At 41.5% G+C, this 144,179-nt stretch overlaps 5 protein-coding genes across 5 annotated transcripts in view; 4 read left to right on the top strand and 1 right to left on the bottom strand.

Moving 5' to 3' along the window:
• Positions 1-7,076, top strand: part of LOC117477998 (SNF-related serine/threonine-protein kinase-like) — a 19,486-nt gene extending 12,410 nt beyond the window's left edge. Inside the window, 5 exon segments of the mRNA XM_034124849.1 lie at positions 594-735; positions 2,183-2,395; positions 3,033-3,167; positions 3,850-4,713; positions 4,715-7,076. Coding sequence (XP_033980740.1) covers positions 594-735; positions 2,183-2,395; positions 3,033-3,167; positions 3,850-4,713; positions 4,715-5,078 — 1,718 coding nt within the window. The 3' untranslated portion in view covers positions 5,079-7,076.
• An 8,881-nt stretch (positions 7,077-15,957) lies between these two features.
• Positions 15,958-20,595, bottom strand: LOC117478106 (1-acylglycerol-3-phosphate O-acyltransferase ABHD5-like). Its single transcript, XM_034125012.1, has 7 exons — positions 20,479-20,595; positions 19,451-19,533; positions 18,856-19,246; positions 17,801-17,952; positions 17,098-17,209; positions 16,846-17,026; positions 15,958-16,321 (listed from the first exon to the last, which is right to left on the bottom strand). Exons 1-7 carry the CDS (start codon positions 20,520-20,522, stop codon positions 16,193-16,195), a joined length of 1,092 nt encoding a protein of 363 aa, XP_033980903.1. The 5' UTR covers positions 20,523-20,595; the 3' UTR covers positions 15,958-16,192.
• Positions 20,596-44,344: 23,749 nt separating this feature from the next.
• LOC117477743 lies at positions 44,345-62,378 on the top strand. Its single transcript, XM_034124483.1, has 12 exons — positions 44,345-45,172; positions 46,527-49,125; positions 49,211-49,254; positions 49,509-49,594; positions 56,556-56,602; positions 56,690-56,745; positions 56,869-56,921; positions 58,223-58,309; positions 58,896-58,953; positions 61,382-61,533; positions 62,065-62,157; positions 62,259-62,378. The coding sequence occupies exons 1-12, from the start codon at positions 44,440-44,442 to the stop codon at positions 62,376-62,378; spliced, it is 4,128 nt and encodes a 1,375-aa protein (XP_033980374.1). The 5' UTR covers positions 44,345-44,439.
• On the top strand, positions 62,263-70,158 carry LOC117477676 (protein TOPAZ1-like). Its single transcript, XM_034124410.1, has 9 exons — positions 62,263-62,374; positions 63,812-63,875; positions 63,973-64,144; positions 64,221-64,322; positions 65,024-65,189; positions 65,527-65,679; positions 67,287-67,490; positions 68,153-68,333; positions 69,339-70,158. The coding sequence occupies exons 3-9, from the start codon at positions 64,010-64,012 to the stop codon at positions 69,559-69,561; spliced, it is 1,164 nt and encodes a 387-aa protein (XP_033980301.1). The 5' UTR covers positions 62,263-62,374; positions 63,812-63,875; positions 63,973-64,009; the 3' UTR covers positions 69,562-70,158.
• A 3,429-nt stretch (positions 70,159-73,587) lies between these two features.
• trim71 (tripartite motif containing 71, E3 ubiquitin protein ligase) lies at positions 73,588-113,181 on the top strand. The gene is made up of 7 exons (XM_034125160.1): positions 73,588-75,325; positions 93,340-93,507; positions 100,579-100,713; positions 104,316-104,558; positions 105,113-105,610; positions 107,421-107,561; positions 107,770-113,181. Exons 1-7 carry the CDS (start codon positions 74,588-74,590, stop codon positions 108,340-108,342), a joined length of 2,496 nt encoding a protein of 831 aa, XP_033981051.1. The 5' UTR covers positions 73,588-74,587; the 3' UTR covers positions 108,343-113,181.
• The last annotated feature ends 30,998 nt before the right edge of the window (positions 113,182-144,179 follow it).

Raw genomic sequence — 144,179 nt, 5'->3', positions numbered from 1 at the left:
CTTCCTTATTTTCTGTTTGTTTCCAAGTCCATCTTCCTTAAAAATCCAATTTGGTAGAAGTACTCAGATCCTGTACTTGAGTAAAAGTAGAAGTACCAGAGTGTAGGAATACTCTGTTACAAGTAAAAGTCCCGCATTCAAAATGTTACTCAAGTAAAAGTACAAAAGCATTAGCATCAAAACATTACTCATTCTGCAGATTGGTCCATTTCAGAATAATATAAATTATATGGTTTGATTATAATGATTGATCATTAAAGTGTTATCAAAGCTGGTAAAGGTGGAGCTAGTTTGAATGACTTTGTATACTGCAGGCAGGGTAGATTGTGAATTTACTCCAGGTGGAACTAAAGTCTGATTTAAGTGTTGATTACATTTCACATCATTAATCCAAATCTGTAAAGTAGCTAAAGGTATTACATACATGTAGTGGAGTTAAATTAAGTACAAAGTGCTTCAACATTTTACTTAGGTACAGTACTAAATCTACTTAGTTGCTTTACACCACTGCTTCAAATCCACACTTAGTTGTAATACTGTGTGCACAACTCTCTTTGGTGTGATCATACATTATTCCCTGCGTGTCCTTGCAGATATCTGGAGTCTGGGGGTGATCCTGTTCATGCTGGTCTGCGGTCAGCCCCCCTTCCAGGAGACTAACGACAGCGAGACGCTCACCATGATCATGGACTGCAAATACACCGTGCCTCCACACATCTCCCATGCATGCAAAGAGTGAGTACCACGCACGTGCACACAGAAGCACCGAGTACTCTGCAGGTGCTGCATTTTTCATGTTTATAGACGTGTGAAGAGAAAGAGAGGCCTCTGTTCTCTTCCTCGTCCTGCTTCTGCCTCTCTGCTGCAGTCAGCTGCTCCAGCAGAGATGCAGCGCTGCGTTAAGTGTATCTAATGCACCCTTTAAAATCGGCCCTCTATTTTTAACATTGCGAGGGTTTAGCGATGCGTCAAAGCAGAGAAGGGCAAAATAGAACACGTTTTGAATGACTGTAGCTTCGAGAACACTCACAATGTTTTTGGACATGACTTGAAATATTGGCACACATCACGATTCCTTTGTTGTTTGGTTGATCTGGAAATAACATAGGAAGTAGCACATCTTCCTGTTTTGTGAGAGTGATTTAGACAGAAAGGTTAGCTCTGCAAAATCACACAGTAAATGTAGAAAGCTTGTTTACAGGAGTAACCTGGATTCGGCCAGGTTAGGGTTTGACTGATGGGTTTAAAGGCAAACACTGATAACATGGCTCTTGGATATCAGCCACAGAGGTCGACTCCTACTGACACTGTGAAATATCCCTGCATTTTACCATTTGTCACGCCAGCAGAGTTATTGATCACTTAAACCAAAATTACATTATAGAAAAAAGGGCATCATCGCTCTTCTTGGAGGCAGAAGGCACTGAAAATCTATTTTTTACAGCATTTAGCCTTTGGACAGTTAATTATGAAGAGGCAGGCAGGAAGCAGAGCAGAGAGGTATGGTATGCCGTGCAGTTTCCAGACAGACAATATGAGAAAAACAATATGTTTTTTAAACATTTAAGCATGGAAACAAGTACATGTGTAGCCCAAAATACAAGAACAAACTTCAAAATGAACATAAAATTTCCCCTATAAAACCTTATTTCATAATTTCATCACCATAATATTAAATTTCCATGGTTTTTATTCACGTTTTTGTTGTTATTAACACTATCATTTAACTTTTTAGTATACAATTGTTCTCGAAAATAGACAGAAAGTGGCAAAGACATCCAAACACCTCAATCTTCTACTACGGCCCTCTTGTGTGAAATGTATGCCCTATATATTGCACTAACTGTGATTTTGGATATTGCATTAGTCCACATTTTTGATATAATTTACATAAAATGTGCAGCCCTTGTAGTTGTATGATTTGCATACATCCTTCAATAAATATACTTTTTTTAAACTGTGCAAATGGCAAATAATGGACATAATGTTCCCATATAAAATGGTAATTTTCGTTCTGTATTTGTTTTTATATATTTCAGGGACAGTTCGCTTTAATAACATGAGCACTCAAGTCCATCATGTAAATGTGCCAGATTTAGTAATATGAGTACGTATGTAAACACATTTCATTGACGAGCCGTTTTGATTGCATAATAACGTTCCCCCTCTGTGTCTCCTCCAGCCTTATAGCCCGTATGCTGCAGAGGGAACCCACGAAGAGAGCGACCCTAGAGGAGATCGGGGCCCACGAGTGGCTTCAAGGAGTCGACCCCTCCCCGGCGACCAAGCTGTCCACGCCTCTGGTGTCCCACCGCAGCCTGTCGGAGGAGGAGCACGGCTCCATCATCCAGCGCATGGTGCTGGGGGCCATCGCAGACAGAGACACCATCACCGAGTATGTCTCTATCTCACACACACTCATAAACAATGCCTTAGTTACACTACTCGTTACATTCATTTTGGACTACTCTGTAACATCCCCTGAGAGCAACATAAAGTTAAACCTCATTTAAGATCAACACAAATCCTTAATCTAATAAGGACAATTCTGCCCTCTTCATTTGAACATCAGCCATGTTTTTTTGAGCTCAGTTTCCATTGCGTAATGTCCAAGTCCTCCCATTATGCAGATAGTCGAAGACCTTAAAGTAGCTACATAATTTCATGCTCAGTAACTGTCATGTAATTACTGAACCAACAGTAACGCATTACATTACTGCGTTATACACAAATGTAATCAGATTACTGTAACTTTGTAGTTTGCAACACTGCTCATAAATGATCATGCAGCTATTCTCTCCTGTGTTATCTCAAACACTCGCCACGGTGCACAGAGATTATTGAGTGCTTTGACAGTTATAATTGCCATTAACAAGCAGCTGTCACTCCTGAGATGTTGCCATGTCTATTTGAATCTCTCCCCCCGTCACTCCTTTTATTCAGGGATTTATGTGCTGATCAGAGTTCATGTTGTGTGTCTCGGTGTGTTTTCTCAAATTGATTTCCCCTCTCTATGTCCTTCTCCTTCTCAGGGCTCTGGAGTCGAATCAGTACAACCACATCACAGCTACCTACTTCCTGCTGGCTGAGAAGATGCTGAGGGACAAGCAGGAGAAGGATCAGCATAACCAGACACGCTCCCCCAGCCCCAGCAAGGCCCAGTTCAGGTACACACACACACACACACACACACACACACACACACACACACACACACACACACACACACACACACACACACACACACACACACACACACACACACACACACACACACACACACACACACACACACACACACACACACACACACACACACACACACACACACACACACACACACACACACACACACACACACACACACACACACACACACATGGACAGAGTGCTGCCTTTGCATTGTTCGTGTACTGTCAGTTTGACAGCAGATGGACAGACAAAGCCTTTTTCATTCAGCAGAGAATAGAGAACGGACTGAGAATAGATGAGAATTTGCAGATCAGCAATATTGCCCGGCATGTACTGCCAAAAAATATCTTGAAATAAAAGGAGAAACAGCTCCTACTGTCCTTATTAACAAGATTGAAGAAGAATTTTTATAAAATAGGTTAGCTCTTTAGGATTATAAGCTAGACATCTTGTTATTGTTATTCATAGAAACAAAGTGGCTGCAGGATTAAAGCTAACCAGATAGCTAAGGAACTCATCTAGAAATCTAGAAAATGTAATACACATCATTTCCAAATATTCCTTGGTGTTTTTCTGTCAGCATTTATTAACGACTCAAATATATAAACATGTTTTTCAGTTTAACTTACTAAACCTTGTGTGTTCAACCCATCACAGGCAGTCCTGGCCCACCAGAGTGGATGTTCACCAGGATGTCAGCGATGGCTTGGGGGGTCCAACTATCTCTCTCCCCGGGGGGCCACAGTCCCCTGCCCGCAGCGCTGAGAGCCTCCACAGAGGCCCCCGGCCCAAAACAGCCCTGCTGGACCTCGGCCAGCGGCCAGCATTCGGCCAGACCCAGGAGAGGGGGCCCAGGCTTCCGGTGAAGCCCCACATCAACCCCCTCAGGCTGGGATCTCTGACCTCAGTGGGCCCTGGCAAAACTCGCAGTCCCAGTCTTTTCAGCGTGGAGGAGGACGAGGAAGAGGACGACAAACCTTCTTCCCTACCTGCTCAGGTGGTTCTTCGTGCTAAAGCTCCCTCGTCTTCTTCTGGTAATCGGCTGACATCCCGAATGAGCGCCCCTGTTCTCAACCAGATCCACGAGGAGGATAAAGAGGAGGAAGAGCAGCAGGAGGGGAGGGAGCTGCATGGATTCGGCCCGCCCAAACCCAGCCTCAGTCTCAATCTGAACCCTAGACCACCGTCCCCGACCACGCTCATATCATCGCCGAAAACGGTAACACTAAGAGCACCGGTCGCTGTTTTCACCCCCAGCGCCGAGACTAGTGACGACGAGACAGAGAGTCACCATGAACTGGATACGATGTCTGTAGATGGAGACGGGGGCGAGAGGGAGGAGAGCAAAGAGGGGGGGGAGAACCGGGAGTCCAGTCCCTCAAACTGCGCCAGTCCTGGGTCCCTGTCGGGTCAAGGCAAGGCCAAAGCAGCCAGCGGTCTGGTGGAGAGCTTGAAGCTGATGAGCCTGTGTCTGAGCTCTCAGTTCCACAACCTGACGGGGGGAGGAGGGGGGGGCGGGGAAGGCGGGGGGGGTTGTTGTTGCTGGGGACACACAGGACCGCCCAATGTGGAGGATGTGCATGGGCGGCTCCACCGGCAGCCTTGATAAAGTCTCGCTCCTGGGCGGCCCCTCCCCCAGGGGGAACCTGTACCACCAGCAGCCCGCGCTGGGGGACCCGCTGGGGGACCCTCTGCTGGACGGCCCCCACTCGGGCACTCTGAGGCTGGGGGAGCTGGACCTGGCCAGGGAGAACCACAGGAACATGAAGAACCGCGTGCTGCAGAGGCCTCTGAGCGACAAGACTCTGTCCGTCAACATCCACCGGGGCCCCAAGGAGGGTCTGCTGTGCACCCCCACCCCCCACAGCTGCTGCCAGGTCATCTAGATCTGCTGCACCTCCACACTTAGTCTAGTTGCCAGCACTGTGAACCTGGAAATGTTTAGTACCGCAAAGAGTTATGTTAGAAATGTGAAGTACGGTTCCCCAGCACATGCTTACTTGCATATGTTGGGCAATTTGCACAATTAGCATAGGTCGCCATGTTTTTAATTTCGGTGGGCTGATTTTGACTATGAGTAGGTTTGCGACCATTGGATATAGAGAGCACAAGATGAAAATGACTGTGGACAATATTCTTTAAATAGATAAGCAATCTCTCCAATACAGATGATCCCCTAAGACTTCAAAATCGACCCAAAATGTATCAAAACACTCCATCAGGGGTACAAATATGGCCACTTTCCGGTTAAACCTTCAATATTTTATCCTGAACGTGTCAGAAATTGACTCAGAATCCTCAATAACCCCCGAAACCACTCCAAAATTGTCCAAATCGGACAAGCCATATTTTAACTTTTGTCAACATAAGCTATAATGCTAATTAACGCAATTTATGCTAATTGTGCAAATTTGCAAATCCGGCAGTTTCTATGTGCTGGGGACCCGTACTTAACATTTCTAATATCAAACTTTGGGGTACTCGACATTTCCGGGTTCACAATAGGACCCTAGGAGTTGGCAAATAGACTAACCCATCATTTGATTCATACATGTCACTACTGGCTCATGAGTTCACGTTTCTTTTGTTGCATTTCATGTTGTTTACTATTATTTAACACTAACGGTGGATAACTGGGATGAAACAGAAATGCCTACTTTGCACATTCGGAGACTCAGAGGTTTGCAGAGCATGTGAAGCACTTTCAGGAGATTATACGGGACACTAAATAAAGGGACATTTGAACCTGCTGGTATGTTTTAAATAAGAGACATTAAGTTCTGGAAATAGATACTGGAGGTGCTCACATCCCTGCTCTTACACTTGTATATACTGTATGTACACATCCACACTATATCACTCTCTGATAAGCTGATCAAAGGGAAAGATGACGAGTTTTAGTATCATGTTACATGGCGTATTTTGTTGTACTTTTATGCGGTTTTGTTTTTAAATATTATTTTTTTTAATGATTTTTTGAGACAATCATTTTATCACTTTTTTTAATTCTGACTGAAATTCTGTTTTTAATTGAAATGAGGACAGAGAAAAATGGATAGCAGCACTTAAGAATGATGGTGGCACACAGTATTTTGTAGTCTATCACTGTTTTATTTTTCTATCTCGTACTTGCTCCACAGACTCGGAAGAAAGGAAAAGGCACACTCACTCGTCAAGTCTCTGCGCAGTAACACGTCAGAGTTTGTACATATGTGAATAGCAGTACTCTGTACCTGTAGTATTGACGGTAACGTTGTATTTCAGTAGAAACCTGAATACTAGATCCTTTATACACCATTAACCATCACTTCTACTGGTTATACAAGGTTTCCATTGAACCCACAGATAGAAATGTATTTGAAAATACAATTTAAAATAAATTAGGATATAGGTAATGGCAGCTCTTTAAATTCAGATTACTTCTGGATAGAAAACCTTGTATATCCCGTAGCGTTCCAGGATCACGGTAGCCACTGTTGTAGCATATTCCAAGACTAAAACAACAACGAGGGGTTTTATTATAACAAAACAACACCGCCCCTCCAAGTATCGGTCTGTGTTACTGGATGTGTGACCCCTATGTGGAATATATAACTTGACAGTGCATGTGTTTTTACTGTAGCAACATTACTTTGAGGTCGATCCACCTGCGTTATCTACTGAACTAACAGACTCAAATGGTCACTTTACTGTAGCCTCACAGCAATACCAGCGACTGCAAAATGTACAACAAAAATGGATGTGCCATAAATTCTGTCTTGAGCATATTGTACTGTATGTATATGATAGAGATATATTAAAATGAAAAAATGTGAATGAAGTCTTGATTTTTCTTTAATTCAAGTTGATGCGCTATTTTCTTGTACTAATTTGCATATATATTAAAATCCTACATTCAAAATCTTGTGAAAGTATCCTACTTAACTAAAAGCAAAAGTTTTAGTGCATGTAAATGGTCTGCAAAGGCTAAAATCCCTGGGTGTTTCTCAATCGCGAGTACGCTTGCTTGGTAGCACATGTCTGCCGAGCATCTTGCTTCAGAAGCGAGGCAAGAATACTTCCTGGCATTCGAAAAACAAAGAGTGGAACAGGCTAGCAAGTGTGCAGGTGTGCGTCATATGAGAGGCCCCGCCTTACATTTTCCGCCACAGATTTGGGGAAATTGGTCCGTGCGCAAAGCATTGTGGGGATTTTAAGACCGCGGAGTCTACACATGTGCAGCCTCGAAATTTCTCCTAACGAAGTACGCCGGGCTCGGTAGATTTCCAAGTATGCTGGAGATTGGAACAGTACTTCGGCGGCACTCGATGACGTAGTATGCTTGAAATAGTGGCTCTGGAGCAGCTTTACTCGAGATTGAGAAACACCCCCTGTGTTCCCTCCAGAGGGAGTTTCTCTCCCACACCCTTCCCCCCCTGCCTGAAACGCCTCTATTGGACTCCTTTGTTTACTTCTGTAACATAATGACATCACTATGTAACACTCGCGCTTCTATTGGCTAGGTTTCAGACAGAGGGTGAAAAGAGGTAATGCAGCACAGGCAGTATGAGAAAAATAAAAACCTTTTTGAACATTGAAACATGTTAACATGTCACAGTAGAGACACTAAATACTATTATGAACCTTAACAAATTAGCATAATAGGGCCCCTTTAAAGTAAATGTACATGCCTTTCTCTGACACAATATTCAGCAGGCCTTACTCTTTCTTTTTTGAACCCAACATTTACAACTTGTCACCTTATCCTGCATTTACCATGCTTGTGTGCGTGCACGTGTGTGTAAGCCCTGGAGCTCATCTGGTCGGATCTGATTTCCCCCCAGCTGGCTGATGTGGAACAGTGGCCCAGATGTTGCAGAGATTACAACTCGCTGCAGTGGGTGGAGGGAAGCTTCCAGACCATTCAGGACAATAAATACATGGAGAGAATTCCCGCTCCGTCCAAAGAGATAATCTCTGGGGGGGTTTTCTGTCACAAACAACAAGCTGAAAGTCATGTTTTCTGCAGGATGGTATATCACCTAACTGCTATTAGAACATTACAAGATGTCTGCCTTGTATTTGCCTTTTGTTTTGTATGTTATGCTGGTAACTATACATGAATGATCCAGTGTGTATATAGTAAGGAAAGTTACTGCTATTATTGTAATTATAGGTGTTACAATGTTTTAAATGGTTACTGCCACAATGGTATGTTACTATACAAATACATAGACATTGATATCAATACATACATACACACACACACGCACATACACAAACACACACACATACACATACACACATACACACAACACACATACACATATTTGCACATAAATAACGCATGCATTCACACGCACACACAAACACACATATACATACTGTACACACATACGTACACACACACACATACATACATAAATACGCACACATGCATACTGTACACACATATAAGTACATTCATACATATTTTTCTAGAAATGCAATGAGGGTCTTGCTCCTTCCCTGTACACCTCTATTAGTTAGTTTAATAGTATGTTTAAATTACCTAATCTGTAGAGCATGTTTTATGTAATCCTGTGAGTCCAAATGAGTTCCTGTGGTTTGTACAGGGCAGCGGGGGATCATTCTGGCAGACTGTCAGTAAAACTCAGTCCACAGACACGCCGCTCACAGCAGCAGACAGATTATCTGCTTCTGGCATGTCAGGGCGTATTAACAGCAGGAGGCTGTTAAAGTTAATCCCTTACTGACATTTGTACTGACACAAAAGAGAATTTTGTAAACCTGAAATTGGTATAAAAACTACAATATTATCGTCATTATTCTCCTTGTTTTTATGAAAAACTGCAGGTCTTAGGGATTTTTTAATCAAGGCTGCAGACTTTTCTATTTTTTCCCATGCCTTTAATTAACTGAAATAATAAATAATTTCTTACATTGCACTGTACGTTTTTCATTTACCTGTCTTATTCTATTTTAGTTGTTTTCAATTTCATATATTTTTGGCCTTTTGGTGACTGTTTTTAATTGTATTTGAAAATCTTCAGAGGTGTGTTTCTTTCCACTTTGTCTCGAAGTTTTAGATGTTTTATTCAAAGCACTTTGAATGGCCTCGTTGCTGAAATGAAGCACAAGTGCCTCCAAATTGTACTTACAGTAAAGCTGCTGTAATCATTGGAAAATGTTCACATAGAAAAGCCCTTCATTCTTAGAGTAGCTCTTCTCTTCTTCATCCAATGCATGTCATTTCTGTTGTGTGGGATAACAGCATGTTCAGCAATATCAGCCGGTTTCGCACTTTGTTTCTGAGCATTATGTCCATTATATGTAATTCCCTTTTTTTACATGGTATGGAAAAGCATAGAGCATTTAATCTGAGTGTCAGTGAAGCAGAATATTACGGCTGAACTAAAGCCCCCCCCCCACACACACACACACACACTAACATGGTTGGTAAACAGACACTGTTTGGCCATGTTGTAACAAACCTTTATTTTAAATCTGACGTTGATAAGTGTGTGTTTAGCAATGTTCTCTTTCTGTGTGTGTACAGTACATTTGATTTCACTTGCTCAGAGTGTTTCTGAAACAGTGTGTGTGTTTGCTCATCTTACGCAATGTGAAACCAAGGACTGCCAAAGAGTGAGAGAGAGAAAACAGCAAGTCAATTAAAGGGAATTTTCATTAGCCGTGACAGCCTGGGAAAATAGCAAACAGGGGAGGGAGAGCATAAAATAACAATTATTACAGACATTACATGGAAGGCAACAGAAGCCATGGCAATTAGACCCTTTTCTTTTCCATTATGAGGAAAATGCTGATTGCAAAATGTCAAGGCTGTAAAATAATGACACCATCGACTTTCAAATTGGTTCCTTATTAATTTTAGAGCCTCTCCGGGCAAGGGCTACATTTCTGATGGGAACCGCGTAGATTTCCTCATGTGTCCCCCTTAAGTCTGATTAGCAAATTAAGACTGGAGACAAACTAGTTGTAAGATAATAAAAGGGATATTCTTGTCAGACGTTAGCCAAAGCATTCCAATACAAATTTGAGCTTGCCTTTTCTAATCTCCACACCAACCATTTTACTGAATTTCACCAAATCCCAGTCAAACGTGGTACTTCCGATACCAAATTCTTGTCACAGTGCCTACACGTTATGCATTCATATGCATAATCTGTTTATGGGGATTGGTTCTCTATAAGCCGCTCTTTCACTACAGTATGCAATTCTGTCTTTCAAAAGGTACGATTTTCCGGGAAAATTAAGGCTGGATGGATTAATGCAACTACACAACCAAAACAGGAAGAGGATAGTGCTTTTGTATTGTTATCCCTTTTTGCCAAAGAGTAAGGAAAATGGAAAGTAAGTGTTCCAGTTGTGTTTTTTACATTGGCACCAACAAACATACGTCTTGGAAAAAAGCTAGGAGAATGTCTTTTAAACACTTTAACAAAAAACAAACCTGGGAAATTCTAATTATATGACCTGGAATAGAAGGAGCAAACAGCAGGAATGCACACACAAGAAAACAGGCAGGACACGGGGAACATTGGGCATTGCAGCTATAAATGGCAGCCATAACATTGCTGCTAAACAGGAAAGCTGCACAAAGGGAAAGATGTGTGCACGATATAGCTTTGAAGTTACAGCTTTAAGAATATGAGAATTGAATTGACTATAGAGTAGATAATTACTGGTTTCGAGGACAGGGGACTTCCTTCCATGCCACATCCTTTTGGTTGAAGGACGATTTCTTTCACACTAATGGTCTTAAATATGAGAATGGCGTTTTGGATCTAGCCCAAGCGCGTTTCTAAAAGTGCCCATGGAGGCTCCTCAACTGTGAGGAAGACATGTAGCTAGAAAGCCATTGTTCGAAAGTAATTAACAAATGCAGCCAAGAGCCCTTTTCCAAGAAAGGCAAAACAGTCTGCAGGGTGACAATAAAAAGTGTTTGGTTTTAAAGGCACTGATACTGCAAAGTGGTGATTTTAATTGTTACTTTGCCTGTGAAAACATTTCATCATTCATCATCTAGTTGGAGTTGTGTTTTCCTGCTATCTGGTCAATATTAATCAAATATGTAGTCTTTTAGCTCAGTTTTAGTTAAACTCTAGCTAACTCTAGTTGCTAACTCTAGTTGCTAACTCTAGTTGCTAACTCTAGTTGCTAACTCTAGTTGCTAACTCTAGTTGCTAACTCTAGTTGCTAACTCTTGTAGCTAACTGTAGTTGCTAGTTTGGCGCTTGCCGGTTGGTGTTCAGAGGGTTCTTTAGACTTTATTTTTGCTGGAAACAGAGCTGTCTGTTGCAGAAAACAACCAGTGAGACAAGTTTCAAGCAATAACACCAAAAACAATATGTGTAAAGATGCTAAAATGCTGCATAGAGCTCAGGGGAACTAGCTAGTTGGGAGATAACTCTCCAATATCACTACTAGCAATCTTTTGACATTAAGGGAGTTCTTTGAACCATTATAATATAAAAACAGGGATTATAGTATCTTTGAAGAACTGCTACATTCATTTTTTTAAAAACCTGTTTCTTGTATAATAGATGGAGTCAACTTTAGTCCAACAACTTCCTACTGGAGTACTCTTTTTAAAGTTATGTTTACAGCTTCAGTACATATAAATGAGCCATCTGAATATGTACTAATGATCATTTTATAATGAGTTTAAATGTGTAGGTGATGAACGCCCAGCTTTACTTTGAACTGAAAGTAAACAAACAATTGAGACACGCTTGTAAATTTGCCTGGAGACCATGCTAGACCAGATTTAGTTAGATTCAATAGTTTTAGTGAAGAAGGAGAAATACAGGATGTTATGAATCAGCAGCACTTCAGTATCAGTCGCAGTGAAGTCTCTGATGAGATGGCTCTGCATGAGTCTGAATGTAAAACTCTCATTGCCTCTTTGGATGCATTTACCTCCTCCTGCGAGGTGAAGAGAAGTCATCACATCCACATGCGTTTCCTGTGCTGTGTCTGTAGAGAATAACCAGCTGGCAAACTCCAGATCTACTTCTTTCAGGCATAATTTAAATGCTGTAATCATTAGATGCCTTTAGTATGATGTGTGTGCTGTGAAGAGCTCTCAATGCATCAAGGCTGAGAATTGTGGGATTTCTGGCAAAAAAAACCTAGCTTTCAGATTATTAGTGGGGGAATTTACTTTATAGATATTCATTTTATTTAAAAACACAGTGGCACTGCACACTTTAGTGACATATTGTTCTTGTTTATTGTGCAAATATCAAGCTAGCTGCCAACTCTGTGATCAAAATAAATATCAGGACTGTAAATATCATCAGTTACTCTTGAGCAGACTATAATAGTTTGGTTTAGACATGAGGGTAGAGGAGCTGCATGTGCATGTGTGTCATTGCAGTGGATTGTCACGTAAGAATTGAAGAATTGTTTGTTTGTTGTGTTGTTAGCTTTTAATTTTCTGCATTTCAACTTATTGTATTCAATGCAACAGTTTCTGATACAGATTAGGCTAGAGTAATATTATTAGTACTTTACTAGGATTGTTTTCAACGTGTGTGATAGAATTTTTTTTCAGTAACTTGAAACTATTGTGACGGTCAAAATGTATTGAAAACAGAAGGATGTAAAAAACATCTAAATCCGATAAAATGTTTTTAGTTTAGGAGTAATTCTCGCTTTAATTCATATTACTATGCGTTAAGGTTTACAAAAACAATATTTTAACTGCAGTGAAAAAAGAAGAACAAAAGTTGATTTAAGAAAAAGACCAACTTATTTTATCCAATGATATTAATCACTTTATTTTAATTAAAGGGCACCTATCATGCAAAATGCACTTTTGTACGTCTTTTGTACATGAATATGTGTCCCCGGTGTTCCAGGGAACTCACCAAGTGTCAGAAAACACAACCCTCTCTATTTTCCTCCATACCCAAATCTCTAAAAAAGGGGCTGCAACGGATCTGATAAAAACTGATCCAGATTTGAACACTGTCCTGACGTCAGGACAGTGGCGCTACGGCTATTGGGCCAACTCCACCAATCAGGAGGAGACAGACACGGCCATTGCCGTTCGAAAGCGCTGGAGACGCTGTAGTACATATGCCAGGCCAGTAGATGGTGCTGTTCTCACTGAATCTGCCCTTGCAGAGCAGAGCTAAAAAAAAGTGCAAATTCAGCGAAATGAGGCATGGCTAAAATGCATGATCTGTTTGGTATTTTGAAAACAGAAACGTATAAATATACCTTATATAGGTATGGCCCTCCAATATATCATTTAAATATACCATGATAGGTCCACTTTAAATTAGCATAGTTTCCATGCTAGAATGTTCAGAAAGGTCTTTATTTTTAAACCTATTTAACACACTACAGGAAAAGGAGAACTCAAAAAAGCATAATAGGGTCTCAAAAGCTTTGAATGTAAAATAAATGACAAAGGAACCATAAAATAGTCAGACAGAGATATCACTGATAGCTTTTACAGTAGATCAGATCTTGATGCTCTGGCTGCAGAAACCTGTATGTGGTGGTATGGATGAAAGATAAAATAGCGAGCTGAGAGGTGGCCAGCAGCCGAGCGAGCAGTGTGTGTTTCTGTGTGCACACGTCTTTTATCCGCAATTAAATCAGGCCTTCAAGCTTTCAATTATATCCAAACTCAGTATGAAAGCTCCTGTCACTTTTCTCACTTTTCGTAATGAAATGATTTCATGCCCATGTGACTGAGTGGGAGACTGAGACATGATGAAAAAGCCTGCGGGTTTATTAAGTGAGTTTCATGGACAGAGGCCAGGGCACAGTGTGTGTGCATGTCTCAACAGAGAAGCTGCACACATGTAGCTGCTGCTGATCCTCCTCTCTGACAAGCAGCAGCCTGCATCTTCAGGGACACAAGCAGCCCATAATTACCTCTTCCCACCACAGCATCACTTCCTGCAAGTCAGGGATCCAAAAGACTTGTCTCCGTGGCTACCCTGTTGCCAGGAGACAGTTCGGGTGGGCCGCGTGGATGTCTTAGAAATGACAGACGGGCAGAGGTAACAGGTCTTGGTGCTCAGAAATAACACATCTCCTGCTATCAATCTCCTTCTTAACGTTTCAAACCCAGAGCCTTTAATGCCATTTTGTACCTTCCGCATAAAGATGACATATTTTGGGAATCAAATATAAAAAAGGTGTCTTGTTGAGCGTTCCTGTAAACAAACTTGTAGTTATGTTTGCATTTTGGTTTTCTCAAGGAAACACATTGTATGCATTCCCAACGTCTAATGTGTTGAATGTGTGTACAATAGGGAGTATTTCCTTCCAAATAAAACACTTTTTTGAATATTTTAAATCAAGCAATGTTTGCAAGTGGTCCAAATCTTTTTTAACAAATCCATTGTCAAACAGTAAAATAAAGTGAAACCGAGAGCTGGAATTGTTTTAATCTTTTTGTATCCAATGTACAAGTCTGTTTACCTGACAGTGGATTACTACTGCATATGTAAAGAAGTTGAATGAAGTCACTTGAGTCAGCATCTGTTAGGGCCCCAGGACTACAAGTTTGAAAAGGAAATCAATCTGAGGCTGTGACGTTATGGAAACTCTGCAGCCCGCTCCTCATCTCTGCATGAAGCTGCTAGATGCATAAAAACACATTCATCGCTGACAGCACTGTTGGTGGTTACGTTGCATTGTGGTTCATGTAGACATCCATTTTTAAAAAGGAAAAAATAATCCATGATATAAAAATAAGAAAACCATATGTGTTTTTGCTGAATCGATTGTGATTTTTTAATATAATGTCTGATATGAGTCTGACGATATAGAAGTGAAATTCTAAATAGCTAGAGTACTCTTAAAGTTGCGGCACTTTGAAACCCAAGGGGGAAACTACCTTTTACTTTGCAATTAAGACACTTCTCACACCTAGTAAGTATTTTATGATGAATCAGGTTTTCCCTCATAGTAACCTGGGGGACAATTCGCATATTGTAGCAAAAACTGTTACCTGTAGATATGAATTTAGGGGTTTTATGTGCGTTTCCACAAAATGTGTCATAAACAGACACATGTCCATATATTTAAAAAAAAAAGCTAATTTTTGCAGACTCACATATTTACAAAGTGTATGTCTCCCAGTGAGGGATCAAGTTGTCTAACTCATGTCGACCCCCTTTGAAGTAGAAGGCCTATTTTTAGTCCAACACATCTCTGACCCTATTCTGTCACAGCAGCTGTGACCGAGCAGAGAGCCGAGTGTCGTGCAGCTCTTGAAGCTTCGCTGTCCGGGTCTCCTGAGTGGGTCACTCCACTCAATATGCATGTGAGGGCGCTTTGAATGGGATTCACTGTCACCCCTCTGCATAAAGGAGAGGAGAGGTAATCTAGCATGCTGTCACTGTGCTGCCACCTGCTGGCCTCTAACAATCACAGGGAGTTTCCTGAACAACACGGCAGCCCTTTGACCCAAACACTTCTGCCTCATATCTCTCACAGAGTGGGTGAGCGGTCAGGGACGGGAACATCCTGTGTACATCGCCTAGACCTCAACCCAAAACAAGATATTCCCTTGAGAGACGATTTCCCAACAGTTTGCCCCGCCTGCATTTCAGATTCACATATGTATGTTGTGTCTCAACTGTGACTCCATGCTTTAATGTTCACTAGGTTTTTATTTGTCTCATACTGCCCGTGCTGCATCACCTCTTTTCACCCTCTGTCTGAAACCACAGCCCAGTCTGCTCTGATTGGTTAACTGGCTGGCTCTGTTGTGATTGATACCAAGAGAGCAACTCAGACTGCATCTCACATTTATTTACAAAACATTATGGACTTTGGATAAAGAAACCTGTCATCATCTGACCTTTGACCCTAAGGGAGTGTTAGACGGTGAAATGATGAATAAATTGTTCTGAGTCAGTGATTGCTTTCTCTTTAAGAGTCAAGTGTATTATAAGAGGCGTACAGCTGAGGTGGCGCTGTGAGTTTCGGTTAGTTGAACCCTTTGACCTCCAGCTGGTCGCCTGGGTCAGAAAGCTCTCTGCTTCGTTTCCTCCTCTTTGCTTTTCCTCTCCATCGTAGCGAGGATCTGGAGGACTGCCTGGTTGAAGTCATCAGGCTGGTCGGCAAAAACGTAATGGCCTGCTCCTCTGATCATCTGACAATACATAAACACACAGAAAGAGTCAGAGGTCAGAGGTCGGGTGCACAGGTTAGCTTACTTGAGACTAGGGCAGGGGTGTATATGTAGAAAATCAAATATCACAATTTCTTTGACCAAATACGTGGGTATTGTGACGATATTGTAGGGTTTACCATTAATGCTTCTATGTAATATCTATAAATGAAAGAAAATTCTCATAATTAATCATCAGTAACATGGATATGATGATTAGGCAAATAATGAAACAGCACGACAAGTCTGTTAAGTTCAGAAAATAACATCACTTTATTGTAATGCAGCGTAAAAATCAGCATCACACTCATTTATCAAACACAGACGAAACAAATAGAAAGTAATAACACCTTAATTAAATCACATATTGTTAATTATTTTATTATATAGTCGTGACCTCAAAATGTAAGACAATGTCGCGTTTGTCTCATATCACAATGTGGATATTATGTTGATATATTGAGACTTGATATGAAACTGAAGAGACAACCGTTTGAAGAACTTACCGTGATCTGCACATCTGGTCTGGTTTTCTTCAGCTCATATCCAGAGTCGCTGTCGATGCTTGAGCGGGATCCGTAGATGAAGGAAATGGGAATGTCCGCCTGGATTTGTCCGATCCTCTCCTCCATGGGCCTCTTAGCCCAGCCGTAGGGAATGGTCATGTTGCTGAAGGCCGTTTCTCCACTGAAACACAGAGTAAAAAACGTTGGAGAGGAGTAAAAACACAACACATTAAGGCTTACAAAATTCCTCACCTTGGACTCTGGGCATTCAGGTGGTAGATGTAGTCGGATACTGTGTTGTCGTCAAACACTGCCGAGTATTTCTGCTTAAAATCGGACCTGATCGTCTGGACCAGCTTCGGACCTGAGAGATATCAGGAAAATAAAGCTTCTTCTGACCTCTACATTTCACATTTCAAGCCACACAAGATGGCAAACAGAGATTTATGAAATGATTTATTTACAGAACCAGATAATAGATAGTGAGAATGGCAGGTCAAGTAAAGACAATGAAAGCAATGACAGAGCCGGTAAAAAATAGCAAAATAGTTTTGTGTTAGGTAGAAAAAGGGTTTACAGGAATATATGTTTTACATGATAAACTCTAAACACAATCTCACAATACGGCTGGCATGAGGAGAAATAGTAAAAGCAAACATGTTCCATTTACTGTAACACTAATTTATTGTATTTACACCCTTTTTTATACAGTATTTTGATGTTTTTAATTGAAAAACAAGGTCATGTCTGGCAAGCCAAGCCTCAGACGTAATATACTGAATATGAGACAGAGGGAATAATACAAGAGTGTGTGTGTGTGTGTGTGTGTGTGTGTGTGTGTGTGTGTGTGTGTGTGTGTGTGTGTGTGTGTGTGTGTGTGTGTGTGTGTGTGTGTGTGTGTGTGTGTGTGTGTGTGTGTGTGTGTGTGTGTGTGTGTGTGTGTGTGTGTGCTGACCTAGAGGCCCAGCCACTCTGAGTCCAGCCATAGGGTTAAAGGGGCTCATTGCGGCCCCCATGGCTCTGATCCACACTGGGATGGAGCTGTGGTTTGGGTTCTCTGGACGTGCTGGGAACCCCCATGGCTCCACTAGCAGCAGATGTTTTACCCTGCACACACAAACACACACAAAAACACACAAACACACACACAGTTACTTGACACTTGTTAACAAATATGTTGAGTTTCTAGGGTTGCCCCCTCTGATGTATCCACTAACTTTGGTCGTTTTAGTCTAAATATTATTTTCCACATTTAGACTTATGGGCAGATCTGTAGTGAACAGATTTAAAGTGGTGCTTCTACGTTAGATCAACTAATCCATTGGCATAAAGTTAAATTAGAGTTGCCTAAGAATGTTTTAGTCAAAGACATCGCTATAACTTTAAATAAAAAATCTCTACATTGCTTGTTTAAAGAATTCCATCTCATTCAGCAGATGGTAACAAAGTACGATAGTCTTTGATTTCAAAGCCTTTGAGATTTTAAATAGCAGATCTAAGTTCACAATTGGCACAAGTTGATTCAAACTGAACATAAATGTAGTTTGAACATAATGTGTAATAGTTCTGTACAAAATGTGAGGCTACTAGTTGTCCCTGCTAAAGTGCACCAAAAAACGTCCTATATTTAAAATACACTGAACAAGAACACTTATATATATATAATATTCAAAGCTTATATAGGGCATTATTTTTCTAAATGTATGTGTGTGATTAGCAGGTCTATTGCGCTTGGTGTTTTATCATTGAGTTAAATCATTTTTACTGCAACTTCAGACATCACTGTTCTGATCTGCTTGCTGTTTGTTAACACATCATGAGCATTCATTTCAGCCTGGCATCCACAAATGAAACTTGATTGGTTTGTAAGTTGGGGAAAATGTGTCTTAAATAAGGAGGATTAGCTGCTGTCAGTGTAGAGTTATAAGATGTCTTAGGAATTGTCCAAAAATGTGCCGTACTTGTGCCCTTTCACCCACATCACACACACAAAAACACACGCCAAAGTACCTGTTGGGGTATTTGAGTGTGTAGGCAGCAGACAGGTATCCTCCGAGGTTATGTCCCAGCAGCACCATTTCCTCCATTCCCACCTTCTCCCTCCACTCCTCCAGGGCGGACAGAAACTGATCCTCCGCCCCCTCTGGGTCTCTGCTGAACTCGGGGCGGCTGCTCCTGCCGAAGCCCAGCAGATCCAGGCAGTAGACCGGTCCGCTGCTGGAGAGAGAGTCAAGGTTTTGGGCCCAAAGGGCAACCCCGCCTCCGAAACCATGCAGCAGCACCAGAGGAGTCCTTGGGTGGGCAGGGGGGGGAGAGCATGGCTGTGTGAAGAAAGCTAAGGTCCACAGATAGTTGCTGTTGGATATCCGGACGTGTTGCCTGGAGAAAGGCCGCTTCACACCTGAAGTAAAGGAAATAAATATGGGACAGAGGGGGAGGAGGGAGGAAAAAAGTACTTCAGATTCATGAGTTTACTGAATCACGAGGATAGTGTGTGGTTTTTTAAAACCCTTTTCAAAAGACAAAAGTTGTAAGACACCAAATTCTCACAGCAAAACTTGTGACTGAAACCAGCTCATGTTCTAATCAGTGGTTGGACACTTACTCTTGAGCATTTTCTCCTCTGCATCTTTCAGCTGAGAGCCAGAAGTGGGGCACCAAGTGGGAAGCCAACTTAGCATCCAGGAGCTGTGATTCAGACAACAACACAAGCACAGAAAAGCACTTAAAAAAGTTAATTTAGTACTTGTAACTAACTCACAGGCACTTACAACGGTATGACTTGCTTGACGTGAATATATCTGCACTTTCTTTGTTGTTCGGAGTTTGAATCTTAATGGTTTTTTGCACTAATTGTAAGTTGCCGTGGATAAAAGTGTCAGCCAAAAGAAATGTAATGTAATGTAACAAGCAGGCAGACAGAACATGTGAGGGACATGCAAACAGACAAAGGCAAACTATACTGAACTTTGACCATATGAGATGGGCTGTTGTTGATATGCAATCTCTACAGCACTTCCCTGAGTCTCCAGAAAAACTTCACAATAAAACAAAGTGACGTTCAGATGTTAAGTTTACACTCTTTTGACATCTTTATTCCAGATGTCAATTAAGAATATGTCAATTTAATGCTGACTTGCCTCCCTACAGACATGTTTACTTGGTAAAAGATGACTTAATAACTTACAGACATCTTTAGTAGCCACTGTTTAATTCGGCATAGATCAAATGAATGAACAGACAGTCATACCGACACAAATACATTAACTTTTTTGTTTTACTCTTTCATGAATTCTCGTCTGTTACTAACAACAGGCGAGAATTCATGAAAGAGTAAAAAAAAAGTAATGTTTATTTCCTATATCCTACCGATCTGCCTAGTAGAACACTTTGTACCCTAGAAGATATTGGTACATTTGAACTAATATTTAACGTAATTTTGATATTTAAGAGTAGGTTTTACATTTAAAAAAAACAATTACTCCTGAGGGGTCAGTGCTTGTTCAAGAAAACAATGTAGTTGGGTATTTTTATCACAAAACAACGGACAGGAAACGCAACAGGTACATTTGTATAAGCTACCACGGTTTGAAGGCAACCAACATAAAATAGTGTTAAAGGTTTTAAACTCACCTTTGCTGCTTGGCAGGTTGTATTTCCTCTGCCATCCTTCGCATGGTGTTTTAGTTTGTGATGTTCTCGCGAAACATGGGAAAAGGTACTGTCAGACTTTGTTATGCTGCGTTCAAGTGCATACCGTAAAGAATTAAATCAACCAAAGTACCGTGTTTTAATAGTTTGATTATTTTAGAAAAATATTTAATCCACAAATGTCACTTCCTCAAAACATTTCCAGTAGTATGTATTGGTTATCTTAATGAAATGGAATGACATTTTGCAAAAGTACAAAAGTGTGTTTTATTTGTATTTATTTGTATATATATTTGGTGTGTTTTCTGCTCATAATTTAGTCCGAAGATACACGGACTATAATTCCCTCAATGTTATGTCTCTAAAACAAATGTTTAATACATTTAAATATATATATGTCTGTGCAGTATTTGATTTATTTCGAAAGCAATATGGCTAATGGAAACCTTAATTCGGCAGACAGTTTAGTAGTCCACAGATCTTTTTTTTTTTTTAAATCATCAAAAATCATAATCTATTGTGTACGGGCTCAGAGTGCTCATGTCCAACTACACGTGAAGGCAGCAGCGTGTTCTTGATTTAGCTTTAAATGGTACCGAGTACAGGTGGGCTCGTTCATCGTGTTTTCGACTCTTTATCTTGCTATAGTTTACTAGAATAAGTCTATGCTAACTTTAAGAAGTTTTGCTTTAAATTAATTCGTTAAGAGGCGTTTGGGCAGTTTTGTTTCCTGCCACAAAACATAATCAATGGGCCAAAGTTGCACAGCTGACCACCAGTGGTTTCATACAACACAGGTAACTACCAGTAAAAATAAGGAAATACAAAATAAAAATACTTGACTGCCTTACACCTTAATACAAAAGCTGCGTATTTAACATTTAACATGAAAGACATATAAGTAAAACACTTACACTGCATAAGAAAACATGTTAGCACGTCAATTAGCACGCCATGTTGTTCCAATGAAGGTTTCAGTCACATGTCACTCGGCCAATCAGAGGCTTAAACTGACTTAATAATACAAAAATAAAAGAAAGTATACATTATAGTGTATAGTAAGTATTAAGTGTATATATATATATATATATATATATATATATATATATATATATATATATATATATAAATGACTGTGTATAATACTGTCACTCCACTTCTTGCAGATAAACATTAAAGAATATAGATAGCCTATATGATACATACAGTAAAGAGTAACAAATGACCAGTTTAGTCTTTACTTTTTTCAAAGGGTTACACCCAAACATTAAATAAAGAAAATTGAAACTATTATATGTTAAGATATAGACCAATTATTTAAATGTAATCTGGATATACAAAAAAGAAACTATGTGTAGTATACAATTGCCAAGTATTTACAATAATAAAATAAACTAAAATATATTGAAAGTGGATGAGCTGTAACTTGTGTACAGATGTGTAAGTATTTGGAGGGTTGTGCAGACCTGGCAATACTCAAATGAAATAAATATATACTGTTTGCAGGATGTGCATTAATGTAATGCATAACGTTATTATGGGGTGGATAATAGTCACTGTCAATCGACGTCCCGGGCCTTGTTGATGAGGCCAGTAGCAGATAGAAAAAGCTGTTAGTTTTGAGAATGACAAATGAAAACACTTACAGAAAATGGTGTACATTTGCCTGGTAGAGCTGAAAAATAAATATCTTGTGTTTCTTGTTCAATGTCAAACCAGGGAGATGTGTTTGGCTTTTCCTCACACTAATATCTCGTCTAATAATAGACAGGAAAACACAATTACTGCAAAGAGATTAAACCTGTGCTTATCTGCGTACATTTCATACTTTAATTTAAGATAAGGTAAAGGAGATTAAAGGAGAAGTTAATTTAATTCATTATCCTCGAGGATTGAGTGGTTCAGTATGATCCTGCTGCTGTAGGAGTTTTCTATCTCCATTTTCTCCCTTTTTAACTTTTACTCAAACTGTGAATCTCATTAAATCTTAAAAGGGGGTTTATCTTCTAGATGTACAGACTAGGTATTACCCTTGAAATTGTCAGGAGCACCCTTCAAGGAATTATTCTGTCGTCGGTGTTTGCTGACTAGAGTTTAATTTAGTCTTTTGGAGACCTGGGAGAGAGAGCACTAACTCAGGATTTAGACGAAACAGAATACAATATATACTTTATGATTCTACAGAGATAATCAACATTTGACAAGCGTTACTCTCCAACATGGTGGGGAGTCAACAAATAATGAGTTTATTTCTCATAAATGATTTGCAGTGGTGTAAAGTAACTAAGTAGATTTACTCAAATACTGTATTTAAGTCAAATCTTCTACTCTACTACATTTCAGAGGTAAATCATGCACTTGTACCCCACTAAATGTATTTAATACCTTTAGTTACTTTACAGATTTGGATTAATGATCCACAGACTTTAGTTCCACCTGGAGTAAATTCACAAGCTACCCTGCAGTATACACAGTCATTCAAACTAGCTGCACCTTTACCAGCTTTGATAACACTTTAATGATCAATCATTATAAAACATATCATATATATTATTCTGAAATGGACCAATCTGCACAATGAGTTCTATTTTGATTGCAGGACTTTAACTTGTCACAGAGTATTCACACTCTGGTACTTCTACTTAAAAGATCTGAGTACTTCTCCCACCTCTGATGATTTTTCATTTTTTTCCTCTCTCAGGTCAAGGACAATTTGAGGACAGCCCAAGCAGTCCTGGTCCACAAGGTGGCGTACTCGTGTTTTATTAATACACACACACACACACACACACACACACACACACACACACACACACACACACACACACACACACACACACACACACACACACACACACACACACACACACACACACACACACACACACACACACACACACACACACACACACACACACACACACACACACACACACACACACACTTACATTCTGTAGCTACTTTGTCCTTCATTCCTATAACACAATTTGCCTCTCATACCACCCACTTGACGATGGGCTGACAGAGTGGTTCATGAGTGGTTCGTTTCCTTCGCTCTCACACACACTCTTTCCCTCCGTGTGTTACTGTCCGTTCACTCTGTTGAGCACTCAAAATGTCATAAGTCGGTAGACAATGAGGCTGTAGTGAAGCCCGTAAAGGGGCAGCGGTAGTGTGGCTGTCTGGAGAGCGCTAACTGGGTGAAGCTTTAGTGAGGAGACGGCATAAAGCTGCAGAAAGTCTCACCACTAATCATGCTAACTGAAGCTTACATCATGCATCTAGTTCCTCTTGTTTATCAGAGGCTCAAAATCACTAACCCGTGGTCTGGCAGTAAATTGACTTAACAATGGGTCTGTTAAGTCTCATCAGTCCTGGGACCATCAGGAGGACATTTCACATAATAGACAAAGCCATTACAATTGGGTCTAAATTGTCTGATTGTTCTTGGGCGTGTTTATGGTGTCAACTGGAGGAAAAGCACTTCACTGTAACGCGATCCATTTTCCTGTGGCGCACTTACATTCAGATTTCTGTTGACATATTACAAATGCTATGCCGTGGAGAATAAGGCTTTAATTCAAAGATTCAACGGTGTTATTGTCATATGCACATACAGTGTAGAAATGGCAATGAAATTCTTCTGACCTGAGCTCCTCCAACAATGCAACATATATAATAAAATAAAGAATAAAAAATAGTGCAAGAAGTCTATATACATGTAAATAGAATATGATATGTACAAGAACAGAATATGAAATTAAATAATGTACATTAAGACAACATTAAATACATTTCAGTGATAATAATACTTAGAAAATGTAAAGAAATTGCGCCTTAAATTCATGTTTATATCATTATCCTGTCAACCCAATTACATTTGAAACCTCGCTAAAGTTTAGACAAATATAGTTTCTGTTCTAAATTGTCTGATTGTTCTTGGGCGTGTTTATGGTGTCAACTGGAGGAAAAGCACTTCACTGTAGCGCTGACCATTATCCTGTGGCGCACTTACATTCATAATAATAATAATACTTAATTAATTGATTAAAAAAATCTTTAAAAATGTGCGTCTTTTCATTTTAATATGATCCTGTCCACCTGACTACATGTGTAACCCCGCTAAAGTTCACACATATAGTCCCTGCTCCCCAATGTCATTAAAATGAACAAAGCATGGGTGACTAGAAGAAAAAAAAGGAAGTGTGCTTGGATTTCAAGTGATTACAGGAATTAATTAAAACTGTCTAAATTCCATACTTCAAACTAGTTTTAAGCAGGCTTCGAGTGGAGTGCATTAACACGAGGTGACGATATTAAATATACTTTTAAAACCCGGTATGCATACTAAAAAGGTTCAGTGTGTGTGCGCTTTTCACTACACTCTTGTAGCACAATGCAAGGGAAAGGAGGGGCTGCTTACAGAAAAGAAAATGAAGTATAACTCATTTTGATTTCTCTTCACGTTTGATTGGCAGTGACATGTTGCAGTTTGATTGATGTCAGTCTGTGAAAATATTGCATAATTTCCTGTTAGTGCAAACTTTTGTCACAGCAGACTTTTGACTTGTCACATTAGGAAAACCACAAGAAACATTCATTTATGCTCCATGCTATTCAAGCATCCCAGAAAGCCATGACAGTGAGCCAGCAGGCACCGTATCAGGACGCTGAAACAGAAGCAGCTGAATGGAAATTAGGCATCATTATTTTTACACTTCTGCTGTTCCTACTGTGACATGTCAAAATGTATTTAGTGATAAAGGGCACATGTATCTTACCATTAAAGAATACGTTCTCTTTCTTTAAGAACACGCTAGCAAGCACGTCCACTTTAGAAACCCAACCACACATGCTCATCCTTTTAACACAATTTAACAGTTTAAAAGAAGTTGGTAATAAAGTTATGTAATGTCATCGAGCCGGTCAGCTACAGGGACAACAACACAAACAGTCAGCTCGGTCATTTTTCACATTTACAGAAAACATAAAAACCCCACCTTTCAGGCCAGAAAAAAGAAAATACATTTAAAAAAGGTCAGGTAAAGAAACAGGATATTTTTATAAGGTTATCCCTTTTTAAACTTCCTTGAAGATCCTTTTAATACAAAGTAGATTCAGACGTCTAGCCAATAGTGTTACAAAAGCTATCAGATCTGGAACCAGTTATATTATATATGTGTGTGTGTGCGCGTAGTTTCTTCTCGCAGCGCACTGTTCTGAGGTCAGATGCTATTAGGTGTGATTAGCTTAAGGTTAATACAAAACCACTGCAGATTAGCAGGTTAGCTGTGAGCGAAAAACTGCACTCTGCCATGAGTTTTTGGGCCATGACTCAGTGCATTATGGGTAATAAGAGTGACCAATCTGTTAGCGGAAGATGGAGAGGGGATGGAGGAGAGGCGGAGGAGGGTATGTCTGGTTGCTAGGATACGAGGCCGGCGCCAACAGCGGATATGATTTATAATGGCCAGTCTCACTGTCTCGCTTTCTCCGCTGGCTTCCTCCTTCCTCTCCTCCCTCTCACTTTTCCACCGACTCTCTCCATCCCTTACCCTCATTTCTATCCTGAGCATCTCCACGGGTCTATTAACCAGCTCTGTCTGCCTGATCTGAGTACTTACAAGGCTATTATTTATATGGGTGTTCCTGATATTCTCTCCAGCGTCCACCATAAGCATGCTGAGATGAATGTGAAAGGAAGTTGATTTAGCCAACACGACCCATTATGAATCCATCTCTTTTGTGAGTTTTAGATACACAGAGGGGGGTCATATAGGTGCAGCAACTTCTGTGCTCGTATGTGCTGTTTAAGAGCGCATGTGCACATGATCATGCATGAGCTGCACCCACATGAATAGAGGATATTGATTTGCAGAGACTTGATCCACCTCGGGATGTGAAAATCCTCAGGGAAAGATGCAGTGTGAGGAGGAGGAGGAGGAAGAGGCATGAGACCATGTGAGAAAAGGAGATAAAGACGAGATGGAGGGCCATATGAGGATGACTAAGAAGGATGTAGTGATGCAAAATGTAGTTTTTGAAACAGATGTGCTTAATTCAACGTTAATTTGAAAACCTTAACTTGTTAGAATGAACGCAAATGAATCACATTCCCAAGTTCGACCTAAACTTCCTCTAGTAATTCCAGTGTGGATTTTTACGACGAGTTGCACGGACGTGAAAAAGCGGAGAAATTGGCACAAGACACATATTTTGCACTGACCGAGGAGCACTGGCACGGCGGTCGTCAGGTGCAAATGTGTCGTGACCCCGTTCCTGTTGTGTTTTGAGCTTCTTGCAGCGTTTTGTATTTGCAGAGTTTAGTTTATGCAGTGTTTCGTTGGTGAAGATGCTGAATTTTCTTTTTGTATTTGCATCGTTTTTGAAAGTGCAGTGCGTTTCTCCTAATTGAAGCCGTTGTAGCACGTGTAGGCCACCGTACACTGGACATCAGTAAGCAGTAAGCAGTAAGCTACTTCCTCTGTGTTATCCGATCCATGACAAATATTCTGCACTCGTTGGCTTTAGGTGCATTGAAAACAGAGGAAAGGCCTTTTGCAGAATCATGCTCCAGTTAAAGGGGACCTATCATGCAAAATGCACTTTTGTACGTCTTTTATACATGAATATGTGTCCCCGGTGTTCCAGGGAACTCACCAAGTGTCAGAAAACACAACCCTCTCTATTTTCCTCCATACCCAAATCTCTAAAAAAGGGGCTGCAACGGATCTGATAAAAACTGATCCAGATTTGAACACTGTCCTGACGTCAGGACAGTGGCGCTACGGCTATTGGGCCAACTCCACCAATCAGGAGGAGACAGACACTGCCATTGCCTTTCGAAAGCGCTGGAGACGCTGTAGTACATATGCCAGGCCAGTAGATGGTGCTGTTCTCACAGAATCTGCCCTTGCAGAGCAGAGCTAAAAAAAAAGTGCAAATTGAGCGAAATGAAGCATGGCTAAAATGCATGATCTGTTTGGTATTTTGAAAAGAAAAAAGTATAAATATGCCTTATATAGGTATGGTCCTACACTATATTATTCAAATATAGCATGATAGGTCCACTTTAAGATAGTGCTCGCAATATCAGGATATAACATACGAACATTTGTGTAGCGCCCATTAAACCGAGGGTGATCATAGCTTAGTGTCGGAAAATTGTCGGGACTTTGTCAGATTGTCAGATCTCTCTGAGTAGCTAGGCATTATTTTCTTTATTACATCTCCACATGTCTATTTGTTTTATCTCACTGTAAATTACCAGTGTTTTAAACTTGTGATCTATCAAGACCGTCTCATTGGCTCTTAAAGGGCTGACATATTTGAAGGTCAAGTGTTTGTGGGTTTACGTGATAGCAGCATCAATTGCAAATGTGTAATTGTTCTTTATTATTTCCAACACTCAGCAGGGTTTTTCTGGAATCAGTGTCCCAATGAATCCCATAACAGTTTTTAACAGATGCTTTCAACTGAAGAAATAGTCCCTTTATAAAACGATGTACAGTGAAGTCTGTGGATTTATATCTAATAAAAACTGGGCCAAACTATTTGCGTAGCTAGATACCACTAGAGGAGTGAGGGAAACATGTGAATTCGGGTTAAACAAGGACATCGAGACTTGTCTGTATCTGCCAGCCAATATGGTTTATGTTGTAAGACCATAACTGGATTTATAGTTGATATAATGGGTTAGTGGGATGCCGGTCGTAGACACAGACAGCGGAGGTTTGGATTTATAGTCCAACGATGGATTTCACCTGCTGATAAAACCACCGTTACTCACAGATGTATCGCACATGATCAGGCGTTTGTGTGTGCGTTTATTATTTTCTCCACTGTAATTGTGTTTTTATAATTTGATATACTTTGAGAGCAACAATAGGTTAGGATACATCCTGCTAACTTCTATTTAAGCATGTATCATATAATACTGCTGTGCAACGGCCATTTTTACTTTATTTCGTTCCTAGCTGGACGGCGGTGTGCACAGTGTTTGCAGTGTGCATGGCTTTGTTTGATGTGTTTCACTGAAAGGACTGTGGAGTCTTTCTTCACCTGCCTTAAAGGTCAGTCCATCTTTAAACAACACTCACAATCCAGCAGGTCACTGTTCATCGTTCCTCCTGCCCACACTGAGAGGAGATACTAAAGCACTGGCAATGTAACACACACTAAAATGATGCTGTTATTCCAAATATGACAACATTCAGAATTTGATTTTGGCCCTGTTGGATATCCGAGGGTGGTTAACATATCACCATTTCTGACTTTTGGGTACTGTAGTAGAGCATTATGTTGTAACACAAATCAAATCATCTTTGAATGCTTTCAAACTTGGGATTTTACATCTTTCTACAGTTGAAATTAAAGTGATGACATGGGCTAAGCAGATAGAGATAGCAATTGCACACTAAAAATTATGCTGTTATTCCAAATATGACAAAATTCAGAATTAGATTTAGGGCATGTTGGATATTGGATTTCAATATGCAGAATTGGGGCTTTTAACAATCACAGAATGTTCCAATTAAGAAGTGAGATATGCTGATATGCTAGTCTTGAGGTTTTAGGAGTATTTATATGCGTTTCAATTGAGGTTTTTCACACAGGTTGCAAACCACAACCTCTCGATTTAAGCCTGACTGAGTCCTCTCAGCTTTTAGGACACCATTTAGCAGAATTTGGAGAGCTGATAATAAAGTGAAATAACCAGCACTTCAGTTTAAGAAGAAAGGAAATTGGAATATTTTAAAGGAAGTAACTGTAAGATATCATTGGTGTGTTTTATGTTAGTCAGAGTATGCACTACTGTCAGTAAAGAGGAATATTAGTGGACAATTATTTCCTTTTTCTCTATATAAATGATTGGAATAATAATGTATTTATCAGGTTACATAGGTACGCATAGTTATTGTTTGCATGAGTTGCAGTGAGGGGAACATTAAGGTCTGTATGGACAGAAAGGTCAACTATAGCAAACAATGTATGGCATGTCAATGTGTTATGTCTGACTTTATGTTGTATTCAATATCAATAATCCCACTTCTTAACACACCACTCAAATTCCAGCTTTAGTGCTCACATCAAACGATCTATCCTAGATATTTAGTGTAAAGCCTAAAAGTCTCCTCTGGTTTTCCAGGCCCCATCAGTCTCACTATCTCTCAGACTTCTTAACTTATCCGCACTTATTTAATTTGATTATTTGGCAAAGCAAGAAGTCTGTTTGTCTCTTGGTTCCACATCTATAAGTGATCCAGGAAGGCATTCAAACTAGAGTGTCCATATTTCTCTCTCCCTCTCACTCTGCCCAGTGTCTTCCAGTAAATGGAGGATAATTTTAGAGCGATAAAGAGCCCAGAGGATATCGAGGGAAAGGAACACACACACACACACACACACACACACACACACACACACACACACACACACACACACACACACACACACACACACACACACACACACACACACACACACACACACTAAGATGGCCCCTCATTCCCAGTTGCACCTGCTGACCCCACAGGATCCACTGAGATCGGCTACTGCTGAGTGTGATGCTTCTACGCAAACACACAAACACAGACGCACACACACACACACAAATACAAGAATGCGTACGCACTTTGACTAATAGGCCTAATGCTTCCTGAAGAGGGCCCAGCACTGCATTAGCTACGGATGTGGGATTGATTTAGAATCTGAAAGCCTTCTAGTGTGTGTGTGTGTGTGTGTGTGTGTGTGTGTGTGTGTGTGTGTGTGTGTGTGTGTGTGTGTGTGTGTGTGTGTGTGTGTGTGTGTGTGTGTGTGTGTGTGTGTGTGTGTGTGTGTGTGTGTGTGTGTGTGTGTGTGTGTGTGTGTGTGTGTGTGTGTGTGTGTGTGTATGAATATGTTGTGTGTGTTTTTTCACTCCTCTGACATTATCTGTTTACTCACAAAAAAATGAAAAACACACTAACACTCATAGAGAAAGACACATAAGAAGGAGGTTTTTTGACTTTGACATTCAATATGTCTTCAAGATTTGGACATTTTTACTGTAAAAAAAACAACTCAGTTTTAGAAAGTTTCTGGAATTAGACTGGAAAGTATTTCAAATTAACATTAAGACCGTCGTCTTAAACTCTCGCACTAAATTTCAAGTTAAGAGCAGGGCTAATTAAGGCAGTTTGACCCATCACACCAATTAAACATCCTGAAACTCTGGAAAAACCATTAGTCCTTCTAATGCCAGATTAATTCCTGACATTATATTAAAAGATTAAAGTACAGAATCTAATGGACTCATAAGGTAAACGCTGTTTTAGTCTGACTGTTTCATTGCTGCCGCAGACATCACTGACTGACATTGTGTGATATTTCCCTCATGAAACAGCTCTTTTATGACTCTAAACTGCCTGGGGGTTAACATTTCTGATTTGTGCGTACTGTAGAGGAGCGTTATGTTGCAACACAAATCCTGGCATTATGCTGCATAATCATGACCTTGACTATTGATACACTGGCCATTGGGTAACTGCCATCGCTCACTATTTAGGTTTGTTATTGATGCTTCCATTATTGGTTGTCATATTTTGTGTCAGCCTAAAAAAATACAGAAATCCTTGAACAACATCCTTAATTTGAATATAGTCAATTATTGGATTAAATGAGTCTCAGACTTTATTAGTTAAGTTATCTTTGAATGCTTTCAAACTTGTGAATTCATCAACATCTTTCTACAGTTTGTATGAAAGTGAGGACTTGGGCCAGGTAAAAATACAGATACAGAAAGACATTTTTGATATTTTGACTATATGGAGTTTATTGTGCTGTTAGCTTACTGATAGACAGCAGTTAATACAGCTTTCTTTTATGGGCAGTAAGTAGGAGAGCAATCTATTATTCGATGGCAGTGGAAATGTTGTATTTGAACGACTAATTGCCAACAAATAAGCATTGTAGCAGATTATTTAGTTGCCTAAAAAATGCTCACAAATTGTGATTTTTAGACTTCATTTGCTCTGGAGTTATTATAAATGTTTGGATCACACCAGTCTGACACAGTCCCAATCGGCACCACTGGAACCTAAACCTTAAAATAGTCAAATACTTCATAATATAGCGTATCCTTATATTGGTCGAACTGACTTCTTACTGTCAAAAATGGTGGACCGCTGTCCCTGTTCTGCCGAAAAATGTATTCCCAAGTTAGGATTAGACTAATATGAGGTTTAGCAGTCAAGTGGTTTTCTTTGACCGTGATTTGTCCATCATTTCCCTTTTGTGTTTCCACAGAACCTGAGATGTTCCCCATCTCTTGCATGCCGCGTCAAGGCCGGTATGGACGGATTACAGCAAATATTTCAAGGTAAAATGAACAGACTTGTCAAATCTGAAACTATTATCGACTATTAAACAAGAGGGGATGTTATATTGTACACGTTAAACTCATCTCCTGCATGTCGCTTACAAAAGCATGCTGGGAAACGTTGGCAAACTGAGATATACCCTTAGTGTAAAGCCATGTGGAGCTAAATGGAGAAACAAAAGAAGGCCACGGTGCGTAGGGGAGAATACTGTTAGAGGAACGGTAGAAAGAACGAGAACGAGGGAACGAGAGGAACGGGTTAAAGCGTCGAGAGCGGCGGAGAGGGTGAGGTGGCCTGGGGGGGAGGAGAAGAGAAAAAGCAGAGAAACAGAAAAGCAGACGTGGAGGAGGTGGGGAATTGATGAAGCAGAAAGCTGGGTTATTCCTGCTGTGCATCTATGTGCCTTAGCTGCGTGTGTGTGTTTGTGCGAGTGTGAGTATGAATGGTGAGCTTTTGGCAGTAAATGAAACTGTTTATCAAATCGATATGGTCATCATCTCCCAGATGACTGTGGCCTCTACTGAAGAGCCATCATAAATCACAACCAAATATGGAGGACACGATCTATACCGGCTTTGTGTGCACGCGGGCATGCTGTGCACACTTTCTGTAACATATATCTGAATATGTGGGCATCTGTGAGTGAAATACTCTCTGCCACCGATCTGAGATTGGAGCAGAAAATGGAGACACGAGAAAGACAGACCACACCTTAGACCAGTGTGTCTACGCAGCTGTATTAAATAAGGACGTAAGACAATACTCTCATACACGATGATCAGCCATATTGTTACTGTGACATATCCTCCGTCCTTCCCCGTGGGGTTAACAGCAGCGCTCTTGTTTCTGTGTCTGACGGCCCCTGGTGCTCTCACTCTGAATAATGTAGCCTCCCGATATCAGTGACAAGAGTCTCGAAACCAAAATAGCATCTTGAGCTCCGATAAATATAGAAGGTAATTAAATCGGCAGCAGGAGAAGAGACAGAGGAAAAGACAGGGAAAAAAGGATGGTCTCTTTTATGTGTGAGGATAAAAGTCTCCTCTGCAGCCATCAATTGGACGGGAACAAAATGCCGTTTGTTGTTGCGTCTTATTCCCTCACCTTTTATGTTGATATTATCAGTAATCAACTTTTTTTTGTGATCTTCTTGAGTGAAAACTGGCTGCAGAGGATGTGTGTGTTTTAGGGCCTGCCACAGAGCAGTGAGTCAGCATTATTTCACAGTAGACTCGACGAGGCTCTGGTGAGCCCTCAAAGCCATCTGCCTCTTGACAATCTTCGCCCTTTTATTCTGCGTGTTGCTACTTCTCGATGTATTCTACCTTTTTGTCAAACATGTGAAGCACATAGAGAGGCAGAGGAATCGGGGATTGATCCTGAGTGTGACACCGTCGCAGAGGAGCGGGGTGAAAGGTTATTGGGGGGGTTGGATCAGCTTGTCAAAGCAACTGGCCCCTATCTTGACATGATCTCCTCTGGGAAAGTGTGTCTGTGTGTGTGTGAGTGTGTGTGTGTGTCCGGTGTGACATGTTGTGACAGAAACTGACTGACAAGCCCCTTCGCAGCCCAACACCAGCCGCTGCAGAGAGACTAATGATGACAGCTCTCAGGCCGCACACACTGCTCTCTTTTTCTCTATCACACACACGGACACACACGGACACACGGACACACACACACACACACACGCATACCCACCATGTCTTCCCATCTCTCGCTCTCTTTGTCTTGTGTCTCTCCCTCGGCTACCTCTTCCTCTATCACACGCCCACACAGACAATGGCATCCTGTATATCGTCTGCCTGACACAAAGGCGCAAACACACACATTTACATGAACAAACACACACACACACACAGACATTTGCACACACACACACAGTCACATTCATACATGCAGTCATACTAGTCTGCATGAAGAATATTTCTCAAATAGACACTGAACGTATACACGTTTTTTTCTCTTGCATTGTTTCCTAGACACACACACACTTTCTCTTTTTCTCACACACACACACACACACACACACACACACACACACACACACACACACACACACACACACACACACACACACACACAAACGCTGCACTACTCTCTGTCTTGGAATTTTACATTTTGATGAAGGAGGAAGCTCGCCGTCCAATCGGAGCAGCGGCAGCAGGGAGAGACCATCTCTGCGCAGACAGCAGGGGGGTTCGGAGGCAGCTCCGCTGAGCGTTATCAGGGTCGACCCAACCAGCTCTGCCCCCCGGCGTCCCCTCGTCTGCGCCCGGCCGGTGGTACGATCCGCCCGGCTGGATAAGTACCCCCTCCTCTCCGTCTCCCCCTCCTCTGTCAGTGCTAGGGTGTAGCTACTGATCCCATACTACAGCAGAGAGGGTGAGAGCGTGAGGGAGGAGGGACATCAGGTGTCACTGCTCTGCAACCCCAGTTGAGGCTGCATTACCAAGACAACCAGCTCCAGGAGTGCTGCCAGGTGAGTCTGAGGACACGCACACACTCTCACACACACTCACACACTTTAACACATATGTGAACAATGAATTTACATTGTTTCCACATAGGTAGGTGTTGAATTGAAGGGATTTACATACACAGGTGTGCAGGCGCCGACATGCTCCAGGATGAGGGTATTGTCACTTCTACAACATACTAACAGTGTGTGTTTTTTGTGCGTAGTTAATGTCAGCGAGTGTGTGTCTGTATGTGTGTGTGTGTGTGTGTGTGTGTGTGTGTGTGTATCTGTGTTTTGTAAGCCATGCCAGAATGTACAGTGTACGTGCGTGTAACATACGCCGTCCCTCCCAGTAAGGGTGGTGGGAGACAAAGGGTCCCCTATGTCTGGCGCTGTCACACAGCCGCCGACGGGTGGGAAAGTTTTTTCTGTCAGCAATCATGTCTGATCTAAAAAAAAAAGTAAAATAGGGTGCCCCCCTCCCCCCCCCACTTCCAATTTCCCACCCACCCATCGCTGTCGAACACTCCTGACTCACGGTGATAGGAGGACACGGTCACAGCAGATGATCACCCGGGGGGGGGTGTTGGGGGGGGGGGGGGGTGTGCTCTGAGGACACGGAGGCTCAGATGAGGAAGGATGGGAGGTTGATAGGGGGGGGGGGGGGGGGGTTGGGGAGTTGTCGGTCATGACACTACTGTAATGTGTGCTAGACATACCATAAAGAATGAGGTTAAAACACATGAGGAGGGGTCATCTGCCATTCACATGACTGATGGTGTGTGTGTGAGAGAGCGCAATGTGCCAGCCATTACTGACCGATAAACCCAGACAAAGGGCGGCGGATCATATGTGCAGTCTTGTGTCATGCTGTGTGTGTGTGTGTGTGTGTGTGTGTGTGTGTGTGTGTGTGTGTGTGTGTGTGTGTGTGTGTGTGTGTGTGTGTGTGTGTGTGTGTGTGTGTGTGTGTGTGTGTGTGTGTGTGTGTGTGTGTGTGTGTGTGTGTGTGTGTGTGTGTGTGTGTGTGTGTGTGGGGAAGTTGGGGGAGGGTTGAACGGTCACGTAAACGCAGGGGCATCTCCATGTACAGTATGTCTGATCATCATGTCTGAGCGTTCTCCACACACGTGCGCATTGCGCTGCCGTGTTCTCCGTCCTCTCTCCCCCCCCCCCCCCCCCTCCCCCCCTGACGCCCTTATCCAACCTGTCCCCTTTTGACAGCCGGCCGTCATCTCCCCCCCGACCCTCCGCCGTCCTGCAGCAGCAGAGCCCGTCTCACCCGGTCCAGCCCTGTTCATATGACACCGAATCATCAATCCGCTCTTTGTGTCAACTACTGCAATAAATGTGCCTCGTATCCTTATGTGGCCTTTGTTAAATCCTGCCGGTGTGGTTGCAGATCTTTGTCGCGGGGGTGCAGTCTAGTCTAGTTTCTGGATTTTAAGACGAGTTGAGGATTAACAAATCCTTTATCAGATAAGTAAACTCTTAAACTGTCTCATTCTGTATTCAAGCAAGAGAGAAAATTCTACAAGATCCATTTTATTTGGACAAAGAAGTGCTGATTCCATATTTTTTCAGATTTCTTCTGTGAAATTATTGGCGAGTACCGTGTAAGTGAGACAATAGTCAGGTAGGTAAGGGGCTCCAACTGCACATGCACAGGTCATGCGTTCAACTACTACGACATAGGGCCAATCAATCAATGTGCAATAACCTGGAAAATTCAATATTTGACGGAGTCGGCACCCCTTGGTCTTAAACAAATGTTTAATATTGTGAAGGAGTGCGTGACAGGTGAGGGCTGTCATCATCTGCTCACTAAGTGTTGTATGTGTCATGACAGCGGGGTAATCTATATCTAGTAGGAACGGTGACCAAAATGCACAGTCTGTGTGTAGAAATGGAGGCGACGAGAACAAGCTGTACATTTTCTCTCTCAATGCCCTCCTCTCTCTCCTCTTCCATTTTACTCCTTCCTCACTCTTCCCATTTCCTCTCTCTTTTCTCTGTGCACACTCATCCCCTCCTCCTAATGTGAGCACTGACAAGCTGTAGGGCGTGCCCCCCCCCCCCCCATCCCCTCGCCACATACGTTACACCGAGCCGTGCGGCGTACATACATTCAGAACCATGTGCCGTTCACACATGGCTGCCCCCGTCATACATGTCCTGGTTTACACTGTGGGGGCCTCCGCGCTGACAAAAGAAATCGGTCACAGAATCAGTATTCCTCTTTTTCTATAACTCCAATACTACGAGGTGAGGTGACATGGCACTATGGTTTTCTGCATATATGATGTTTGTAACACCGGGAAATGGCGGCGTAAGCAACAATTACCCTAATTGAACATTCCAGAGCAGCCCTGCAAAATGGCTGCCGTGCCGGCACTCTGTCTGTGATGGCCGACAGGAGTGTGTAGGTCTAAGGTGTGTGCATGTATAGCAGCGCTGTGTCTACGTGTCTGTGTGTACACCTGTTCGTCTGGATGTGTGTGTTTCGCCTGTGTGAGAATAATGCTGCTTTTTGCTTTTCACCGACTGCTTTGTGTCGAGGGAAGTCTCTCCGCTCACAGGAGATCTCTGCTAATCCATAATTACCAACCTCAATATACCTCTTCTGTAGGAGCCATTATGTCGAACTGTTTAAGATTGTGTTTCCTGGAAATACTGCTTTGAAAAACCTCTGAAGAGATGGCGCCGTCAGGGAGTCGCCCCTCTCAGCTTCACGTCCACCATCTTCAGAGCGTTTTCACACACCAGCATGAAGGTGCTGAATGTGTTTCACCAAACAGCTGACCTTGTGTTTTCTTTACAGCTCTCTGCCCGGCCAGCCATCCAGATATCTTCACATCCATCCCTCTGCCCAGCCTGCGAATCCGGCCCTGCCCTGCACAGACCTGGCAACCTGCGGGAGTCATCAGGGTTAGTGCGCCTTTGGCACGCCTCTGTGCCAGAATCGTCTGCAAGCATCAGGCAGGAACTTGTAAATGTATAGGTCTGCACTTAAACCAAAGGCCAGACAATCAAATAATATACTTACATTAGGGAAAGAGAGGCGGAGAGAAGGGGGGGATAAAACACTGCTCCTGTTCCTGATTTATCACGATCGATAGGACAAGTCAAAAGACATTTTATATCGTTGCACAAAAGCCAAAGTTTCATTGTAATCTTAGAGTAGATATCGAGTGATGGCCATTTAGTTTGTTTGATTTATAATGTTTTTTCCTAACGCGTTGACACAAAGAGATCAATGACTCTTTTTAAGGTCACTCGTACAATATAATAGTTTAGCATCGTACCTTTTTAAACACACACACAAGCAGAAACACAAACATTTTCTCAGAGATAAGCAGCATTCTCCCGTTTACATACCCTTTTTTCTCCCATTCATATTAGACTACACACTCTCACACAGATTATAGGCATCGCTGGATTAAGTAAAAACTGTGCCGTTTTGCTAATAATTCAAATACTGCAAGTGTTAGCATTTTACGCAGTTCATCGGGGAGACGCTTTGAAAAAGACAAAGCTGAACTAAATGACTACCAGCGCTCAGGCCTTATCTCAGCTGTGTGGGTGTGCGGTTCGAATGCACATGTAAGAGAGAGAGAGCGGGAGTGTGTTGTGTGTGTGTGTGTGTGTGTGTGTGTGTGTGTGTCAGGCTTACACATTAAAATCTCAGCCGCTGTTTCGAATGCATTTGCAGTAGCGTGGTCACACCGCTTCGCCGAATGGTGGAGATACGGCAGGGAGGAAAGACGTTTACACAGCGGATCCTAATGGCCGCGTCTAAGGATGTGTAGATATAGGTGTGTGTTTGTGTGAGAGACAGTGAAAAGGGCACATACAGGTACATATGTACCTCTTGCTATTGATTGGGTAGGATAATGCTTCACTCTTTTCTCTTTCTCACTTTCAAATAATCCTTTATGGATAGATTTCAATGTCTATAAACACAGTGGACTAGGGCCAAATGCACAGCTATAGGCAGGCATTTTCCCCATAAAAACTAGAAGAAAATACATTAAAAAGTCTAGACAATTTAACAAAGTACAGAATATGATCCTAATAAATGTATTTTTATTTGATTTATGTGTTGTTTTATATCCCTACATTTGTTCTGGGTAATCATCGCAGAAAGCTCACAGTAAGCAGAGCGACCAGGGGCCCATTTCTTGTTATTGGGTCCCATTTAAAAAGAGCTTCTGTTACAAACCGATATGCTAACGTCAATTTAGAAATAAGACCCTAAAAGAGATGAAGTTAAGAAGGCAGGAGTAGAGAAGTAATCTTGTTTTGTTAACCCACTTAATTGGATAGATATTGATGTCCACCTTTTGAGTAAAGGGAAAATGAGGACAGCAGTGTGTGTGTGTGTGTGTGTGTGTGTGTGTGTGTGTGTGTGTGTGTGTGTGTGTGTGTGTGTGTGTGTGTGTGTGTGTGTGTGTGTGTGTGTGTGTGTGTGTGTGTGTGTGTGTGTGTGTGTGTGTGTGTGTGTGTGTGTGTGTGTGTGTGTGTGTGTGTGTGTGTGTGTACCTGTTTTTGGCAGAGGGCCTTTTAGACCCGAGTGAAGAGCAAATGGATGCTTGGCAAATGCTCAGCCAGTGTCCTTATCACTGCTGCTCTCAAAGCCGACCACCCCTGCTCCTTTAATAATGGAAACAAAACCCAGAGTCATTTCTATGAATGCACTCACTAACACCTCTCAGCCTCCACTGTGTTGCTCCAGATAATGGTAATGAACATAATAATGTACAAGTCTGCTCGTATCTATTAACACAGGCATTCATCAGCTGATTAAAAGGCGATGCGGCACACGTGCAAAGAGGAAACTAAAGTATTGTACGCCGCAAATGGAATAAAAAGAGAATAATGATTGACACAAGTGCACGTCTGCTGGTTAATAGTGCGGGTATAAAACACAGAGTATGGGAGGGAGTGCTTCACGGCAAAGCTTTTTGCCTCCCTGGCTTCCATCCCAAGTGCAGACAACAGACGTCGTCATTTTTCCAACTCGATTTACAGACGCATTAGGAGATGCTGAGGCGCGCCCAACTCTCTCAAATGTAATCAGCCTACCTCTGTGTTTTAAGAGGAAATAGAGGGTGCCGTCTTCTTTCTGACTTCTCCTCTTTCCCAGACATAATGTCTCAGTAAATAATAAAAAAAACATTAATAGCTGTGTATGGATTTTTCTCATGACTGCCTTGTACTGATTTGATTTGTCTCCCTTTTTAGGTTTCGGGGAAAAAAAGATAAGGGCGATACTTGTGAAGAATAAACTCATCCCATAAAGATTTAGATAGATTCAGATTTCCTAAGGTAAGATATAAATATATCTGGTTGAAATACTATTCACTTGAAATCTTGCCCCTTTAATGCTTTCCAATATATTGCATGTTCTCCTAGTGTGTGCAATGTCTTACATTTTTTTACATCAATTATATTTTTAACCCACAGTGCCATTTTTGTATTAAGTCATTTCAAATGTACTGATGCCATCATTTGAAATGAGTAAATGGCATAATTTGACATACATTAAAACAATATAACATTCTTCTAATGCCACAATTTGCACATTGTACACAATATTAAGGAATGGCTGTGCTCGAGCTTTAAAATGATCACACTTATAGGCTTTTCTACATGTATACGCTACCTCCTTTTTTACATTGAATGACTTTTTTTCAGTCAGAAATAACCCCATTTCACACGTTCTTGTTCTATATTCAAGCCGTTAAATTGATCTTCAATTGCGTTCCAGGTAGTACTATAAAGCTCTTTAAACGTGGCTTTGTTAAACCTTCTAAAAGTCTGCGTCTCCCTGTCCTCCCCCTGTAATTGATTTCACACCTTTGAGCCTCACAATAGTTTCCTGAGTGCACTTAGAGGGATCCATGTAGATCTCGCACCAGCTTTACTACAATCCTTCGCTGTTTGAAGTCCTGACTGTCCCTCAGCAAAACACACGACTAATAGAGAGCTCGGGTGAAAAAAGACTCGTGGGGCACCAGGAGCAGGACAAAGGATGGGGGGGCTGGGAATGGCAGGGTTGAGGGGAGGGGATGGGAAAGAGCTGGTGAAAAGTCAGGGAGATGGCTTTTGAAAAGATGGCATTTCCTATTATACCCTCCTGCCTTTAGCTTTCTTTCAATTCCTTCATTCCCTCAGAAATGTCTCGGATCATTCATCCTCTTTTCACCCTTCATTTCTCCCGTATCACATCATTTCTTGTAACAGCTGTTCACTCATCTGTTTCACTTTTGATCTCGTTTCAGATTTTTCCACCGTAGCTCTACCTGCTTTAAATGTTCATCTTCCTCGCATCTTATAAAATCATGAGATAATCCCAACGCTACAATTTGTGCATTTTGACACAATGTTAATGCAGTATAGATTTTCTTAAGTCCAATATGTTTTCTTTTAATGATCACAGTCAGTTTAATGAAAGTTTGATACGTTTGACTTTTAATACGATACTTCCTTTTTACATTTACCTCTTTAAATCTAAAATGACCACATTCAAACACAGTTTTTTCTCCTTTTTTTCATTCCCCCACTAAGGGAAGCTGCAATGACAGCCGATTGATCTCACACACAAATGCATATGTCTCCAATATTGATTGTTTTCTCACACCGTGCACATGTAGACACACATAACATTATTTATACGCGCCATTAAGTCGCCGTCTCGCTTCGGCAAGTCTCCGTGGATCCATAGTGTTCAGGTGGAGGAGGGTTTTTTTTTTCTTCTCGAGGCGCTCGTGGACGTTATCTTGAAACGAGGGTCTGGCTGCCATAGCAACCATATGATGAGGCAGCCAGGGCTATTTAAAGGAATTCAGCTGCTGCTCGCATTCCCGTCAGCTTCACACCAGTCCACTGAAAGACAAAGAAGTGGAAGTGAATGCACAGACACTTATAGTTCCACCCCTGCAGTCTAATGTCTGGTATTAGGGCTCGAAGCAGCGGAAAAGCAGAATAAATTAAGGGCTGCTTACTCTACGTAAACGAACAATGGAGTCTGAACATTGATTTAGTAATAATCTCCTACCCTTCAGTTTTTTCTCTATGCCTCCTTAGTATGTATTCTTCCAGTTAAATAGATCCAATTCGAGATGAAGTGTTTACATTTTAAAACACCTATCCTGTTATTTCAGTAATGTACATATTTTGAATCCATTCGTATGAAATGTACCCTCTTTTTCAACAAAAGTAAAAAATATTTTCCTGCAATATAATATATATAAAACAATATATATGCAAAAGCTTGCACATTAGGGGATTTTTTTTTACGTTGATGTGCATTTGCTGGAATTATCTGCAGAAGAGGGCCACTCTAATGTAACGCCTGAAAGTATTCATATAAAAAGCAAACACACCTTTTTCTCCAGGGAGGTTTTTCTCGGTGGACAGTCACACATGGGGAGAGGAAGAAAAAACGTTGTGCACCTACAGCGCTGTGCATGCCAAACAGACGCAGAGCAGACAAAGGAAAGCACAGTTTCTCACACACATATTTATCTGTCAGACGCACACCTGGAGGAAATTGACATTTATCTCCTATCACCTACTGAGAGCATTTCTGTATTCTCACTTAACCCCCCCATGTGTCTCTGTCAACATCTAACTGTAAGTGATAGGCAGCGCTTCCTCTCTATTATTCTGCTTTTCTGTTCACTAAGTAACCACTAAAACATGGCACTGCTAGTCAGACTGACTTTTTTTAAAAACACGTCTTATTCAGGGTGGCCACCCGAACGATTTTACTGGGGTACAGAGTTCAAGATTTGAGCTTTTTTAGTTCAGTATAAAGTCATAGCCCACAAAAAGAACATCAAATGATTAGTGTTTGTTTTAGTAACAGAATTTGTGCCAATGACTGATATGATTTTATAAATTAAATTATTGGAAACAAATCCTTTTCAAATCAAATCAAATCAAGTCTTATGTATGTAGCACATTTTTATAACGATTTTTGGTCGAGCCAAAGTGCTGTACATGCAATAAAAACACTTTACTACAATAGCAAACAGACTGTGCTTTTATCAGCACAGTCTTTGCTGCAACTCTATCCCTAATTGTATAATCATTACATGTTCTTATGTAGCGGGCCAGGCCTATTGTGCCCCCCCCCCCCCCCCCCCCTAGAACCGCCCATGATCACATAAATAAAACACTTTAATAAAGAGATAACTGATTAGTCTGGAAACTGGCGAGTTGATTGAAATAACATTTATTATTTCACCTTTTTGATAATTAATGAATGCTTTGAAGTAATTTTTCAAACGCATCATGTATTTCTAGCTTCTGAAATTCAAAAATGTCATGTTAGTCTTTTGTGATATATTCTCCTTGGGGAGACTAAATATTTAATGATTTATTGAGAAGAGAATCAAAGTAATAACATATAGTGATTAATTGCAACCTTTAACATACTTCCAGTTATTAGTCTGTCCCAGTGCTTTATAAATGAGCATCAGTGAAGAGGCTGTAATCAAACGACTTAATGATTTGTAGTATAAACTTCACTGGTTTGGCTCACAGGGTTAATAGGTCATTCTTCCTCGTCTGTAAAGAAAGGCTCGTAATTTTAACGTCTTTCATTCAACTGACTTTACATTTGAAGTGCACGATTATTGGTGGAACTGCCGCCGTTCTTTTATGGCCCTGTTGAGCCTTTTCCAAGCCCTGTGAGAGCAGTCAGGAAGATTTTAAATTGCTCCAAAGACGCAAAATGATGAGTGACCTCTCTCATAACACTCCCTCTGCTCCTCACTTCGCTCTTTATCTATTTTAATCCCAACTCATTTCATATGCTAAGTAAAAGCTTATATCCCTCTTCACTGTACGTACACGCACATCCTTCATTGCTGTGGTGTGATTATAACATTTGCATAGAGGATGTTGTTGGAGTGCAGAAGCAGGGGGTGGTCTAATGCCTGTCAGGTGTAGAGAGGTGGATTTATGAGGAGAAGTCATTGTGAGGAGCCTAGAGAAAGCTTTCCTCTCTCCTAACCTCCGATGGTTTCCTCTGACTCTAATTTGCATTTTCTCTTCTCACAGTTATCCCAGATGTAGCGATGATAAGGAGGAAAGGGAGACTCTTCCCCCGGGGAGGATGCAATGAGATGGAAACACTTTTCTGCTTTCCGAAAGGAGAACTTCTCCCACCATCGGGGCGCCATCTGCTGGTTCTGGTGGGGCGGGACAGCTGGTGTTGTGAATCAGGCCGCCGAAATCCAAGGACCGGCTACTTCCCAACACCAGGGTCCCACCCTCACCCCTCACATCCTCACAGGATTGACCTCAGTCTCAAATGACTTCTTCATTGTATATGCTCTCTTGTGTTGGATGTAATGGTGATTAATTAATTGTAGTACTAGTCCAAATCTGTGTGATGTATATTTCCTATGCATTGTATCCTGTCAAATTATGAATTACCAAAAAAGGTATAGTAAATATATCAAATAAAAATATTAAACTATGTCACTCCACATGAACACATTTAACATGGATAATACCATATATTTGTATATATTTGTATTTCCCCAAATAAAGAAATAAAATATACATTTAAAAAAAATATGACTGTGGGTTTGTTCTTTGAATTAATCAGAAAAAAACCTCTTTAAAGGGGCCCCTATTATGCTTTTTGGGGTTTTCCCTTACTGTAGTGTGTTATCTAAATGGTCTGCAAAGGCTAAAATCCTAAATTCCCTCCAGAGGGAGTTTTCACTCCCATGACACTGTTATCCAAAGCAACCTACAATACCTAAAATAATCCATGAAATTACAAACTCTGAACATTTTCCACTTGTATAGCTTCCATAATATATGTCATGTTCTTGTAACTGATTGGTTTTTCATTTTTTCTTAATTTAATTCACGTTTTCAATACATTAATGTGAACAGGTGAGCATTCTTGCGCATGCGCAGAATGAGCGGTGTCATTGGTCAATTAATGTGCCGATGGGCTGCACGGAAAATGGACGCTATGAACGGGGGTATTTTTGACGTCTTCACGCATGTTGTTTACTTGCCGCACTCTTCAACCAGTAACCAGGTCTAGATATATCATTTATCTCCCTTTGATGAGTCAGTTATTTATTTATAAGCATGTTACCCTCTTCTACCAGGAACAAACTTAACCGAACCGCGTTGCAAAACTTCAGTCTGACGCTGGTGCCGCGGCGTAGACGAAACTTACAGAATAATTTTGCAACTGAGAAACCAGAGGAAAACAAACTTGTTCCTGAACCTAAAGACAGTAACTCTTTCCAAAACAACAATGCATCCGTGCCATCGTCTTTAACAAGCCCCGCAAACGTGACGGAAACGATCGAAGGAGAACCGGAGGAGCCGTGCGTAGGAACGCAAAAGTCAAAATGGAGATCCAAAGGGGATGGTAGTGTGCACGTTATTGATCAAGAGGGACCATGCACCAGAGGCAAGTTTCAAAAGAATAAACCAAACACCAGGAGCAAGAGCAAGCACGGGGTGCACACTTTAAAGGAGCTCTGCAACCTCAGATTGAAGTTTTCTTGGTGCGTTTGCACGGCTGCAGACAGGAAAGAGGTGGTCAAACCAAAAAGGGGCAAAAAGAACTTGATTAGCCACGCTACAAAGAGTAAAAAGACAAGTGTAGGCAAAAAAAGCAAAATGTCGGTCAAAAAGGAATTAAATAACGAGGCTACAAAGAGTAAAAAGTCAGGTGTTAATGGGAAAACTCGCATTGGTAGAAGAGCCAGGGACAGCGAGTGTAAAGAGAAGGCCAAGTCCGCCTGGTGTGATCCAGATCCGGCTGCTGCACAGACACGAACACGGTCCTCCATTACCGCGGAACTGTCAAGTAAGGGCCACTTTAAGAGGGTTGTTTGACCATCACTAAGCGTGCACAGAAACTGGCATTGGGGTCTAGTAAATGTGTGTTAATTGGGGTTGATTTGGTAGGAAAAGGCTGTTAGCTAATGTGCTAATTGCATGCGTTTTGCTAAGTTTTTTAGAACGTGTTTTATGCTAAGCTAAAGGCGACTAATGTGAATCCCATCCTACAGAGATGGGAAGTAACTTAAGTACATTTACTTAAGTACAATGTTAATGTACTTTTCTTAGGTATTTCCATGTATTGCTACTTTATTATTCGACTCCACTACATGTATTAAACAGCTTTAGATACTTCAAAAAATACATCTCTTAAAAATGAGCTACTTGCCTAGCCTATAAGTGTTTTCTGTCATTAGATAAGTAATGTCTAATATTAAAACATACACAATTGAGGTAATCGACCCCATATTTTTTATACTGATTTGTAACCCTCCTGTCTTGCTTGTTTCTCCCCCCTTACCGTTGTGTTCACGGTGGTCTGTTTTAGCCAGAGGTGGGAGAAGTACTTAAGTAGAAGTACCAAAGTGTAGGAATACTCTGTTACAAGTAAAAGTCCTGTTATCAAAATGTTACTCAAAAGTACTAGCATCAAAATATACTTAAAGTCCCAAAAGTAAAAGTACTCATTATGCAAATTGTCCATTTCAGAATAATATATATGATGTGTTTTGATTATAATTATTAATGCATTATTAATGTGTTTAACAAAGCTGGTAAAGGTGCAGCTAGTTTGAATGACTTTGTATACTGCAGGGTAGCTTGTGAATTTAGGTGTAACTAAAGTGCCTTGCAATTCAATGTAAAACACAATTTTTAAGATTGAAAGTAGCAAAGTGGTCAGATGTGACCAGAAACATGACAGAAGGGTTAAAAAAAGATAGTAAAGCTCCCCTAAGCTTTTTGTTTCACCTACTGTCTCACAGGCAGTGGCTCAAATGATCTGATGATGCTAACATTGGTAGGTTTATAAAAGGGCTAAGCAATATATTTGGATATATTATCGTAATCGTCATATCAGACTAGAAATCTTCTTAGATATTTAATATCCGAATATCTTAAGTGTTGTGTTTTGAAAAGCTGCGTTACAGTAGTCATTTTCAGAATTTACCGTCAATGGGCAACTCTACAATATCAAAATGGACGTATTTGTTAGAAAATAAAATGATATTTATGATTCTTTAGATCACTCAGACCTAGTTTAAATCTGTGGAACAAAACAAAAAAACCGCTTAAATTGTGAGAGGGGATTTTCTTAGTGCTTAATAATTCCAGATGTTGACTGATGCATTGCACAATTTAACAAGTTTTTGTTTTCACAGATGATGATACAATTACGCACCCAAGCCCTGCCAGACTTGCTGGTTCAGATGGGTCTTTGGAAAAGGCTGCCAAATCCTCTGTTTGCAGCCTCTCTGGTGACTGTAAATACATTTCCCGTCATCAGACAACTTTGGGTGAGCACTGGCAAAAAAGCAGTAGCTGTGAGCCAGAGCATCCTACAGTTGAGGTTGAGAACAATAAAAAAGCCACGGTCACCTCTAAGAAGATTATCGTATGGATAGACCAGTACCCGAAGGTGATGCTTTGTGACATCGCTAAAAAACGAGAAATGAGAGCTGGATTTTCATTTGAGCCTGGGTGTTTAGGGCATAACAAGCAAACAATCGAGGAAAGTGTTTCGGCTAAAAGAGTTCAGTCTGTCTGTCGCGCTCTGAGTCCTACTGAACACCAGAGCCATCGCACAAATGCAAAGACAGTATCCAGTCACAAGAGATGTCGTTCCCTGAAGAGTCGGACAAGTAAAAGCTCCACTACCTGTTCTGCTTCTTCCTCACTAGGTGAACACACACAAAAAGGGCAGTGCAGGACTCTCATTCATGGCAGAGATGTTGCAGAAGATCCTGGCTCTCGATCCAACCTAGTAGGAAAGAAAATCCACAGGGATAAAAGACTGAAGCTAGGGCATGGTGTTAAAGATGGGACGTTGCCATCTACTCCGGATTTCGAAAATGTCACTTGCAAAGACCAAGCAGAAACAGACTCTGTAGACAAAGAGATGTCTGTTGAAAGTCGGGCATGTGTAGAGAGTGCAGTTTGTGATAGCAGCTGTTTTGGCTCCGCTGAGAAAGAAAACAATGTCCGCAATAGCCCTTGTGATGAGAAAGACAATCCCACAAACACTGAGGCAGCAGAAATGTCATCAGAAGTGTTCAGTGAGACCAACGAGGTTGAAACGGAGGAACTAGACTCATTTACCTGCCAGAGAGCGAGGCCCTATATCAGGAAAATACAATATTCTTGTGCACGCACTTTTATGTCCTGGCCCTTCCCTAACAGTGGCTTGATCCCAAAACCACATAACACAGACTGTCAAGCAGAGCCTATTGATCTATCAGCTCGAAATAACAGCAACGCTCCATCCGATCAAATTCAGCCAGGTATATCCAGCAAACGGACCAATGATGAACTCCCACATTCAGAGGCCTCCTCAATCACAGCCCATCATGTTTCCAATCAAAAGGAAGACAAGCGAGAAGAGAATGGCGAAAGCATTTTAAAGGAGAGGAATAAGCAAACGCATGACAATATTTCATCATTATCTAGGGAGTTTGCATCTCACCTTATGGAGGCAGAAGAACCCAGTCTCTCATTGGATAAGGCTTCATTTTCCAACCCAAGTCAGAGAGGAAAAGAGACTCAAACTGACATAGTCTTAGCCGCATCTCCGCCAGTTGATAGACCTGAACCGGACAGCTCCACGTTGACCCCTTCCCCATCAGCTCTTGGCCTGAGTGACTGTGAAACTGCCACTACTTTATCTCCCATGTCATCTCTGTTCTCACACAGTGGTCCGAGCAGCCTTCCAGCCACACCCTCCTCTCTCACACTTTTCATCGTTCCTACTGAAGTCGAAGGTGTTGAATCAGATTATTCTGCATGTACGTCCTCAACACCCAAATGTATGGTCAAAGCTGGATATAAAGAATTGTTCACCTGTGAAGAAACCCAAATAACATCATGGACTTCACCTTCTGCTCCTTCACATAACTCCTTTGATTCATGTCAATCTTCCCTCCTCCTTCCTCAAGTCGAGCAAGAGAGTGACAAAGAACTCCTCATACACGAAATGGATTCATATGCGTTTATGCTTCCACAGATTCTCTCTCCTGTCAATTCCCCCCAAGGAAAATCACGAAAAAGCCTTTTGCCCCCCCAAAGCCAAGACTGCCCAGGTGACGCAAAGGAGGACCAACACATGGACTCCAGCACACGTCAAGTGTTACCTGAATGTCACATGCCAGAAATTGTCAATTGCAATAATAAAAACTCAAAGAATGATATTGAACATAATAGGGAAGACTTGGAAGGAGTCTCTAAAACTACTCCAAAGGAAGTGGAGTCTTCACCATACAATAATGAAGATGTGGAGGATGGTAATGAAGAGGAAAGCCAGGATGAAACCGACAATGAAGATGATGTGGAACAGGGTAACAACAAATCAGATCAAGTTCCTTCCGAGGCTAAAAGAAAGGCGAGCATAACCTCAGGAGCTCTGACAGAACCCAGCTCTTCTCCCAGCTGTGATGAAGACGATGACAGGTCTCTCAGTGATGAAGGACAGCCAAGTCCTATTGGAGAAGAAGGATCTAGTCCATCTGAAGTAGCAGGCAGTGATAGGGATGAAAGTGTGGAAGAGGATACTCAGCCGAGCGTTCTGGACGATGTCACAGCTTACGAACAGGACATCCTACTTGTCGATATGAACCAGGACGACTTCGAGCTGTTCCAAAACCTGCCCCAGGAGAGTGTGCTGAAGCTGGGCCCCACCCGGGTCACAGAGGCCCCTAAACACAGACCTGTTGGAGTGGTGAAAACACTGACGCCCAGGATACATAGTGCATCACTGGAGTTTAAAGAGTACGGTCTCTTTATTTAAAAGCATATCCTTACTGAGTTGCATTGCTCATTGCAAATTCAATAAAAAATGTATTTTATGTTTCAGATCGAGCTCAGTTGATACCTACGATGGCGGTCCTGATGTCACAGGTAAGACCACTGCGCCAGTCAGAAAATGCAGAGCAGTAATCCGTCATTTGAAACCAAAACACAACATTTAAAACAATTACCATAGCAAAAGACACATTTTATATATACTTCTGATTCTGAATTCTGCTCAGGGACTTATGTGATAATACAAATAACGAAAAAGAGTAACCTTATGTTACGAAAAATAATTGTTTTTGGTTGTAGAATTTTATTAAACAGATCCTATGGTTGTGTTGTTTGTGTGTGTTTTACAGAACAGGAGAGCAGGACATGGAGACCTCAGTGTAGCAGAAACCCGTCCCCCACGCAAAGCAGCACATGGCCTTCGACTGAAAACACGGTACTGTCTAATGTAGTGTTCTATAGTGGACAAGTAAACACGGTCTTTCACCACTTTTATTGCAATGTATCAGGCATTGCAACATAAACATTAACAGGGTTTCTCTCCTGCATAATTGCTCTCTGTGCCTTCCCTCAGGTAAAAGTCCAGAATGAAAAGATGAGCATGATGCAGACCATCATTATTTACAAATAATAAATAACAAAGAGTGTCGGGCACATTTTCAATATAGAAGTATCTAAATTCACATGGGACTTCACAGGATGTTTTAATATCCTGTTCCAGGATCAATTTTGAGAGCTCAGCTCAGCCGCGGCGCCAGGATTTCAATTTTGGGTGGGCCAATGTAATTTCGGCTGGGTCTGTTCTAATAGATGTTTCTCGTTAACTAAAATAAAATAAAAAATAAATGCCTGCATATCATTGTTGGCAACTGTGGAATGCATATTTCCTATAGTAAAGACACTTTTTCTAAACCCTTCTCTTTTAAACATTTTCACTTTATAAGAAGCTTAAATATTATTTTAAATGATTAAGCGGCACGCCGCCATGAGTGAAATTAAATGTTAAACTACTGCATGTTATTTTGTTTTGGTTCACAATACATTGATACATTTAGAAACAATGAGCATACAACGGCAGAATATGGAATAATGACCGAGCACCTGATGTGTGTCTGTGTGGTTAGACTGCAGCCTGATATGTGTCTGTGTGGTTAGACTGCAGCCTGATTTGTGTCTGTGTGGTTAGACTGCAGCCTGATGTGTGTCTGTGTGGTTAGACTGCAGCCTGATGTGTGTCTGTGTGGTTAGACTGCAGCCTGATGTGTGTCTGTGTGGTTAGACTGCAGCCTGATGTGTGTCTGTGTGGTTAGACTGCAGCCTGATGTGTCTGTGTGGTTAGACTGCAGCCTGATGTGTGGTTAGACTGCAGCCTGATGTGTGTCTGTGTGGTTAGACTGCAGCCTGATGTGTGTCTGTGTGGTTAGACTGCAGCCTGATGTGTGTCTGTGTGGTTAGACTGCAGCCTGATGTGTGTCTGTGTGGTTAGACTGCAGCCTGATGTGTGTCTGTGTGGTTAGACTGCAGCCTGATGTGTGTCTGTGTGGTTAGACTGCAGCCTGATGTGTGTCTGTGTGGTTAGACTGCAGCCTGATGTTTGTCTGTGTGGTTAGACTGCAGCCTGATGTGTGTCTGTGTGGTTAGACTGCAGCCTGATGTGTGTCTGTGTGGTTGTCTTGTTTATTGTTTGGCTACTTTCTGGTGACGACAGTGTTCCCGCTTCCTCTCCCATAAAGTTGCCCTTATTATGCTCTTTTGAAAGTTCTGCTTGTGGCGTTGTGGCCGAGCTATCATTAGCATTTGAGTTCCCAGCTTAGCTGCGTTCAATTTAGTATGGAAAGCCCACGGTGCCATATTTTGCCCGTTTTTTGTTTAGGTGCAGAGAGTAAGGTAAGTACTGGCCATAGTTACTACTGTAACTACGGTCCTAGGCCATGTAACTACGGCATGGTTACTACTGTAACCATGGCCTATGGTTCTATGCGGGCTGTTCTATTCCTTATGCTGCGTTCACACCGGACGCGATGCGAATATTCGCTTCGCTCTAATCGCTCCTATCGCATCGCTCTAAACGCTGGAGTTTCACCGCGGCTGCCAGCTGTGTTTACTCGCATCATTCAAACAAGACGCGCTGGCTCGAGAGCTACAACTACAACAAATGAACATATTTTACCGTGATTAAATTGTAATACACGTTTCTAAATGATGCCGAAGTAACAACATACTGATACCGGTTAGTAACAACCATGAATTAATGCTTGACAAGTCTGCAGACAAGACGGCAGGCAAAACACCTTTTAAAATGCTTGTTTTCTGAATGAAGATCGGGTCGAACAGGCTAAGCTAACGTTGTATATGCTCATTCCACACTCATAACAACGGCCTACAGACATAAATAAAGCAGCGACTGTATTCGCCATGGCACAGACAGTCTGTGGTTTGTACTTGTTTAACTTTTGTCCAGTTTCTGAACAGATATGAGGAGCTGTGAGCTCTGTGTGCTAACTGCTAACAGCTAACGGCTGATGTTGTGTGGTTGAACGTCAGTGACGGCGGCTGAGATCCTCACCGCTGATTGGCTTCCGCGAGAACGCGTCACGTGAATTTGACGCTCGAGTTGAAAAAATTGAACTCTCGCGTTTAACGCGGCACCGTTCAATCGCCTCAATCGCGTGATTCGTGCCGCGTCCACCGCTTCATGCGCGCCGTCGGCGCAAATTCGCGTCTGTCCGCGTCTCTGCATTGACTTTACATGTAATCGCGCCGCCCCCAAACATCGCATCGCGTCCGGTGTGAACGCAGCATTAGAAGCTAATTATCTGGTCTTAACATTTGTGTTTTGACTTGGTCTCGCTGGATTGTTAGCAGCAGCCGCTGGGCTAACACCTTGCATGTACTGTTAAGCTTCATTATTTAACTCAGCCGGTGAGGGCAGTACTCTCACTCCCGCTCCCGGTAACGTATGGTTTTGATTGCAGTAGCGCTATATTGTTGTATTTAGTGTATTAGTACTAGACTCCTAGCACTAGGATGGGTAGATGCGGAGAACAATCTTCACTGTGTGTGCTGTGTGCTCTGCATGTGTGGCCATTAAGAGGATTTTATCCTCCCAAGATTATATTATCTAGTGTGCAGCCGTTTGGCTGACACTTTTAAGCACCGGCCACGGTTACTTTTGCCATAGTTACTACTGTAACTACGGTTCTAAGCCGTTTAAGTATTGGCCATAGTTACTACTGTAACTACGGTTCTACGCCGTGTAGATACTGGCCATAGTTACTACTGTAACTACGGTTCTAAGCCGTGTAAGTACTGGCCATAGTTACTACTGTAACTACGGTTCTAAGCCGTGTAAGTACTGGCCATAGTTACTACTGTAACTACGATTCTAAGCCGTGTAAGTACTGTCCATAGTTACTACTGTAACTACGGTTCTAGGCCGTGTAGGCACTGGCCATGGTTACTACTGTAACTACGGCTCTGTGTTGTTCTCTTTGGAAGCTAGTTATCTGGTCTTAAACATTTGTGTTATTTGACTTGATTTCGCTTGATTGTTAGCAGCAGCCGCTTGGCTAACGCCTTGCATGGTCTGTTAAGCTTCATTATTAACTCAGCTGGTGAAGGCAGTGCTCTCGCTCCCGGTAACGTATTGCCCTGTAACGTATTGCTCTGATTGTTAGCAGCGGCCGCTTGGCTAACATCTGGCGTGTTCTGCGTGCTGCTTGATTCTTAGCAGCAGCTGCCTGGCTAAGCTGCCCCGTTAAGCTTCTTTGTTTAATCTAGCTAGGTGTAGGCAGTGCTCTCGCTCCCGCTCCCTCTGCTAGTAACGTGGGTGTAGGTCATTCACATCCCTCTCTGTGTTCGGCGAGTAGGAGCATTGCTCTACTCTTTCCGTTCAGGCTGTGTTCCCGCACCCGCTCCCGGTTACGCTGCATCTGGCATTTGTCTCTGACTCAACCAGTGAAGGCAGTGTTCTCGCCCCCGCTCCTGGTAGACGTGTACTTGATTCTAGCAGCAGCCGCCCGGCTAAGCTGTCCTGTTAAACTTCTTTATTTAATCCACCTAGGTGAAGGCAGAGCTCTCGCTCCCGCTCCCTCTGCTGGTAACGTGGGTGTAGTTACATCCCTCTCTGTGTTCGGCGAGTAGGAGCATTACTCTACTCTTTCCGTTCAGCAGGTAGCTGGTGAAGGCAGTGTTCCCGCTCCCGGTTACGCTGCATCTGGCATTCGTTTCTGACTCAACCAGTGAAGGCAGTGTTCTCGCCCCCGCTCCTGGTAGACGCTAGACTGCCTTGTTTATTAATCCAGCTAGGTGAAGGCAGTGCTCTCGCTCCCGCTCCCTCTGCCGGTAACGTGGGTGTAATTTCATCCCTCTTTGTGTTCGGCGAGTAGCAGCACCGCTCTACTCTTTCCGTTAAGCAGGTAGCTGGTGAAGGCTGTGTTCCCGCACCCGCTCCCGGCTACGCTGCATCTGGCTACCTACAGAATGGCTCATTCATGTGGCGCCTGTATGGCTTCTCTTGAGCCCGAGGACGGCCATGACCGCTACCCCCCTCTGCTTTGGCCTCGAGCATTTGAGGGAGGGTCTCACGCAAAGCGCCTGCATGAGCCGTAGCTTCATGCCTCGGGCGCTCAGAGTGGCTAGAGTCGCAGAGGTGGCACCTCTCCTCGTCACAACTTCCTCCAGCTCAGTCTGGCCGTTCCCGGCGACTTGATGGAGTGATGGCTATGGGTTCACCCCCCAGGTAGAGGACTAGAAGCAGGCTGTCCTCTAAGGTGGATCGGTTAGCTACCGTCACGGAGCAGACGAAGTCGCTCCTGTTGGCCCTTCAGCCAGGGGCCGGTGTGGGGGCTAGCTTGCCGCCTGGCCCTCCTTCGGTTGCACACCTCTGCTTGAGGATGCCATGTCGCTAGAGGCTTCGGCTAAACCTCTTATATGAAGGGGAGGGGAGGGGAGGGGGGGGGGGCGGTGCCCCGCGGTGCCCCGCGGTGCCCCGCTCACCCCCGCTCACCCCCGAGGAAGCTTCCCACTCCTCTGCTCAGAGCTCTCTGCAGGGCATGGAGGACGCCTCCATGGCGGCCATGATTCGGACGGCCCTGGTACGCTTACAGCTTCAGGTTCCGCAGACCGACTCGGCTCAGGCTAGCGCCTTCTTCAGGCATAACCCTGCCCCTGTCACTCTCACTGTTCTTCAGAGGAGTACCTGAGGGAGCTCCATGCATGCTGGAGAGACACCAGGGCCCTCTCCCACTCTGCTGCCATGCAGGATCCGGCGAGGGTGGGGCTGGGTCGCTTGCCATCCATTGAGCCTGCCATCGCCTCCCCGATTCTGGCTCCTCTCTCTCATCTGATGCTGGCTGTCTCTACCTCTCTGCAGCAGGCTCCGGCTGAGCCTTCTTTGCTGGGCCTCGGTGTTGCATCACTGTAAGCCTTTGCCCTAATGTCTAGGGAATTGGGACGAGTTATGCCCTTATTGGTGCAGACTCGTCGTCAGGTTTGGCCTGCTCAGTCACCACTGTCGGAGACATGCCCTCCGTAGTGTGCCGGTCGAGCTGTTTGGGGCAGCTGCCCTGTAGGCACTGGAGCGTGCTGCCCAAGCTAGGCAGTCCAGGCAGCAGCTCTCGGGTCTTTATAGGCCTGTGCCCACTCCCAGCAGGCCCAGGGGCCCCTCCAGCAGCCGCACTCAGCCACCAGTTTACAGTGGTGGTCTGCGCAGGTCCCAGCGGCCCACTCATCCGCCTCCCGGGGGCTTTTGTGCCCCCGACCGCCGGCCTTCTCGGCGCCCTCCAGGGGGCTCCGGAGGCCGGGGAGTTAGGCCCCGAGACTCTCGGGGCCGGTCGTCGGCTGCTTTCCCAGCAGCAGCTCGGTTACTGGGCTGTCTGTACTTCCGTCCCTTGGGTGGGTTTCACCTTAACCCAGGGGTACGAACCGCGGTCCTGCAAGAGGACGGACAAGAGTTGTCCGTCCTCCTGGCCAAGTACGCGATCGAGCCAGTAGACCCTCTGCTTAGCCAAGGGTGTTCTACTCGGCGTACTTTCTCGTGAGCAAGAAAGTCGGCGGATTTCACCTGATCTTAAACCTCAGAGCAATCAACAGATTCCTGAAGGTGCTGCCATTCCATATGCTGACCACAGCACATGCACAGGGGGAGTGGTTCGCAACCGTGAACTTGAGGGAGGCCTATTTCCACGTGGGCCGGGCAAGATGGTGCCTTATATTCAGTTCCTCCGGCCCTTGGGCAGACTGACGGCTGCCTCGGCCGTTGGGCCCTTAGGCCCGCTGTCGTTGCGCCCCATGCAGATGTGGCTGAACAGCCTTCACTTGGATGCCAAGTGGCACAGGCTCAGGAAAGTCGGGGTGCCGCAGCGTTGCCTCCACTCTCTGTTACGCTTAGATGGCCCTGTTCTTACTCTTTTAAAAAACCTGAACATCGATTGTTGTGACATCGTTAGTGACTGCGGTATATTTTTTGTGTGTGTAGTCCTCCTTCATCTGCGCGCGCCCGCGAGACGTTCTACGATGCGTTTGCTCGCGCTTCCACTATGAGTTCGGTCCATTTTACGTTGCTTGATTACGTTAATTCATGTTGCTTTTCATTTTATACGTTTTTTTTAAAGGGAAACACATGTTTGCTCTTATTTTATTATGTAATTGTTAGTTTGGATAATCAAAAATAAAAATGTTGGAAACTATATTTTCGCCCAGTCATTTTTGATCAATGAATGATCAAAAATAACGCCGCGGGTGGCTCAGCTTCCGTTGCTTGTCTTTTTTTCAGACCATCTGAATGAAAAAAAATCTAAATTACACATTTAGGTGTTTATTTTTCTACTCTTTTGTCTATTTGAATCCGTACATATCAACAAAATTTACCATAATTCAGCATTAATTGCATATTTAGGGAATAGTATGTTCATAATTATGGAGTTATACAAACAACTATATCCATAATGACCTCAAAAAAAAAGCTTTGACTCCTCATCAACAAAATAAAAACAAGAAATGTGTTACTGAAATGTGCGTGATTTATCACATTAAATATATTTGCATAATTGAAAACAAATTCTTCAGGAAGATTGTTACACAAACATTTCGTAATGTATCTAACCGATCGGGGGAAATGTATGGGGATGGTTATTGATGGTAGTACAATCCAAATAAAAAAAGAACATTACAGCAAACTCAAATATGTGAAAGGCAAAGAAAAGGGCTTTGTTATCGCCTGTATTAATGGTGACCCTCTTTCATCAAACTTTCCACGTTTTCTGTGATTTTCTCCATGAAATAAACATGTTTTGCCCGTCTCCCCATTGCGTTATGCTGGGGCAGCTTATTTAAGAAACTGTTATAATTTATTTGGCTATTAAAAGCGTCCTATCTGTTTCTGTGTTTCCGAACAGAGTCTCCCTGATGCCAACAACAATCTTGTAAACAGAGTTTTGGAGAGGTAGCGGTTTGCACACATTCACACACACAACATATTCAGCCTACCTTTATTTTGTATTGTTTTGACAGTAACTATGTCTTGTAATAGGAGCCAGCCAAAGTCCCTGCAAAACAACTTCCCTCCACTTATGACTGCAAGAATTGGTGAGGAGAGAATGACGACGTGTATCTTGCTTGTACTGATAACTCCTCATGTTGTCATTGGCCTGCAGTCCAGTGTTGCTGATTCAGAGTGAAAGCTGCTGTGTTTGACTCTCCTCTTCACAGGGCCCTTGATCCCACCCAACATGACAGAGGTCAGGCGCCAGAAATCTAAGTCTGTAAGTGCTCCATCACGTGAAAAACGGTCACTATCTTCCCTCAGTAAGGCCTCATTTATACACATGATTATTGGCCTAAGCAGCAAATCAAATCAAGTTTTATTTATAAAGGCAAGGCAAGTTTATTTATATAGCACCTTTCAACACAAGGCAATTCAAAGTGCTTTACAAAAATGGAAGACATTATGAAAATGGCATTTAAAATCAGTCATTAAAAAGAAAAGATAATAAAATAAACATTAAAAGAAAAAATACATGGATAAAAGTTAAAAGTTAAAAGTTACAGTGCAGTTTAAGATGTGAATAGTTCAATTAAAAGCAGCGGCAAAAAGAAAAGTCTTCAGCCTGGATTTAAAAGTAGTAAGAGTTGCAGCACATTTAAAAACGCACATTTAAAAACGATTTTTGGTCGAGCCAAAGTGCTGTACATGTAATAAAGCACACAATAACATATGAAAGAAAAGACAAGACATTTACAACAGAAATATAAAGACAAAACACAGGGAAATGTCATGGGTAAATAACCATGGGTGTTATTCCCAAGAAACTGACCAAAACATCTGTGCTTCACAAACATCAGTGTTTCCCCTAGGTTTACTGCGTGGGGGGGGGAATATATATCTATTTTTAAATCCTATGGAGCAGAGAAAGGAGCTGTGGATTATTGTTATACATTGATGCATCAGTGTTTCTTAGGGTCAAAAACACTAAATTCACAACTTACAATGAAAGTTTAGTTTATTTAATAAATGAGCACATGTTCAATGTGAAAAGTGACAGTAGATAGAGTAGTTGCAATTTGGTGCTATATATAAATATAAATTAAAAAAAAGAAATTAGACACCTTGAATTTCAGGGGGGGCTCTGTTGGCGGGGTAGTTTGTTTAGACACGTTAATCCCAGATGGTAATTTAATTTTCAGTTAAAAAAATGATGTTAATAGTACAAATTTAAGAATTACGCTGTTTTTAGGATCCTCAACTTAATGCTAGGGATAGCAGGCGGACACAATCTGGCTGCATACATTACACATGTCTGGTATAACATCTGTTCTTTATGATATGATTTAAAGAATTTATTTTGGCACATTTCTCAATTATAAAGTAGCACAAGATGGTTTTCAGGGCTGATTTGGAATGAATTATGTAGCGTTAGGTATGAGTTGAATAATTGCCTTGTGCCGGGAGATGTATTATGCTTGGTTTGTTAATGATGTTTAATCGAGACCTGTAAAGTGCCCTGCCGCAGCTTTAATTGTAATTGAGTTAATATGTGACTTGTCTCTTTCTCTAAACCCTCAGTACTGCAGACAGTACTTCAGTGATTCGCTGTTCTGTCGATTCAAGATCTGTCACTTCCAACATGTGCCTAAGGCGGGCGACGAGAAGGTACGCCCTCAGTGAAAATAATATCATCTTAGCTTCCCAGCATCATGATAAACTGTGAACACACTGGAGGATTGTACAAGTCTGTAGTGTTTTCTTTCCTGTCATCAACTAAAGTAGACTGAGTCAGTTAAATGGCTGATGCAATGGATATGGAAAAAACAACTATAAAGCAGAAAGTCATGAGATGGGTAAAAGCAACATACTGGAAAGTGTATGAGTAATTCAAGGGGCCCTTCAATGCTTATTTTCAGGTTCATATTTGTATTTTGTGTCTCTACTGGGACACGTTTACATGCTTTAATATTCAAAAAGGTCTTTATTTTTCTCACTGCCTGTGCTGCAGCAGTTCTTTTCGTTATGTTTCTATGTTACAGAAGTCCAATCGAGGTGTTTAAGGCAGGCGTTAACTAGGCTTTGAAGATCATTGACATGCACAAAGACCTATACAACTGACTATGTGCTAAATGTTAAAACTCTCAGGTGTTGATCACAGAGGCAACATCACCCTCTGCTGAGCCATAGCTGTATTTTTTTCTACACTTGATTTCAGAAGTATTGAATCCCTTCCCCTTTTTCCCCTTTTTAGCTGTGCATTGAAACTGTGACGCGGTTCGCTAAAAAACGAATGTGCCTTCAGAAAGCAGGTGAGTTTTCAAACTATCTAGTAACCTAGACCCGAATTGGCAGTTTTTGCGGTATTCACTTCGAAGCAAGTCGCTCTGTTTGAATGTCCTTACCTCTCCTACATTTTACCTATGTATTATGAGTTTCATCATGAGATAGATGTTTGCTCTCATACAAAATGAAAAGCTTTTTAGCACTAAATCTGACCGCTGTAGAGCAAAGAGGATAATCCACACGGCTACTAAAGTATACCACTTCACAACAGCAGCAACATTCAGTATCTTGAAAGGGTCTATCTGACATGTAAAGCTCTAGGAGTGGGGGAAATAATCGATACAGAATAGTATCGCGATACTTTGCGTGGTGATATTGTATCAATACACTGAAGCCAAGTATCAATATTTTATTATATAAACTATTCATATTGCAAATTAGCTTGGCAAAGATACCCTCAAATTCTGAGCGAGCTAAGAAAATAACTCGTTCATCACCTACTTCATGTGCAAAGACCTGCGTCCATACAGCGTTGTGGAGAACGAATGCTTTTGTCACATGTTAAAGACACTGGAACCCAATATATCGTGCAATCTTTAAGAAAGGCCTAAAAACCTTTATTTAAAAAAAAAAAAAAAAAGCCTTTGATTAAATTTGTGTTTCTTTTTTCTATTACGCCCCTTGTAGCACTTTGGGATTACTTTTGGCAATGAAAGGTGCTTTACAAATAACATTTATTATTATTAATTAGGGATGCTCCGATCAATCGGCCGCCGATCGATATCGGCCGATACTCACTCTCTTCCGATCGATCGGTGCTCTCTAAAAATGTCGATCACGAGAGCCGATCGCATGACGTACAATACATGACACTTTTCTCTGTGCGCGGCAAAACAAGCTCGCCAAAATGGCTTCACCAGTCTGGCAGTATTTTAAGGTGTCCGAAAATGACAATAAAACAGCGGTATGCAACATGTGTGAAGCAGAAATCCTGCAGCTCCACCCGCTGTGATGGACCGGTGAGCGGAAAACACACACTAACCCCTAGATTCCACCGGGTCCGTCTGCGCCGCGTTACGGCTGCGCCGCGGTTTTGGCCGGCCTCCTCCGGCGTCATACCCTACCAGGCGCGTTTCAGAAGCATTTCAGAAGCGGAGCGTCGTGCATGCAGGCTCGCAGTTTTTGTTGATTTGGCATATTTCCTGGACAGGCTACTTTGTACAGACAAAGTTAATAATAACTGTAATATTCCAGTTATAAACGACATGAATCAAAGATGTGTTGCTGTATTTTAGTGGTAAAAAAATGCATTCATCATCATAATTATTCTATATATATATATAATTTACACAGTGCCTGTAAACCGGAGGAGAACGCTGGCATTTCTCCTCCTACTTGAAAGACTACGGAGGGATAGGGTCTGCAAAATTAGTTTGTGTGTATATGCTATATATGCTCTGAACGTTCCACTTCCTGCCTGCCCGACATTACGTTACGCCTGCGTCGCATCAAAAATAGGATTCATCCTAATTTTAGAGGAGCCCTCCGCCGAGACGCTTCTGGGACGCTTCTGAGCCGTAACGCGCCGCGTGTGGTGGAATAGCACCCATTGACTAGAGTGGCCGCGATCGATGTGAGCGCCGCGGCGCGGCCGTAACGCGCCGCAGACGGACCTGGTGGAATCTAGGGGTAAGAGTTAGACCTAACACACTTAGCTATTTTATCTACCTCTGGAACAAGCTAAACTAGTTATACATATATTTATTCTTCACTGTCGGGTCACTCATTACTGGATCAGTGAACTGCATGAGACGATACTGACAGGCTGTCAGGAGAGAGAGAGAGGAAAAGAGAGCGCTTCCGTTCATTTCTCTCGTGTTATTATCCAAAGTTAATGTAAACTTGAATAATGTACTTCATTTGAATGTAATAATTATGTTGGTTGTTTGTGGAAGCGCCAATGAATGAGCCCCATTAACTGAGTTTTAAACATCACTTTAAATGGAAGATCCCCATAGGCCCCGCCCACTCGATCGGATCGGCGATCGGTATCGGCCGATACTGATTCCGGTGATCGGCCCCAAAATTGGCGATCGGAGCATCCCTATTATTAATCATATATATCAATATATATGCGCAATATATTACAATATATCGTATCTCAATACTTAGCACATCGTAGAATCGCTATCGTATCGTGGCTTAAGTGTCGTGATAGTATCGTATCGTGGGGAGCCTGGTGATTCCCACCCCTATAGACAGAAACGGCTAAAACAAGCTCCTCTATTTTCAACAGTGACGTCACCAGTGCCTTTTATAAGAAGTTGAACGATTTCTTGACTAGAAGCGTTCTGTGCGGCCTCATAAGATGGCAAAGCGTTTAGCCGTCGACATCATAATCCTTCTTCTCATTGGGAAATATTGAATATATAAACCATGTGTTTCTGTCTCTAGGAGCTGTGTATACAGGATACTACCAGAACAACCCACCAGGAGTGTTTTTCTCCATGCCCGTGCTCCTCTCCCTCCTCTGGGCTCTGCTCAAAGCCGGCATGGTGTCAGAGGTCTTATCGGTTCTCAACGTCAGCCTGGCTCACAAGATTGTGGTCAGTGTGGTTTTCATCCATGTTATTAACAATAATGTCACCCTGCAGTGTGGCATGTAATCCACCAGAGGGCAGGGCATGTTCTGTTTTAATATAGAGAAGAACTCAATGGTACCACCCTGAACTCTCACGTATTCTGCGACAGCCTGCTTTCTGTTATTATGTTCAGAATATCTGGAATATATAATATAATCCCAGCAACCTGCAGGTCCGCTGCAACTCTCACTATTTTAAAATCCAGGCTGATGATTTTTCTTCTGGCTGTCGCTTTATTTAAACTATTCATATCTTACACTGCACTGTCACGTTTTTAGTCTGTGTTATTCTATGTTAGCTTGTTATTATTAATTGTATTCTTTTAGCTTTTTTTTAAATGCCATTTTATAATTTGTTTCTGCTGCACTATTTCTTAATGTTTTTCATTTTTGTAAAGCACTTTGAATTGCCTTGTGTTGAAAGGTGCTGTATAAATAAACTTGCCTTGCCTTAAATCCCAATTATTGATAAAAACTAGGGGTGTTTTCTTTCTAGCCTGGCCCTGAGTTCCTGTTGGCCCTCTTCAACATTGTGAGAGAAAAGAGTCTCACAAGTGTTGTACCTGAACTCAGGGAGCTCACAAATAAGGTATTTCAGCTCACGCGCACCTAACTCACTGTAACGCAGTGAAATCTGTTTTTTTTTAATTTTCTATGAAGATGTAATTGTGCATATTTGTTGATTGACAGATGGCCAGTGCCGGCCTGGTGCTGAATTCGAACTGCTTCGACAGCGTTAAAAACACTCCTGAGTTCCAGCAGACGGTCAATCCAAACTCACTTGTTTCAGTGTCTGGTAACCACAAGTAAGTGGAAGCTCAACATGTATCGCACTAGAATAATCAATTATCATCCATTCTCCATTCTTTATTTATTGATTCTCAACAAATAAGTCACTTAATTACTCTTTATACTTATTTTATTTATTTTTTTAACTGTTTATTTTCATTTTTACAAATCAAGACATATCCTGACATAGGACTTTTCCATTGAAATGACAAATAATAATATGGTAAAACAGAATATGAAATAAAATAAAGTAAAACGGTTACAAGTTTAAAATAAGGAAATAAGATACAATTTTTTTTTTTTTTTTCCATAATGTTCTTTTGAAACTCAATTAAGTTAAAACAACCCTTTTCAACTACCTAGGCATCCTTTTGATAAAGGAGTCCATTCCAGGGTTCCCGCGGGGTCTTAAAAGGTCTTGCATTTGATAATCAGAATTTAAGGCCTTAAAAAGTCTTAAATATGATCAAAAAAAATAAGAAAGGTCTTAAAAATGATTTAGAAGGTCTTAAAAATGATTGGATTTGAAAGGTATTTCTGTGTTGCGTTAGCGTCTAAATGTGTTTTGGGGGAAAATGTCCGGGCTGCAAAGTAACCAGTACGGTAATAGCCTTTCAGTTCCCCCCAACAATTTGTATTGAAATAAATCAACATGGAACCAGTAATCACTAACTTTGTTTCCCCCGGCCCCTTATCGGAGAACACCCAGCTAGTAACCTAGCAACCAAGCTTCAGCTAGCGGCAGTCAGAAACTCCGGTATCTTCGAATCTACTTACAAATAAATATGGGGAAGTGTAGGTTCAAACGTATTTGTTTGGAAAATATCAAATGTAGTGCTTGGTTGAAACCAGTGGAGGGGAACGTGTTTGAAGCCAGCTGCACCTTTTGAAAACAAAATTAGTGTTTGTTTTGCTAATGCAGCGTTAGCTAATGCAGCGTTAGCTAGTGCAGCGTTAGCTAATGCAGCGTTAGCTAGTGCAGCGTTAGCTAATGCAGCGTTAGCTAGTGCAGCAGCTCCCGCAACAACACCGGGGGACCTCCGGGAGACGTTTGGGTCTACGTCAACCCTAAAAGCGGAGGTGCTGTGGACGCTAAATACCGTAGCTAAACACCAATCATACAACAGCATGAAGGCAGCAGAGCTCTGAATATAGCTCTTGTCACTCACACACACACACACACCCTTTTTGTCTAACACGCTAACACAGTTCTGTTATGCTGTTATGTTCAGTCATCGTTCTTATGTTGAACATAAATACATTTACTTTGTAAGTAATTATGGGACGTATTTCTTCTTTCATAGCAATTTTCCTTCATACTTTCTTGCCGTGAAATAGGTCTTAAATTCTACTCAAAGTGGTCTTAAAAAGGTCTTAAGTCTTACATTTGAGTTGGTGAAACCTGCAGGAACCCTGCCATTCTCATATTTTCCTCTTTATACTTATTTACAAAGGTTATCCCCGAGTGCACCCTTCCCAGAGTGCCTGAATCTGGCCGACTCCATTGTGGAAATAGAGGTACAGTTCTTCTCTTCAGGATATTACTTTTGGCAATTTATCCAAGGAGGAAATGGTTTAGTATTCAGGTCTGCCTTTGTTTTGTTCTGTCTGTCAGCTGTGTGCCAAGCAGGAGGACTGGAGGAGGATGGGGAATGTTTTCCGGTCCATTTGTCAGTTGTCCAAACAACCCCACCAGTTGGGGCAAATCAGCGGACGCATCGCCACCGCGCTGCTCTCTGAGAGCAAAGACAAGCTGTCGCTGCCCTTTGCTACCTTCGCTGAGTCGGGTAAAAACTTTTACTTGTAATGCATTTGTTTTCATAACATGCTTCTGTATAGTAATCCTGATTATGTGATTTTTAGTGTGTCAGGGGGAAGATGAGGAGAGCCTGGTCGGGAGTTTTTTGGGGCAGAATTGGAGTCTCGCTCATGTTGAGATACCACAAAACGCAACAATGGTCAAAGGTAAATAAACAGTTTGTTTCACACTCCTATCTCCTATGTGTGCGTCTGTAAATCAGCCTTCATGTTACAGGGAATGTCTTTACTCAGGTGAGCTTATGTAGCTAGCTGTGATATAAATATAGTGCTGCAGTAATGAGTCCTAAAACACCGAAAATACTTTTTCAACACTTTCGGTTCCCTCGTCTCTAAATCATTGTTTTTTTGTATGTGTTGGAAGCCTGAAATCAGGTCTGTGGTCAACACAAGCTGAACAGATTTACACGTTAAATACCTCAGTAAATACTCCACTCGTCAATGTCCGAAGCTTCTAGTGTCATAAAAACGGCTGTTCGTAGTAAATAAACGACTAAACTCCATCATGCTAACACAAGTCCATCTCTGGCTTGCATATACAGTACGCTTCAAAAATCTCAAAGTGGTGTTAATAAGTGGTCCGGGCCTTGGCCTACAAAAGTACATCATCACTGCACCGCTCGATAAACTAGACCAAAACAAACATTTGTATGAATTAAATCAGCTTTTTATTGTTATCATAGTACAATCTTTATGGTTTGATATTAAAGTAATACTGCCGATTGACAAAAACAGGATTACCTTTATAATCACACAACATAGTATTGTTGTTATTTTTGTATAATTCAAGATGCAGCATTGTTTGTAAATGCCATTTGGTATCGCCATGTCTGTGTGTTTTCATGTAGGGTCGGAGGGTGGTGGATGTGCTGTCCTTTTCCAAAGTGAACTACTCCAAACTGATGGGTTTGTTCGGGAACGAGAACGGAGCCTCGCGCTGCTCCCTGGTTACCGTGGCGGCCGAGCTGCTCCTCCTGAGTGGCAGCGTGGAGGGAGCGCTGAACACACTGCGAGGTAACTGACCCCAGAGTTAATAGGTTTTCTATGATTGCTCCAGCTCCCCCCATAATGCATCTAAATGTAACCGTTGTTTCTACTCAGCAGTCAGTGTCATCCACCAGGTCTTTTGAAGATGGATTCTGTTCTATGCAAAATAAAAACCTTTTTGAACATGATTTTGACTCTGAGTTTGAGTTGGATGTAGCTTAGCCTGATATAAAATGTCTCCAAGAAAGATGCATACAACAGCTCTAGACTTTAACCCTACTGTATATTGTTATTTTGTGTGCTTTTAGCCTTAGAAATATGTTTTAAAAAAATTAAGAATTTAGTCCTTTTTCTTTGAATTCAGAAAACAAATGGTTCCTGGGTTCGTCGTCGTGGCCGTGTGACCCTGCCGATCTGGAGAGTAGAAGCCGTGTGTTGATGCGTCTGGCCGAGAAAACCTCTCACAGAGACACGCTGGAGGTCCTCTGTAATCTGCCTGGACTCAGAGAGCTAAACGGTGAGAGCAACATAACACAGCTAACAGGAAGTTCAGTGGTTGCTAACGTTAGCTAGCTCTCCTGCTGATTTCAACACTGATTCTTAGTTCACAACGCAGCAAGGGAGAAATATATGTATTTAAAAAGTGACTTTACTCTATCCCGAACACATGTTCAGTCATCCTCGGTACACAGTCAGTCTCTATATTTACATTTGAGGAATTTTGATAATAATTGTGTCCTGTAAGATACTAATACGTTTACATTGTGTTTATTCTGTTGTTTCAAAGTTATATTGTTGCTGCTCCTAACTTAATTTAGCCTGTTTTTCAAGTATTGAATTCTAATTTGCCTTTAAATGTAAAGACAACCAGGCTGGCAGCAAAAATGTTTAGCTAATATGCTCACTTATATATTTGTTATCATTATTTGCAAGTCCTATGATCTTTGAAACGAACAGATTGTCCTCATATCCTGCAGGCCTTGTTTATAAATCAATAGATCCATAACACATGTCACTTTCTGATGTCAAACCTATGAAACCACAACACTCACCAGACATTTCATTAGACTCAGAATCACTCATTTCGGGGGAATCCACTACCTTTTTACTCATCAATCATTGATAATAATTTCCATAATTCTGCCTCCATGTAACCACATTTTATCAGCAAAAGTAAGGAGCCTAAAATGTTGTTTCTTAATGAAGTATAAACATCAAATCAGCAGCTTTTCTCAATTCTGCCCAGTTTTTTTCCCCCTGTAGGAAAAAACAGGAAGACTTGATGTAGTTATTTGTTGTGAAACACTATCGAGAGGCGAAATCCCGCCCATCTACTTCCGACCCATGGGACCTTATTTCGGAAAAAGTATGTATTGAAGTCAATGGGGAGAGAAAGATTATCTTTCGATCCCGTTTGAATTGTGCCACGAATTACACATATGATGTTTGTCAATCTTAAAAAATCATTTCCATGTCAAAAAAGTCACAGTTTGTCGTAAAACTGTTGAAATATAAGACTATGAAAAATACGCAACTAGAAGGACTACAAATCCCAGAATCCCGGTCCCGCATGCTGGCTCTTACGGAACCGACTAACTCCCCTTGTGTGTATGTACAGCTCTCAACATGCCCAGACTTGGAGTGATTTTCACCTCTTTTAATACTTTCCGCCTCATTCTGAAAGAAAGAAGTGAAATGTGCCAACGTGACGGCCGTCTTTGTGTGTGGTGCGAGACGGGAGATGTAGTTCATTGAGCGGTTTCACACAAAAAAAGTGTTACTTCGCAGTTTTACGACACATTTTTATTTTTTTGACTTGCAAAATTATCTTTTAAATTGACAAACATCATATGTGTAATTCGTGGCACAGATAATCTTTCTCTCCCCATTGACTTCAATGCATAACTTTTCCGAAATAAGGTCCCATGGAGGTCCCCCGGAAAGGGAGGGACTTCGCCTCTCTGTAGGATATGTATATAACAATATATTGAGCCGTCTTTAAAGTATCTAAGGTAAGTGCAGCAGTTAGATTTGATGCAAAGCTAAAGGATGTATCCCCATGTGTTTCTGGCTGCAGCCCTAATTAAGATTTTATTATTCTTTTATATTTTTTGTTTTCCTCAGACATGGTCGGCATCCCCAAGTATGATCCTCTGTTTAACTCTCACCTGCAAGTGTGCATGGACCGACAGATTCTCCCCGTAGCTTCAGACACCGTGGACTTCATGCTCAGTAAGAAACTGTCCGTCGATCCTCTTCTGCTGCAAACGCTCCTGAACAAACTGGGAAAGCAGAACCTCTGGCCCCGAGCGCGGAGAGCCTTCAGTCGTGAGTCCTGCCCTCTGGTTTATTGGCTGCTCTGTTTAAATATTATTATGGATTCAGGATGCACTGATTCTAGCGATGTTGATAGTAACAATTTGGCAGACTTTTGATACTCATACCAATGTTTTTTGTAGTTATTTATAATTGTTTGTTATTTGATCCCCCTTCTGGGCCAGGGCAAGAAAGACCTCTTCATTATAAATAAAATAACAGATAAATATCGTCTTTAATATGTTGTATTATATGAGGATAGCAGTCAACAAGGCGGAAAACCGACAGTAATGATCAGACGATTTATATCTGTGCATCTTTCATATATTTCATATTGTATCGATTCAGTTGTCGTGTCTTATCTGTCAGAGAAACCATTATTTTATTTATTTTAATTTAATTTGTATTATTCATTTTACCTCCTTGTGTCTATTAACCTGATGCAATTGTATATGTTGCTGCATGTACCTGTAAAGTTCTTAACAAATAATCTGAGGGGAATTTCTTGATGTGTCATTTTGTAAAGCACTTTGAGCTGCATGTGTTGTATGAAAAGTGCTATATAAATAAAGCTTTATTATTATGATCTCTAATGTGGAAATGATTAGCTGAGTTAATTACTTTTACATTCAAACCTTTGTATGAACAGTTGCATCCCTGTGTTTATTCTTCAGACTCCGTGAGTTCGGGCTACTACCCGGAGGTGTCGACGGGCTTCATGGCCCTGATGGTGCCCTGCTCTCTGGGGGAGGTGGAGCTGGTTCTCTGCTTGGAGATGTTCGTCACGGTCAACGCCACAGACATCTTCCAGCTATCAGAGACCTCCACTTCCTGTCTCAGTATCACCCTCAAAAGGTAAGACAAGAAGGGTTTATTTAAATGGCACATTTCAACAAAAAGGCCAATCAAAGTGCTTTTTAAAAACATTAAAAGCATTGACAAAGAACTTTCTCTGAGCACCAGCATCTTCACCAGTAAGAACAGAGCGAATACCGTTGCAAACCACCGCTTTGAGGAAGAGCGCTCCTCCCAGCGTCTTTTTTTCTGAGCGCTTATTGTTTTCAGAAACACGCTGTTGAAGTCACTTTAGAAAATGGAGGTGAAGCTTGTTTTTGGCCGTGTCTCTCAGACGGAAAAGCCAGTTTGAAAGAGCAGATCGGCCAGGCCAGCTGTTGCTGCATTTTTTTATGTTTATTGTATTTTATTCCATTTTTTTTCGATGATGTAATTCTTGTAGATTGACTGTCAAAAAGCTGCTGAGACAAAACAATTTCCTAACTTGCGATAAATAAAATATCCGTCCGCCTTATCCATCCATCCATCCATCTATCTATCCATCCATCTATCCATCCATCTATCCATCCATCTATCTATCTATCCATCCATCCATCCATCCATCCATCTAGCCATCCATCCATCCATCCATCCATCCATCCATCTATCTATCCATCTATCTATCTATCCATCTATCCATCTATCCATCCATCCATCTATCTATCCATCTATCTATCTATCCATCTATCCATCCATCTATCTATCTATCCATCCATCCATCCATCTATCTATCCATCTATCTATCCATCTATCCATCCATCCATCTATCTATCTATCCATCCATCCATCCATCCATCTATCTATCCATCCATCTATCTATCTATCCATCTATCCATCTATCCATCCATCTATCCATCTATCCATCTATCCATCTATCCATCCATCCATCCATCCAATCAAACGTTAATAGTCATGTGGACACAGGCCTTAAGATAAGAACAGTTAATGAGTGTGTTTGTGTGTGAGGTCGCTGGTTGCATCATGTGATCTGTACGTACCTGACGCTGCTTCCTCCTCCTCCTCCAGGACTCAGAGCTGTGAGAGCGAGTACCTCTCCGCAGGAAGCCGCCTCCTGTCCGCAGCGTGCACGCCGCAGCCCAAACTGGTCGTTCACTACACGGCCGTTAACTCGTCCCAGGATCAAGTTTTCACTCTGGACGTTTTCTCCGCTCGATCCTGGCTCCGCCACAATCACCTGTGGGCCAACGAGGTGTGGGTGCGCAATTCCTCCGCAGTCCCCCGGACATAATTAACTTTCCTTTTTCCCTTAAAACTGCTTTTGTTCCAGAGGCTGCGGTTGACTCTGGGAAAACAACCAATGAAATCAGGAAAACTAACGCATGTACATTTCTGTTGGCTGTCATATTTCAATTTAGCCTTTGACCAAGAAGAAGAAACTCACAACCAAAGACGGACACCAGACATTTTCAATGTTTGATTTTTGTACAAAAATAATACCTAATTTTTGTTCAAATTTTGTTTTAAATATGTTAAGGATTTTTATGTTAATTGTGGTTTCCTGAAGAGTTATTTTAGCTGATTTGTCTTTGATTTATATAAGTAGGTAATCTGGCAGGGTTGTTATTTTCTTTAACAACAATGTACAATGTGTATATAAGTGTATATTTATAATGGTGTTAAGTCTTTGACGGTATTATGTTGCTACATCATCTTACTGATTGTCAAATCCTCAATTGTTGCTTGTTCAAGAGCTGTGATTTACATTTTCTTTGTAATACGTTTTTATAAAAACTGTTCAGCTCCAAAAGTTTGACTTTGTACTGTTTGTTTGAAAAGAAATCGATTGTCTTCTGGAAAATAAAAGATTGGTAGGTAGTTAAAGTCACACTGCTGTTGTTTTATGCATTTATTTAGAGCATTTTTCCCGTAATATAAACTAAACAAATTTGCATAATGTCTGCAGTTCAATCCCTGAGAGGCAGTGAGAAAGTGTGTTTTAGTAGCTTCCTTTTAAGCCAACACAAAACAGACATTTTCTAACATTTAAAAAAGAATGTTTTCTTATATCGATGTCTAAAGAGCTACATGTGTCCGGCATCAGCTGCATCTCTCACCCCTGTTCCTGTGCATTTATTTACAGATCACTGTAGTCAGGGTTCTTACGGTCATTAAAAACCTGGAAAAGTCATGGAAATTCAAAATGCTAATTCCAGGCCCTGGAAAAGTTATGGAAAACAATATATTTCCCAAAGTTTTGGAAAAGTCATGGAAATGTAACTAAAGTTGCATCAAATATAATTGATATTTTATCTAATCGCCGAAATAGTAATACTATAATGACAAATACTGTATGGTATAGTAATGAAACGTAAAATGGCATTTAACTGACGAGGTATTTTGCTGGTGAGAGATTTTAGTTGCTTTAGCCTGTCGAAGCTAGTAAGCCTTTTAGATAGGCACAACATGTTTCATATGCAGACCTTATTTTCCTGTTCCATGTTAAAATAAACCATTTTCAGTGGTACCGCTGAGAAAGAGTCATTTTTTTTGGTCATGGAAAATTAGGTAAAGGTCATGGAAAAGTAATTAAATCATTGGTGAAAAAGTGTATGAACCCTGTGTAGTGTACATTTGTTACACAGCTACCAAACCACCAGGGGGAAGCAATGAGCAGTGGGGAAGTGAGCATACATGGGGAAAGAAGTGAAATGACCCTTTTATTAAAACAAGAGGGGAAATGCATTGAAATGTGTTGAATTCACATTTCATAGGATTACAGATATGCACAAACGCATGCATTAGTCCAGGTGTTCATTTTTAATGAGGATGTTTTTTTTACAACTGATGGTAACATGAAATGCAAGTCCTCAAAGAGGCAGTGGTGGACAGTACTTCACTTCAGTACAATTTTAAGTACTTTCTCTGACTTCTTGAGTAAGTCCCTTGTCTGCTACTTTATAGTCATACTCAACTAGACTTCAGACACAAAAACTCTGCTTCTGACTAACAAATATTCAGATTATTAATGCAAAATATAATTGAAAATCCCTTATCCTGTATTATTATAGGTTTTGATGATCAATGGGTGAAATACACCATGCAGTGTGTAAAGTAGTTAGTTAACCCTGCCCCTATACTGGCTGCAATATGAAAGTGATAAATCAAAAACTAATAAATTAAAATGATATAAAAGATTCTGGAATAGATATAAGTGTAAAATGAGTACTTTTACTGTCTGTGCAATAGGTGCATTTTGATGTGAATTTCACTTTGAACATTTACTTTTAAAATGTATATTACTTCCAGCAATGCAAAGAGGATTGATACATACATTTGCTCAGATGCTTAAAATGTATTTCTAAGGCAAATAGTGTGTGATTACCAGAGCAAATTACAGATCTCAAACAACTTGAGAGAGGTGAAGATGACACAAGAAACACAAACTGTATTTCTTCAACTTGTTTGCAACATGTATCATTTGTCAGAAACCAGTTGTGAAATGTTCATATAGAGACTTCAAAAGCTGAATAGCGTTACTTCAAGTAAAGGCTCACCCCACACCATTCAGTCATATGACGTGCTGTAGGTAATGCAAATTTGGGAGTCATCCAGCGATAGTTAGTCCCAACACAGAACTGTTTGTGTGATGATTTGTTGTTGCTCGGAGCAGTGCTTTATGAATCGTGTTCCCCCCCCCGCCTCAAGTCACGGTAACCACGTCTGATCTTCATGAAACTATATGAAAGAACAGCCAATTCTTCTTCACACGGAGAATAGTAACACTGGATTCTGCAGCCAGCGTCATGTGCCTCTGCAGAAACACACAGCTCTGTGTTATTCCCTCTTTGACGTGTTAACATAACCTCTGGCATGTTTCCAAAAGGTTCATCCTTTAATCTACTTGGAGTTTGCTGTAAATCAACTCACCATCTCAGCCTTTTTTTTGTTTGAGTCACACCTTTAACCCCAGAGATAAATGGAGTAACATTTGTGACCCATGTCAAATTAGGTTTTTTAAGTGCCTCATATGATCTCTGTAATAATAACCTAACCCCTCTCTGCCTTTGACTTTCTGCATCACATTTCTCAACATTTTCATATTGACTTGTTGCCAAATCAAATGCAACGCAGCAAGATGAGAGATGGCTGGATGATACATCTGGAGAAAGATGCAGGACATTGTGCTCAGTGGTGGAAGAAGTACTCCTAAGTTTGAAGTAAAAGTAGCAATATTTAATTATAATGTAACAGTTATTTTTTCCTTCAGGTGTGCACATCCTGTCATTCATAAGGACAGACTACAACCAGTGTTGGAAGAATACTCAGATTTATACTAGAATAAATGAAGCAATAATGAAATGGAAAAATACTACAATTAAAACTCCCGCTTATTAGTTGAATTATATGTTGTATTAGCTAATAATCTGAATCTGTGAAGTAACTTGAAACTAAAGATGGATACATGTTGTCGAGTTTATGGTAGCTAGAGGTGGTAGAAGTACTCAGATCTTGTACTTGAGTAAAAGTACCAGAGTGGAAGAATACTCTGTTACAAGTAAAAGTCCTGCAATCAAAATGTTACTCAAGTACAAAAGTATTAGCATCAAAATATACTTAAAGTACCAAAAGTAAAAGTAGTCATTGTGCAGATTGGTCCATTTCAGAATAATATATATGATATGTTTTATAATTATTGATCATGAAAGTGTTATCAAAGCTGGTAAAGGTGCAGCTTGTTTGAATGACTTTGTATTCTGCAGGGTAGCTTGTGAATTTACTCCAGGTATAACTAAGGTCTGATTTAAAGGTTGATTATATTTCACATCATTCATCCACATCTGTAAAGCAACTAAAGGTATTAAATAAATGTAGTGGAGTACAAGTACAAAGTATTCAAGTAGGCTACCTCAAAATTGTACTTTGTTCTCATTGGAGTAAATCTAACTATTTACTTTATACCACTGGGTTTTAGTACTTAAACAATGTTGGATGGTTTCATCCATACCAATTAATCATATTTTAAAAGTCTTTCCTAAAATCAAAATGTATAAAGTAACTAGTAAATAAATCTGTAAAATAAATGTAGTGGAGTAAAAGTAATAAAGTAGCATAAAATGAAAACACTCAGTTAAAGTGCTTCAACATTGTACTTAAGTAAATGTACTACATTACCTACCACTACTGACGCCAGTGAGCATTGCTCGCACGCGCGGACGCGCTCAAACTCCCGTCACCGTCGGGAACGCGCATTTGACGCACACCCCTCTCTCCCTATGCTCTCTCCTCCCTTGGGCGGAAGTGGGTCCATTTTTTCTCAAATGGATAAGAGTGGCTCGAGGAGTTGCACCTCGAGCACCACGGCAGCCACGAAAGCGCACACACCTTATGTTTATGTTAATCCTTAACCAACCGGGAGTAAACAACGGCAACAACAACGCAGTACGGGACGCGAATCCTCTCCGTACGGCCGTCGGGACCGAATTTTTCGGCACCGTTTTCCACGCTGCTAGTGCGCATTCCTGCACGCAGAGAGCCAGAGATCCAGCCCGGCCAACGGAGAGCTGCTAGCGTTCCTCTTCACAACCCCGAACCGGTGCATTCACCCCCGGAGGCTGGTGAAACACACCTCTGATGTTTGGGCTTTACTGGAGACTCCGTGCGTCTGTTGTTTTGGAGACCCAAGGTGCACCATGGGATGGTTGCTTTGATGAATACGAGTACGGTCTTGCGTTCCGAGTCGACTGACCGGTGGCTGCGCCCGACGCCGCCTTCCAGGGCCCCGATGGTGGACTAGAGAGGAGGAAAACACAACCACAACACAGGCCTTAATTGGAGAAGAGGAAAGACCCATTTAAATCCTTTTTACGCTCGTCTTGGTGCTGTTGGAGCCCCGCAGTCATGGGCAGGAGAGACGGAGCCTCCGGTTTTTCGACGCCTATCCAGTGTCACTCCAGTTTCGGGTTTATTTTATGAGCCTAAACACTTTTTCTCGACCATTGTAAGATTATTTGAAAAGAGGGACGCGGATGCTTCACCCTCGCCTTACACAAGTGAATGATCATAAACGCCTAAAAAAGTGTTTTGTTTTTGTTGCCTCATCTTCGGAGAACTGCCTACCTCCTTGTTTCGCATCAGGTCAGAGTTATATAATACAGAAACAAATCTGTAAGTCCATGAGCACCGTTTCCACTGTTGAACTGATACCTCATGAATCTACCTCAAATATACGTTTTTTCGCTACACCTCACAACTGGCCGATGTGACTCCAGATAAATACCTCAGATTGCGCATGTTGTAAACCTGGGTTTGGGTAAATGCTGCAGATGGCTTCGTTTCCAGACTCGGACCTGCAGACCTGCCCGCTCTGCAAGGAGCTGTGCGGGTCCTCTGCTCCCATTTCCTCCAGCTCTTCTACCTCTTCATCTTCCTCACATACCTCCTCATCTTCCAGCCAGACCACCAGGAGGCTCCACGTCCTGCCCTGCCTCCATGCCTTCTGCAGGCAGTGCCTAGAGGGCCAGCGGAGTCCCGGGGAGCCCCTGAAGCTGCGGTGCCCCACCTGCGACCAGAAGGTGTGCATCTCAGAGGCCGGGGTGGACTCCCTGCCTTCCTCAAACTTCCTGTTCAGCAACTTGCTGGACGTGGTGGTGAGCTCCGAGGAGCAGATCCAGAACAAGAACGGCCACCACAACCACCTCAGAGGAGGCTTGGGTGGAGGCCCCTCGGGTTTCCATCACCCCCATGGAGGCCTGCTGCACCCCAACCACCTGGGAGAGCCTGGGTGCAGCTCCTGTGACGAGGAGAACCCGGCCACCTCCCACTGCCTGGACTGCCAGGAGTACCTGTGTGACAACTGTGTGCGGGCGCACCAGAGGGTGAGGCTGACCAAGGACCACTTCATCGAGCGCCTGGGGGAGAACCTCCACCTGAGCCGCCTCAACGTCAACAGCAACTCAGGGCAGCAGTCCCTCGCCCAGTCCCTGCAGAACAACTTCGCCCTGCTGTCCCTCTTCCAGGACCACATGAGCTTCTGCCAGCACCACGACAATGAGGTGAGTGGGGATACAACTCTGGATGTCCATTCATGTACAAAACACTCCTGACAAACCAATGAGAAATATTTGCTCAGAAATACTCATCTTTTCTGATCTATTTTGACACATTTTGCATTGTCCTTGTTGAATGTGTAATTACATATTCTTTCAACATATGCTCCTAATAGTGTAATAGCTTTATGTGTGTATTATAGAACCATACTGCGGGCCATATGGCCTTGGGTTCAAAGGGAGCTGAGTGGCTCTTCACCTAGTTCCCTAGAGACGAAGAGGCACGTGTGCTGAGCTGGATTTACACACACAAACACACACTGACCCTGCATACACACACACACACACACACACACACACACACACACACACACACACACACACACACACACACACACACACACACACACACACACACACACACTCTATAAGCATAGACACATGCAGAGTCTGGTTAATCTGTACCACACCATCCATTCAGGGCGGAGAGAGGCCCCTGTAGTAACGGCACACATGTTTCTATGACTGTTAGAAGTCCTATCCATGGACACATTATGGAGATCTAGGTTTTCTCTGATAATGGGAAAGACAAGTTGGAACTCGGGGCCCAAAGGGCTTTCTTTTTTTTTTTACTGTGTGATCTGGGTAAAGTAACTACAAAGGCCTGTAAAACAGGAAACCAGCTTTTTCTTGGTTTAGTCATATGGTCAGGAAGAATAACAAATAGCATTGGTAGGGGGTCTTGGAATTTCATTTTTAATCCACTTCTGTTTACTGTTGAGCAGCTCAAGGAGTTTCTCCTTCCAACAAGCGCAGGGAAAATAAATAATTGTATCTAAAATGTGCAAAAAGGTCTGTTATCCTCAGTCAGGTAAGTCAGCAAATGTAATCACCCGGTATATTTGCACCTAAATGATTAGATGCATTACATTTTGTAGCACTTTTGCAAGAGTTAAAGCACTGCTAACTTTCCCACATAACCAATTATCAGACTACACATGTATCTTTCAGATTACAGTAGCACGTCTTGCTGCCTGTCTCACACAAACACCCCCGAGGACGCAGCAGGATCCCCTTCATTGTTAACTGAACCTTGAAAATCATGCTGGCGCTGCCTACTGCGATTAAAGCCTCATAATACTTCCAGTGGTACACAATGGGAAAACTGAGAGAGGTTGGACTAGTAATAAAGTCCTCTGTCGCACTGCTAACAACCTGTTATACACGTTTTGATTCCCTGCAGATGCAAATATATATATTTTTCTACTCCGCTCAACTGTGAGAAAAGTAAATAGCTTCCTAATTCTTTATGATATAGTTGCTAGGACTTGTTTAAGAAAAGCAATGCAGCCGTGTCCAGAGTTGTAAAAGAGTCCATTAAAAAGTTCTCAAAATGCAGAGATGTAAAGAAAAACTCAATCTGTCTGACGTTTCCAAACATAAAGTGCCCAGTCACAAAACCCCAGGTCACATTTTCAATTAACTTCCTGTCCGACCCCCCCCCCCCCCCCCCCCCTTCCCCCCAACTCCCCATCCTTTGCCAGTAAATAGGTGAGCGCAGTTTTCCAGTAAGGGCTTCATTTCCCAGTAATGCCTCACTCACTCACTGTGCTTCAGCCCTGGGGGAGGGACTGACACAGGAGAAGGCAGCTCTGTCTTTACCTTTGAGCACCGAGCAGGCCGTCATTGTCCGTCAGCTAGCTCCACATCCATCACATATTAAAAAGCTTCCTCATATATATATATATATATACCCAGTCATTCGGTTGGTATGCTCCGTAATTATTATGCCTTTGGAAAGTCCTCTTTATGTATTCTCAATTCTGATTTAATCAACGTACAAGTTGCCATTTATTAGTTTGTGAAGGAGCCAGTATACTCCTGTTTCCAGACAGTTCTCTAACTTTCCAAAAGCGTTGATCTGTCTTCATGCCTACTTTAGCAGTGCATTGGTGAGGGAGAAACCAGTGTTCGTACTTGTCTCTTTATCCCATTTCTTCCATTCTATTCCCAACTATTTATGTCAACTATTATGTTTTCTACTGTCTCAAACTGGTGTATAGGCAGGACTAATACACCTTGTTACTAAGAATATTGTCCAGCAAAGCTCCAACCAGATATTTCAGTCGTCTGTTTTTCTTGTATAGTGGGAGCTGGTTACTGGTGAGGACAACAGAGAGCTGAAGTACTGGTTTTCTGACAGTGTTTTTCCAATGATTTTTTCTATCCTGTCATTCTATTAATCTAGATTTCCAGTGACGCAAACACAGTGGACTTCATGTTGTCTACTGTCTAGTTATGTCCTCTCACGCAAGCCCAGAACCAAGTCAGCTGGCAGTCAGCTGGAGCCTCTGCTCTGTGTTCATCTCTTAACATAACACACAAGGCATTACAAAGCACGCTTTTGTCTAGGTGCTCCTTTGAGGTATGTCAGGGCCCTCATACCAATATAAAGACTGAGTAGTGTGGAGCAGAGTATCATCCAGGAGCCGTGTCCGACCCTTCCAGTGTTACGTGATCCGGCCGAGGAATTTCTCCTCTCCCAGGAGATGATGGTTACTGCACAGGAAGATTTTGTTAGTGAAGTTATTGTGGAAGTGCCCAGTCCCTCGGGTCTAAGAGGAATACAAGGAGAATTACATTCAGAAAGGGTCCGTAGGAATCCCAATCCCATTCCCCTTTACTGGAGATTTTGTTGCCCACAAGACGTAGGGTTGGGTAAAAGGGTGCAGCAAGAATAACGGTGTAATTAATAACATTAACAGTGCCTCAATATATAATGGAACAATAATTAATGTCATAACTGACACCTAATTTGACTTTTCCTGGAGAGAAAAAAGTTTAAATATCTGCTAGGAAATAGACTTTAAATGACTTACTACGTCAAGCAAAATGATACAGTGCTATGTTGTGTTTAGTCTTAGCAAACGTTAGCTTGACTGATTGGTGTTTCTGGAGGTCCCGTCTCTTGCCATCTACAAGTTGTTGGTCAAAGGGCTTGACTCTCTGCAATGTATGAAGCTTTCCATCTTTAGGCCATAGATTTGGATAAGGGAAAACTACAAACGGGCCGTTTTAGGAAGAGAATGTAAAGCCTTAATGCTAATTTGCTACAGCGAATACAATTGGCGAATATTGGTTAAGTAAAAGACGGAAGCCTGTAACTACTTACATAGTTTCGGATTCAGTCTTGGAAATCGTCTTCAAACTCAGGAAACTTGGTAAGACCCTGATATTGGAAAAACGGAGATGGTCATACTTGGACTTTGAGGGGAATGCATAATGTCTCATATTTTAATTCCATCAACTGCGATGCAGAGAGAGGTTATGTTTGTTTTCCCTCTTATGGAGGCCGCGGAGCGAATATCACATTTATTTGCTTTGGCTTGAGTTTGTCTCCCAATTCTGTGCGCACCAGTTTATCGAGTTAACTCGTTGTTATTGTCCACGCAGAAATTGCAAAACCTAATTGATTTACGAATGCTGGAAACAGAAGGATTGACTGTGAAATGAAGGGGTTTCAGTTGAAAGATAAGGCAGTCCGCTACACACTGATAAGAATATGTAGGTTAAGGTTTTGCACACATGAGTGAATATGTTGGCCTACTTAAAAGCACGAATGTCAGTTGTTACTCATTCAAAGAGGCCCTGCTCATCCGAAAGGGGTGCCACGTTGTGTGTGTGTGTGTGTGTGTGTGTGTGTGTGTGTGTGTGTGTGTGTGTGTGTGTGTGTGTGTGTGTGTGTGTGTGTGTGTGTGTGTGTGTGTGTGTGTGTGTGTGTGTGTGTGTGTGTGTGTGTGTGTGTGTGTGTGTGTGTGTGTGTGTTGTGTGTGGTGTGTGTGTGTGTGTGTGTGTGTGGTGTGTGTGTGTGTGTGTGTGTGTGTGTGTGTGTGTGTGTGTGTGTGTGTGGTGTGTGTGTGTGTGTGTGTGTGTGTGTGTGTGTGTGTGTGTGTGTGTGGTGTGTGTGTGTGTGTGTGGTGTGTGTGTGTGGTGTGTGGTGTGTGTGTGTTGTGTGTGTGTGTGTGTGTGTGTGTGTGTGTGTGTGTGTGTGTGTGGTGTGTGTGTGTGTGTGTGTGTGGTGTGGTGTGTGTGTGTGTGTGTGTAGTGTGTGTGTGTGTGTGTGTGTGTGTGGTGTGTGTGGTGTGTGGTGTGGGTGGTGTTGTGTGTGTGTGTGTGTGTGTGTTAGAGTGTGTGTGTGTGTGTGTGTGTGTGTGTGTGTGTGTGTGTGTGTGTGTGTGTGTGTGTGTGTGGTTGGAGTGGAAATGGAAAATTGGATTACATCAAAAGGGTGCCCTCTGCTTGCTGTGATGTCAGCCCTCCAACACACAAATACACACACAACTCCATCAGAGGCACGACTAATGATATGATAATCCCACAAAACATCGCTCTGTGCTCTAGATTAAATTGTTTGCTGTGCACGTGCGTGGCTTCTTGGACACACACACACAAATAGCCCTTTTTAAAGTAGGGTGGGAGATGGGGGGGGGGTTACAGAGTGGTTGCTGGGCAATGAGCGTCTACAATACATTGTGTTTATAAGGATGAGGTGAAGTTGAACTAATCAGTCCGACAGTGCGCTAATTTCTCGTCCTCATTCGGATGTTTGTTTGCAGTGGGAGCTCTAGGAATTACATTTGATTTCAGAATAAGAACAGTGTTACAGCAAAAGTGGCTTAGCAGGTAATAAAGGCAAACGGTAATAAAAAAGAAAAGTATCCATTAGAAATCAAATCAAGAAAAATCAGAGTATCAGCGAAGTATGTCAAACTAAGTGACAAAAATAACCTATTAAAGTATTCCAACCGTAAAAAAAGTTTGGGAACATTTACAAACATATTTTTACATAAAAGTGACTATACCACGGTACCATTGCAAACAAGCGTTGATATTACACACTGCAGGTTTATTGCACACGATTGTCCACAATTACACAAGTTTACCTTCTATGTAGTTCTGTATGGGGAAGACAATCACTTGAAACATATGCTGGGCTGGCTCTCTGATCACCAGTTCTGCTCCCCCTCTCTGGAGCTCACTAGCGGAGAATGTTTGTAAGGAAACCTAACCCAACACTGACGCTGATACAAGGCCAGAGGAATTCCTGTAACTTGAGTTTATACCTCCTGGGTTCTCTTTTCCCCTTCTCTCTCGCTCACACACCCGGGGTATTTCCTCTGGCGACTCCTGCCTTTCTCATCAGCGCTCTCTGTCTGCTCTATGTCAGAGACAATGGACATTATGAATGCAGAAAGTCTCCTCGGCATGATTAAGCAGCTGTTGCTGTGGAGGGGCAAGTGATTACATTTCATCACTCCTGGAAGTATCCGTGTGAGTGTGGGGCTGCAGCGCTTTCCTCTCTGAGAGCATCTCCCATCTGTAGGTAGTTATCCCCTGAAGAGGATTTGAGTGTGTGTGTGTGTGTTTCCACACAGCCAGCAGAGTATATGAAGTTGTACTTCCAGAGTTTTAATGCTCAACATGTGCCCAGTAATTAGAGAGCATTCCCTGTTTCCTGTGTGTTGTGAATGTGTTTCATGTAGACTAAGGGGGATTGTGCATGTGTGTGTGTCCTTGCTTTGATGTCCATTTGAGGACTTTGGGGCCATATGCATTTAATGGATAGAAAGGGAGGCATTTATCACATTCTCTTTGACAACAGGGTTTAAAACCCGTTCACAAAGCTGGACCTTGCCACTTCCTCCTCAGTGGTCGGGCACAAATGGGGTTTTAATTGGCCATTATTTGACCTCACTCAACGGGATTGCGCTGTTAACACATTTGACGTTAAAACTCTCAACCCTATTTGGGGGACATTGCACAGCTTCCAGCCACATTATTATTATTATTATTTATTAGGCCAAGGCTGTGCTTGTTGCTACCACATGCAGATGATTATTATTATTAGATGTGATTAACAGTTCGCACAGAAGTTGAATTTAAGGTAGCCAGCCTCTTTGCTCTAAATGTTAACTCCTGGTTTTACGTTGTACAGTAGTGGATGTATTTTTCCTTTGGTCCAAGGCAGTAGGAATACTCTACATTCAGTAATGCTCAAACAGTCAACAGCACCAGGGGGGGAAACAATTAAAGCCAACTTTATTTGTTTGAATCAAAACACATAACAGATGCTAATGCCGTCAGCCAACAAACTAAGAATCGCAGCATCATCTGGTAAAACATTGCCAAAAAGTAGTATATATTCAGTCGTATATCTGCAAGTGCATACTCCTTGTGTATCATTTGCAACCCCAATACTTCATGTTTCTGCTGTTTACCTCTTGATCCCCTTGAAGGATTATAAAATGAGTGTTGCCTTCCTTTCTCATAGTTTTAGAAAACACCGATTAGCCTTCAGACTCATGGATCCTTACATTAGATTGCAGCAGATGAATCAAAACATCAACACTGGATTACCTCATAATAATAATAATAAGGTATAACGGATGTTTTCCTTTATTGTTTTTACTTCAGGATATAGCTTTTTTGGAAGTTGTCACACCTTTATGTTAAGTGTAATGCTCCATGTGACAGGCATTTGCTCATGTTGACGTTTGAGCTTACTTGTGTAACCGGGCCACTTCCTGTTAAGGTAATGCTCTTTAGACTGTCTGGTTGGGAATTGTTTGTGTGTGACCAACAGGCCATGAAAATATATAAGGGACAGAGCGCTGGACAAAACAATGAATGTCTGTTATCTGTTTTGCGCGTTGAGCGTGTGAATGTCCTGTGTTTTGGTCCGAGTTGTAACGGACTGAAGTTCATTAACCATATGGATTGTTTATTATACTCTCCTATGTCACTGTGACCAGGAATAGGCTGGTTTGTGACTGTAAACAGGCGCACATTTACATCTCAGCTGCTCCACATTTCATTCACACAGCTTCTCCATTTCACCCCGCTCTCATGTTTCCCTTCTTCACTTTGTTATCGTTGTCTAACTCCTTTTCCTCTCACACTAGATTTCCATCTCCACTCGTGTCTCCCACCCTTTCACTTCCTCCCCCTTTTTCTCTTCTTCTTACTGCTGTAGTAATAATCACACGACAGTCAGTCACATGCTCGCCGGCTAAAGAGGCCAGCTGACTGTAGTTTGTTTTTTCGCTCCGGGGCCGTCCAATCAGATCGCCGGCTCACGGCCACCGCCCCCCTCCCCTGTCGTATCTGGCAGGGTTTCAAAACATCGGCAGGCATGTCTGTGTGCGTGTTGTATCCGTGGCAACGAGCCAACAGGGTTTGAGGGCGGGGCGGCGGCGAGGCAGCAAAGGAAAAAGAACAACGAGAGAAGAAGAGTGATGGAGGGAACAGAGAGGGAAAAGGGAAAACTATATGTGAGCAAGATATGGACTGTGTTAGGAAAAGAGTAGGTGTCTGCGAGGGCCATAAAAGGAGCTTTGTCTGGCAGATGGTGTTCCTGGGATTGCTGGGAATGTCGGGATTGGGTAGTCCACAGATTATCCCGCCTGGACATACCAGACTGGCTTAGGTCTGCTGCTGTCTATTTGGCTCTTCATAAGTGGAGTAACATTGCTAATCTTTCTTCTTTCCCCAAGCCTGACTATAACAGCTGGAGAGTCAGAGCCAGTCTCATCAAAGACAGATAAAATAAGATATTCTTTATTGATCCCAATTTGGGAATTTGTTTGTGTCACAGCAGCATGTAAAAAGGCACAGCAAACAATGTGAAAATGTAAGACAAAAACAACAAATATAAACGTCTCAAAATAAAAGATATATACATAATGACAGTGAGAGGTACATTTCTGAAGACTTATCTGTCAAATATACACTATGAAGGGCCAGATACAGCTAACACAAATAAAAGTAAGATATAATTAACGTTGATTCTGCAAAATCATTCAGAGGAAAGTCGCTGGTTTGTGTTTTTTTGCTTTGCTTTGCAGGAAACGCTTCACGCCATATTTACTGCCTATGTTTTCTTTTCTATTGTTGTTTGCTTAAGGCATCCTGACCCCAGCCCTTTGTCTGTAATGAGGCCTTTTGTTGTTACTCATGACACTACCTGACTTCAACTCTAAACGGAAAGGATTACGTAGTTTATGACCTAGATCTTTGACCAGACAAATAAATGGATTTACTGATTTTTAAATTACTCATCATTTTCAAGTATTCATAAAAAAAATATATATATATTTTCTCATGTTGCTGTTGTCAAGGACACCTACCAGGGCAAATTGTACACGTTTTAATCATTTGTAAATCATGTCGCTGTAAAAAGTGCATTTCAAGCTCAGTGACAACTAGATGGAATAATGTATCTTAAATAAAAGCTTATTTAAAGGGATACAAAAATCTAGAAGTATGGTAAATACCAGGAAAAACATATTCTTTAAGTGTCAAAAGCTGCTAAACACTTACATCAGTCAACATATTAATAGATGTCTCTTCTGTGTATCAAAAGTCAGTGTCATGTGTTATACATACAGAAATCTCGAGATACCGTTTCCCGCAGTCCCACAGTATGTATGTTATGCGTGTGTAAACAGTCCACAGTTAAACTCCTATATCATAAAACTAGGTCTATATTTGAAGTATTCAGGCCGTATTTGTACTTGTAGGTAAGAATAACCATTCAGAAGATGTTTTGAATACATTTTACCATCCATCCCTCCCCAGTGGCTTTGAGCAGACATTTGTCTCTCTGGGTTAAAATAATATTTATCTAACAGTTTCTTTACATATCAAACCCCCCTAACCTGAGCCCCTGCACACTCACTGCTACTGGAAAAATAAAACCCCAAAGGAAAAGAGCTGAGTGTGATCTCATCTTTAAAAATAAGCTCACATCTACAGTATGGACCATTCATGCCCCTTTCACACCAACGCAACTCCGGTTCAAGCTCCGTGCTAGAGCTTTTCTGGTTCAGAACCGGTTCTTCGGTTTAGCGCCGGCTCTTTTCACACCGCTCAGAGCCCGACTGGTGCTGCCGCTGCTGCGTCATGACGTCACAGTTTACGTCGCTGAGTTTCTCCCCAACGCCGGAGCTCACCTCACAACAACAACGGGCCGGGGACTGCGTTGCTTTTAATCATACGAAGCCAGATTAAATTAAATAACGACTTCTCCAACCTTATACTTTTCTCCAGAGTGCCGTGGTTCATTGTTTATTAATGTGTTTCAGCGGCATTTACCGACCGCTGCAGTGCTGGCCGGCTGCTCTTCAACGGGAGTGTATTCTCCCGTTAGCTCCGGGTTAGCTCACACGGCTCTAAAGTATTCACTGTCTGACTGTCACACAAGCAGCTGATACATATCCCCAGTTCCCCTTAAGTGAATGTGTGTCAGTCTGAATTGACGCTGTTTGGCATCACAACGCTGTTATGAAAGTTTCTCTGGTATAACATGGGTGATGTTAGCATAGCAACCGAAGCTAAACTGACTACTTGCTAAGCAGTTTTCTACAGGCACTTTTTACTGACGTATTTTTCATTATGATTCTACTTGTGATAGTCGGACATGACAACCTGTGCAGCCCATGTATTGATTCCATCCGATAGCTGCTATAATAACAAACAAAACGTCTGCCTGCTCTCCACAATGATCAATAACAGCGAACGGATGGTCAAAGTAAGGTACAAATAAACAGAATCACACGAAGCCTGGTTAGTGTTGCCTGACTTTATAAAGTGTGTTTTTTTTAACAAGTGTGTGGTTGCGTTCTAGTCACTTTGCTCAGCACTACTGCTTGTTACAACTTTTATTTGCCGTACTCGCCTTAAGTGTTAGCTCAGGTTAATCTCGCCCCCCTCCGACGTAAGCGTGACGTATGCGGTTCTTGCTTCTAGACGGACAACTTTTTGGTGCTCGAAACGAACCGGATTCCGGAGCTATGACGCTGCTCCGCTGCGGTGTGAACAGGAAAACCCGGTGCTTTTCAAGCACCAGCACCGAACCGGCCCTGAAACACCGTTGGTGTGAAAGGGGTATAACAGTATTATCTTTCTGAAGTGGCACGTGTGTTTGATTTCAGAAGCTTGTGTACATGAAGTTATAATAATGTGCATCATGAAGCATCTGCGAAATGCATTTTTGGAGTAAGATGGAAACAGTTGAGAAAAGGAATCAGAAGTAGGTTTACACATACGAGGAATTTCCCTTGGTGTATATGGTGCAAACATAAACACAGTTCAAGATGGATTGTAGGAAAAACAGCCAAAATATAAGACCATCTATAAAAAACTATTATAACGTTAAGATAAAGGAACATTTTGACATTAAATATAGATATACCAAAAATCTACGTACAGTATACTCATGCAAAATAATAAAATATGTGAAGTATTGTTTTGGAAAGTGATAAAGAGAGGTAGCTTGTGTACAAATGTGCAAAAATATTCAGAGGGTAGTGCTGAGCTGGCAAAAATGAAATAAATAAAGGTATGGTTTGCATAGTGTGCGTTAATGTAATCGAGTCTTTGGAGTGTCTGAGGCATTTGGACTGTTGCAGATTTTCCGAGCGTCTCCCTGTCAGAGGAGAGTTCTGTATGTTTTCTGAACGTGCTTCAGAGCAGCTCTGTTTTTTCTGGCACCGCAGTGTGACATTACATGGCCCTCGTCCCCTCCCCCCACTCGGCTGCACGGGGCGATCCTACTGGCTGGCTGAGATCGTGCCCTCTCCCCCAGTTCCCAGTACCTCCAAAGGGGGGAGAGAGGCCGGTCCTCCTCCCCACAGTGTGAGCAGAGGGCTGGTCGTCATGCACGTACACCAACGTTGTTTTTCCCTCACAACTTCAGTGTTGTGCTCTCGACAATCAAGAGCTTGGTGTGATACTGTCATCCCCATTACAGCAGGGGTACTCAACCTGCTTTCCCAGGGGGGCATGGTCCATTTAGGACATTTCACTGTAGGGTGGGTCTTCCCCTGGCATTTATTTTTTTGTAAACAAGCTCTGTTAGTCTATTGTGATGCTCTCTGGCTCCTGGATTGTTTATATTTAATTATGTCTGCGCTTTGTGGAGTCTGCTACTTTGTAGTTATCCTTCAAATTCATTTTTCATCACTTATTTACACTTTTACTTTGGTCTTTATATGATATAAATGACCTGAAATTGTCAGGAGTAATGCACTGGCAGCATTTGTCTATCTGAATTTATGTCTTTAAAGGTGGGGTAGGTAAGTTTGAGAAACCGGCTCGAGATACACTTGTTGTTATATTCCATGGAATGCTCTTAACATCCCGATAGCAATGAATATCTTAAAAAATCCATAAAAAAATGTCATCTGTGGAAGCCGTAGCGCTGTAAAAAGCACGACCAATCATCTGAGCCGGCCCGGCTAAAATAACTGGATGGCCTTACCTGCCTGTCAGCTTTCCATCTGTGCCCTCATTGGTCATGTGCGCGTTTGTGTGTGTTGGAGGAGGGGCTCTGTAAGGAAGTGGCAGATTTTTTCCGGTTGTGTATTTTCAAATTCTAGCGCACTCGGGCCGGTTTCTCCAGAATTACCTACCCCACCTTTAACTAACATTTATTTTACAAGTATTTCAATTTGTCTTTTTCTTGTGTGGAAATGACCTACATGTTGAGTCCAATAAATGCAAGGAACTGATGTGAAGGCCTGCTTTAATTTCTTAACACCGAAGGCGACTTCAACACAAATCTTTGATTCCAAAAATCCAAAGATATAACATTTACAACAAAAGAAATACAGTTAAAAAAAATGTGTACATTGGATTTTAAATAAGGTGGCATCAAAAACAAGCTAGAGCTAAAAAAAATAAAAACACCCTAAAATGGTCCTGTATGATGTGAATGAGCAGCGTAATGGGCAGAGAGGGAAACATCCGGTCACTAATGAAATACAATAACTCACTTCCCCCAGCCGAGCCCCTGCTCAGAGCTCACAGCTGATCACATGTTCAGCCGCTCCCCAACAGCAAACAGCATCACGTTCACTTCTCACTTTGGCCGTATCTCATTTCTGGGATTTCCCCTCCTCGACTCCTGTCCTCGTGTCTTAGTCCCGCCCACAGGAGATGCGAGCAGAGGAGTCGAGGAGAGAGGAGGGGAAGCAGCAGGCGGTCAGAGAAATGAGAAATCCTCTCCTCTGAGCGGTCATTTTAAAGAGACGTCCATTAATGATGACAGGAGGCACAGCAGCCCTCTGTCTGATGGACAGATGTGTTCATGATGACTTATATATTTACTTTGAATTCATTCACAGTGAGGTATAATGAGACAATAACAGGCTACAGATGCGGGGACACACACACACACACACGCACACACACACACACACACACACACACACACACACACACACACACAGATATATGTATATATATAATATATACAATTTCAGAATCAAACAAGTATGAGAGCACTCTCATAATAACGTATATATTAGATATCCTTCAACATGGCGCGCTGAAATTCATTTCCGAGTCACTACCGGAGGACCGAGGATTCGAGGAGTCGAGGAGGGGAAATCCCAGAAATGAGATACGGCCTTCCCTTTGTGTTGCTCCGTTTGGTTTGTTTTGCATATTACACGTCAACACACTTTTATTTTTTACATTCAAGATTCAAGGCTTTTATTGTCATTCATACATAGCTACAGTGTAGTTATGTCGATGAAAGTCTTAGGTCCCAAGCTCCTCCAACAGTGCATCACAATAAAACTGATAAAATAGTGCAAGTAAATAGAATAAAATAGAATAGAATAGAATAGAAGTAGTGCCATAAGAGTCTATATACAAGTGATACATGAGCACGATGCTTACAAATGACACTTGCTTTTGACTTAACTCATGTCTCTTCTGAACATTCATTTGATCTTGGATCACCCGGTGTTATAAAAACACACACTTTTGCTTGTATATTTTAGCTTTATTTTAGAGAATTCTGCAAATTGATTTTCAAAAATGGTTCTTGATCTGTTTTGTAAGTAATTAATCAAGTGAATCATTTAAAAATTATACAAGTTTAGTCAGAAATCTTTACTTCAGCATAGCTATTTAGATCAGCAGATGTATAATTCTTTAATACAAATAATTCATCAAGTTGGACATGCATGCACCAATGTAAAAAAGCAAGCATTTTGTCAGGGCGTGCGTCTCAGAGATACTTTCTGTAGGTGAGTCACCTCAGCCTGAATGCCGCCCCTCTAGGGTGTTCTCTGAGGAATTTACAACTTTGTTAGCACGACACCACGCCTACATTTCACGTCTTTCTAGAGTTGTTTTTCACATGCACTCTGGGAGTTTCTGGTGTGTGTTCTTGCTCGTGTGAGTGAAGGTATCCTATCCGGCGTATCCAGTGCATGGCCTGGCTGTGAAATTCCTGTTCTGTTCAAGTACCACGTGTGTAACGGAGACGCTGCTTTTCCTGGCGTCTGGAGAATTCGGCTTGTGTGTGTTGTGCATTTTAGTCTCTCAGTTTAAATATACTCAAAGCTTGTGAAGGATGGGTGTCAGAAAGAGGCAAGCGCTAGATAGGGGAACAGCAGCTTCCTCCTCCATGAAGACCTCTGGGAAGACGCAGTATCCTGAGCGAGTCGATAATATTGACAGGCATTCCAAGAGGCTGTGTGTTATGTAATATACGACCGTGTTTGTGTGTGTGTTTCATCTTGAGGAGCTGTTTATGGCTCATGAGCGTCATCAAAAGCCTGTTGCAGGATCTATTTCCTGAAATAGGACTCCAATGTTTTGTGTTGTTTTTCATTTGGCTATTTCTCCACTTACACAAAATCACAAATAGTTACTGTAAACATGAGATAATACAATCATGAGATATTGTAGATTGTTTTGAATGGTCCATATAAAATCGAATGAAAATGGTCCGTTTTTCATTATGTTTTGTGTGTTGAATGTTGAATGTATGGTTTAATTGTGTTTGCTTTCAGAATCTGCTATTCCTTACACATAATTAAAGCACTTTATGTTTTACAAGAGGAAGATCATATAATAATCTCTGCAACAAACGAATATAGTGATTGTTCTATATTTTTGCAATCATTTGGTAATCACGAGCATACAAAGTAGTCCAGTGAAACCATTCTGTAAACACCTTCATTAAACAATGCACAAACACGTGAATACATGAACGCAAATCCAACTGAAATCAAACATAAACACAGCTCAGATTTTTTTCTACCCTCCACCCTTTTTACCCGAAGTTGAATTTGTCTACATGTAGAAGCTGTAGAACCAAGATTTAAAATGCAACATTACGGTTGCACATTTGGGACTTAACATACAGCAATCGATGGGGGAAATTAAAACATGTGAACCGTCTTATTTTTTAATTGGAGGAACAGGAAACAGGTTTTTTTGGTTATTGGGAAAATGCCGGTAAAAGGTTTTTCCACATTGGACTTCCAAGATTTCCCACCAGCAGAAATGGAGGATTTAACCACTATATGGGGGATGTCGAGGACCTTTTCAACATCCATAAAAGTAAATTAGCATATTATATTGCACACATCCTGCTCCTCTGTTCTGTGGCTCACAGGCTGTATAAAAGACCTGATTAGCATTCCAAAGTCAATTTGATTTATATAGCCCAAATTTACAATTTTGCCTCAAGGGGCTTTACAATCGATCTAGCATACAACACCTTCTGTCCTCAGAGCCTTGGGTCTTCAAACAACTCTCCAAAAAGCCTTTTAAGGAGGAAAAAATAACTTCCAGGTAGAGAAAGGGAAACCTCTTTTAGGATATTAAATATATTCTGGGATGGAGATACAAGAGACCATCATGAGCATTGATGAAATCAGGTGTGGAGACTTCGTTTGATGGTATTAAAACAATTGATTTAAGCACAAAGTAATCTTATCTATCTTCGCTAAAGAAACAAATCATTACCAGTAAGGCTTTTTGACTGTGATCTGATATTGGCAAAACAACATTTGAGGGTTTTGTGGGAGCTGCAGCTTTCAGTAATTGGCCAATAAGCAACAGTAGAGGGATACAATCGTTAGATATTACTCTTCATGTAATCGCCAATATTGGCACAGCTTCCTTTGATTAGCAGCAGATCTCTGTCCTGAAGATATTTTAGGTCACCAGAATCCCTCCCTCACCCCCATCAATCTGCCTGTCCGTCACCCCCATCAGCCCGGTGTCCGTCATCTCCACTCTGGAGCCCAGCTGCATTCCTGGCTTTTGTGTGTGCCGTCCCCTTGGAATTTAGGAGATGGCAATGTGGTGAGGGGGGGGTTGGGTTAGGATGGGACTCACGGGGGAGAACATTGAGTGACGGTGCAGAGACTGAAGTGTAGGACAGCAGAAAGAGAGACAGGCAAGAAAAAGAAAAGGACTGAAGAAGAGCTTAAGGCAGAAAGGAGGAGGAAGTTGGAAGAAGGGTGTGTGTTTGCGTTTGTGTGTGTGTGTTTGTTTGTGTGTGTGTGTGTTTGTGTGTGTCATTAGATTAGGCTGCTTCCCTGGGGGAACAGCCATTATTGATGGATTGATTGCCGGCCCCTCCCCATCCACTCAGGTCTCCTGCCATTGGAGGCCATTCATCTGGTGTCTCTTTGGGATATGATGGCTACTGCATATTTAATTAGCCTTCCATTACAAACAATCAACATTCAGACAAGGGGTTCAGATCAAAGCTTAGGTTTTAGGAACAAAGGTTAAATGACATCTTGCCTTCTGATCCCATGGGGATCTATTGACTATGATCAGGGATGCTTTTACTTCTCCTGTCATACATATTATATACCAAATCGAAGCATACCTGCCAACATAACACCCTTTCCCAGTGAAATAAACCTCATGTGTTGGTTTAAACAATTGGGAAAGTTGATTTTAAACTGTATTTTCTCCACGCTTGTTTTTTTGCGGTTTCTTTTAATTTTGGCGTGTCACAGACGCTTCTGATTGGACCAGGAACCATGATTGGTAAACAATGGTGGAAGCCAGTGAAAATGTAGCATTGGTCTCTTTTTTAATATATTTTTACTTATTCAGTTTCTTTTTCAAACTCTTAAATCAGAGTTGGTGATTGTTTGCACAGTGAAGGAGTAATAAAGATGGATTAAATTAGTCGTCTTGTGTTTTTGTAAAATTCAAATTAAGTGGGTTTCATGATGATCAGCGCAGTAAAATCACTGTGACTGAGGCCCCGTCCACACGGAGACGAAACGGGTTGTATCCGCTACAGTTCTCTTATCGTATAGACGGTTCGTCCACACGAGGCCGACACGGAAACGCGGATAACGATAACGGCTCCCAAGGTGGGTAGATCTGCGGACGAAACACTCTGGGGGGCCAAACGGCTCCGTGTGTACGCCCTATACGATAATTTCCTGATAGCAATGACGCCATAGCCCCGCCTCTCCCCACCTCTGCTGCTCACCCCCGCATCACCCGCGTCATTGCTGATGTGTTTCGCCAACAACAACAACAACAATGGCGGATCCAGACGCTACTGACCATGCTGCAGATGTTAGTGCAACATCTACAGCTCCTCTACCACAACCATCAGCAACAAGTGGACATGGAGAACTACATGAACGACATGTTGCTAAATCCACCGCGGAGAATAAACAGAAGGGCAACCATGGCAACCATGCTCAGGGCGTCTTATTCGCTGCTTTTGGTGTATTTTGTGGCGGAAGTACAGCGCCACTTACAGGCCCGGCATATGTACTACAGCGTCTCCAGCGGGTTGAGCGGTCTCGTGTGGACGGACACGTTTCTGGTGCCGATTCCGTGTGGACGGAATACCTTTTTGATATCGACCTCGGTTCGTTTTCGTCTCCGTTTGGACGTGGCCTAAATGTCTAGCTTTGAAGAAGAGATAAATGAACGTTAAGAAAGTATAATTATTGTCTTCATCCTTATTGATTTCCTTTTATGTATAACTTGTGTAGAAAATGAGCGTGTCAACCCAGGTGTCATGTTTCCATCACAGCCAATCAGAACTCAGGCTGATAATTAATCATGAACACTGCAAAGTCATTTTTCCTGGGAATCAGTCTTGATTGTAAACCATCCCAATAAAGTCAATAGCCAGCTGAGGGATTTTTACTTAATAGTATAACATGGTTTTCAAAGGTCTATTATTCAACATTTAAAAAAAAAAATGCATGTTGTTATTATTAAGAAATAATACATTTACAAAGAAAACAGAATGCTTTCAAGCATTAATCACATCAGTTATTAGACTGTTGCATGCATTGACAGTATTCAATAGTTTGAATTATGTGACATCCATTTATGACCCTCCTCCACAGCTGTTGGGAGTTTGTTCAGAATGAGTATTGTAGTCCCTCTGTGTTAAAAAGAGAAACTCTCTGGGGTGCTGCTGCCGATGGAGCCTCCCTGCTAACACATGCATATGGATGACTTGCTCAACCTTCATGGGCTTTTCTCGTTAATTAGCCTGTGTGTGTGGGTGGGTGTGGGTGGGGGTGGGGGTGGGTGTGTGTGTGTGTCATCCTGCCAGTCACGTTTTATTGTCAGCCTCTGGTGATTCGAAATTAGCTCTCATATTGCAAGTCATTGTATTAAGAGGAAAGACGATAATGGATATATCTCTGTATCCTTTAAAAAACAAAACTTGATCACATTAATTTACACTTAATTAAAGTATATTTTTCAATAGACAGGGACTTTTTGGCCTTACATTATTTAAAAATGAAGATCTTTAAATGTTTATAAATAGTAAGAACGTAATAGAACTGTCATTAAATTAGGCATACATATACAAATGGAAATCTGAGGGATAATGTGAATATTTAAAAATGATCGGTCAGTCTCAAGCAATTTTTGAACATGTCATAGTAGAGGCACAACATACAAATATGATCCTAAAAATGAGCAGAATAGAGCACCTTTAAGGACTTCTTGATGGTCAATCTGAACAACAATGAGAGTATTCCAAATGATTAGTCAGTTGTTCATGCATTTAACATTTTAAAATGAGTAAGCTTGTCAATTTATGAGTATAGCTTTGATCGAAGTCTTATATGAAGTCCCATAGGATTTCTCTTTTGCTGTTTAATTGGGAACAAAAAGCTGATTTGTCTGTCTCCCTGTTCTCCCAGGTGTTTCTGTTCTTCTGTGAAACCTGCTCGGTGCCTATCTGTCGGGAGTGCAGTGTGGGCCGTCACATGGGCCACACCTTCGTTTATCTACAGGACGCCGTACAGGACTGCAGGTCCATCACCATCCAGCTGCTGTCAGACGCCCAGCAGGGACGCCAGGCTGTGCAGGTGAGACATGAACCAGGACAGACACTTTCAAAGGGATTAAAACATACAATATCCTTCAGTTATTACTTTTTGTACTCCTACTGTAAAAGCTTGAACTTATGCAGCAGTCTTGAGGGAAACATAAAATCTGCATAAAATAATACTTAGTGTTGTGCTAGAGCTGGGGGACATAAAACCATATTACTATTTTTGTCCAAATACTTCAATATCAATATTGTGACAGTATTGTAGGGTTGATGCTTTCACAAAATATTTTAACAATGAGAAATTTGACAAATATTGACAAGTAATGTTGATTTATAGCAAAGGTTAATAATGTGATAGCTCGAACAGTCAAGTAAATTCAGAAAATGACATCCATTCACTGTAAAGCAACCTTTTAAAGCAGGAAAAAAACAAATCTAAGACGATATTCATCCTCATATCAGAATATGGGTATAATATCAGATTTTGTCCTAATAAAAGTGTGTAAAACGGAATATAAATTCAGGACAACACGACCAGATGTCCTTATAATTGGTTCAAAAGAAAACCTGCTTGAATCACTCCACCGGATTCAAAAAGGCCAACCTAATTTAAGTCTTTAACTGCGGGAAGCTCATCTGCATGATTTCTTCAAGGTCTGACAAAAAGACAATCCTTGTAAAGGTCAAGCCGCACAAACCCAAACTCATCCATCTCCTGGAGACGCCGCGGAGAGCAGCTGTGTGTTTCCAGCGTCGCTCTACACAGATGATCAGCCTGAATGTGTTTTGAGAGTTTGACCAGTGCAGGGGCTGCTGGGACGCCTGAGGTTAGAGGTGTCCAGCTGGCCATGAAAGGGGGTTGGGTCACATGGGGTGAGGGCTGAAGGTCACAGGGGTGGAGGAGCGGAGAGGAGGATGGGGGAGGGTAGATTAGGTATTTAAAGGGGACCTATCATGCAAAATGCACTTTTGTACGTCTTTTATACATGAATATGTGTCCCCGGTGTTCCAGGGAACTCACCAAGTGTCAGAAAACACAACCCTCTCTATTTTCCTCCATACCCAAATCTCTAAAAAATAGGCGCTACGGCTATTGGGCCAACTCCACCAATCAGGAGGAGACAGCCACTGCCGTTTGAAAGCGCTGGAGACGCTGTAGTACATATGCCAGGCCTGTAGATGGTGCTGTTCTCACAGAATCTGCCCTTGCTAAAACAGATCTAAAAAATGTCAAATTGAGCAAAATGAGGCATGGCTAAAATGCATGATCTGTTTGGTATTTTGAAAAAAATAAAGTATAAATATGCCTTATATAGGTATGGTCCTACACTATATTATTCAAATATAGCATGATAGGTCCACTTTAAAGGATTTCTGAGAAAGGAACACTTTGCCCTACCCCCTTTTCAGGCACTTACCCATCCACTCCTCCCCCTCCCCCTCTTACACACACACACACACACACACACACACACACACACACACACACACACACACACACACACACACACACACACACACACACACACACACACATACACACACACACACACAGCCTGCCTACAATTACGTAATTATAGATTTGGTGGCAGCCTCCTAGACCCCCCCCGGTTGTTTCCAATCCATACAGTGACATAAGTGAAGAAAGGGTGAGAGGTTTCCGTAACAGTTTGATATTTGCCTAAACAGTCCTGATCCTCTTTGCTGTTCGACACTTTTTTTTTAGGAAAGTTGCAAGACTGACAATAGAATAAAAGAAAACATAGATTATTAGTGTTCAATATTAAATACTTAGCCATCCCTGTTGCTATAGCTCTGATAGAGGTGTGCCTATCACAGTTAAACATGATAAAGAACGTTAAGGAAACGGGAAGATTAAGCTCAAAATATTTAATGTTTAAGAATCCCAACCTGAACACATATACAAAAATATGCTGGATTACAAAAACAGATGGATTGTTATGTTCCATAATGCTGCCTAATTACCATAAAGGAGCTTCATTTATATAAATCAGAGAGGAAGAGATTCAGGAACTCACACACTTTTCAATCAAAAAATTCAATTGCCGTCAAAAAACGTGGTGGTTTATAACCAAATTTCAAACCCTTTATGTGCTCTAATTTACGTCTTGTGTTTTTAAATAACGATTAAAAAAACGTACATGATTAGTTGTTTGAAATAATACAAATTACCAACAATTTTGATAAGCAATTAGATTTCTACAGTTATTTCTACAACTGCCAGTTTAGCCGCTGTATTCAGGCACAGAAGTAGTCTCAGCTAAACGTGTGCTAACATGCTAATGTTTAGCAGGAACTGTTAGCCATGCTCACTAGCTTAGTGTAGCAAGCTAGCATGCTGCTTACATTTTCTAGTAAGCCCAAAACTCAAGGTATATGGAGGTGGTTGCTATTGGATACATTTTGACCTCATGTTAGGGGATAATAAAATAATAAAAGTTATTTACGTTTGTGGATATGAATGAGTTATGAGTTGTAGCCAAAGCTAAAAGGGGTAACAGTACTGGGTCACTCCCTAGCGTGGTCTAATGTGCCTGGGAGGTGTGGTTATTTAGTGTTATGACCCTTTCTACCAAACTTGAAATACTAGCTGTTCCACTAAGGTCATGTGACAAGCAGGCATGTACTGTATCTCTTCCTCAGAGCTTGACCTTTGTGTGATCGGGTCTCGCTTTGTGCCTTAATGGATGGATACTTGTGTCACTCTGGGTGTTCTGAAAATTCCCACATATCACAACACTGCCTAGTTAAATAGCAGTCACCAGACTATGTTTAGTAAAGCTAAAGATAATACCACAACACACACGTTATCTTGACCAATGAGAGACAAAATCCAATAATTGATGTAATGAACAGCACATGGATCTGTGCTGAGTCATAAGAAACCCCCCCCACCATCTGGCATTACGTTGGTTTTTCATGCGTTTGTCTATTTTGGCCCAGGTCAACATGAGAGTTAATGCTGACGCCAGATAATACACACACACACACACACACACACACACGCTCCACTCTGTCCCCTGAGGTCGGAAATTTCCGCCCACTCCACATCCATTATCTTCCCTGACCTCCGACCCTAGGCTTGTGACCTCCTAGTTGGTCAGAGTTGCGTCACGCTGCAATTATTTGATTGGTCGGTTTCACCCTCTTTGTGTTCCAAGATGTGCCTTTCTGGAAATGTTGAGAGGAAGACGCAAAGAGAGGAGATGGAGACACTGAGACAGGGAGGGATATTAAGAGAAGAAGAAGCCACTTAATCAACGAAATTCAGTTTTTCTTTACACACAGTTAAGATACACACATGCACAAACACATAGATTTTTTTATGGAGGCGTGTCAGAGAGAATTTGAGGTTTTACTCCACTAGGGAGCAATTGGGGGTTTTGTGCCTTGCTCGAGGAGACTTATCTAGTAAGCAGTCCACACTTTGTACTTTTTTTCCAATCGGGACTTGAACCGGCAACCATTTGGTTCCAAAGCCAAATCCCTACAGCTACTAAGAGCAAGAAGCAGTGTTAAAAATAAAAACTGAGCTGCAGTAAAACAAATCAGAAAAAATAGGAACATTTATTATTGATTAATTATTTGACAAAACAGAAGGGAATTTGCGTTTTAGAGGAACACACAAAGCTAACCGGAAAAAAAGGGTGTTGGAGCATTCATGGTTCCTCCCTTTCTCTTTCCTCATGTATTGATAAAACTCCCCCGGTTCTTCCAAAAGTCCCCCCCCCCCCCCTGCTGTTCTCTCTCTGGGGGCCGGATTTATTTGACCATTTAGCTGCCCACCTCAAATGGCCAGGGGAAAGAGAAAGAGGGCCTGCTGCCAGGCTTTGTTCCTGCAGGGCAGCAGTGGGGGAGGACGGTATGTGTCTTAAGACAGAGGTGGCAGATCATGACCTGTCGAGGTTTGGGGGACCTCTGATCCCTGCGGCCGATATCACAAAGGAGGCCTTATCCCACCTCCCCTTCGTCCCTGTGAGGTCCGGCTCACCCTGTGACCTCCCAGAAAACGCCACAGGAAAAGCCAGATAAAACACAGCAGGGAGAGGGAGGGAGACAAAGAGGGAAATTTGCATTAAGCCCAAATTGGGGATGGTAAAAGCTTACACCTTCAGTTCATGCCTTACAGCTGTATTTCAGTGCCTGGGTTTATTAGGGTAATGAAGAAACAGTGTCTACATTATTAAGGCCCCGGCCCCACGGGAACGCATACGGCAAAACGCATTGGATTAACGCAAACGCAATCGCCAAAAAGCTTCCGCCCACACGCAATATACACCGGATAGTGTCTTCCCACACGAGACAGCTCCGTTTAGATCCAACCGCTGGAAAAGCTGCAGTACATATGCCGAGTAGAGATGGGCGAGTCCTGATTCATCCGGATCATTAACCCGGATCCTAGAAATGAGCTGGTCGTGACGAGTCTCCCCTCTCCATTAACCCGAGTCCTTTGAGTCCCACACTTGGTGTGACGTACAAATTAAAACTATAAATTGCGTCACTCGCTACTCTCTTTATAACATGTAAAATCACATTACAACGTACCCCAGTCCATCTGCCTACCCTTTAGCAAGTAGGATAGCTGCCAGAAGTGATCGTTTGGCTCAGGGGAGGGGACGCGGATCAGTGAAACTTCCTGCAGACTCGTGGGGACTCAGAGGAGCCGACGGCTCCTAACCGTAATAGCATAGCAGATCCAGAGATCCATACTCGTCATGTGCACGAGCATAGCCCCTCCTCCAGCACCCGACTCCCGCGGCTATATTATGCACGAGTCAACAGCAGACTCAGATTTGCAAAATAACCCTTTTTTTTGTGATCAACATTTTTTATTAAAGCAAAATACACTGTGTAGCGGAGGTTAATATAACGTCAGTTTAATATGCTCGTGAAATGCAACACGTTTTCGGTTTCACCGATAGGATTTCTACGGTCTTGGTGATGCTGACTCATATGACTCATATGACTCAAATGACTCGTATGATCCGGATCTCTTCAATGACTGACTCAGAAGACCCTGAGTCCGTAAAAGGATCCGGATTTGCCATCTCTAATGCCGAGCCTGTACGTGGCGCTGTAACTTCCTCCACAAAAGCAGCAACTTCCTCCACAAAAGCAGCGAAGAAGAATGGTTGTCATGGCTGCACTTCTGTTTATTCTCCGCGGTGGGGGCCGAGGGAACCAGGCAGAGTTTTTCGCCGGTCAACGTGTGTTAAAGTTGAAATCTTCCGGACAAAATTATAAAAGTGCCGGTCAAAGGTCTTCATTGTTATTTATTGAGCTTTAAAACAAATGAATAACGACTCTATATAATGATATATAATAATAAAATACACGGAGCCTGTCTCTTTTTCCTCTCTTCTGACAGCGTCAGTGTCTGTCTCATGCAGCAGCTGATCCTGTAATGAGTGACTCGACAGTAAAAATAAACATATTTATAACTAGTTTAGGTAGTTTGAGAGGTAATTAAAATAGCTAAGGGTGATGATCTGACTTGAAGTGTGTGTTTTGCTCCCGCTGCATCACAGCGGGAGGAGCTGCGTGTCTCCGTCCTGTCAGATTAGACTTCACTCGCGTTTATGTCCATATCGAGATAAAGATAAATAATCTGAATTCAGTGTGCAGTGTACTTTTGCGGGGGTGAGCAGCAGAGGTGGGGAGAGGCGGGGCTATTGCGTCGTCATTATCAGAAAATGATGACCGTATAGGCTACCACACGGCCCCGTTGGACCCCCCAGAGCACTCCGTTCCCAGATCTATCCATCTTTGGACCCGTTGTTGTTTGCAGGGTCCGTTTCTATCGTTCCGTTACGGCGTCGTGTAGCTTAAAGGGCTATACGCAAGAGAAATATGCGGACACAACCCGTTTTCGTTCCCGTGGGGCCTGGGCCTGAGTAAAAGAGATTCTTGTTCAGGACCTAAAATACCCAAAAGCAATTTGCATGTTGCTCTATAGGGCTGTTTAAAAAATATATAATATCAAACATACCGAACTATTTATAAAATAAAAATATAATCTATTGAGAGTATCATTTTAATTGACATCATACAATTTCAATGTATGATTATTAAAATAAAGTTAAGTTAATAACATTTCCAATAAAAAAATATGTAATCAAGCCTAAAAAATCGTACCAAATGTGCAATGCCATTTTTAATTTCTTGACACTTTTTCTCAATTTCAACAACATTAATTAATTAATTATGAGCGTTATAGTGTCCCAAATGTAGTGCTTATAATTCCCACGATGCCCACTTTGAATATCAGGACTGAGTCTGGGTTAAATCAGCAGGAAGTAGCATCATTTTGTGCAGTGGGAAGTGACTTCCTATTCCTGACCCCTGTTTCCCTTTCCCTTCTAAAGTAGCCGCCAAACGTGAGAAAGGAACAAATCGCAAAGCTGAGCAGGTGTTAGAGCATGGGCCTGCCAGGAAAGATGTCCCGTACAGTGTCCTCTGTTTTAAATGTTTCCTGGTCCTGTGCATCCTGTTTCTGGGTGTCATCTGTGTCTCACCAGAGTAATAAAACAGAGCATGAGGTGGTGTGCGTTTAGACGTCCACCTTTCCTTTGTTACACTGCAGTGAGAGATAATGCTATCTTTGCTAATTTCCACATCTTTTTCCAGTTTTTTTTAATGATTTTTCTGATTGTGTGTATAACTATACCAATATTACCCTCCCCTAACTCTAGCGATGTCACTATGTAACGGAAGTAAACAAAGGAGTACGATTAATGGGTTTCAGGCAGGGGGGGGTAGTGTGGGAGACCTTGGGATTTTAGCCCTTCCAGACCATTTTCATTTCTATAACACACCACAGGAAAGGGAAAACCCCAAAAAGCACAATAGGGCCGCTTCAAGGAACAATGCCGAGCTGAAACTATAATTATTCATGCATGGTCTACTAGAAATCTCATCTAGATACTTGGCCCTGTGACATTATGGTGTGGTTTCATTTGGGACTGATAAAGGTGGACATCAGTCATGATATAACTTCATAACCAAGGTGTAAATTGAAATAGAAAAAGGTAAACTGTAAGGAAACACTTGCTAACTCTCCTATCATTGTGTTTTGTTTCAACAGCTAAGCATGGAGAAGGTCCAGGCCATGGCGGAGCAGGTGGAGATCAAAGCCAAGGTGGTGCAGACCGAAGTGAAGGCCCTCGTGCTCCGACACAAGAAAGCTTTAGAGGAGAGGGAGTGTGAACTACTGTGGAAGGTGAGCTGCTGCCTGCATCTTTATCAGCGTCAACTCACTTGACCATATCATGCTAGTTTTTAGTTTCATATTCCTATGTTGTGCCTCTACTGTGACATGTTGTTATGTTCAAAAAGCTCTTTATTTTTCTCATACTGCCTGTGCTGCAGCACATCTGTCCACCCTCTGTCTCAAACCAGAGCCCTGTCTGCTCTGATTGGTTAGCTGGTCGGCTCTGATGTGATTGGTCAACCGCTTAGAGATGTCCCGCCCCTTAGCCTATCACGTACAATGTGTTGGAGCGCTAGCCAATAGAAGTGCAAGTGTTACATAGTGATGCCATTATGTTAGGGAAGCAGACAAAGGAGGTGGGGGGGGGGGGGTGTTTAGGAGAGAAATTCCCTCTGGAGGGAACAAAATCCCAATTAAACACTAAAAGTAAGGGAAGACTCCAAATATGGTCCCTTTTTGAATGTATTGTATATCCTTTGATACCCTCCAGGTACACACTGGTAGAGCCATTGTTAGGGAGAATAAAGTTGTGTGCTTTTAAGGCGCATGTTATGTTGATAATCTTGTTAGCTTATTAAAGTCATAAAGAGGCATCAGTATTCAATTGAGAAGGTTCATAACCAGTGAAGAACTCCTTGTAGTAGCTTAAGGTTAAACAGGAACCCTCTGAAGGCCCCCCAGGTTTAAGGTTACCCAGAGAAGGAGCTGGGTTTTGGGTGAAAGAAACAACCCTCATCCCTGAGGCCCCTCTAACTCCCTAAACCTTTTCTAATAAATGAATTAAAAGGGACTGTGCTACATGCAGGCTATTATACCAGTCAAATATCTCATACACACACGTTCAAACACACAAAATCTGCGTCTATTAACTACAACTGAAAACGGGTAGTTAAATGTGCGTTTATGTACATGTGGAAAGGTGTTGCTGTAGCCTTACAGAACATCACGGATGATTTATCCGAACACCCACCGGTCTACCCAACTCTTATTTCCCCTTTCCTCCTGAGAGCAGGCTCGGTGACATTGTAAAAACTGACCTGTGTATTTCTCCCTCAGATCTTACAGCTCTCAAGTGTGCATGTGTGTTTGTGTGCAGGTCAAAGTGTCAGCGAGGAGGTTTTCACTTACCCGTGGTCCCTCTTTAATCCTTTATACACCACTACAGGACCCCTTATCCCTGCCCTGATAAAGTCATTACAGGCAACCAAAGCACCCTACACACACACACGCACACGCACACGCACACGCACACACACACATAAATATATATTTGTTTCTCTGAGTATTAAGGTGGGTGTGTGTGTGCGCACGTGAGCTTTGCCGACTGCAGCTGCTACTACAACAACAAAGGGGCGGGGCTTAGCAAAGGGTCATTTTGTAAGAAGCAACAATCGATTAGTCATTAAAAATAAATGTTGGCTAAACTAATAATTAATCATTCCCCCTCTAAAGGTAAATAAATTAACCTAATCGTAGATGATATCGATCATTGCCAATATACGCTACACAATCCTCAACTTGGGACTAAAAGAACAGAAATTCCTTAGAAATAATGGTCATCTGTGATACCTCAATAATACTGAGTTTGGTCATTTCAGCTCAGTAAGACTGCAGTGGTGGCATGCTATCACGTTCCTATGCTGTCATTGACTCCGGTGAATAAAGCTTGCAAGTTGAGCTGTCCTCTGCTGACTCAGACAAGATATTGGAAATGACTCGGCTAGTGTTTCCTGTACGGTGAGCCTGTGTGATGGCCACTGTGGGCTCACAGTGGTGTCCGGAAAACAGAAACTAAATCTAGGAAGGCGCTCTGCAGTGACTCAGCTCTGTGGCTCTGCTCTAGAGTGATTCATGGCTGTGAGATGACAGCAAAAACAATAGTATAAAGTTACTCAGGGGTGAAATATTTGTCTTGAAAGTGTGAGTCTGGGTGTGTCTTGTGTAGGTTGTGAATGTGTAGCACCGGCATTGGCTAGCATGGTAAATTACAAGGTGTTATTACATCAAAGAGCAGTCCTTCTCGCTGTCTCTGGGTTTTTTCCGCTCAGTACCTCTTTGAAATACATACCAACCTACCAATGAGTGTGTTCAACTCAAACTCCTTGTCTGCCCATTAGACAGCCTAACTTGAGTCATTGTCCTGTGTGGCTATAAAATGTAACTCGAGTCACACAGATGCAAATTGCAATTCCACTTACGCCAAGGATTAACAAAAGAGCCCCTCTCTTTTGTTTCTTTCACAGTCCCTCCACACTATCAGAAGTCCTTCTAGCCATAGAAGCAGTCAGGCTATTGTGTTTTACTCTTTTTGTTTGCTGACGGTAAGCAAGAGCCCAATCTGTGCTTCTCAGGTTCTGCCACCCTCTTTAATGCTTTGTTCTCACAGTCTGTACCGTAACTCTACCTAGCTTCTAAAGGGAACAGAGATGTGTGGTGGTTTAGTGACAAGTTAATTTATTTTCTTCACCTTCGGCTGAATAAATCACTTTTTTGAACCACTTTTCATTTTGTGAGCTGCAGACCCTGGTATCTCTTTGTATAGTTGACTTTGTATGCTCATTGTTGTCCTATTGTCTTCTGTTGTATTGTTCAGACAGAAGCAACAAACCTGCAATAGTGCCTTACAACTGCTTAAGAAATACTAACTGTGATGCAAATTGGACTCACAGCAAACTATTTAGCACTTATAGAATATGCATTAGTTTTGCCCTTTTGTTTTAATGGATTACAAACATTTAAGATGTATCTATCTACAGTTGCAGTATTTCATTTTGTATGTTTGAATGAAATGATCAAAAAGGATTTTCAATTGAGCTTCCCAACAAAGATAATATCCATATTTCCTGTATCAGAATCAGGGAGTCATGAATAGTAATGACACGGAATTAAATATGATGTAAAGTAAACGACCATACCAAGTCAAGCACATTTTGTCAATCACATTCATTTGTTAATTACCATGTAATGTACTATTTCTCGTCCATGCCCATTAACTTTAAGTAAACATTTAATAGTGTCTCTTGTAGATGCATCTCTGCTACTTCAAGTCACTTCACTTAACCTGCATTGTACCAGACTTTAGACACACTGATGCCCTGTCAAATGGTATGCATTCAACTAGCAGCATATCAGCCAAATATTCTTCTTCTCCTTCCTGAATATCTGAGAGACTTGGCATGGTCAGCACATTGCTGCCACCCTGTGGGCACACTGGGTTTAGATTACCAGGAGACTTGTTTAATTCCACTTTCAATCTTATGTTTAAAATTACATAGTCATGTGGTTGCACAGAGAAGTGTGTTATATCGGGGTATCTTTTAATGAAGTTTACCAGTATGACACACACACACTTGTATAGAGTGCATATAGTGGCATCACTTCAGGAACAGACAAACATGTGTAATTTTGTAATATAATAAATGCAAAATAGTTTGTGTTTTAGTTGCCTACGTTATCTGTGCTGATTTAAATATATCATACAAGATATAACCTTATAATTTCCTGCAGCAATAGAGTGTTTTTGTCGTGTGCTTTGATATGCTTTTTGAACAATAAAAACCCCTTTTTTAGAGATTGTTAACGTTCTGGTTCCTGGTTCTGTCTCCTCTCAGGTGGAGAAGATCCGTCAGGTGAAGGCCAAGTCTCTGTACCTGCAGGTGGAGAAACTGCACCAGAGTCTGACCAAGTTGGACAGCACCATCGCCGCCGTCAGCCAGGTGCTGGACGAGGGCCGCCACCTGGACGTCCTGCTGGCCCGAGAGCGAATGCTCACACAGATCCACGAGCTGAAAGCTCTGCGGGGTTTGCTGCAGGCGCAGGAGGACGACCGCTTCATGTTCACTCCTCCAGACCAGGTAGCTCATCTCCTGTCAAATAAAGTACAGCATAACATGACAACATCCTCTGAAAGATGAGACTAAAATAGAAATGAGGTTTTAAAGAAAAGCAACACTAAAACAATTATGTAGAAACCAAATCCTGAATGGTTATGAGCAGGAGCTGTGAAATTTGTTTTTGTACAAATAAATGATTTGTTTAAAACAATTAATCAAATATAACGGATGCTGATGACGATGACCTAAACTTTTTTTATGAACAATGTACGGTTGAGGGGATAGGACCAGAAACGATTGTAAGCTTCTTCTTGCCCCTTCTGAACATGACGGAAACTATTTGAGAATTTATTTTTCAATTTTTTTATACCTTGAATTTTTTTAATTTTGCTTCTTTGTTAAAATAATTATTATTGTTTGTTTTGTTTCTAACATGTTCAATAAAAAGACTAATACAAAACACTGATTGGAGGAGAGGGGCTATGGCTGTTTAACCTTGTGTATTATTTAAATGCATTCTGTTAAGAGTGTAAATCTTTAAAACACACTAATGTTTTCCTTCGTGCTTCCCTCAGGCTCTGTACATAGCCGTCCAGTCGATGGGTCTGATCAGCAGCGGAGCCTTCGCCCCCGTCACCAAAGCCCACGGCGAGGGTCTAAAAACTGCCCTACGTGGCAAACCCTCCTCCTTCACTGTGATTGGATACGACCATGACGGCGAGCCTCGTCTCTCCGGCGGCGACACGGTGTCAGCGATCATCATGTCGGTCCCGGACGGTCACCTGACGGCCGTGGAGGTCACCGACCACCAGAACGGCTCGTACACCGTGGGCTACCTGCCCAAGAGTGAGGGGGAGCACCTGCTGTCGGTGCTGGTGTGTAACCAGCACATCCAGGGCAGCCCCTTCAAGGTGCTGGTGAAGTCGGGGCGCAGCTACGGAGCCCTGGGGTCACAGGTGGCAGCCTTTGGGAACGAGGGGGAGGGAGACGGCCAGCTGTGTCGCCCCTGGGGCATCAGCGTGGACAAGGAGGGATACGTGGTGGTGGCCGACCGGAGCAACAACCGCGTACAGGTAGAGACTTCTGCCTGCTCTTTTTAACACGTACATCTGGTTAGAGTTCATTTACATTCATTTATTCCACTGTATGGTTTTGAATTGTTCATTCTGTTGCCTCGATTGCCAAACTCATGTTTATGCATAAAGTATAGGTCAATCACAACAAAGGAAAAACATTTTTTAAATTAAATTAAAAGCAACAAAAAAGCATTGATATCCGGAGAGGTCTAAGATATGTTCCCACTATGTCTTCCAGTTGCTACCCCTTGCAGCAATTCTCATTTCAATAACGGTGGTACAAACAGAGGGGATGATGTCATAAATATACATTCATACACACATATATAACCAGTTATTCCCTTGTCCATGTGTATACATACACACTTCCTTTTGTTTGTAATTCTACCCTTTGTTTCAGTCTGTCTCGACTAAGCACCACAGCGATCTGGACTTAAATTGAATTTAGAGTGGTTATAAGTAATGTACCATCCACTCAGCATTCACTCAGCAGTTCATGCTAACTTCACACTGTTGATTTTTGTGCCAAATGGTTTACATAGTGGAGAGTCTGCAAAACAAACTTTGTGTTTGAGTGTTGAAAAGTGCATTTGGCTTCCATTCTTCCCTACACACACACACACTTTTTCCTTTGTCAATTACAATACATTACATGTCACTTGTTAGACGCTTTTATCCAAAGCGACTTACATACTCAATACTGTGGGCAATCCCCACAGGAGCAATGTGGGGTGAAGTGTCTTCAGGGACACAACGACATGCTGACTGCAGTGGGGTTTGAACCTGTGCTCCCCTGATCCAAACACCAACGCTCCCTCCACTGCGCCACACGCCTCCCTCAATAAATCGTGACCCGAAATTTGAACCACTCAAATCTATTCAACAAAAAATCGTGCTGTAATATATATATATATACGCTTTTCAGCATACATTATTAATTAAAGTGAAGTACAGTGCATATATCCCTTATATCCCTTCACAGAACTAAAGTATGCTTTTAAATAAGGTTTAATGAGATGATGGAATCAAAGCTGAACTGTATCACATAAAAAGGCACACGTGCTGAAAACCCAACCCCAGCAGGGGGGTCTGGGGGGGATTCTCCCCCAGGAGATTTTTTGAAATACTAACATATAAACTACGCATTCAGGTACACTCTGAGAAGAAAATAAATAAATCTATTACTACCCGACATATTCATAATATTTTATGCCATTGTTTGTTTGTCACTTTGTTCTGAAGCTGAACTTGCTGCTCCACACAGAGAGAAGAGCAAAGAGGAGATAGTCTGTGTGAATTACTTTAAATTGTGGGTAAGGGTAGATAGCCCCCATTGTTCTGTGACCTGTCAATCATCAAACCGGGGGTCATATTTCATTATGTGTTCATTTTTATCTGAAGTTGTACCCATGGATGTATAAAGAATAGTTCTACTGCAAAGTTATTCTCCGTGGGGACTTCCGGCAACAATCTTGATTCTGATTGGCCAGAAGACTCGAAAAAACCTCAGCAAAGATGCTTTATTGAGAAGATGATCACTACGTGACAGAAGTTTTCAAAACCGTTTATGGTCTCCGGTACTTCCAGTCCAACGCCTACTGCACGCACAGTGTTAGACTTTTTTCTTTTCTTCACTCACACATCTGCAACCCACTCGAAACGGGTCCGCGACCCACCAGTTGAGAACCACTGCATTAGAGTACATTCTGTAGAAACTGCACAAACACAGCTGAGTTTGACCCTTTCACTTAAACAATTAGAGCTGTCATTGAATTGGAATCAACGTTTTTGTTTCTTCGCTCTCCAGATATTCAAGCCCTGCGGTGCCTTCCACCATAAGTTTGGCTCTCTGGGTTCCCGTCCGGGACAGTTTGACCGTCCGGCCGGGGTTGCATGTGACAGTCAGAGACGAATCATTGTGGCTGATAAGGACAATCACCGAGTGCAGGTACGAAATGTTTAGGTGCTAATTCAGCTGGCATTCCACATGTGAATTGGAAGTCCATAAGACATTGGAGAATAAATGTTATTGTAAAAAAGCATGTTAAGCTTCTGAAAACCTTTTAAAGTTGTGTAAACACACAGCTCCACATGCTTATTCTCTCTCCTGCAGATATAAACACGTTGGACTCTAACACATTTGCTTTGTCTGACAGGTGTTTACTTTTGAGGGCCAGTTCCTGCTGAAGTTTGGGGAAAAGGGTACCAAGAACGGGCAGTTCAACTATCCCTGGGATGTGGCTGTCAACTCTGAGGGTAAGATCCTGGTCTCGGACACCAGGAACCACCGCGTGCAGCTCTTCGGCCCCGACGGCTCCTTCCTCAACAAGTACGGCTTCGAGGGGGCCCTGTGGAAACACTTTGACTCTCCCAGGGGCGTGGCCTTTAACCACGAAGACCACCTGGTGGTGACCGACTTCAACAACCACAGGCTGCTGGTCATCCGGCCGGACTGCCAGTCGGCTCGCTTCCTGGGCTCCGAGGGCACCGGGAACGGGCAGTTTCTACGGCCCCAGGGCGTCGCCGTGGACCACGAGAACCGCATCATCGTGGCCGACTCCCGCAACCACCGGGTCCAAGTGTTCGAGCCCAACGGGAACTTCTTATGCAAATTTGGCACACAGGGGAATGGCTTCGGACAGATGGACCGCCCCTCCGGTGTGGCTGTGACGCCCGAAGGAGTCATTGTGGTCGTTGACTTTGGAAATAATCGCATCCTCAAGTTCTAAGATTTATTTTTGTGCATTCTCCGCCTCCGTTTGCAGTTTTCTTGATGAAGGAAATGGAGGCGAGAGAATGAATCAACAGACACAACAGGAGGCGGGCGCAGAGAGGGTTGAGAGCAAGCTGCAGTGAAGGGAAATTAAAACTATAGATTTTTTTTTTCATGTGTATTGATATATATTTTCCAATCAGATATCTGGTATGTATGACAAAGGGGACCTCTACAAATTGATAATCAGTAGAAAAAGCCATATTTCCATTCCCCGGTCTCAGCTGCTCTGAACCCTCTCTGTGAGCTCCTCTGTAGTATCCATCTCAGGGATTTTTTCACTTTTCTTGAAATCTTGTACCCTCTGCTCCACACCTACCTCATTTAACTCTTTATGAATGTACTCATAATCACTGAGCAGAGGTTTAAAGTCCGTGAAGTTTTACAAAGAAGAAAAGCCTACCTCTATACTTTGTTATTTAAGAAAGACAAAAAAAGAATAGACTGTTCAGTTGATATTTGCACAGGATTAAAGACATTCTTGCTGTGCATTTCGAAATATGAGTTAAAGTGAACCTCCTGAATGTTGTTGCTGAGACAATACTCAGACCGCTGTCGAGGCTACATGATTTATTCTCATTAGAGGGCTTCTCTCGGAGAGGGATTAAGTGTCCTTTTTAATGTTTTTTTTCGACTAGCTAGTTTTTTGCTTATGCATCGATCCTTGTCTCTTTGTGGCTCTGCGGAGTTTGTCATGGTCGCCTAAGAAGAGAGCGCGAAGCGAGGCCAAAATAGAAAGAATCTAATTTAGCTCAGGTCACGGAGGACTGATTGAAATGATCAGACTCCCCCTCTAGTTTTACTAGCTAATGCCGAGTGAATTTATTGAGAATTAAAAATATATAAAGTCATCTCCAAAACGATCCCTAAAATAAATCCTGTTTTAAAATATGATCATCCAATACTCCCCTTCCCCAACCGTGTCTCATAAGACTGGAAGAATTATTGTCAAGACAACCTGAGTTGTTATTCTCCAGTCAGCTGCATAAATGCAAACTAAAGCATGCAGTATCTAAAAGGGAGCACACCAAAGGATTTTGGTGATGAATTTTGTTTCCAAGATCCGGATCTATTAGCGATCTTAATATAGAGATGTAATCATTTAATTGAATGACACCTTTTTCATGAGGCATGCTGTGTGACAAAAGCCTCACAAGTAGACACCTGATTTGGCTGTCCAGAGGACGTTAATGACATCAAATGTAAGGCCTGACATTTACAATCCTTTTGATTTGGATGGTGGTTGAAAGCCACCGTCTGTGGCTCCTTGGGGCCCGGGATTTAGTCGAATGAGAGGGCGCGATCAGGAAGTCCTGCCCTATTTATTGATGTTGGAGTTGAGGAGAAACCTCCAGATTGAGCGTCAGTAGACCGATTCCTCGAAAGATGGAAGTCTATAGACTACTGGAGTTAACCAAAGTTAGATTTTCTGTACAATGGCCAACTGTAGATTTGGCGATTTAAAGAAAAAAATATATATCCCCTTTAAAAACATTTTCTTAAATAATTATTGTTGCTGGGAAGTCTCAAGTTCATAAAGGGCCTGGAGTTGAGGTCATAGTCCATGTAAGGCTTAGAAGAACAAAGTGCACGTGAGTTTATCATGCACGTGCGCTTTGCCTTCCCGCTATGACCTGCAGCTGTTTGATCCAGGATGTGACAGGAGATTTCTGCAGATGTTCGTGGTGTAGAGAACAGAAGATACCCGCACCAAAGATAACCCCCTTTCCCTCCCTCGCATTTATCGCCTCAATCAAACCTCGCCCATCTTTGGTCCTTTTTAGACGACCCGTAGACTCAGAATAGCATCTCAGATCTGTACCTCAATAGAAACTAATCGCTACTAACTCTTGCAGGGTTTTAAATCCCCTTGCCCTTTTTGTTTGATCCGTGTCCCACTGGAAGCACTAGACAATTATTCGGTTCTGTTAGCCACTTCCTTAGCCTAGCGACGAATTTTGGGACCTTTTGAAAAGAATGACCGACCGGCGCTCCCCTCAGAGGAGAGGATTTACGCCGTCATATCTCAGATATCCTGTACCTCAATGTTTGTTTTACCTCCTTTCTCGTATATATACCTCAACTCCTGAATACCTCAAGTGTGTCACTCATAGCTACTGTGCATTTAAACATTTAAATACCTCAACTTGTTACACATACCACGTTTTTACTCTTATATTTAAGCATACCTCGTCTGATTGTTATGCATTACAGATATACCTCATTCTTTGAATCTTCTTGTGTTACAGTGCAGTACATGTCCCATAGCTCTTGGACCAAAGATCATGGTTTTGTTGAAACAGAGAAAAATTGTATTATGGTCATCGCTCCATCCTGCAACCCTGAGCAGCTTTTTGGTTTGTCTAATCTACTGTAAAATGCCTGGTGAACTATGCCTTTTATCATCAAGAAACCAAATATTTCAGATGAAAGCATCGTGCCAAAATGATCTGTGAGAGTTCAGTGCCAAACGGAGTTGGCATTGGGACCAGAAGTTGTAGACAACAAGTGTCACTGGACCGTTACATCACAGATACACATGTGGAATCATGAGAGCACCTGGGGATAAATCCTCGCTCTCTGATTGGATGCACTTAAGAGGGCTGGGCCCAATTTACCTCAAAATGATGATGAACATGCGGATTACACTTGGGTGAGGGCAAGATAAAGAGTTGATAACTTCACAAATCCGCCTTTGAACGCACAAGAATTACCTCAATTTTCAGCACAATTTACAAATATTTCAGTGTGGATTTTGCGGTTTAAACAAACGCATCATAGGAATACGCCTAAGGCATTACAACAGCCTGGTTTATTATTAAAGTGGAGCTATTGGCACATTGATGGCGAGCCAGTTTGATTCCACAGAGCCAGCTGCTTTGAACTCAACACTAGTTTCACCAGTAAGATTGTTTTTTGCTTTTCAGTATTAACTCTGTGAAAATGTTCATTCATGTTGCATCTGTTTTTTTTTTTATTGCTGAATTCTATCTTTAAGATCCTTAGGTCTACACTCTTAAAGAGGAAAAAAAATGTATTTTAAAACGTAAATATGTTTTTCATTTTTTTGTTGCATGCTTTAAAAAGTCCTTGTATTATATTGATAGGTGTTGAAAAAAAACTCAGATGGGGTGGGGTAGCCGACTATTGGGATGGTTTTTACCAAAATATATACCCAAAGATGTGTATGTGTGTGTTTAGGGTTGCGTTGGATGGGATTAACCTTTGACCTTTGCGATTGTATTTCCTGTTCTCAAGAGGCTCTGCAGAGCACAACCTGTTGGGCCAGACAAGCCTCAAGCCCTGAAAACAAAAGAGGCTGTTTTCAGATTAAAATGCAGATGGCAGCTGCGCCCTTCCACCATTAGTGCTTAATTTACTTTAACTCCCTTTAGTCTGCATATTAGACATATTAACATATTGTCCTTCTGTAGATCCCCCAAATACGATGAATCCACAAGGTGGCCGTTTTGTGTATTACCTAGTAATGGGAACTCGCTCGCTGTCATGTGAGAAGCAGCTAGCTTTCTGCAGCACAAACTAGCAATCAGCTTCCTTCCTCGGCTTTATAAGAATCCAGGAAGTGCGGCGACGGCTGCTCAGCACGTGATCGGTTGACTGCACTCCTGTTCGGTGTTTTATTTTATTTTATTATTGGGCCCCTGTGGTATTTGTCCACCATTTTTATTGCTGGCCTCTCACGGCTGTAAGAGAGAAAAAGCAAAGCTGCACCAGTGCAAGGTCGAAGACCCTCTTTTAATGATTGTATACTCTAAACACAGAAAGACAAAAAAAATGTTGGAAAATGTAGAAAGGAAAAAAAAAAAACTCAGGTAGTTTTCAACAGCCCTGCCCCGCAGGTGTCTCATTGAAACGTGTCCCGTAGTGATGATGTAGTACCCCCCTCCCCTCCTCTCCTTATGACCTCTCAGTACTAGTCTGATTCTTTTGTGTGCCCCATTTACATATTATAAAACGAATTATTTCTAAATCACTTTCGATTAGATTCCCCCTGATTAATCTTTGGGTTGTTTTTTTGCCAATTTTTCTTTTACAAAAAGTGCAAACGCTCTCCACCACCTGACGTCCGTTGGCCCTTTTAGAATGTATTTTGTGAAGAAAAGGGTTAAACGGCGTCTTGTTGATGCTTGCTCCCCACAACCGGCTGCCGGTCGCAGAACAAGACGCAACGCAGAGTTTTCTATTCGGTGATAAATGTTCCACACCAGCAATGCCTCGAGTGAGAGGTGGAATCATGTGTGTGTGTGGTGGAAACATGCAGCACCTCGTTCTGAACCAGCTTTACGACAGCCTTACCCCGACGGGAGGCCTAAGGGTCTGACAGCCAGCTAATCGTGTCCAAAAATCTTGTTTGCGTTGTGTCCTGTTCTCCCGGCTGTTGGGTGTGTGTGAGTGTGTGTTGTGTTTGTGCGCTGCATCCATGTTGTGTAAGCAGATATCCACTGAATGTATCCTCCAACAGTCCAAGAGGCAGGGCGGGCCGGGGTGGTCCGCTGAGTTTAGATGGTTGCTGCTGGCGCTTCCTCATGCAGGCCTGGGTGTGTGTGTGCGTGTGTTTATCAAGTCTAACCTTTCCTCCCTCTTTTACACACACACTCACACTCACACTGCTGAGTTTAAGTGCAGATGTTAGGTTTTCAGTCTAAATAAAGTAAAGGAGACTATAATATATTGGCCACCTGCCGCTCTCTCTGTACTCTGTGGACTTTAAACATTTCCTATGCAGTTTTGTTTGTTTCTTTGTTTACACTTAAATAAAGTTGTATTTCTTTGACTTCAGTCTTTTTTTTCTCTTAAACTAAACAAACACTATCTATTTATTCTTGTGACCATTTACCTTGGATGAAGCACAGAATATGGTATTATAGTGACTGTATTTTATTTTATCTATTGTATTTAGAAATCTCAGTTATTACCAATTTATTATGTTTTAAATACAAGATAATTGACAATGTACTGTTCTGAAAAAAGGAAAAACTATGTCTGAAATAATAATAGATAGTAAATAAAAGATACAAATTAAAATGTAATATTACATATAGTTTTATATATTCTTAGAGATAGAGATCTGGTATTTTACCGTTTTAAGATGAATTATTTTAATAAATTGAAGCCACTTTTCAAAAGCCCTTAGGGTAGCATTAGATATTATACAGATACATAATGCATTATATATTGATCTGGTGTTAATATATAATCTTCTTATCCCATAAATATCCCAAGCTACGTATGAGGCCTCTTTTCAACATTGTCACGTAAGCATCAGTGTAATTTTCAACAATAACAGAAAATGTTTTCCACAGTCTGCATGTGTGTCTCCTTAAGTCGGCTTTTACTTTCAAACACCACCTGCCTCTAGAAATCACGAGGGTGTGTTCATCCATGTCAACTTTACTTGGTTGGGGTCCTTGAATTTCAGTGATTTGGTCCTGGAAAAGTGATGTTTAAGAAGGTTTGAACCACTCCAGACAAGAGGGAGCAACTATCTTTTTCCATATCATGAATAAATGGTTTAAGGATTTAAAATGCAAGCTTAAAAAAAATCAAAACCTGATAACATCTATATTATTATATTCTTGATTTACAATACATTAAACATTTTTTAAAGCAAATATTTGATTACAATTTTTACGACATGTTACGTCCTCTTGGTTTTATGTAAGACTTTTAAAAAACAAAAACATGACCTTATGTACATACTGAATTTAATACACAGACAAGTGCATCATGGGCTCTCATCCCCCCCTAGTGGAGAAAACAAGAAGAAAACATTGGTTTCCTCTTCGCTTCTGTCCGAGAGGTCAGAGGTCAAATTAAAACTGTGAGTAGCAATTCAATAAAAGTAGGGGACCACATAAAATAGTGATGGTAAATATCTGGAATTAATTAATTACTTCAAGTTCATTTGATAATGATGGCTGATATTATCACAATAAACATATTTCATTTTGACAGGAAAAGCACAGGTGGGTGATTACTTTTATAAATCACACCTGTACTTTCCCCATTATGACATGTCAAGGGTAATGTGAAAAATGTAAAGAAACGGGTTTCTATTGCGTATCACAATAATTATCTGTCTTTACTGTCTCCCAGTGAGCTGCAGTTGTACTAAAGGGGAATTCAACCTTTTTATAAATGCATGCACGTTGTTCTTATGGCCATAAACTCAAATGTATGATTTGGGGAAGGATGTTATAAAGGACACTACAAGGGTAGTATAAGGGTATGTTTTCATAACTGACACCACTATAATAAAGCCAGAGGTGGGATCTCAGATCTTGTACTTGAATAAAAGTACCATAGTGTAGGAAAGGAATACTGTGTTACAAGTAAAAGTCCTGCAATCAAAATGTTACTCAAGTAAAAGTAGAAAAAGTATTAGCATCAAAATGTACTGAAACTACCAAAAGTAAAAGTACTCATTCTGCAGATTGGCCCATTTCAGAATCATATATATTTTATGGTATGATTATAATTATTGATGTATTAAAGTGTTATCAAAGCTGGCAAAGTTGGAACTAATTAAAATGACTTTATTTAGTGCTGGGTAGTATGTGCATGTAATCCAGGTGTAACTAAAGTCTTCATTAAGTAATGATCATAATGTTTATCATTAATCTATATCTGCAAAGTATAAAAAGTTACTATGTAGTGGAGTAAAAGTATATTATTAATCCCCGAAATGTATTGGAGTAGAAGAACAAAGTAGCATAACATGGAAATACTTAGTTACTTAACACCACTGAATAAAGCTCATTTGGGTGTACATAGAAACAAATAATGATGTGCAGCAGAATGAGACTCAGTTGTAGTTGCCTGCCTCCACAACTTGATGTCAGCAGCGTTACGTTTCAGATTCGCCACTGAGAGCAGAACTGAGGAAAGATGTTTCAGGAGGAGATTTGTGGTTAAAGAGTATCAATGAATGATCAGATGAAGAGGAGGACTGGATGAGAGTGTAAGCCGTGTGAAATGTACCATGGAGCATCTGTGTGATGTTCTTCAGAGCCCGGGTACAGAGAGGTAGCAGTGAGGAGGTGGGAGGCAGAGAGAGGAGAGGATGTTTGGACCCAGTTGAGTCGTGAACTGCAGGTTTGCAAAATCACAATGACACGACACGGTGTGATCAAACACAACAGCAGGCGGCTGGGACCTCCCTGAGCTGAGGAGCACACCTGTGTGAGTGTGTGTTTGTGTGTGTGAGCCCCAAACAGATGGATGGGAGGTCCCGGGCTGGTGTGTGTGTGTGTTTGTGTGTGTGTGTGAGTATGTTTGTGCTGTACGTGGCTCTCAGAGGAGCCAATTAGCTGAGAAGGAGCCACAGAGCACAGAGATCCAGATTGTTTTGCTTTGGTGGCGCCACAAACCAGAGTCAGCGGAGAGCCTCTGTCACCTTTAGTCACCCCGAAACTGCTCTACATCATTCATAGTTTTACTTATTTGGTTGCGCTGAGCATTGAGATACATTAAAGGGCCAAGAGAACAAGAAACCCACAACGTTTCCAACATGAAAAAGTAATTAGAAAGTTGTTTAAGAACTGTATTTTAATTTAATTACTTGCATTCTAAAATGATTCAGTACAATACATCTGTTCTCATGTTATAGTGACATGTCATTTCAGTCATTTTCATACTGTGACATGTTTACATGCTTTAATGTTCAAAAAGGTATTTCTTTTTCTTTTTACCCTCTGTCTGAAACCAGAGCCCAGTATGCTCTGATTGGTTAGCTGGCTGGCTCTGTTGTGAGTGGTCAACAGCTTAGAGATGTACAATGTGTTGGAGCGCTAGCCAATAGAAGCGTGAGTGTTACGTAGTGATGTCACTATGTTTCGGAGGTAAAAAAAGGAGTCCAATGGAGGTGTTTCAGGCAGGGATTTTAGTCTTTGAAGACCATTTACATGCACTAAAACCAATAACACACTAAAGAAAAGGGAAAACCCCAAAAAGCACAATATGTCCTCTGAAAGCTATGAGACTGTTAGACCAACCACAGGTGTCATTTAAAATGTAACATACTGTAGATCAGGGGTGGGGAACCTCCGGCCATTTGGTACGGCCCTCGAGGTAATTTATAAACACACGCAAAAAAGAAAAAAAATGTAAGAAATCTAGACCACAAAATTAAACAAGCGAGTGCCTGTTTTTCCTGGCCATGGTCAGGGTCCTTGAACACAACACGAGCCTAACGTGTCATCACGTGGTATATGTCTGACAGGGGTGCAGTCGGGGAGCACCGGAACGTTGCTCCGGCACTTCCAAAAATTGCAGTACCCATAAGGAGCCGTACACATGCCGCAGTTTTTGCGTGGCTGTGTCTTCAGTTGAAAGCCCAGTGGCGATCTGCTCATCTGTCATACTGATCAGTGATCATACAGTCAATAACTTTGTTGTTATTAGCAGCTAACTATGCTAACGAATATAATAAGCTGTTTCTACAACCAGTGAGGTAAAGGCACATCTTTATATGATCATTATAGTTATAAAAAAATAAGAGAATAAAGTAAACAGGTATAAAATACTATATGACAGTAAAAAAAAGTTGTTATTAATAAACAAGAATACAGTTTGAAAGGAGAGTGATTTGTAAAATATCCATAAAGAAAAATAAAATCTGCTTACAGTTCTGTTTCATATGGGTGTTGAGAGATGTATCCATAGATCTCCTAATGTTGCTCTCAAAGTGCACCAGATTGATGCTTTTAACTTCAACATTTAACCCCCCCCCCCCCACACACACTTAAATCATGTCCACATGGATAGGAAACTAAATACATTTGCACACATCTTGTGTGTTGTGTCCATATCTTTCTGTTTTGGTGGTCCTGCTACACCGTGCACGTGAATGCATGCGCGAGTCATGGTAAAATATCTGGATTAAGAGGTTGCTTTTTCTTTGCACAGCATGAAAGAAAGGCGAAATGAATGGGCTGTGATTTTAGTATTTTAAAGCAGAGGTCAATCATTTGTACGGCCCTCGGAGGATGTTGAAAAAATTGAAATGGCCCTTGAGAGGAAAAAGGTTCCCCACCCCTGCTGTAGATCGTAGACACAGATTTTCTTTTAATCAGATTTGACCCATTTTCCGCATAAATATTCCAGCTAAATGTGTGTTTGAGCTCAATTTAAGTACATTTCTTTCTCTGGACTTACACTTCCTGTTGAGCGGGTCAGATCTATGACACGTGACCGTGACGGTTGTCTGACTGAGGTACGGAGGTGTGGGCGGATTTGAGCAACCCCTCCCGTGCCGAGCATCTGCCGAAGTGTTGACGTTGAGGTGATGTAGGCCGTGACGTTGTCGAGACTCCAGAAGAAAGTGATCCCTGGATGCGCCTTCATATCCAATTCACAACCTGAGGAGAGTCATTCCTCAGAGTTGATGAGGTGTCAGAGAGAAGGAGGTAAAGAGGAGGGGGCAGATGTGAGGGAGGGAAGCATTGATTTTATCTTGTGTTTCACACTCTTTAAAGACTTCTTGACTCCAGCTCACAAACAAGACATGTTTGCGCCCTGTCTCATCATGGAGACGAGCAGAAAAACCGCACGAAATAATGAGCATTTTCAACCCAGAAAAATAACAATTGAAGATGCTCAAAGTGAAAAAACATTGAAAGCAACTTTTCCCCTATCCATAGTTTGATTGCAAATCGGGATATTTTGGAGAAAGATGAGAAAATTCTTGACTTAATGACAAGATTCACTTTGGGAAATCTGCTGGTTAAAAATATAATTTGGAGAGGGAAGTAACAATTCTCAGCTGGAAGGCTTATGATTTCAATTTCAAACCAGAGATACTTCATCACAGATTTAAACCTGAATGGCACTCTGGGAGCAAAGACATCTGCCAAGGCCAATGGTGCATTCAAGTGCTCCTCTAATGGTCCCTTCCCGAGTTGGGAAGATTTCCGCTGAATTTGTGTTCATGAGCTTGAAATTATAATGTGATTTGTGCTTCCGAGTTGTAGTTCCAATATTAAGGGACGTGATTTCAAAGGAAGTCATTTTCCAGATTATTTAGACACCACATGAATGGGTCTTGCAATGGTAACCAAAGTGGACCATAATTCCCCGATGCAATATTTAATGAAGTCTTTCCTTGCCTATGTTACACCCAAGTTTTATCCAGCTAGTATTTTTTTAAGTAATCCTACATGTGTGCTTTCGAGACTGAAGCGTCTTAATAAAGATATATAAGCTTGCCAAATTGTTGTACACCTGTCTGACATTCATTTCTGACCATATTAAAATAAAAAGCAAAACAAATAAATAGAAAAACATTCATGCTTTGGCAGAATTGTATTTGTAATGTTACTTCACATAACTCTGATTCTTTACTGCTTGTTGTCATTTGGGTTTTTCCCAATTCTTTTTAGAACAATTCCCATGAGTTGATTGGAGGGTTATTCAGATCACCTGTTGCACAAGGTGTGGGAAACAGCTCCTAATCAATCATTTTCTATTGAAATCGAAGAGGCATCTGTTGATCATCCATTGAGGAGGCTTTTTATTTCAAGGCCCTCATGTGAATTGGTTTTCCATAGTTTATTTTTCTGTTGTTTGAAACTGGTTCTCTGTCTTAGTGAATGTAGTGGCATGTGATGTGCTAGTGTCATGTTTTCTGTTGCTTCTTTCATGCGTGTTCTCACCATGAACCGAGCTGTGTCGAGACATTCAGCTCTGCTATAAATATGGTGTTAAAACCATCCTTATGTTATTTAATCACTTCTGCTGCAAGCCAAGAAAATGATCTCAGCGACTGTACATTTATCATCTTATCCACTTCACCCTTTTATAATGTAATCTGTAAGGTAGTTTTCTTGATTTTTATACACCCATAATAGTTTTAGATTACAATCAAACCTTCAGTGTATCAGGCGTAAAAATGAGCACCCACTTTTAAGACCATCCATTAGTCTCAGCCACATGCATAGACATTCACATACACACTTAACACACACACTCGCTGACAAGTACCCAAATAGCACCTGCATATGCATGTGCACGCTTGTTTTCCATCATCGAAGACGATACTCGATGAGGGCAATTGAGTAAACTCAAAAATATGATGCCCACTTTTCTGCCTATAGGCAGTTCGAGGTGACATGCTGAGTCTGTCTTAGACTAATTTTCCTCCGAGACAGGAGCTCTGCATGATAGTTTTTCCGGTGAACCCCTTTAAAGAAGATTGGAGCGGATGAGTGTTGTGACGCAACAACTGTTGGACATGTGGTTCCCTGCAGCCATTGCATTATCTGATATCCTCTGATTAATTTTCTTCCACAAACAAATCGGATCTCTATCCAAATCCCCCCAACCCCCCCACCCCTGTCAGTGAGTCATGGCAGCCCCACTATAGCAGCGTCATCAGGCAGGATGTGATTGAATGTAAGTAATGTGAAGGGAACACAAGCCAATGATGGGATCATGGACTCCCCGCAGCCTCATGACCTCAAGTTTCATATAGGCTGACCACTACTCTCCATAGTCGTCATGCCTCAGATGTTTATTAGACACTCACACACACCTGACCAAGCCATTATTCTAGGCAGAGGACTGATTTCCATACAAAGCGACAGATGCAAGATGGAGCCATGTAAGAGCTCATTGACCTCTGCTCTGTTCTGGGCGCTGTGTTCGCTGGCGTAAATTACCCGTCTATCCATCTCCAGCATACTCCCCGCAGAATGGGATCGACTGTGGATCACCGCCTGGACAGATATAGCCAGCTTTCATCCAGAAATGTGAGTCCTTTCATGCGTGCGTATGCTGACAAAAGAGAGGAATAACCACAGAGGAAGTGAGGGGGAGAGAGTATGAAGTTCAGCAGTGTTGTATTAGAAGACATCAAAGTGAAGACATGTTTTTGGAGTTGCTGCTGCTCTGATTTGTCCTCTCCAGGAACTTTTTTTCTGGCTTGGTTACATTTTCAAAATAGAGGTATATTAGGTGCCAAATACGAAATGTAGTATAAGATTACCTGGAAGCTCAGAAATGAACATGTCTTTGGAGTTTCTGTTGCTCCGTTTCGTCCTTTGAACTTTCTTTTCTGGCTGAACTGAATTACATTTTTACATTCAAGGTATAAAAAGCCAAAAACTTACAAAATGAATCAGACAGCTCAAACATATAACTGAATACATCTTGTAAACACACTGAGCACTAGCATTTTCTTGCTAGTCGCCCATGTACTTCTTCACTGTATAAGCAACACACTGTAAAAAAGGATTTGATCATTACGTTATTGTAACTTTTGTCTTTAAGTTACTTTCACTTAAAGGTGGGGTAGGTAATTTTGGAGAAACCAGCTCGAGATCGCTAGAATTTGAAAATACACAACCGGAAAAAATCTGCCACTTCCTTACAGAGCCCCTCCTCCAACACACACGAACGCGCACATGACCAATGAGGGCACGAGATAAGTTTGTGCACAGATGGAAGGCTGACAGGCAGGTAGGCCATCCAGTTATTTTAGCCGGGCCGGCTAAAATGATTGGTCGTGCTTTTTACAGTACTACGGCTTCCACAGATGACATTTTTGTATCTTGCTGTCTTTCTTTGACTTGACTTGCACTGGAACTATGGGAAGTTTACAATTGTCATCACCAGCCCCGGTAAGGCCACTTGACACCAGTGTGCTGTCCACTGATAGCTCTGATTTATTCTTGGCTTGAGCAGGATTGTGTCTTGCTTCATTTGAAGGGATGTGAAGTATGGTTGGATGTTTGAACTGAAGATTTAAGCAATAGATTATTCCAAGAAGCATTGCAAAGATCGCGAGAGCCGATCGCATGACGTAAAATACATGACACTTTTCTCTGTGCGCGGCAAAACAAGCTCGCCAAAATGGCTTCACCAGTCTGGCAGTATTTTAAGGTGTCCGAAAATGACAATAAAACAGCGGTATGCAACATGTGTGAAGCAGAAATCCTGCAGCTCTACCCGCTGTGACGGACCGGTGAGCGGAAAACACACACTAAGAGTTAGACCTAACACACTTAGCTATATTATCTACCTCTGGAACAAGATAAACTAGTTATAAATATATGTATTCTTCACTGTCGGGTCACTCAGTCATTACTGGATCAGTGAGCTGCATGAGACGGATACTGACAGGCTGTCAGGAGTGAGAGAGAGGGGGAGAGAGGAAAAGAGAGCGCTTCCGTTCATTTCTCCCATGTTATTATACAAAATTAATGTAAACTTGAATAATGTACTTCATTTGAATGTAATAATTATGTTGGTTGTTGTTTGTGGAAGCGCCAGTGAATGAGCCCCATTAACTGAGTTTTAAACATCACTTTAAATGGAAGATCCCCATAGGCCCCGCCCACTCGATCGGATCGGCGATCGGTATCGGCCGATACTGATTCCGGCGATCGGCCCCAAAATTGGAGATCGGAGCATCCCTATTAATTTTGAAGGAAACTTTGGGAACAGGGTGATTTGGGTTGATTTATGTTAAAATGTACAATTACATAAATTAATTAAAGAAAGTTATGATCTTACATCACACATCATGATGACATTTGCCTGATTTTCGCCAGATATGTAGTGTGATAGTCCGAAGAGAGCAGCAGTCCTCCTCCTCTCATTTGTGTCCTGCAGGACAACAAATGCAGTGGGATATAAACATTTGTAGCAAACAAATGGTGACTAAATTATGGTCATCAGCATCTCCACTTACATCTTTCTCACGGCAGTCCAAAATGCTTTTTAGTGCCTGCTTCTTTCCCGTCCTGGATGCATCTTGGTACACCTCCAGCAATCTTGGGGCCAGCCCAGGCAATCAAGTCCATCCAGAAAAGATGAAAGCAGGTCCGTAGTGACAATTCTTTGGAACTCTGCCTGAATCTGAGGAGACACAAACATATAGAAAATATTCTAGTGAATAACTTAACTACCTCTGAAAGCAGAAGTTTAGGAAAAATGATTGTTCATGTATAAATATTATTTATTTTTATTATAATATAAATAAATAAAAATCTAACAATTACAACCATTGTACATCTTATTTATTCTTGTGGGTGCACAGTAACCTTTCCCTTTGTTATAATTGCATACATCCCATTAATTTATTAGATTAAATAACAGTCATCTCATCAATCAAAGATCAACATTTTTAAGTGCCTTGAGCAATGACTGTTCCCGCTGCTAGAAACGGCTGATATTAATGTTCTAAGTTCAGTCAGTAAGAAGTTTAAGGAAGCTGGGGAACTTGTCATTATAATAAGAGTAAGAAATAGAAAACACTAGTTTACTTAACATGAAAATGTAAGTTCAATTGCTTGAAAACATGAGTCAACATAACTTGACTTTATCAGTTGGTATAACTATAGTTAAAGTTATCCTAACTTATAATTGTGAGTTAAGATAAGGTAGAAGTTAAAGTTGATTTGACTAGATAATGAACATTTCTTGAATCGATAATGTAAAATTGTACGTTTCTTTAACTCAAAGTATTAAAGGTAGGGTAGGTAAGAATGGAGAAACCAGCTCAAGTGCGCTAGAATTTGAAACTACACAAACGGAAAAAATCTGCCCCTTCCTTCAGACTTCCTTACAGAGCCCCTCCTCCAACACACACGGACGCGCACATGACCAATGAGGGCACGAGATAAGTTTGTGCACGAGATGGAGGGCTGACAGGCAGCTAGGCCATCCAGTTATTTTAGCCGGGCCGGCTCAGATGATTGGTCGTGCTTTTTACAGCGCCACGGCTTCCACAGATACATTGTTTAATGTATTTATTGTCAAAGCATTTAATATATTCATTGCTATCGGGATGTTAAGAGCATTCCATGGAATATAACAAAAAGTGTTTCTGAAGTGAATTACCTACCCCACCTTTAAGTTATAACAATGAATGATCATTAATAAAATAACTTGTATAACGTAACATTGTGAGTTGAAACAAAGTACATTTAGATTTTAAGTCAACTCATATATATAAGGCAGCCCTTGAACTTATGTTTTTAAGTTAAAACACCCTATTTATTTTTACAGTGCAGTAGTCATATTGTTTTAGCCCAAAAGCTAACGTTGGTAAAGCTAGCTAGCTAATTTGTCCCTTTGGTCACACGGGTTTGCAACAACAAAACCTCTGCAGTCCAAAAAGCATTTTCCCAATACAAAACCTTTGTATTAGCTAACTCAGCTAGCGTTAGCACCCACCTAAAATGCTGGAGCTACAGAACAAAAGACTATGATTAATAATTCCCGCACTGGCTAACGTAGACTAGTTTTTAAGGAAGATAATTAGCTCATGTATGTTTTTCAGGCATATCATTTCAAAGTTGCAGAAAGGAAGAGAAAAAATGAAATACTTATTTGCCCCATTTAAATACTCCCACAGCATGTTCCTGAAAAATACCTATAAATATTTACCTTTTGATTAATTGCTTTGTTGGTATTTGTCTTACCTCAAGAAAAGTCTCCCAGGAGAGTTCTTTAATTTCATCTGTCCATGTTTTTTACAGTTTAACCAGCCAATTTGTCATTCCCTAACACCCTAACACTTCTCTAAGAAGTCAGTCAAGCATAAATAGTGTCTTGCTGTCAATACCATAACGTTATTATTTATTCATACATACATTTCTGTTTGTCTCTCTTGCTCCTGTTTCTCACAAGCGTGTCTCAAATGAAAACACCCAGGGGGAGCTGAACTCTTGCTGTTTAAAACATACACACGCACACACACACGCACACACACACACACACACACACACACACACACACACACACACACACACACACACACACACACGCACACACACACAGGTCATTAGATATACAGAGATCAAACACTTTCAACTTACTTTACATCACCTCTCCTTTGCAACATCCTAATGTCTTCTGCATCTTTCTCCTCCATGTGTTTCTTCTCTGTCTTTTCTTACGCTTTCTCTCCCCCTCATTCATAGATTTTTCTGTTTGAACAAAAGGATTGTATTGCTCTCTGATGACAGCGGAGGACCCAGTGGTGAAGTGCATCAAAGTCTGTTTCATGTTGGTGTGCAAACGCCGGGCTTTAATTCCAAATCTCTGATTCAGTTTTAGATGAATGCACATGAAGACGTTTTAGTCAACTTGCCTATTAATTTAGAAGTAAAAGATCACGTCATCAAGTCAAAGAGCCTCATCTTCTGGGGACCATAACATCGACAAAAAAATAATCCACCCACTAGCTGTTGATATATTTTCAGTCAGAAGCCTCAAACATCAATATGTTAACATAAAAAGTGAAATGCAACTTAATTGAAAGAGATTTTTCACACCTTGACAATACAATAATTGTTTATAATGCTGTTAAAGCATCAGTAAGTATATCACGATAAGGATAGCCTATACCTATATTGTGAACACCGAGTCAAATTGACGTTTGGGGGACCGTATCTTCTCTGTAGCGGCTCCCACCCTGTGGAATGATCTGCCCATGCATATCAGACAGGCCGCCACACTGTCTGTTTTTAAAGCGCTTCTTAAAACCCTCCTCTTCTCCTTAGCGTATTAACATCTTTTAGATTGTTGCTTTTAGTGCTTTTAAATTGTCTATTGTTTTTACTTGTACTTGTTTTATGGTGTGTGAGCTGTGCTGTTTGATGTTTTTCGTTGTTTATTTGACTGTACAGCACTTTGGTCTGGAGGTTTTAAAGTGCTTTATAAATAAAACTGTATTGTATTGTATAAAGCTGTTTGTTATATCATGCACATTTGCTTAAGTACGGTTTTTAAAAAGTGACGTAAATGAGGGTTTGTTTGGGTTAAGGATACAGTATGTTATTTTTTAATAAGCAAATGGCATTAATTCTAAAGCTCTCATCTGATGTTATTTTACATTAATTTGTGAATTTAACACACATTAATGCTGCTAGCATGTCATCTAACATGCTTTAGTTATATAAAATATCAGTGATATAGCCTTTTGCTAGAACATCTATAACATTTGTATATACTAATTAGGTTGCCAAAGTGCTCTTCTTTAAAGCTGCTTTTATTTTCTTACTTTTGAGCCAATATAAATGTGTAAATTATCAACAGGAGACACGTGGACAAGCTTCAAGTCTGATTGGCGGTGCAGACACACGGCACATTGATCTGAATGATGTGTGCACAACATTTAAAAGTCATCTGACAGTGAGATAAGAGGCTGGAATGGCGTCGGTGCTCCTGCTGTGATAATGATTTAGTCAATATCTATCGAGTACAGCAAACAGAGTGCTATTGGCACAACAGATCACTGATCGATTAAGTGGCCAGTTACCTGTTTGTTATTAGGTGATGGGATTATTACTAAGGGATTTATATCCTTTTATTGATGCATTTGCGTGGTACAAAGTGGATTAAGCTGCAATTAAATGTATCCTTGATCAATTTAGGGAAAAGTTTTCACAATTTTTTTTTGTATTAAGAACATATCAGGTAATTGGGATGCCGCATATTGTTTGATAATGTTTTAACCCTTGTGTTGTGTTCAGAAGCTGTTACCGTTCATGGTGTTCACGGGTCAATTTTGACCCATGATTTATCTCAGTCCAAAACACAAAAAAAAACTGACTATCATCCAATATTGTTTTAACTACATCATAACTAACTTATAATGCATTCATAACCGTACAATCCTGTTGCAATTTAATTGTATGGCCCCAAAACACATTAAACCACATATTGCACGCGTGCATGTGTGAGTTCAGGTTCAAGTGTTACGGGCCGTCTCCACGGCAGCGTTAAAAAATCTTGAAACGCTTCTGCCCATTCACTTTGAATGGGGTGACGTCACTTTTTTTCGCTTTCGCCGAAATGCATTGTGGGCAGGCGAGCGGAGATTCTCAGGATTTTCAAGATCCAAAGTTGAACAATGTTCAACTTTTGAAGCTGAGGAGGAAGCGTCAGCCAATCAAATCCCGTGTACACAAATCTGACAGTTCAAGCTCTAGCCAATCAAACGGCGTGTATGCTGGGAGAGCCAGACCGCAGGTCATTTCCTCATATTCCAAAAAATGGAGGAGAAATTAGCGGTAGCGAATCAATCACCCGGTGCTTTATGACCAGACCTACCGGGATATAAACCGGAGGAGCCAGGCATGGAAGGAGGTGGCAGAGACAGTGGTATGTTTTCGCCTGTTTTGGGGAGTTTATATCCAGTTTACTTCGGGCTTTTTGGCTTCGTATGTCGCGGGCGGGAGATTCATGTGATTGGTTGATCGCAAAAAAATCCCCAAGCCTCAGATACGCCCACCTCCAAGATTTTTTTAACGCTGCTGTGGAGACGGTCCGTTACGGTACGTCTCAAATCCTCAAAATCCTGAAAATTTCCTCTCGCCTGCCCACAATCCATTTCGGTGAAAAGTGAGGGAAAGTGACGTCACCCCATTCAAAGTGAATGGGCAGAAGCGTTTCAAGATTTTTTTAACGCTGCTGTGTAGACGCACCGTTACGGACCGTCTACACAGCAGCGTTAAAAAAATCTTGGAGGTGGGCGTATCTGAAGCTTGGGGATTTTTTGCAAACAACCAATCACATGAATCTCCCGCCCGCGACATACGAAGCAAAACAGTTTGAAGTAAACTGGATATAAACTCCCCAAACAGGCGAAAACATACCACTGTCTCTGCCACCTCCCTCCATGCCTGGCTCCTCCGGTTTATATCCCGGTAGGTAAATAGGGACTGGTCATAAAGCACCGGGTGATTCCCTACCGCTAATTTCTCCTCCATTTTTTGGAATATGAGGAAATGACCTGCGGTATGTCACTCCCAGCTTACACGCCGTTTGATTGGCTAGAGCTTGAACTGTCAGATTTGCGTACACGGGATTTGATTGGCTGACGCTTCCACCTCAGCCTCAAAAGTTGAACATTGTTCAACTTTGAATCCTGAAAATCCTGAAAATCTCCGCTCGCCTGCCCACAATGCAGTTCTGCGAAAAGTGAGGGAAAGTGACGTCACCCCATTCAAAGTGAATGGGCAGAAGCGTTTCAAGATTCTTTTAACGCTGCTGTGTAGACGGTCCGTTAGTGTACATATTCTTTGAGAAAGGTTGTGTTCCCGTGGGGGGAGGGGGGCCGAGGGAGGGGAGACCAGGTGTATGTTGCAAACAAATATTGTTACAGTGGATGAAGGGGGTGGGGTGTCTAAAGTCAAAGATGAATCTTGATTGGGCCACATTTTTTTTCGAGACCTTCAGACTTGGCTAAAATTGTCCAAATCAGTTTTGTAGTGTTTATATATCTGTTGTGGAGGATATCATGAAGCCTTGTTCCGATAAAAAAAACTAGAGCGTAGTTATTATATCATTTCTAACTTGAAACGGGTTACGGGAGACCCAAACACAACATAAGGGTTAAACATTTTTCAGTAACAAAAAGATTTCTGAAAATACATACCACAGTAACATGAATCCAAAAATATTCTTAGCAAGACATATTAGTAAAAAAGTGCCTATGTCTGCTCGTGCAATAAGACATTTTTTTTGTTTTTAAAGCAATTTTAACTTTATAAGGTAGAAATATGTTTACTGCTTGAGGCATTGCCCTCAGGTGGACACAAAATCAATTCATTTAATTTAAAAGAAGCAGGTCTGTTTAGATAATTAGGGGCAGCAAAACAACACAAAATGCCAACAAAAAACCCTGTTATTTTCTTTTGAAATATTCTCCATGCCCCCCCCTTGTAGAGGAGGAACCAAGCACAGCACAATACCCAAACTGACACATTCTAACATTGAGACATAAACTTTTAATCTGTGAGATTTTCCCCAAGACTTGTCGAGCCAACATCTGTCAGCTGACGCCACAATATCTGTGAAGCCTGCCGGCCTATTAAATATTAAAGTGTGTGCATTAAAAATGTACGAGGTTAACAACACTGCGTTGTTTCTCTGATCCTTCTGCTACTGATCACGTTTAAATGATCCAGACGAGCAGGCGCTTCACACACAGACCTCCCTCTACAGCCACATGGGTATCCAGGAAAAAACGATGTGTTACTGATATTTATTTGTATTATCAAACAGGGCAACAGGCTAATCAGCTCCTTACAGTAACTCTCATGCTGTGAGACAAGTTGAGGAAAAAGCCAGAATGAAATATATTTTCTAATATTTCCTTCATCTCAGCCATCTTCCCATGTCACCACCTCTGTCTTTCTCCCCCCCCCCCAAGCTCATTTCCTCTTCCTTTTATTCCCTTTTCTCATTTTCGTTCCCCCGTAACAAAAGCTGTGAATAAAAACTCTAATGAAGACCAGAGAGACTTCATAATCGCACGTCACCATTAAGGTCTGCAGGCATATACATAAATAAAGACATTGCAAGACTTGCATCTGAGAATACACTTTATTATCACGAGACACATTTAATGTTGTAAGAAACTGTGCAGGAAGAACCCACATTTCAATTTAAAAATCCCACCATGCATCTGTAGCAAAGTGACAACCCTCCTATACAAGGCCTCCTCCATCATACCTCTGCAGCAGCGTCGACCATATGTTATCTGTTGTGAGTTTGTCTCAAGGCTGCTATATTTTGACATGTGGTGATGGTGTATGCATTCCTTAAGACAAACAGGACAGGGATTGAGAGAGTTGAAGCTTTTCTGCTGTCCTGGCTGTCAGCAATGAGGACAAGTGATGTGATGCCAGCGGGGGAATGCAGTACATATTTAAAGATCCTTTTATGAAGCGTGATGTGTGTTACTTACAAACATGAAAACACAGTTTTTGTTTTTATTTAATCTTTCACTTCTCTCTCTGAGGGTTTCGACTCGGCAGTAAAGACACAAATGATCAGTGGCGCTACGCTAACAACATCAGCAAGGAAATGCTTCAGGGATACATTTAAAAATTAAAATGTTGACACTGAAGTTATACGTAATGGAAAGCAAAGATTAGGGCTTGTGTTTTTTCCCGTGGCTTAATGTGGCATTTGTTTGTAAAGTGAAGTGTATCCTACTCATACTGGATTATGGAAACACCAGTGTTTTGTTCATTTTGCTCACTAAGTATTATACATTCAAGTATGTTATTGTCAACATTCAAAAATTAGGATTAGAAAAGGTTTGCATGTAAACTAAAAGGTTATTGGGACTGGAGTGTTTGTTGACGTTAAGGGTTTATAAAGTTGGCCAACCTCACAGAGTTAGCCTGTTTCACTCATGACAGTGACAGTTGGCCAACAAACCCCGAGCATCAACAAGCATTTGCATTATTTCGCTTATGCAGCACTTTTAGTAAACGCTCTGTATTCTGCGTACGTTTTGTTCCAACGCATTTGCACCTGTCGTCCACCGTAGTTAGAGGCTATACAAGTTGCACTATTCAAATGTTTGTACCAAGAGAATGTGATTAATTTGCTAACTTCTCTTTCCTAAAAGCAAGTCAATGGAAATTAGTATTAGTATGTAGTATTTTGTGGGCCCCATGGCATCACAAACACATCTTTTCGGTGAAGCCACAGATAGGACAAAGTGTCCCAGCAGTTCTTTGATCATTAGTGTTTGAAAGTGGAAGCTCCTTGTGACAAACTGTGAAAGGAGAATAGAAAAAGAACACAACAACAAGGTGAGACAGGCCAGACAGAGCGATGTTATCATCTCCTTTTTCTAATTAACAGCCTCTCAGACAGAGTCGCTGCAGATTGAGTTTGGTCTTAAGTGCTTCGGCGACAATTTCCTCCAGCTTTTCCTACATGGACTGATAATAAGGACTGTCGAACACTACAGTACATGGCTTCCACTCAAATGACTTGTAATTTATCTAGAGTGGCATTTCCCCACAGATAAACCTTTGAGATGTTTTCTCATTATCAAAGGAAGCTTCTCAAGGTGCTGCTAGGATTAGCTGAGTTTATTGTGAGAACATTTGATTTATTTTGACATAACTCCCTGCTGTGTTACATAAGTGATCAGATTTAGACACACAATCACTTCCATGCTTAAACCAAGAAGGACTCACGTTACGTTAATATGAAATTGGGTGTTGGGGTGAACATTGACATGCATTTGATACAGGGTATGGTACAATACAATTTCAGTTTGGTGTGTTTTCAAAAGTCAACATTCAGTTTCTTTTTATTTTCCCCAGAAAATGGAGTGAAATAAAGTTGTTTACTGAAACATCCAGCTGTTCACCAAAGCCGTTAAGAATTTGTACAAAATAAATTGTATGAATTATTGATGTGAAATGTGAATGAAGTAACTGTGTGGAGAAGTGGGTGATGTAACTTACTCTCTGAAAAGCATTTCACCCCGACTGTTCGAGGTCCATTACTGTGATATGAGTCCTCTGCGTGTCAAAGCAGAAAGCATGCTGTAAAAACTAAAAACTGTTGCTTTGGATTTTTCTGCTTTTAGATGCAAAGCAGAAAGGATGTTGTGGCCTTCAGGAATACTAACCCAAGTGAAGCCAAGAATAACAGGTCATTTAAATGAATACAATATTTTAAATCATGCATTTATTTAAAGTTATTAAGGAAACATTTATTAATAGCAGATGATAGGGTACTGAAATATCCTAAAGAGGATATATTGGGCTCATTTTCAGATTCAGAACCAAAAATGAGCAACACAATTCATAAAAAGAAGTATAGATCTAACAAAGGATAAAAAAATAGTCAATAAAAATCAAATAATGAAAAGGGAGGTTGAAGACAATATCATCATTTTCTATTTAACCAACTTTCTTCCACAGACATAACAAATCTTCTCTTTTAAAGAGGTCTTCAAGGGATTGTGTTTGCACACCCCGTAGCTGCATGGAGATGGAGCCATCTGGGAGATGGGCGGCTTGGCTCCTCTCAGATCGTCTGTCGAGCGTTTGGCTTCATCTCTGTGGGATCCTCTGTAGATTCAGGTTGCTTTTTTCTCCTTATTTTTGATTTGGCATCATGTGAACCACATGGCTGCCTAATGGGATGGATAATGGTGACTCTGCACGAGAATATATCTCCATTAACAGCCACCCTGCTTTCAGTGTACATCAAATGTCCAGTCCAATGCAATACTTACCTTTGACCTTTGGTTAAAGGTTAAAAGGCACATTCTACAAGCTTGGAATTAAGTCTTCCTGTAACATTTAATGGCCTTTTGAGTCTTGTGAGTCAGCATCTTAAGGTAATCAATTAAAAATAACTACTGTTTGCTATATTTGCTTATAGCCAAAATAATAAAATATGCTAAGATATGGAGGTAGATTTGATTTGCACTATGTCTGAAACCAGAACCCAGTCTGCTGATTGGTCAGCTGGCCAGCTCTGTTGTGATTGGTCAACCTCTTAGAGATGTCCCGCCCCTCAGCCTATCACGTACAATGTTTTGGAGCGCTAGCCAATAGAAGAGTGAGTGTTTCTTAGTGATGTCATTTTGTCACGGAAGAACGGGGAGTGTGTGGGAGAGAAAATCCCTCTGGAGAGAACTTGCAGACCATTTACATGCACAAAAACCTGTAGACCCTACAGGACAGGAAAACCCAAAAAGCATCAAATGTGGTGCAATATTTTCAACTGTCATAACAAACCAAATAAATGGAGTATAAAAAAAGTGCATAAAAATGACATTTTATTACCAGCTGGGTTTATTACTGGTTTTTACTGTTTGTTACAAAAACACAAAGTGCATTATGTTCATGGTTCCAGCACAGATCCCATTTTAAAGGATCAATAAACCAAAATGTGGGTGAAATCAGGTAGAACTCGAGCATCTGATATCAACCCAAACTAATGAGATTTTTCCTGAAAACGTGAGTACATAGTTTAGAAAGAGAGCAGATAAAGAGGGAGATGGAGGAGACATTCTTTAATGCTAATAAGAGGACAGGGTCCAGGTGCACGGGAGACAGGCAGAAGAGGAACCATCTGCTAATCCAGACGAGGCATGCCCAATGTGAAATATTAGTTATGATTTATAGAAGCACACAGGCATACCAGGCATACTGTATTTCAGCAGCGCCTGAGGCTATGTTCATACATATGCAATAAGATGGGAGCTAGATGTACTTGTCAGACTGTGTGTGTGTGTGCCCAAATGAATGACTTCCGTGTGGCTGTGTGACTAATTCCTTCATGTCAGCTTGGATTACGTTCACTCGGTGTCTCATTTCCAGACCTGCACGATCTCAACAATATGATTGTGTTTTTTCCTGCCAGGGAGACATTTCCCAATTAAATATTATTGTTTGTTTGAACCTCAATCAGAATCTAACAGGTTGGGCCATAACTGAGTAATAAATCAGTAATCAAATTATTATGTATCATTAATTTTAGATGAGGTTTCCTGGAAAGACATATCTTTATGTTATTGTGTATAGGTAAAATAACAGTACATTTGAACAGTGCATTTTATATGGAGAGTTGAGTTTCGAATAACAAATGTAATATGCTCTGAGGACTACAGCCAATAAAGTCCCCTGACTTAACCACCTATCTAAGTCTTGTGTATCCTTTTTCCCGACGATATATGCTAGATTTACCTGGTCATTCATTCGAAAATTGTAGAGAATGGCCGATAAAAAAATTAATAAAAATGTTTCCATTCAAATGATGCTGTGTTGTTGAGTTAAATGTTACAATTGGGTATCGATCTGCTTCATGTGGTCGTTGTGTTCTTTTCATTATCTCACTTTTTTCCAATGAACCAATAGTCACAATGGTGATAAAACAATTATTTTATTCATTTAAACATGAACATATTGCTTCTGTCCATTCCACTGTGTGTGCACCTATTGTCTACTACCCATTGTGAAGCATTAGATATGTGATGAAAAGAACTAATAAAAGCCTTTTAATCAACTGATAACGTTCAACATGGGTAGATGTTAAGCACGCGTCATAATAGCTTGGCAAAAAAGAGTTTAGAAAATTACATTTGTGAAATTTCCTCTCTGCTATGAGATCCTTGAAAACAGCAGCAGAAAGGAGGTCCACATCTGGTCAGGGAGATGAAGGGCTGTCTGATTAAAAGTAGTACATCTGAAGCTCTTACAATCTGTATAATTTACTATCAGTAATACACATTATATTTGATGCATTGGTTGCTCATCACAGCAGTGTTTCTGCACCTCTCAGACATCATCTGCCAATTTTATTTTTTCATTTTGTGTTTTTTCCTGCAGATGGCATTCTGGTAAGCCGAGACTGATATAACAGTTACTTAGTCTATTTATTCCCTTTAAAGCAATAAATACCACCAAATATGTATTGAGACAGCAGGTGTTGAATAACCAACTACAGCAAATAATGCATAAGCTCTTAATCAAGGATGGTGTCAATGTCCACTGGAGTGTCTTTGATTTATTTTTGATTTTGAACAGGCTAGTTGAAGATTTTCATATGAGTGAAGCTCATCACTGACACCTGTAATCTACCTCAACAACACACACAAAAACTCTCTCCTGTCCCGCTCTCTCCCTCTCTGGACAGCGCATGTCGTCCCGTGCAGTCTGCTTGGACACATTTCTTCCGGTGATTGCCAAAATGGTGTCACATTTCAGCTCTGAACTCTCACAGAGCCAAAAGCTGCCAAACTCCAGTAACGCCTAATGAATTATACATCCTGTGGGAGGGAGAGACAGTGTGTGTGTGTGTGTGTGTGTGTGTGTGTGTGTGTGTGTGTGTGTGTGTGTGTGTGTGTGTGTGTGTGTGTGTGTGTGTGTGTGTGTGTGTGTGTGTGTGTGTGTGCGTGTGCGTGTGTGTGTGTGTGTGTTCGAAAATCATTAAATTCCCCCTGCTGTCCTCAGCATTCAGCAAGAAATGAATGGCAATGGCAAGCAAGGAGAGCCATCTAAAGAGAAGGGAAAGAAAAGTTAAATTAAATGAGGACTTTAGACACTAATTATTTGGCTAACATGGTTGCGAGACACGGGAGAAAAAAACAAAAACATGTCTGGATCCTTCGTCCATTGACTGTCTGGCGCTCATTTAAATTCAGCAAATCTGGCAGGGAGTCACTGTGATGCAGAGCAACAGTTACATAGCTGAGCGCCCACAGACTGACATCACACCTTCAGGAGTTGTCTATGTTTCTAACCTGAGACTAAACTAAAGAATTCTTTGAACATTGATCAGGGGGAAAGTTGACCTGTTCTCCTGCTAAGCTTTAGTATCTGGCAGTGAGTGAAAATAGTCCCTGCAGCTTTAATTGGCATGATGGACTTCGGTTTAATTATCTGTCTGTTATTCATTTTTGTGAAATTGGCAAAATGTTTTGCTCATATTCCATAAACTGTATTACAACGCCAATCACACAGGTTGTAAATAAACTTTTATGGAGGAAAAAACAAAGGCAAACACTACAACCGGGGGAAAATAGTCATCAATGCTATTTACACCCGAGTGACTAGTGAACAAAGCTATTTGCACCCGGTGTATTATATAACATGACACATGCACCGATGTATCCTTAGTAGATAGTGCTATTTACACCCGGGCATTCTTGATTAAAGGGGACCTATCATGCAAAATGCACTTTTTGATGTCTTTTATACATAAATATGTGTCAGGGAACTCACGCAACGTCAGAAAATAAAACCCTCTCTCTTTTCCTCCGTACCCAAATCTCTAAAAACGGGGGTACAACGGAGCTGATCCAGATTTGCGTCCGATATGACGTAATATCGGAAATGTGGACCCACGGCCCTATCAGAAACGTTGCTATCAGAAACAATGCCCGACTGTTTTGGACGTAATATGGTCGGTGCATGTTTACATTAGCATCGCTAACACTCAGAGCTAACCTGTGCTGGAGAGCATGTGTGTGAAGAAGCAGGAAATAAGAAGGAACTCACCTTGTGGTATAACCGGCAAGAGAGAAAGCCTTTGAGCTCCATACTGTTTCAGAAATAATCCTTGATAATCCATGATATGGCATTTCATCACGGCAGTATTTAGTTTAGACAGTAGCTACCGGGTCCCGCATGAGCTCAGCCCCCTCCTTTTTTGTTTTATCAATTTTTCTTTTTTTTAAGCTTTATACCCCAAATCAGCACTTTTGAAACAGGAAGTGAAACAGAGGGATATGAGGCATGGCTAGAATGGGTGATCTGTTTGGTATTTTGAGCAAAACACTTCATAGACATGTTTTTTATATATTTTTTTATATATATCTGAGACCTATACTATTGCCTAAAAATAGCATGATAGGTGCACTTTAAGTTTTGTTTTGTTTTGTGAAATTTGAAAAATGTTTTGCTCATATTCCATAAACTGTATTACGTAAGGCAAACACTACACCCGGGTGAACATAGTCATCAATGCTATATACACCAGGTTGACTATAGTGAACAATAATTTTTGCACTCAGGTGACTATAATGAACAATCCATTTTGCTTCAGGGAGACTACTAGGCTCTTTCTATTTACACCCGGGCATACATTTGATCATGTTTTGGTATTTTTGGAAATGTCATTCGTCATTGGTAATTGTGAACGTGCAAATAGACACTCCGCTCAGTTGATAACAAATCATCATATATTTTCCTCTGCTTAATTTTTGTTTGTTTGAGTGTCATAAGATGAAAGACATTTAAATTAAATACTTAAAATTGGTACCTGAATATAATTCTTGTTTGAATGCACTTCATTACATTCCACCATGTGAATAATGATTATGTGTTAAATAATCATATTGTTTAACGCTCTTCCGGCTTGGCTTTTATTTGTTTTATTGTTATTTGCTGTCCATGGAACACATTTTGTTTTCACATGTAACCAGTAAACAAACATCAGTGCTTTTATTTGGTACCGCCTGGGTTTAATAAACAAGGTTGTTTTCATCTAAAAAAAGGAGTAAACACTCATGATGCGAACACACAGGACCATTACCTTCACAGATGAAAACTCAGTATTCGTTTTAGGGGAACACAAATCTGGATTGGCTTTTCATATTTACAAAATACTGTACCTCTAAGCATTGCTTAAAAAAATGCCTAACATATTATCTGACTACTGTATGATCCCTTTATGCTGTTCTTAAAGTTTGCTATTATTATTGAATGTAAGCTATTGATTGTATATTGATCTTTAGTTCTATTTACAGGTGATAAATATTTTGTTAAGTTTGTGTTTCATTTTTACATCAATAAAGATTCTGTGAGGCAGAGATGGGTTTTGTTTTCCCCTGATGAGATATTTTGATTGATCTCCTTTTCCTGTCCAAATCCTCCTGGTATTACAGATATCAACATTTAACAACACTTACAAACACACATATACAGTGTGCTGTAATCAATCTGCATGAGGATTATTATTTGTTATATCTTGTCTAATTGATTTATACTTAATGGCTGTGATGAAACTTATGGAGCTGCATTTCTCAGAGGATTAGAGGAGTGTCATGAAGAGGAAAAACATGAAGAAGCACATTAAACAATATGATGAATTAAAGGGGCCCTATTATGCTTTTGGGAGTTTTCCCTTTTCTGTAGTGTGCTATATGTATAGACAACACATTGTGCGTGATAGGCTAAGGGGCGGGACATCTCTAAGCTGACGATAAATCACAACAGAGCCAGCCAGCTGACCAATCAGAGCAGACTGGGCTCTGGTTTCAGACAGAGGGTGACAAGAGGTGCTGCAGCACAGGCAGCATGAGAAAAATAAAGAGCTTTTTGAACATTAAATCATGGAAACATGTCACAGTAGAAGCACCAAATATAAAATATGGATCTGAAATTGAGCATGAGAGGGCCCTTTAAGTACAATTGTCCCAAATCAAAGGCTAGATTCAGAGCTACATTTAAATCAATGTGATTATTTTCCATGTTTGGTGGTGAACGAAAGGATAGTTCGGCTCTCCAGCAATATTGTTAGGAAATTGCATTTATTTTATTTATTTTTATGTATACATTTTTTGTCTTCTCTTATTAAATAAAAGCAACGTTTTAGTCCTGAACTTGCCATTGGTTTAGCCCTTCCCTTGCTTGTAATGGTAAATCTTATGAATATGAACACAAATCTTTTTTTTTACAGGTTTTACAGATTTACATCATAACCTTTTCCCCAACTCACTCACACATCAAGCCACCATGATATATAGTCAATGTGTAATCCAGGTATGGGGATCTTATTGAATCCACGGTGAATCATGTTTCATCTATGATTAAAACCGTCCGACTGTTTATTTAATCTCTTTGTGGGATACAATCATTGCGATGGAGCTGGTTTCTTCGTCAAATCGAGGCAGTAAAGTCCTCACGGATTTCTTCTCCCTGTATTTGCCCATTTGCAGTAACCTATATCCCTTCTCCTCTGTCATCACCGACACACCGCAGCATCATTTATAATTCAGCAGCGAGACTGAGCAGAGCAGAGGACTCACACAAGAGGCTTTTCCTACAGACAACAAGGCAGTGGAGCAACAATTACTATCCTCTATTATCCATGTTTGCCTGTGCAGAGACCCACATGCTGCATTTCCCAGGAAACACATGCTGGCACAGAGGAGAGAGGGTTAATATCACTAGACCTTAGGCTGACTGCTGTAGAGTGGTGAATTGTAATTAGGAATATTTACTCAAGTTCTGCAATTGAGTAACATTGTGAGGTACTTGTGAATCGCCCTGTTATGCTCATTTCCCCTTCAATTCCACTTCATTGTTTAAGCCAAACAATTTACTCCCCTACAGTTATTGGTCAGCTTTACAGATTCAGATCATTACAGTAGGTAACACAGAATATGAATCTACTTATGAATAAACATTGCTATATAATTATAGGTTAAGATATCCAGCAGCAGTTTATAAAGTACCAGCTGTGGTACAATAATGACTCAGTATTCATAATCCAGTCATTTCATATATGTGATTCTGAAATGGGCCATTACTCATAAAAAGTACTTTTACTTTTGGTACTTCAAGTATATCTTAATGCTAATCCTTTTGTACTAAAGAGTGTTTTTAGAGTGAAATCTACTGTAAGTACTTCTTCTACCACTGTGATTTTTGACTTTGTCTCATCACCAACAACACGTTTTTTACTTTCATTATAATAACAAATCCTCCTGAATGATGAACATGATTCATTTTTCATCTTCTTCAAATTCCTCACTTCTTTGTGTCTCGCGCCGGCTGTTCATCAAAAGCTTTTTAATTGCACAGAGTTTAAAAATGTTCCATGATTTAATGAACCCTCGTCAACTTAATTGGATGGAAAATATCCGCACACTGTCAGCGTAGCCTGAACATGTACACTATGAACACATGTACATTTGTGCACGCTGAATGAGGCTTTAACAGATAAGGTAAGAAGATCATTTATTAGTGTTGACACTTTGGATAGAAGTAGCTTCTCTCTCTGAGTCTAATTGGGACATACCGTAGATGTATTTCAAACAGCGGCACATAGCTTCAGCTCTGCTCGGTTACACATCTTGTCTGCCTATCTTTTTCTACAAGTATTGATCAGCTAGTTGCACTGAGAGCTGTTCTTCAACGACATGGTTTGTGGTATTCAGCTGCAGTGAAGCATCCACATTTGTACCGGTCAGTCAGAGGTCTAAAGATCTGCACAACAGCTTACTTAAGTACGCACACAGAAACAAAAGACAATGCTGCCTTCTTCGGGGTTGTGTCCCATGATAGAAACACTTTTTAAAAAGTGTTGCTGTTATACAACAGGTCATTAAGAGAATATGCAGAAGATCATGACATGCAGGAGCAATTTGCAAGATTGAAGCTCAGGGCAAAACCTGGCTGCTCAGTGGAATTATAACAATAAAATCCATGCTTCTGCACCTCGAATCCATCCTACAAATTAGGCTAAAGTAAATTAGATAGCTAAACACATTGAAGCACTGCAAAAAACATGTTTCCATACCAAAATACACAAGATAGGATAGGCCCTGCTCTGAGAAATCATTGCCTGCCAATACTTATCTTTAACCACTGTTTGCACCTTAGCCTCGATTCCCAGGATTTAGATTGAGCCTTCAAGTACTTTGTTTGCCTGCCTGGATGTTTGTAAGTAAAATAGTGTTTTTGGCACCTTCCTTTTGAGTTGTACAATAGTCTTGTTTTCTTTGAGCTGTGACAAATTGATCATAAGATGGTAAGGGGGTCAAGAGAAGAGAATGCATGCAAAACAAATTCCATAAGCTGTCTGGATCTCAGGCTGCAGAGAAAGTTCCAAAGAGGCGAAGCAATGTTTTCATTAACGCTAATCAATAGTATTGACTGTTCAGAGACCCTTGAGTCTAACAGAGTTAACGTTTCTGGCTTGCTGTTAATTACTTGGTTATCACACAAAGATTCCCCACAAACACACACTCCTTTCCCCCTCCAGTCAAACACACACTCCTTTCCCCCTCCAGTCAAACACACACTCCTTTCCCCCTCCAGTCAAACACACACCGTTTCCACATCTTATTCTTGCAACACATTGACCTTGATTTTGTTTTTAAGGTACATTTTATTTCAGTTAATTGACACAAGAGGGAGAAGGGAATGAAGTAAAATAGAGGCTCCAATACTACATTTATATTTAACAAGAGATGAGAGGGGTTACACAGCGAAAAACCACCAAGAACAAGATTTGAGCCATTTGCCCTCGATAATACAATGGATAATACCTGTGAACATCTCCATCGTAATAGGTCTGTTGCTGGGGGGGAGACGAAGTTCGGTCTCATCGGCCCATATGTCGGAACAATTGATGTGAAGCACACAGTGTAATAGTTCTTCATGTCCTTTCCCACGCTGGTGCATGATCTCCAAATCTCCTGAGTGATTCATTCACACGTAAAGTCGCCTGCAGCCCGCCAAAGAAAATGGAAAAGCTCCATGTGTGGAAGTTAGGCAAGAAACAAAGAGATTTAAAAAAAAGAGGTCAGGATTGCTTAGAAAGTGTCAGGAAGGTGCGTCAGGAAGGTGCGTCAGGAAGAACGCGGTTTTGGGGGTTTTAGCTCCATTTTGACATATACAGTATATCCAGTTTCCACGTTTTTACAACTTTGATAATTAAATGTTTTTGGTCCTTTCAATGTTTTGAACAAAATGAATCTCTGTTTTAATTTTCATTGAAGTATTGTACAAAATACAATAGATTTTGATGAATACAAATGATTGCAAGCGTGTTTCCAGGCTTGGACATTCAAATATTAGTGCAAAGCAAAGATTTGGAGCTGGTGAAACAATAATCTGCATAAAGATATAGTGTAATCAGTTTTTGTTATGCCTAGCCATGCGTCCAGTTTGTTAAGAACGTATGACTGCATATTGTGTGTGTGTGTGTGTGTGTGTGTGTGTGTGTGTGTGTGTGTGTGTGTGTGTGTGTGTGTGTGTGTGTGTGTGTGTGTGTGTGTGTGTGTGTGTGTGTGTGTGTGTGTGTAAAGGGGTATCTGGAGCCCCATCCTCCCCTGAAGGTCCAAGGTTTCTTTTTCCCATTGCACTTGAAACTGAATTTGTTGTGCCTCAAGTGCTGCTGGACCGCCTCTGTATCCCACACACCACCGGCACCGTGCACATTGGCACTCATCAATATCCAGATGAGTGTGTGTGCTTCAAACTGTGTGCATTCAAACACAAGTGTGTGATTACGGAGCTGGTGTGTTCTTGTTGGCTGGTGCTCTTGAGGTGAGGATGCAGCAGCATTAAGGCTCCACATGGAGAGGGCTGATGAGGGCTGCGCCTGATAGGAGGATATATGTGACATTATTTAATCCACGATGCTCTGCATACAACCCATTAGCCTATAGAAAGACAGCCATCATTTGATAGATTCTTTTATCTACGATTTAACATTAAGCAACAGTTTTGATACATTTTCAGTTTGATATATTTCTGGGGACTTGTTCCAAAAACGAATAGTCAGAAAAAATGTCCCATTGGACTTAAAGCCAAATCGACAAACAGAGTGTTTAAAAAATAGCCATTGCCCAGAAATAACACATTCGCCATGCAATAAATAGAAATTGTCCTTTTTAAGAATTATTTTCCTTGCACGGAGAGCTTCATTATTTGTGTGTCCTGTCCAAAGCCAACAGCTGCAACAACCAAATCATTACTTATTTTTGTAATTGTCCTTTATTGGTAACACTTTGTTGGATCTGAGATTTTTTGTATTGTTTCCGACTTTGTTTTGGCCTCCTTGGCTTCCTTTCAAAAATCAGAAACATAATGTTTCCCAATACCCTACCAATGTTATATAATATGTTTTTTTAATTCTATCCTAAATATTGATGAAATAGCTTTCCCCATTCTTATTCACATAGGCTATCTTTATTATCTGAACACACACACACACACACACACACACACACACACACACACACACACACACACACACACACACACACACACACACACACACACACACACACACACACACACACTAACAAACTCATATTCTAGTGTCTAGCAGATTGGTGTACAGTATGTTCCTGTTGACACGAGGCTCCTGCTGAGCTTTGAGTTGAGGCACTGCGACACGACACCACGGCTCACAAGAGGAAAATATCGTGTAAAGTTCAACAGGCACATCCATCAGGTCGCTGTAGCGGCTCCAAGATCTAACTTGTGGGCTTAATAGCAATGTGAGACTGGCCTAAGTACATATTTGTGTTGAGCACCATGAGACAATAATAGATGTATGAATAATTTAACTAGCTGTATGTAAAGATGTAGCGATTGCCCTCGTCAAGGGGTCTCTCTATTTTTAATTGCAGATTTCAGTTTTGCTTTTTTTCCACAGAAGTCTCTTCACTGCCACTAATTAGACGCTTCAGCGGGCATTTGAACTCAAGCTTACAGATTGGATGAATTCATATAATCAACAGTGGATCATTTTGCTCGCCTACATTTGAGGTGAGAGAATAAGCATGACCAACAGGTTGCCCTCAGGCTGCACTCTTAAGCTCAAAACACACGCACTAAAAAGATAGGGCTAAAAGTCTCTTGTATAAAAGACACGTACACACACATTTTTCACACATGCACGCCTCCCACACCACATGGTTAATTAATTCTAATTTGAACGGCCGTGGCCTCACCTCCTACACTTATGCCTTCGGATGGTGCCTGGAGAAATCTTTACAGCATATTCATCGAGCGAGAAAAAACTGAAAGGCAGACTGAAGGAAAGCCATGAATGTGACAGTAAGTCAGAGCGAGCTGATGTGATCGAGAGACTCACTGCTCCTGAGTGACAGCTGCGAGCTGTGGCCCCAGGTTTGTCCAGCAGCTTGGCAACTGGCAGCCAGCACTGCTTATATTACATTTTGAAGGCTTTAATACCAGGAAACAGCGACAATAGCAGCCCTGACTCTAAAATATTGCCTTCCTCTCTGCACCTGGGGGAAATATCTGATTTTTTTGCGGATAAAAACCATTTGATAACTTTGTTTGCAAGTAGTGTACTTTGAGTTTACAGGAGCTCAGAAAACATGTTTAGCTTCAGCTGAAGGAAATGAGAGCAGCGAAATGTAATCAAAATGGTTGCTGTAAAACCCCCCAAAAAGAGCCAAAAGACGTTAAAAGGCTTTTTAAAGTTGTGCCCAAAAACAAAAAAACTGAAATGAAAGACGGTAATAGACTCTGTAAAGTTGTGCAGAAAAAACAAAAATAATTAGCTAAAATACGCTAAAAGGTTCTGTAAAGATGTTGCTGTGAAACCAAAACAATGGACTGAAAGATGCTAAAAGCTTCTGTAAAGTTCAGGGTAACGCAGAGTAAGGTGATAATGTTCTGTAAATGTGCTGTCATGAGGAAATGTTGATAATGCAGCTTTAAGTATTCTACTGTTTGTAAAACAGTTCATGGTGGGGTCAATTTGTTGAAGCCTCATGTTATATTAAAACTATACGACAGGTATGTTTTTACCATATATATACCATTATACTGCAAATGGCATTTCTTCATATTTTTGATTTGTGTGTTTCTTTACTGATAGTGGTTAAGCAGATAGGAAAAAGTGGTTTAAATCCATTGACTGTTGGTCGTACGAGCTACTCTTTTATTTACATTTGCATTTCAAACAGATCATTCATCTTCACTGGCAGCAGTTCAAATCAAGTGGGAACTTTTACTAACTATAACAGAGACTCTTCACATGGAACTGCAATTATTCTTAATTTATTTGGCAGCAGATGAGCACTCAATTAATATGTCATTGAATGAGCTTCAGAATTGTGAGTACCGCTCACTGTGCGTGTGTGTGTGTGTGTGTGTGTGTGTGTGTGTGTGTGTGTGTGTGTGTGTGTGTGTGTGTGTGTGTGTGTGTGTGTGTGTGTGTGTGTGTGTGTGTGTGTGTGTGTGTGTGTGTGTGTGTGTTCAGTTCACTGTCACTCATGTATTGCCTCTAATAAGGCTCAAGCAATAAAAGGATGACTGTGATTCCTCTACGGATGTTAGCCTTGCTACTGTTTCGTGTCCACGTTATCTCAGCAGGTACAAACAGCTCCGGTGCTGCGATGCTAATCCTGTCACGCACCAATCAGCAGGCTGTCAGCCTCCTTAATAAAAACATTAACTCACAACAGCTGGTCATTAGCTATCGACTCAGGCTGACTGATTTGCTACACATGCATGATCAATGAACCGGGTTAATCCTGTGTGTTTAAAGGGAGAGAGGGGGGAGACAGGGGGGAGTTTATGGGGGGAGTCAGTGGGAGGATGGTGGAGATGTCTCGATTTCAGTCACCTGTTAAATGAACAAAACTGAATATTTTTCTTTCCGCCCACTTTTTACATTACATTTCATTTAGCTGACGCTTTTATCCAAAGCGACTTACAATGACCAATTACAGGGACATTCTCCCCGGAGTAACTAAGGGCTAAGTGCCTTACTCAA

This window comes from Trematomus bernacchii, unplaced genomic scaffold (assembly GCF_902827165.1).
Source record: "Trematomus bernacchii unplaced genomic scaffold, fTreBer1.1, whole genome shotgun sequence".
In the NCBI taxonomy this organism is placed as follows: Eukaryota; Metazoa; Chordata; class Actinopteri; order Perciformes; family Nototheniidae; genus Trematomus; species Trematomus bernacchii.
This window is presented reverse-complemented; position numbering and strand designations above follow the sequence as displayed.

Coding starts and splice junctions, on each gene's coding strand:
- LOC117478106 (XM_034125012.1), bottom strand. CDS start 20,522: ATGCGAAGGATGGCAGAGGAAATACAACCTGCCAAGCAGCAAAG. Junction 19,534..20,478: donor CAACCTGCCAAGCAGCAAAG/GTGAGTTTAAAA, acceptor TCTGAATCACAG/CTCCTGGATGCTAAGTTGGC. Junction 17,953..18,855: donor ACACTCAAATACCCCAACAG/GTACTTTGGCGT, acceptor TTGTGTGTGCAG/GGTAAAACATCTGCTGCTAG.
- LOC117477743 (XM_034124483.1), top strand. CDS start 44,440: ATGTTACCCTCTTCTACCAGGAACAAACTTAACCGAACCGCGTTGCAA. Junction 49,595..56,555: donor GGCCTTCGACTGAAAACACG/GTACTGTCTAAT, acceptor GTTTCCGAACAG/AGTCTCCCTGATGCCAACAA. Junction 61,534..62,064: donor GCCTGGCTCACAAGATTGTG/GTCAGTGTGGTT, acceptor TTTTCTTTCTAG/CCTGGCCCTGAGTTCCTGTT.
- LOC117477676 (XM_034124410.1), top strand. CDS start 64,010: ATGTTTTCCGGTCCATTTGTCAGTTGTCCAAACAACCCCACCAGTTGG. Junction 65,190..65,526: donor AGCGCTGAACACACTGCGAG/GTAACTGACCCC, acceptor CTTTGAATTCAG/AAAACAAATGGTTCCTGGGT. Junction 65,680..67,286: donor TGGACTCAGAGAGCTAAACG/GTGAGAGCAACA, acceptor TGTTTTCCTCAG/ACATGGTCGGCATCCCCAAG.
- trim71 (XM_034125160.1), top strand. CDS start 74,588: ATGCTGCAGATGGCTTCGTTTCCAGACTCGGACCTGCAGACCTGCCCG. Junction 105,611..107,420: donor GGAGCAACAACCGCGTACAG/GTAGAGACTTCT, acceptor TTCGCTCTCCAG/ATATTCAAGCCCTGCGGTGC. Junction 107,562..107,769: donor AGGACAATCACCGAGTGCAG/GTACGAAATGTT, acceptor TTTGTCTGACAG/GTGTTTACTTTTGAGGGCCA.